The following is a 144,179-nucleotide window of genomic DNA, read 5'->3' as shown; positions in this document are numbered from 1 at the left end:
CATTTGGATAGGCCACAAAACAAATCCAAACAAATTAGGCAGATGCTCTACCACTTGAGCCATGTCTACAGCTCTAGTTTGGTTATTTTTAAAATAGGACCTTGCCTAGGCCAGACTGGACTGTGATCTTTTTTATGCTTCCCCCATAGCTTGAATGATAGGAGTGATACCTAGCTTCTATTGGTTGAGATAAATGTTTGATAACTATGCTTGGTCTGGCCTCAGACTACCATCCTGCCCCTTTCAGACTCCTAAGTAGCTAGTATTACACCCAGTCAACCATGCCAATTATTATTTTCTTTTTGTCACAGCAAGGCAAAATTTCCCTATGCACAGAAAGATGTACCATCAGCCAAAAGTCCTGGCAAGCAAGCACACAGAGCAGGCAGTGTGCTCAAGTATTTATTCCTAATGCAGCAGGCCCTGCCTCTCTGTTCACATTGGCTGAGCTCAGGTTCACAATCTGCTCCATATTGCAACCCTGCCATTTTTTTTTCCAGTCGTGGGGCTTGAACTCAGGGGCTTGAACTTGAGCTCTTTCATGTGCTCTTCCATTTTGAACCACAGCACCACTTCCGGTTTTCTGGTTACTGGAGATACAGTCTCAAGACTTTCCTGCCCAGGCTGGCTTTGAATCACAATCCTCAGATCTCAGCCTCCTGAGTAGCTAGGATTACAGGTGTGAGCCACTGGCTCCTGGCAACCCTGTAATTTTTTTTCCCAGTTAAGGGGCTTGAACTTAGGGCCTGGGCACTGTCTCTGAGCTTTTTTTGCTCAAGGCTAGCACTCAACCACTTGAGCCACAGCACCATTTCTGGCTTTTTATGTTTATGTGGTACTGAGGAATCGAACCCAGGGCTTTATGCATGCTAGACAAGCACTCTGCCACTAAGCAACATTACCAGCCCAACCTTGTCATTTAAAAAATTTCAGTACTATTTCTTTTTTTCTGAATAATTACTTATTGTCATCGTGATGTACAGAGGGGTTATAGTTTTTACGTAAGGCAGTGGGTACATTTCTTGTACAATTTGTTATCTCCTCCCTCACTCCCCTTCCCTCTTCCCCTCTGCCTCCATGAGTTGTTCAGTTGGTTTACCACCAAATGGTTTTGTAAGTATTGCTTTTGGAGTTGTTTGTCTTTTTATCCTTAGTCTTTCGATTTTGATTAAGAAAAAATTTCTTAAGAATTCTGCTTGCTTGCTTGCCTGTTGCTTTTTTTTTCTGTGCCAGTGTTGTGGCTTGAACTCAGGGCCTGGGTACTGGTTGTTGCCCTACTACTTTAGCTATAGCTCCACTTTCAGTTTTTTTGGTGATATTTTTTCTGGAGAATGGGAGATAGGAGCCTCACAGACTTTCCTGCCCAGGTTGGTTTTGAACCATAATCTTCAGATCCTCAGCCTCCTGAGTAGTTAGGATTAACGGTGTGAGGCACTGGTGCCCGTGAGCACTTTAATTGTGAATGGAGCCAGGTGCTAATGACTCATGCCTTAATCCTAGTTACTCAGGGAGGTTGAGATCTGAAGATTGAGGTTTGAAGAGAGCCTGAGCAGGAACGTCCAGGAGACTTTTATCTCCAATTAATTACCAGAAACAGTCAGAAGTGGAGCTGTAGCTTAAGTGGTAAAGTGCTAGTCTTGAGGGGAAAAAGCCACAGGACAGCATCTAGGCCCTGAGTTCAAGCCCCAGGACTGTCATGAAAAAAAATAAAAAGGGTATAAGTGCTCAAGAGTGTCTTACTTCACAAAATTTAAAATTGCTTTACAAGATGGGTGTTGGTGGCTCATGCCTATAATAGATTGAAAGGATTGTTGTTCAAGATTAGCCCAGGCAAAAAGTTAGCAATGATTACCACCACTACCACCACCACCACCACCACCACCACCACCACCACCACCACCATCATCTTCATTTTAGGCTTATAATCCATTTTAATCCACAAATGAGCAAGACTATACATATTAGGGCTTTTAAAGTTTGGCTTATCTCATTCAACATGATGATGTCCAGTTCTATCATTTTTCTTGAATGCAGTGGTATTTGTATTTATATTTATTTGCTCTCAGTAAAGCACCTCTTCTGGCCATGGTTATTAACCTAATTTCATGACTCCAAATTTCATAGCTCTGGGCAATCAGTTTTCTTGTTTGAATTGAATTGTCCTTTTCTACTGACTTTAATCATAGTTTATGGTGGTTCTCAAGAGAGGCCCTGAGGGACCTGTATTCTACACCATATCATTCCTTACCACTGTTGTGGTATGGCAGCCCAGTTTCCAATTCTTTGATTAATTATCCTGGTTTGTTGATTCAGAGCCACAAGGGTCCCAAAAATAGCCAGAAAGGCAATTTTAACTTTGAGCACAGTGAAATCATTGTTGTATCTCCTTGTTGTAAGCAAGGACTCCTTGGAGTCAGAGCCATCTAGGGCTAGCCGAGCATAAGCTTAGGAATCCAGGAAGCTATAGTTTGCTAGAGGATAAGTACCGGTAATAGTGAGGGTTGTATCCTCATTTCTATGTATTGGCTTCAGGACCCATGAATCGTGGTAAGGGAAAAAAACCCACCCAAATCAATTGTTTGCTGAGTTAGAGCAAATATATGTATCCCTAGAGAATCTTTCCTAAGAATTCGAAGGTATTACTAACTAGCCATTACTATAACAGTTTTAAATTTATGGTACTAGAGATTGAATTCAGGGCTTTGTAGTTGCTACACGGGCTCTGTACTACATGAGCCATGCTGCTAGTTCTTTTTGCTTTATCTCTCTCAATCTCTCTCTCTCTCTCTCTCTCTCTCTCTCTCTCTCTCTCTCTCTCTCTCTCTCCATCCATCCATCCACTGATCTTTTTACTCCCAATTTCTCCCTGTAAATCTGGCTAAAAGCAGCTAGCAAAATCTGTGCCATATCCCGAACACTGGGCTGCCATCAAATTTCCTTTTTCAGGTTAATCACCTTTTTCTTTTCTTTTCTTCTTCTTTTTTTTGCCAGTCCTGGGGCTTGAACTCAGGGCCTGAGCACTGTCCCTGGCTTCTTCTTCCTTCTTCTTCTTTTTTTTTTTTTTTTTGTTCAAGGCTTGCAGTCTACCACTTGAGCCACAGTGCCACTTCTGGCCTTTTCTATATATGTGGTGCTGAGGAATCAAACCCGGGCTTCATGTATATGAGGCAAGCACTTTACCACTAGGCCATATTCCTAGCCCAGGTCAATCACCTTTAAATTCAGCCTCTCACAATATCTTAGGGCACAGACAAAATGTAGACAAATTCTTCGCCACAACGTGATATGAATGGTCTCTATTTTAATTTCAAAGCATCTTCATTTCAATCTTAAATCACATGAACACAGTCTGAATTTCTATCAGAATTCTAGTCTCCTGAGATTTTTCCAGAACCTCCCATTATATTCATCAAGTTTCGCTTGCAAATTCCTTCCAGAAACCTGTTTTAAAGTCACAGGAATGGTTTCACTTCTTTGGTACCACTTTTCTGTTGTAGTAAATTTTTGCTGGTCTGATAAAATACATGAGAGAAACAACTTATGGAAGATAAATTTATTTTGGTTCACAGTTTCAGAGGCCCATCTTGTCAGAGAAGGCCTGGAAGAGCAAGAAAGCTCACCTTTGGTTAGTCTGTATTAGCTGCCTTTCTCTTTTTCTTGTGCTGGTCCTGGGATTTGAACTTAGGGCCTGGCACTCTCCCTGGGCTTTTTTTTTTTTTTTTTGCTAGCCCTCCAGCACTTGAGCCATAGCTCTACTCCCAGCATTTTAGTGGTTAACTGGAGATAAGAGTTTTATGGACTTCTGTGCCCAAGCTGGCTTAGAATCATGATCCTCAGATCTCAGCCTCCAAAATATCTAGGATTACAAATGTGAGCCACCGGCCCCAAGTTACCTTTCTCATTTTTCTTTTAATTTATCTGGGCTCCCTGCTATGGAATAGTTCTGCCTACATTCAGGAAGGCCTTTCTTCAGTCAGTCATCTCTGGAATGCTCTCAGAGATATACTCTCTCAAGAGTTTGGCTTTACTAATCTCTAGCTGCTTCTCAGTCCAATGTAGTTGACAGGGTATAGAAAATAGAAATGCAAGTTACATAATACACACACACACACACACACACACACACACACACACACACAAAGACAGCAAGTATTGTTTGAAAAGGGGAGAGAAAAGAAGGGTTATAGGAATATAATGGGAGGTGCAAACTTATTCAAAATATACTGTCCACATCTCAGGAAGTATCACAATGAACCTGCCTCATATTATTGTGTAAAAATTAATAAAAGACTATCACACCTATTAACAGCAAGAACACAAAAAAGAGATATAAATATATGTAAAAACAATTCAAAACAATAATTCCACCCCCAATAATAGGAAAAGGCAAAGTAATATAAAGTACAAAGTGAAAAATTAATAAATGTATAATTATTAATGATAATAATTTGAAAGCAGGGAGAGGAAAACACTGAAGAAAGATATGAAAAGGACTCATGAGAAAGAAGAAGAGAAGAGAGACAGAAAAATCCCAGTTAAGGGCTGGGGATGTGGCTTAGTGGTAGAGTGCTTGTCTACCATGCATGAAGCCCTGGGTTCGATTCCTTAGCACCACATAAACAGAAAAAGCCAAAAGTGGCATGCTGACTCAAGTGGAAGAGTGCTAACCTTGAGAAAAAAGAAGCCAGGGACAGTGCTCAGGCCCTGAGTTCAAGCCCAGGACTGGCAAAAAACAAACAAATCCTAGTTAAAAAATAAAAATGGAAATAAGATCAGATAATATTAAGAAAAACTAAGCAGAAGAAAAAATTATCGGATAAATATTCCACCAACTTAATACACTTGGAGAAGTTTCTTTCCAGGTGTTCCGATAACGAACTCTGCCATCTATGACAAGATAGTGTGTCTCAGCTGAGGCCTGTTGTAATTCCTGTCCATTCCCACCAGCTGTATGTATGCTGAGCTCTGCCCCACATCTTGCACTGGGCCAATTATCTGAAACAGGGTTTTATTTACTCTGTAAGGTTTTTTATATGAGGGCCTGGAACTGCTGCTAGCCCTGATGAGCTTTGGTGGTATGTTTGTGAGTGAGGCACTCACTTTAGAAACCTTCAGATTGTTTACCCCAGGGTGTGGCACATATCCAAACCTTGGTGTATCTCACAATTCTTCAGAGAGTTTGTGGAAGTAAACAGAAGTCTGAAGTCTATGCTAGGCAAGAGTTGCTGCAGGAGCTAAGCAATCCACTGTGCTGATTCTTCATACTCTCAGGCTCCCCTCTCCTTATCCACTTCTGGTGGCTGATCTTGCTTCTGTGGCAGAAGGAGGAGCCACTGTCCATAGTGATCTCTATTAACCCATACATCTTGGTGCTTAAATGTCTCAGTGAATTTTTCAGGCTAGCTTTGAACTTGCTATGTAGCTCAGGCTGACCTTGATCTCCTGATATTCCTGTTTCAGCTTCCTGAGTGATGGGACTATAATGTCTTTGTAATGGATTTAAACCCTCCTCTTTGGCTAGAACAAACTTAGCTTGTGTGTGCAGAACCATGGTTTCATCCAGCTGGGGAGTATGTGTTATGTATTGGTGTTGCCGATTTCTTTGTAGGTCGTGGGTCATGAACTCAGAGCCTGGGCACTGTTCCTGAGCTCTTTTGCTCAAGGCTAGCACTCTACCACGTTGAGCCACAGTACCACTGCCAGTTTTTTGGTGGTTAATTGGAGATAAGAGTCTCTTGGACTTTCCTCCTGAGTAGATAGGAGTGAGCCACCAGTTCCTGGCTTCTTTGTATTTTTTGAGTTGCCTTTCTTTTTGATAGTTTTAGCTCGCCTCTTCTTTTGATTTCCAGAAATTTTCTCTTCTTGTAATTATTTTCTCCTTTATTGGCCCTACTGTGTATTTTTGAAGTCTGTTTTTTACTCACCATTTTTCTCTTCTGTTTGATCTATTCTATTTTTGCCTTTTAGCATGGCATAATCAATACATTCATTTCATTTAATGTATTTTTCAGCTTTAGGACTTATGCTTGATTTAAAAAATGGCTTCTATCTTCATATTAAATGTTTCTGTTAGTGCATTTAGTCTTTTCTCTGTGTTTTCTTGAAGCTTATTGAATTTCTTTCAAATTGCTCTTTTAAATTTTCCATCACAGAATTCTTTCATACTGTTACTAGCTGATCAGTGTTGGCTGCCATTGGCCATTAGGTAAAGTCATAGTTTCCTGAACTCTTGTTGCTGGGTGTTGAAGAATCAGGTATTCTTTTAGTCTTTGTAATCTCTCTCTGTGTGTGTGTGGTGGTGGTGGTGGTGGTGGTGGTGGTGTGACAGTTGTTCCAGAAATCTGAAGCAGATGTGTATTTTCTCTGATCCTACCATTTCTTCCACTATTTCAACACTAGATGGAGACCTAATTTCAGGTTTGGTGTGTTTGGTTTTGTTTGTTATTCCTTGTTTTTAGCTCTTGAGGGCAGTCTAAGCCCAGCTTTGCTTCAGATCTTCAGTGGGTGGGTTGTATAGCATGAACTGGAAGAATTCTTAAAAAGGGTCACACAACTCTGCCAACCTCTCCTGGGGCTGGTGTAGGCCCAGACACTTAATCCGTCCTATAGTCAGACAATGTAGGATTAATATGGACAGAATTACCATAGTGTGATCAAATTCTTATGCACGCCCATGTCCACACACACAGTTAAGCTGTATGGCACAGCATATAGACCCATCAAGACCGTCACAGCTTTCAGTAAGATGGAAACCTATAGTGCTATGGGCTACCTGATGCTCAGATGGATTTATGGCCTATGACTCCCACAATGAGCCGCAAGTGAGGGTGTCAGGAATAAAAGTCTGATAGACTTGGGACCATGTGTCTCCCATTGGTATTATGGCTTTTTTTCCTTTGGTAGTGCAGGATCTTGAACCCTTGCACTTGCTTGTCTTACTTGGCTTGTGTTCTACCATGTGAGCCAGGCCTACATTTGCCTCTTTAAGAAGCTCTATTTTTATGTATGGTTGGGCTTGGGGGATACTAGGATTGAACAACATTAGGTTTCACCAGCCCAGTACTAAGCTCTAGGGCAAAGTCTTGAGTTAATGACTCTGTTCTACCTCCAATAAATTGAGTGTTGTTCCATGCTAATGCTGCCTGAGGTTGGGGTAGGTGAAGATAGTCTCATGGTCACCAAGGTAGGTGCTAGCCTGGCTCACACCCAAGTCTCACAGCTGTTAGAACTTCTGCAATATTGGAGAGGTACTCCAGGCTTACTCTAAGCATGGCAATGGTGTATACTAAGATTCGATTCTGCCCCTCTGGCATGTAATCTCTGATGCCTGGTTAGGTCTGCTATGTCTGGCTTTTGGTTTCTGTTTGTCACTGGACCTTACCATAGTAGGCCTGGGTCTGAGCTCCAAGACAAAGTCTTGACTTTGACAAAGTCAAGACTTTGGGTGAAGTTTTGCTCCACCTTATTCTACATACAATGAGAGGAGGGTAGAGGAAGCAGTCAGCAGCCTGGTTGGTTAACAGAGTTCCTACAGCTCATTCCCTGGGTACTGGCCTATGGGTGGAGGTAGAATTTCTCTGGTACAGGAAATTACCATAGTGGACCTGATTCCCAGTCTAAAGTCTAGGACCTGAACTAAACTTCTCCTTTCCTCAAGTGGGAGGTATTTGTCTCTAGGCTGTGTTACCTGGAGTTGAGGGTGGACAACACCAGTAATTCTCTACTTCCTGCCCTTTGCAGTGCATTTTTTTCCTTTTACTAAAACTAGGCATTATGATTTCTCATCTGGCTTTCTTATCTCTTGTGAAAGCAAATTTGTGCACAAGGGCTGGAAATGTGGCTTAGTGGCAGAGTGCTTGCCTAGCATGCATGAAGCCCTGGGTTTGATTCCTCAGCACCACATATATAGAAAAAGCCAGAAGTGATGCTGTGGCTCAAGTGGTAGAGTGCTAGACTTGAGCAATAAGAAGCCAGGGAAAGTGCTCAGGCCCTGAGTTCAAGCTCCAGGACTGGCAAAAAAATTGTGCACAAATAACTGTTCAAACTATTGTTTCTGAGGAGAGGTTTGCTGGAGGATCTCATTTGTCATCCATCTTGCTCTTCTTTCAAAGTTTCTTTTCTTTTCTTCTGGTCAGTTTAAAAATTATTGTTATTAATGCAATTTTACAAATAAAAAAACAATTTTAGTTGACATATATATATATATGTATATATATTGCCAGTCCTGGGGCTTATACTCAGGGTCTGAGCACTGTCCCTGGCTTCTTTTTGCTCAAGGCTAGCACTCTACCACTTGAGCCACAGCGCCACTTCTTACCATTTTCTATATATGTGGTGCTGGGGAATCGAACCCAGGGCTTTATGTATATGAGGCAAGCACTCTTGGCCATATTCCCAGCCCCAACATATATTTTTGTATATTTATGGTATACAATGTGATGTTTTGAAATCACAGTTTACCCTTGTTACCTTTAGGTGGCTAACAATTCTAATCTTGGGAATTGGTCTAAACTTAGATGCAAATGATTAATTACATAGAAAGGACCCTATTACCTGGTGCTGGTAGCTCATGACTGTAATCCTAGCTACTTAGGAGGCTGAGTTCTGAGGATCACAGTTTGAAGCATGGGCAGGAAAAGAAGTCCATAAGACTCTTTATCTCTAATTAACTACCAAGAAAGCCAGAAGTGGAGCTGTGGCTCAAGTAGCAGAGCATCAACCAGCTTTGAGTAAAAATGCTATGTATAGCACCTAAGATTGGCACAAGTAAAAGGAACCTAGAAGTATATTGTTCCTATTTCTTTTTTATTTTTTGTGAGTTTTAAAATTAATTTATTGTTCCTGTTTCTTACAGTGATAGCCAGTTTGTATCTTTGGTATATGTGACAAGTCAACTATTATGTGTAAAATAGTTTGGCCCCAGAGATAATATTGCCCCATGTTATCCACAAAATAGACTAGGCTGGAGACTTCTAGTTCATTCATCAGGTGTGAGCCTGGGGCCTTCCAAACATAAAAGTACTTATTATGGCTAAAAAGTGTTTGGAATATTATAGTAATGAAAAAAGAGTTTCTAAATTGCTTACATATTAACAAAGGAGAAGAGTGTTGAGAAGGGGAAAACAGTAGTCACATTAGGTGAGTCTTCAATGGATCAGGGACATAGGAGAGCCATATCCCGTTCCCCCCACCCCCACCCCCGGTTACTACAACATCCTAATTTATAACATGGCTCCCCTGCTGCCATGGCCTGTTTTCCTACCTTGAGAGCCAAGAGTAAGCTAACATCCTTCTGATAAGTAAGTTACCAGTAAAGCTATTTTTGGCCACAGGCAGCTTGGAAGAGAGGTTAGTGACACTTGGATCTAGCAGAGCTGACATGGTAGATGGCACATACTTTAAGTGTGCCTTCTTGAAAGACACAGATATATAATTAGCTTAACTGAGGCCTTCACAGAACACAGGGAACCAGCAAGGAGGAAAGTGACACGAAGAAAGGATTTGTCAGGTGGGAAGAGTTAAGAATAGAGAAATTGTGTCTGGGAATATGGCCTAGTGGTAAAGTGCTTGCCTCATATACATGAAGCCCTGGGTTTGATTCCTCAGCACCAAATATATAGAAAAAAGCCGGAAGTGGTGCTGTGGCTCAAGAGAGTGCTAGCCTTGAGCAAAAAGAAGCCAGGGACAGTGCTCAGGCCCCAGTGAGTCCAGGCCCCAGGACTGGCAACAAAAACAAAACAAATAAACAAAGAATAAAGAAATCATAGGTTGGATCCTAGAATTATGCTACTGCCACCAAATCTATAGATTAGGTCACTTTTCCAAATAGAGATGATGAAAGGTGTCTGGTAAAAATATTGTTTTGTTTAATAATACTCATAGTTCACCAGACTTTTTCCAAAGACAATAAGATACAAGATAGTATAGCAAATCCATCTAGAAGCAAGAGCATTATTTTTTCCTGTAGTAGAAATTCTTTTTTGTCTTTTTTTGTCAGTACTGGGGCTTGAACTCTGAGCCTGGGCCTTGTCCATGAACTCCTCAGCTCAAGGATAGCACTCTACCACTTAAGCCACAGAGCCACTTCCAGTTTTCTGGTAGTTAATTGGAGATAAAAGTCTCATGGACTTTCCTGCCTGGGCTGGCTTAGAACCTGGATCCTCAGATTTCAGCCTCCTGAGTAGCTAGGATTACAGGTGTGTGCCACCAGTGCCTGGCTCATATTTCTTATTAACATCACTTAGTTGTATATGGGAGTTTCATTTTGATGTGTCCATATACATACAATGTACCTTGATTAGGCTCACCTCTTCCATCTTTCTCCCTCACTCCCTCTTTCCTGTTCCCAAACAATCATAACAAGATTCATTGTTCCATTTTCACACATGCATATGAAATATTTTCACCATATTTACCATCCTTCATCCTTTTAGTTCACCCTTCCCCTTCCCCTAGTACTCCAGTCTCAGGGAGGACCTGTTTTATATTCCTGTCTTTCATTTTTTAAGTGCACCCTAAATGTCCAAAGAGATGTCACCATGGTATTTTACATATTAGTACTTTAATCAGATTGAACCCTTCATTTACTCTCATTTTCATCATCCCTGATTTGTCACTATATTTCAAGGAATTTCATTTTGTTACTTTCATTCACAGGTACAGTGTACTTTAGGTGGTTCACCCTCTAACATTTTGTTTTCTTCCTTGCCTCTAATCTCCTTAAAACAATCTCACAATTGAGACCAAAGGAGGATACCCAGGAGAGAACACAAAGTCACAATGCCTATGTGCATCTGATCATACAGAGTAATATTTATCTAACTGAACTCCAGGAAATGGGAACAATAGGATTTTTTCTTTGTTGCTGTTTTAATTTTCCTTTCTTTTTTATTGTTTGTTCTTTTATCTGTCTTTGGGAGTATAAGTATGGGGTACAGAAATGGAGGGACAAAGCATGAACAAATGCATCACTGGTACTCACTAGACACTGTGTTGAAAATGAACTATACAACTTGTGGGTGGGGATGGGAGGGAAAAACTGGGAGAAAGCTGGGGAAGGGGTGACATTGTCTAAAAAGAAATGTGCGGTTTACTTGATTTACATAATTGTAATCCTTTGTATATCACCTTTATAATAACAATAAAAAATTAAAAAGTTCTCAAAATTACAAACATGTTATCTATCTGTCTGTCTATCTCTCTGTATATGTGTATATATCCTTGTGTATTTACATATATTCTTAAGTTCTAGGTCAAGCATCTACATAAGAGAGAAACATGCAATCTTTATTTTTATGAACTTGACTTACTTCATTTAACACAATGACGTCCAATTCCATTTTTTCTTGCAAGCAGCATCATTTCATTCATGGCAAAAGAATACTCTATTGCGAGTGAAATGATCTTACCAAGAAATTTACTAAGCACTTTCCAAAACTGTAAAAATATTTTGACTTTAAATTTTCAGAATTAAGACTCAATCCAAGGCAATAATTTCACATGCATAAAGCAATATGTATCACCATGTTCATTATAGTACTATTTGACATAGCACATGATAGGACACACTCTAAGTGCCTAATAGATCAATTTGATAAACTATGACATATTCATGAGAAGTGATGTTATAGAAGTATTTGTAAATATATAGCATGACATTCAAATGGTTTAATATAAGAACTAGGCTATAAATTCCATGTAAAATGTGATTCCCCTTTGAAAAGCCTATGTGTACCCATATGAAATTAGAAAAGCAGCTAGAAACTAGATTATAAAATGTCACTATAAATATTGACTATTTCTAGATAATGGGCTTAAGGATACATTTCATTTCATCTGGATTTAATTTTTTATTTCCTTAACAATGAAAATGTATTATCAAAAGAGGTGTTTTGAGAGAGAGAGAGAGAGAGAAAGAGAGAGATAGAGAGAGAGAGTATGTGTGTGTGTGTGTATAATTACTGGAGCTCAGGGTCTGGGCACTGTCCCTCAGCTTTTTCATTCAAGGCTAGTGTTCTAACACTTGAGCCAAAGCTCTTAGGACTTTAAAAATAATATTTAGTAGCTGTGTGAAGAAGTTACACGTCAACAAATCAGTTTAAAAGTACAATGCCTCTTGATCCATGTCGCCCTTTTCATTCTCTATTCTTCCCCACCCAAACCATCTTCTCAATTTTCTTAATTTTATAGGATGTGCACTAACTATTATTACTGCATTCTTCATACTTCTCTTCATTCATCTCTCCTTGCCCCTAACCTCTCCCCCACATCTTTCAAGTGCCATTTTCCTGGTTTTCATTTTGTGGGACTATGCGTAGTTTTTCTAAGAAATTACACCATATGAATTCTCCTTACACATAACACACTTGAATGAATATATTTGTGTGCACTTACATGCAACCACATATGTGTTTACTATTACATTTATAAGTTAATTCTAGCTTGCACACATGTGAGAGAACATGTATCCTTTATTCTTCTCAGCCTGACTTAACTTCACTTAATATAATTTTCCCAGGTCCATATTTCTTCACAAATGATGTAAGGTTATTTTTTTCTATGGATGAGTAAAATTTTATTGTGTATAGATATCACATTTTCTTGATCCATTCATCCACTGAGGAGCATTTGGACTGTTTCCATACCTTACCTATGGTGAATAGTGCAGCAATGAACATAGTAGTACAATGGCTTTACTCTACCCTGATTTGAAATCCTTTGTAAATGTATTTTTTTTTTTTGGCCAGTCCTGGACTGGCCAAGGCCAGTCCAAGGCCAGGGCCTTGGACTCAGGGCCTGAGCACTGTCCCTGGCTTCTTCCCGCTCAAGGCTAGCACTCTGCCACTTGAGCCACAGCGCCGCTTCTGGCCGTTTTCTGTATATGTGGTGCTGGGGAATCGAACCTAGGGCCTCGTGTATCCGAGGCAGGCACTCTTGCCACTAGGCTATATCCCCAGCCCTTGTAAATGTATTTTGATCAGGGCTGAGTTAGAGCTGAGGGAGAGTGTCTAGAAGTAAGGCTTCAGGCTCATGTTGAATAAACTCAGAAAGAATTAAACCAGAAAGTTAGTTGAATGGTTTATGGCAAAAATTGGAATATCCAGGCAGGTAAATACCCCTAATTGGTTAGCTATATCTCGTCTTTCTAGCAAGGAAATCAAATAGGTATCTTAAGATTGACTGATAACTAGTGGAGTTTATCAGCTAGAGGATGACACAAACACTAGTATTTCCCATCATTGATCTGGGCATTCCATTTAGTGTCCCTGCATAATATGCTTCCCATGTCAATTTGTGCTTCTTTCAAACATTCCAGGGTGCTCCATGCAATTTTCTAATGATGTGTACACACATATAAGGACTCCCAATTCTTTCAATCTTGAAAAAAGAGCCATTTTTTTTCTATTACCACAATAGCTTCTAATTCTCTTGAAGCAGGGCGTTTTAAGTTTCTTGAAATATTCTGAAAATATTGAAACATGATTTTTCCCTTCTAAAATAGGACACATATATGCTGAGAAATGACATGGTAGGAAAGGCACAGAGTGAGAAATCAAGTCCTGCAGGACTATAGGATTTTCTCTGGAATGCTCTTATAATTAGATTTAAAACATTAGTTTGATAGTTTGATTTAAGTTAAAAATTGATGAGTATGAATTCAAGAATTGTTGGCAGAATTTTAGCGATGATGATAATTCCTTCTGTATGGAATAAAGAGATAAATGTTATGCTGAGCTATTAAAACCTTTGTCCTGTAAAAAAACCTTTGTGGAAGATGAAAGGGGACACACTTTCCCATTTTTCTTTCCTTCCTTCCTTCCTTCCTTCCTTCCTCCCTCCCTCCCTCTTTCTTTCTTTCTTTCTTTCTTTCTTTCTTTCTTTCTTTCTTTCTTTCTTTCTTTCTTTCTTTCTTTCTTTCTTTCTTTCTTTCTTTCTTTCTTTCTTTCTTTCTTTCTTTCTTCTTTCTTTCTTTCTTTCTTTCTTTCTTCCTCTCTCTCTTTCTTCCTCTCTCTCTTTCCCTCCCTCCCTCCCTCCCTCCCTTCCTTCCTTCCTTCCTTTCTTCCTTCCTTCCTTCCTTCTTCCTTCCTTCCTTCCTTCCTTCCTTCCTTCCTTCCTTCCTTCCTTCCTTCCTTCCTTCCTTTCCTTTTTTCTTTTTTTTTCCTCTTTCTTTCTTTTTTATTGTAAAGGTGATGTATAGAGGGGTTACAGATACATAAGTCAGGTACTGAGTACATTTATTTTTGAACACTGTTACCCCCTCCTTCATTTTCTACCAATTTTTTCCCTCCTTACCCCCTTCTCTCCCCACGTTGTATAGTTCATTTCCAACATAGTGTCTAGTGAGTATCATTGCTGAATTAGTTCACCCATTGTCCCACCATTAAGTTGCTCTTAAAAGGGAGACTAGAATTTGATATTAATTTGCATTACTCTTTCCAAAGTTGTAGAATGAAGGAAACTTTCTATCTTTTTTAAAGAATCTCTTTTTTTATACATACAGAACATCTTTTTTTATTGTCAAAGTACTGTGCAGAGGGGTTACAGTTACATTCGTAAGGCAGTGAGTACATTTCTTATCAAACTTTTTACCTCCTCTTTTGTTTTTCTCCCTTTTCCCCACCCCAGTTCCCTTGCCAACCTCCCCTGATTTGTACAGTTGGTTTACAGCATGTTGTCTTGTAAGTACTTTTGTTTCATTAGTTCACCTTTTACTCTGTCTCTCCATTTTAGCGTCCCCCTTCCCTAGTTACAATAAACATACATACAATACCCAGTGTGAATCTCTTTTTTATGATATAAAAGATAGTAATTTCTAATATTTATTTTCTTTGTCTGCTGTATCTTCAAAAAACCATTAATCTTTACATTTAAGAGGATAAAAATAATAAAAACACATTAAACTCAAGCAGTCGTGGATATCCAAGAAGAAATATAGAAATTTTTGTTTCCCTATAGAGCAATGAAATGGAAAAACAAACATTTACTTATATTTTCATTTGAGTAGCCAATTATATACCACGTTCTGTACCAAACAGATAGTTTTCCATTAGGATGATTTAGTTGTGTTAAATTTCTAAGGTAGCATTAGTGACATGCAAAACATTTCCTAGATCAAGTGTCTAGCTCTCAAGAGAAACTGTTAAGGTCAGGTCCTCAGAGTCACAAATTTAAATGTTACTTGAGCAAATGTCAGACCTAATTCTCTTTGATAAAAATTAAGTTATGCTTTTGTGATTTAGAATAATAACATATTCTTTTGATTCAGTATTTTAAAAGTGATTTTTTTGAAGGGACTGTATTTAGTGCAAATGAATGAAGAGTTAAAATTTTCTTTTGATTTATCTAGGGTAACGGAGCTCTGAGATGGAGCAAAGAAAATTGTTTGGATCTGTCTTCTAAGAAATGTTTACTTTGTAACTTATTTATTAATTAAACAAATTTTTTTGACAAGGTGTTGTGCAAAAAGGGTACAGTTACATAGTAGGGCAGTGTGTACATTTCTTGTGATATCTTACTCCCTGTTTTTCTTTCCCTTCCCTAGGTCAGGTAGACATATATACAATACACAATGTACCAAGAACATATAAAATAGCCACGTGGCCCACGCCAAAGAAAATTCGCCTAGGGCTTTAAATGTAATGTCGACATTAGACAATATATCGACAATAGTCTTCTATGAACGTACATACATAGCTTTTGAGCTATTGTATTCCACTGAGAGGTCAATTTTTGACCTTTATATGTTGAGTAGTTGTTTGGTTTTAGTTACATAATGTAGGGTCACTGACCCAATCCTGTGGGAAATACCATTTGACAAGAAGTTTTTGGTTTCACAGACCTGGTCGCTACTGTCTCCCCTTCACCCTATCTTAACAGTCATATATCAGGGAGATCATGCCCCTTTGTTTTCTGTGTTCTAGGATTGTCTCGCTCAACATTATTTGTTCAAGTTCTGACCATTTCCCTGCAAATAACAATATTTCACCTTTTCTAATCGCTATGTAGTATTCCATTGTGTATAGGTACCATATTTTTTGGATCCATTCATCTGTGGAGGGGCATCTGGGTTGATTCCATATTTTGGCTATTGTGAATTGTGCAGCAATAAACATGGAAGTGCAAATGTCTTTTTGATATCTTGGGACCTGCTGTTCAGGATAGATGCCTAGGAGTGGTATGGCTGGGTCATAGGGTAGGTCTATATTGAGCTTTTTGAGAAACCTCCATACTGTTCTCCAAAGTGGTTGTACTAATTTGCACTCCCATCAACAATGGAGAAGGGTTCCTCTTTCCTCGCATCCCCTCCAGCATTTGTTGTTGCCTGAGTTCAGAGTATAGGCCATTCTAACTGGAGTGAGGTGGTATCTCAGGGTTGTTTTTATTTGCATTTCCTTTACTACCAGGGATGTTGAACATTTCCTCATATGTTTCTTTGCCAATTTTATATCTTCTCTTCTGAAGTCTCTCTTTAGCTCCTTTGCCCATTTCCTAATTGGTTTACTGGGCTTGGAGGGGCTTAGTTTTTTGAGTTCTCTGTAGATGACAGATATTAGGCCTTTGTCTGTTGCTGTGCTGGTAACGATCCTTTCCCATATGGTTGGCTGTCTTTCTATTTTGGTGGCTATGTCCTTAGCTGTGTAGAAACTTTTTAATTTGTAGTAGTCCCATTTGTCGAGTCTCTCCCCTATTTGTTGTGCCCCTGGGACACAACAGGAATAAGTTCGAGCATCTTTCCTATTCTGTCCTTCAGTAGTTTCAAGGATTCAGGTCTGATGTTGAGGTCCTTGATCCATTTTGAGTTGATCTTGGTGCATGGTGATAGGCTTGGGTCTACTTTGAGTTTTCTGCATATGGCTGCCCAGTTCTCCCAGCACCAGTAGTTGAAGAGGCTCTGTTTATTCCATTGTATGTCTTTAGCTCCTTTGTCGAATATCAGCTGAATATAAGAGTGCAGTTTTATTTCTGGGTCTTCAATTCTATTCCACTGGTCTTCCAGTCTGTTTTTATACCAATACCAGGCTGTTTTTGTTATGATGGCTCTATATTAGAGCTTGAAGTCTGGTATTGTGATACCTCCTGCACTGCTTTTTTTGCCTAGAATTGCTTTGGCTATTCTAGGTCTTTTGCTGTTCCATATGAATTTATGGATCACTTTCTCTATTTCAGTGAAGAATGTAACTGGGATTTTTTTTTTTTTTTTTTTTTTTTTGGCCAGTCCTGGGCCTTGGACTCAGGGCCTGAGCACTGTCCCTGGCTTCTTCCCGGCTCAAGGCTAGCACTCTGCCACTTGAGCCACAGCGCCGCTTCTGGCCGTTTTCTGCATATGTGGTGCTGGGGAATCGAACCTAGGGCCTTGTGTATCCGAGGCAGGCACTCTTGCCACTAGGCTATATCCCCAGCCCCGTAACTGGGATTTTGATAGGGATTGCATTGATTTGTATAACAATTTGGGCAATATGGCCATTTTCACTATATTGATTCTGCCTACCCATGAGCATGGGAGGTCTTTCTATCTCCTTGTGTCTTCCTTGATTTCCCTTATTAGATTTTTATAGTTCTCATTAAATAGGTCCGTTACGCCCTTGGGTAGGTTGATCCCTAGGTACTTTATTTATTTTTTTTGGCTACTGTAAATGGAATTGTTTCCATAATTTCCTTTTCTGCTTGTACATTGCTGGTGTACAGAAAAGCTGCTGACTTTTGTGGATTGATTTTGTATCCTGCTACTTTGCCAAAATGGTTTATTAGGTGTAGGAGTTTGGGGACTGAGTTTTTTGGGTCCTTCAGATATAAGATCATGTTGTCTGTGAATAGGGATAGCTTGATTTCTTCCTTGCCGACATGGATCCCTTTGATGTCCTCCTCTTGCCTTATTGCTATAGCTAGGGATTCCAGCACTATGTTGAAGAGAAGTGGGAAGAGTGGGCATCCTTGTCTTGTTCCTGAGTTTAGGGGGAATGATTTTAGTTTCTCTCCATTTAATACGATGTTAACAGTTGGTCTGTTATATATGGCTTTTATTGTTTTGAGGAATGTTCCATCTATTCCTGTTTTCTCCAGAGCTTTTAATAAGTATGGATGTTGTATTTTGTCAAAGGCTTTTTGGGCATTGACTGAGATAACAATGTGATTCTTGATTTTAGTTCTGTTTATGTGGTGACTTACATTGATTGATTTACGGATGTTGAACCATCCTTGTGACTGTGGGCTGAAGCCTACTTGGTCATGATGTATAATTTTCTTGATCAGTTTCTGGATCCTGTTAGCTAATATTTTATTGAGGAGCTTTGCATCTGTGTTCATTAGTGATACTGGTCTGTAGTTCTCTTTTTTTGTTGGGTCTTTGCCTGGCTTGGGAATGAGTATGATATTAGCTTCATAGAATGAGTTTGGGATTTCTCCCTCTGTTTCTATTTCACGGAAGAGTTTGAGGAGTATTGGTATTAGCTCCTCACTAAAGGTTTTATAGAATTCGTTGGTGAATCCATCTGGTCCTGGGCTTTTCTTTGTTGGGAGGTTCTTGATTCCCCCCTGTATCTCGCTGTAAGTTATTGGTTTGTTTAGCTGATTTATTTCTTCTTGGTTCAGTTTGGGGAGTTTATACTTCTCTAAGAATTGATCCATTTCTGTAAAATTATTGTATTTTAGTGAGTAGAGGTTCTGGAAATAGTTCCTTATGATTGTTTGAATATCGTGTGTACTTGTAATTTTTCCGGTGGAGTCCCTGATTTTACGTATATGAGTCTCTTCTCTTCTTTTTTTTTTTGTAAGTCTTGCGAGGGGTCTGACAATTTTATTTATTTTCTCATAGAACCAGCTTTTAGTCTTATTTATTTGTTGAATGGTCTTTCTATTTTCAATCTTATTTATCTCTTCTTTAATCTTTGTGATCTCTCTCCTCCTAGTCATTTTAGATTCGATCATTTCTTGTTTCTCCAGTTGTTTTAGTTTCATTGTGAGGTTATTCACCTGCTCTGTTTCCATTCTTTTAATGTGAGTGCTGAGGGCGATGATCTTGCCCCTCAGCACTGCTTTAGCTGTGTCCCATAGGTTTCTTTGTGATGTATTTTCATTGTCATTGTGGCTTATGAATTCGTTAATTTCATCTTTAATTTGGTCTGTGGCCCAAGTGTTGGATAACAGTGTGGGGTTTAGCCTCCAAGAATGTGTATAGCCTCTGTGGTAACTGTTGTTATTGAGGGTTAACTTTATTCCACTGTGGTCAGATATAATACATGGGATGTCGTCAATACTTTTGTATTTGTTGAGGTTCTTTGTGTGGGCTATGACATGGTCTATTTTGGAGTATGATCCATGGGGTGCTGAGAAGAAGGTATATTGGGTCTCTGTAGGGTGGAAGATTCTGTATAGATCTGTCAGATCCATTTGGGATAAGGTGTTACTTAGGTCCTCAGCTCTCTTGCTAATCCTCTGGGTGTTGGATCTGTCTCTTGGAGAGAGTCGGGTATTAAAGTCACCCACTATGATTGTGTTTGGGTCTGTCTTGTTTTGTAGTTCTGTGAGACTTTGCTTGACATATGTAGGGCCTCTTTTGTTCGGTGAGTATACATTAATCACCGTGATGTCTTGATTCTGGATTTTTCCTTGTATTAAAATGTAGTGACCTTCTTTCTCTTTTTGAGTTGATTTTAATGAGAAGTCCAGTTTGTTTGAGATCAGGATGGCTACTCCTGCCGTTTTGGTAGGTGTGTTTGCTTGGAAGTTCTTGCTCCATCCTTTCATTCGGAGCCTGTTTTTATCCCTTGCTGTAAGGTGGGTCTCTTGTAGACAACAGATGGCAACTTTTTGTTTGTGGATCCATTCTGCCAGTCTGCTCCTCTTTATCGGAGAATACCGTTTATATTCAAAGAGATCAAGGATAAGATTGTATTTTCTCCTTCCATTTTCTTGTTAGGCTGTTTTTCCTCTTTTTATTCTTGTCTTTAGTGAGCTGCTCTTTCTGTTGGGCTATGGCTATTGTAGTTTCTTTCTGTTTCTGTCTGTGTGTCCTGTACGATTTCTGTTGGGTGGGGTTCCCCTCTTAGAATTCGCTGTAGGGCTGGTTTTTTTTATTCACATACTCCTTTAGAGCCTCTTTGCTATGGAAAGATCTGGTTTTCCCCTCGAATATGAACTCCAGCTTCGCTGGATATTTTATTCTAGGTTGGCAGTTGTTGGCCTATAGGACTTGGATGGTGTTCTTCCATTCTCTTCGCACGTGGTAGGTTTGTGTAGAGAGGTCTGCTGTTATTCGGATCCTCTTCCCATTGTAATAAATTTCTTTCTTCGCTTTGGCTGAATTCAAAATTTGCTCTTTATTCTTGAGATCTGAAGTCTTGATTATTATGTGTCTGGGCGTGGCTTTTCTAGGGTCTGGTCTGCCAGGCGTCCTGTAGGCTTTGGTTACCTGGATGAGGTCCCTTGTGAGATTGGGGAAGTTTTCTGCAATCACTTTATTGAAAATATGTTGAAGCCCTCTGCTCTGGTATTCGGCTCCTTCTTCTATTCCAATTATGCACAGATTATATCTCTTGTCTTTGTCCACTAGCTCCTGGATTAGTCTGCCCTGGAGCTTTACCGTTTCTTGGAGTGTGGTAATTTTCTGGACCTTATCGGCTGCATCACTGTCCAAGAGAGAGATTTTGGCCTCAATATGGTCAATTCTTTGTGCTGTGGATTCAAGTGCGGAGTTTATGGATGTCAGAGAGCTATTTATGGTTGCCAGATCAGCTCTGATCGTGGAAATTTCTTCCTTTAAAGAGTTGTATTTTAAATCTATTTTTTCATGCATTTCACTTCTCAGGATGTTAAGGTCTTCTTTAACGGAGGTTTGCACTGTATCCATTGTTGCTTCCATTTCTTTCTTGGCCTACTGGATGTCCTTCGAGACTTCCACCCTAAACTCCTGGAATTGCTTTCTGATTTTGTTTCTGAGGCTTTCCATCCTTTCTGTTATCAAAACCTCAGTTTTATTCTCCATCTCCTCTTCAGTCGTACTGCTTTTTGGAGCTCGCAAGCTGGCTTGCCCTTTGACGAAATTTGTTATATTTCGTTGTGATTTGCACATCGGGAGATCTGTGCGTGGCTTCCCTGGTTTGGCTTTGTGCTGGTTCCCGCTGGTCCATCAGTGGGTGACTTGTTTGTGTCCTGGCTCTGTGTTTGAGTTTGGCTGTTGAACCTTCCTGCCCAATGGGCGAGCGTGACCATCTTGGTTGTTGTTGAGGTGGTCACCCTCACTGCACTTGGGGGTGGGTAGGTTCTGTGTCTTTCTCTGTGGGATAGTGTCCTCCTGTTGTGTTGTGCTGACCCTACCGTGCCCCTGGTGGGGGTTTGGTTTGCTGGTTGCTGATTCAGTGTGGCGTGGAGGCTTTTCTCTTCTTTGGTTCTTTTTTCCACTTGGAATCTGGTCAGAGGAGCTCACCTCTCAGGCGGTTCGCCCACCTGTGTGGATTGCTCCGGGCTGGTGTTGTTGAGGGGTGGCCCACCCATTTGTGCGAAATGCACCAATCTGAGTGGGTGCTGCCGCTGGGGGGCCCTGCCCACCTGTGCGGGGTACGCCTACCAGAGCGGGCCTGGGTTGTTGGGGTGTGCTTGTGCCCTCCCCTGAGTTTGCTGTGGGGGGCATTATGTATAGGCCCCAGTAGGATCAAGTGTTCTGGCGCAGGTTGGTGCCCACAGACTCTGCGCCTCCGATGCGAGGGGGGCATGTGATCGGGCCCAGTTGTCCCTGCTGGGCTGGTATTTCCCACCAGTGAGCCTGTGACTTTTGTTCAAAAAGTCCGCTAGGACCAGGCGCCTCAGGTGGGACTTCCAGTGCCTGCTGATCCCCGGGCCCCTGTTGGGGAGGGGGCGGGGCTGGTGTGGCCGGTTCAGGCTCCTCTGCTGCCTTGGTGCTGCTCCGCCCCTGCTAGCTTCTGTGTCCTCCCACAGTCTGAAGGGACCTTTTGCCGCCTGATTTGGGGGTTCTTTGTTCCCTTGGGGTGGGGAGGGGGAGGGAGGGAGCTCTAGCTTCTTTGTAGGGTTTGGGTCTCTGATAGCTGGTCTCCCATTGGGTTAGGGGGTAATGGGGAACTTACTGGTCCTGGATTGTGTGTGTGTCCCGCGCTGCTGTTGGCCCTTTGGGGGTGGGGTGCTGTGGTGTGGCAATTGGTCGTTTGGTGGTGGCGGCCCTGGCTCTCCCCTTCTGCACCACCCGGTTCTCTCGCCGCTCACGTCTGATCCCGGCCGTGTGGTCCCATACCTCCTGTCCGCTGCCGTCTGTCTCAATCGGTCCGTGCACCCCCTGGGGTCCGTGGAGTCCTGCTGTCTGGACTCTGTGCTCCTGGTGTGACTTTTCGGCAGTTGGTTTGTTGGTGCCAGGTTCCCTTTCCCAGCCTGGCCCTGTTCAGGCCAGGGTTGGCTGGTGGGGGGTGGGTATCCCGGAGATTTTCTGGCTCCTTGCAGGTTATAGGCTCTTCTTTTTTTATTTTTTTTCATTTCCTGCATTTCTCTGTTGCTTCTGGCTGCTAGCTTTGCTGGGTTCTTGATGGGGTGTTGGGTGCTGGAGTTCCCAGCTCGCTATTCAGTTGGAGCTAGTTGGGGTGCCTCCCTACTGTGGTGGCGCCATCTTCCTTCCCCTCTAAGAAATGTTTTGCTGTTTTCATATCAGGCTAAACCAATCCAATCCAGATGGTTTACATGAAGTGGAACAGAACGTAAATGTGCCTCTTTTCCTACCCCTAGTGCTCTGGAGCTTACTATAAGGGTCTACAAATTTACACTGATCTGACGTGTAGTCTCACCACTCAAGTTTCATTAATTAAGAGTCACTAAAGTATTAGTAAGAGGTAGGTATTGACAAACATATTTAATTATCTTTAAAAGACAGTTAAAAATTAAAAAGACAAAAAAATCATGTGACTGGAGCTAAAAATCCAGAAGATTTTTATCATTAAAGTTTACAGTCTGAGATGAACACATAAAACCATTTATCTTTATTCTGAAAACTAAAATACAGAATTTTCCCTTAAGATCAAATATGATTTTTTTAAAATACAGAAGTAATCTTGGTTAACCCCCCCCCATTAGGTATATAATGAAAGGTAAGGTAGGATAACTGATGAGGTTTGAAAGGAAAGTGTGTGAAGACTGTGGTGTGTTAGTGCCACCAGGGTATTATATTTCCACTAAGAATGATAAACATGAAGATCCTTCATATGCTAATATTGTCCCATACATACAATATTCTTAGGACTGTTTTCTGACTAAAATAATATGCTTTAGGTCATGCTTAATGTGTGCAGATAGCTAAACCTTTTAAACGTTAAAAGCTAGCTTTATGAATGAACAATAACTAAAAATAGGTTTCTTCCTCTTTTTTTTTTTTTTTTTGGCCAGTCCTGGGCCTTGGACTCAGGGCCTGAGCACTGTCCCTGGCTTCTTCCTGCTCAAGGCTGTAGCACTCTGCCACTTGAGCCACAGCGCCGCTTCTGGCCGTTTTCTGTATATGTGGTGCTGGGGAATCGAACCTAGGGCCTCGTGTATCTGAGGCAGGCACTCTTCCCACTAGGCTATATCCCCACCCTCTTCCTCTTTTTGTCTGTGCCTCTGGCTGTAGGTCTGTCTCTCTTTCTCTCTCTCTCTCTCTCTCTCCATATATAAACATTTAATCTGTCCTCTTTAAAAATGTACAATTTAGTATTGTTAACTATAGGTATTAATATTGCATAGCATATCTCTAGAACTTTAATTATAAATGATACTTTGCTGCAGAGGAGCACAGTAAATAAGGAACATGGTCTGTTTGTCAGACTGTCTATATTTGAACCTTGGTTCTGATACTTGCTAGCTGTGTGATGATGAGCAAGTTAATAAACTTCTTTGTGCCTCAGTTTTGTTTTTTTTTGTCATTCATGGAGCTTGAACTCAGGGACTGGCCACTGTCCCTGAGCTCTTTTGCTCAAAGCTAGCACTCTACCACTTTGAGCCACAGTGCTACTTCTGGTTTTGGAATGGTAAATTGGAGATAAGATTATCATAACTTTCCTACTCTAGCTGGCTTTGAACTGTCATCCTCAGATCTTAGCCTCCTGAATAGCTAGGATTATATGCATGAGCCACGAGGGCTTGCCTGGCTTTGTGCTTCAGTTTTTAATTCAGCAAGCTAGGCATATTAATGATATCTATCTTACAGGGTACCTGTAAGAATTAAAATATACAAGTACAAATAAAACACTTTAAGCAAAGGAAAACACACACAGCTCATTAAATGTTGTATAATACCATTTAAAGATAGCCGGTTGCTTCAGTGAGCTGGTAATTTCTACAAGGATCACTGTACTTCAGGAGAGAAATTAGGCAAGTACTAAGCAGTATGGTATAATTTATAAATGCATAATTAATGAAAGAATATGAAATTCGTGGTGCGTTTGCTGTTGAGTGAGGTTTTATAGTATATTTCATATGACACAAGTGGATCTGTGAGTGGAAATGACAAAAATCTGAAAGTAAGAATAAACAAGCAACACAGTTCTTTTTTTGTGGCAGAGAATTTAACTAGTCATTCTAACTGTTCTAACTCTTTCAAAATTGAGAATTGGTATAGTAAATCTGAATGAGTATATTTAAGTAGCAAAACTATCCCTAAATGCATTTAAATAATAAAATGATTTCTAAACACTTTAGAGTTACATCTTGCTATATATTTTAAGGTAAAACTTGAACATGCCTGTTCTCTTTGAGTTTCATAAGCATTTTGAGTTTCTTAAATAAGGAAGGTAATAAATACCATTTTCATTTTACAAATGAGGAAGCTGAGGATCAGAGTTTATGTCACGTGCTTAAAATTACTCAAGCAATGAGCAATAGAGACCATGTCTTTTGGCTTCCAGAGCAGTACTCTTCTACCATATGCTGAATAGCATAAAGCTTAGTAAGTGAGAAGTGAGGACTGACTTCTATGACAAATACCGTGTTTTATCTTTGCCTCAAGCAAGGGGAAGCAGGACAGAGTAAAAGTATCAGTACTGTCAGGTTCCAGGTACGTTAGACAAAAACTGCATAGGTACCTGTTATTACTTTGTTCAGAGGCTCTTTCCCTTCATGTTTTTCTCCCCATTGCTGGAAGGAATCTGGGAATAATGTACTGATTCAGATAGAACTTCTTTCATAGTTTTGCTTTTTTCTTCACTATTAGCATTTATTTCTTCTGTGATAATGTACAAATATTTGGAAGCCCAAATTTAAGGAACAGACTTGACTTCAGCAAAAGCTTGCCTTAATATATTTTAGTCATTACCAAGTTTTTCCACTATTTTAACAACAAAGTTTTTATCGTAATCTAAAATGACTATAAACACATCTTTGCTAATCTTGTCAACAGACTAATAAAAAAGTACAAAGCATGAAACAATAATACAGATTATAATAAACGTTCATCCTTAAATGCATATCACAGAGCAACAATTTATAGTTACACACCTGTATATAAATACATGAGTTTCTTAAACAATTTGTAATATGGATATTCAATATGTTTTTCAGAGATCTTTTGCAGTAAATTTTGATCCTAGTAATGGGAATGTAGAAAAGTAGACTCTCTTCTCATCAGATAAATTTCTATTTCTGGGGCTGGGTATATGGCTTAGTAGAGTGCTTGCCTAGCATACATGAACCCCTGGGTTGGATTCCTTAGCACCACATAAACAGAAAAAGCAGGAAGTTGCACTGTTGCTCAAGTGGTAGAGTGCTAGCCTTGAGCAAAAGGAAGCCAAGGCCCTGAGTTCAAGCCCCAAGACTGGCAAAAAAATTACTTTTGTTCATATGTAGGATCCATTGGTCTGGCTTCTTAAGGAAGGATTTTATATCAAGTAGGAAGACAATTTCTTATAGGAACTGCAATGAGCAACAAAACACTATTCTTTTCTGAGTTTCAGAGGCAGGGGCAGAAGAAAATTGGATGATACACTGGCCTTCCCCAGTTTCCAGATTGTACATTGCATGGAGATTTTATGGCCATTTGGCTGAATGAGCCCTTGTACATTTTCTCCTGAAAGGAATGGCCTCTCTTCCCCTTAGCTAGTTAGTACTACAAAGAAAGAGGCTGACAGTACATTTTATGTAGCACTGGGTCATCTCTGCTTCTCATCTGATGGCATGCATGCAAAGGAATATGCTAAGATGATTGAGAACTACTTGCTAATTTTAAAGCTAGATTTAAAAGTCTTGTTCTTAGCCTTTGTACAGCTTTTATTGGAGAAGGAAAACCTTGACCTCACATTTGGTTTCACAGAGCAAAACCACAAATATTTTCCACCTTCTGGAGAATGGTCAAACAACCATTTATAATTTAGCTCATAATTGTGAAATGAACTTTTAAAATATATTTCATAGTGGGATATAAGGTGGCTCATATCTCATAATGGGATGATTCATAAATGATATAGATTTATAAGTATATGAAGTTACATCATTGTACACTGTTAGTAGAAAATTTTATTTTTCTTATACAAGATGTGGGGAAATATTTTTTTGGGAAAGTCTTTTCATTGGTTTACAGTGAAAATGAGTTTAAACTATTCTTTGTATATTTCCTCTTCTTTTTCTGGCAGGGAGGCCTTCTTTTTGGGCATATATGTCATACTGGACAAAGAATGCTTTCTAAATGTAGACAGCCTTCTCCTAAAGTTTCCCCCGGAAAAGAAATACAGGAGCGGGTCAAAGCAACAATTTGATGCAGCTAGAGACAAGGTAATAACGACTGATTTCTGCATTTTAAGGACCAATTCACAGGGTTTCGTTTCATTGTGTAAAAAATGCAGATGGATAGTGCGTTGAATATGATAAGGCATGAAGCTAATCAAAAAAGCAGCTGTTACAACTATGATCATTCCTATAGCCTTTTTACGACTTGGAAGATTTTTCTTCATTGAATTTTTTAGTAAGGTTAAAATGATCATTGTGTAACATACAATTATAATGATAAAAGGGATGATGAAGCCAATGAGTAATGACACATAATGTAAGATCAGAACATGTTTTTTAGCTTGATTGTCCTGAGGAGGCTCAAAGCATTTGGTATTGTTTTTCTCATCTTTGTAAGTTTTAGACATTAAAAATGGAGAACTGGTCACAATCACAAAAATCCAAATGCCAACACACACAAATTTGGCTTTTTTCTGGGTTACCAATTTAATATTCTGGACTGGGAAAACAATTGCAACACATCGGAAAAAGCTCATGGCTGTCATAAAGAAAATGCTACAGTAGAGATTAACATACAAGGCATAGGTGCTGAGACGGCACAAAATGTCACCGAAGAGCCAAATGCCTTTGTGGACATAGTAGACCACACGGAGAGGCAGTGTGCACACACACAGTAGATCTGCTACAGCTAAATTAATCATGTATACTTGGAAGGCTGATTTCTCATGATATGTTTTTATGAGGACATATAGCACAAAGCTATTGCCAAAGAACCCCACAACAGAGATCATAGAGTACATGGTGGAGTACACGTGGTTGCGGAATTCATCAATAGTATTCCCGCATATGTTCTCACCGGCAGAAGATCCTGTCACATTTCCGACAACACTCATGATTTTCTAGTTCTTCTTCTCAATGCCTTGAATATAAAGAAAAAAACATGTCCAATTTTATTATAACTTAAATTATAGAAATATTAATATTTAATTCCATATTGTTAGTCTGTATACTTTTTCACCACTGCATGAAGCCATAGTACCTTGCCTCTGGGAGGAACATTCACGTCCTATAGGTATTCACGAAACTTTTTCCTTCCCTTCCCTCCCCTCTCTTCCTTTTCCCTCCTCTCCCCTCCTTTTGCTTTTGAATCTTTTGAATGAGTGTACAGTTTTAGTGTGAGGGGGTTTCATCATGGTATTGTCATACATACACAGTGAAAAATTTTACTCCCTCTACCATATTCCGAGTACTTTCCTCCTTCTTACCCTATTTTTTTGGTGTGTGTCCTGTCTTGGGGCTTGAACTTAGGGCCTGGGTGCTATTCCTGAGCTTTTGTGCTCAAGTCTAATACTCTACTACTTGAGCCACATATCCACTTCTGGCTTTTTAGTGCTTAATTGGAGATGAGTTTCATGGACTTTCCTGCCCAGGCTGGCCTTGAATCATAATCCTCAGATCTCAGCCTTTTGAGTATCTAGTAATCCTAGCTACCAGTGCCCAAGTTTACCCTATTTTTAATTACAAAATACTTTAAGATACTAGTATCACATATATGAATGTATTACCTATTTTAATTTTTCCATTTTCTTTATTAAGATGGCACAAGAGGGTTTTTTAAGGCCTACCCCTGGGAGGACTCCATGCAGAAGCTTCCTGTTTAAGTATCTACCTAGGTAACTGGCAGAACTTATAGCCTTAATTAGGGACTTAACTCTAGCCAAGCATCAGAGCATTAATATTTATACAGACTCAAAATATGCCTATCATATTCTCTATTCACATGCAGCCATCTGGAAAGTCATTATCTAAGCAGTAGGCATATGTCAGCATGTGCCTGGGCAGCAATCCACACTCTTTCCTTTTCCTCAGAGGTAAGGGTGGAGGATATTATATATATATGTCATGCCAACTAAGATCATAGGCCTGAGCATAGTACTTAAACTGTTTGATATAACTATTGGGGTCTTGGGAATATTATCCCAGCCACTTCTCAATCTGAGCCATATCACACAGGTTTCGTTGTGATACTTCTACAGATGTGTATAGTGTACTTTGAACAAGTTCACCTTCTATTATATTCCAGCAGCCACTTTCTTTACGTTGTCATTTTAGACAGAGTCTTGCTACATAGCCCAGGCTAGCTACTCACTATGAAGCCTAGGCTGGCTGGCCTCATCTGGTGATAGGCACTTCAAATTCTGTTACAGAGTAAAATCTGGATGAAGATGCTAGGTTCCCTCAAAATGAGGAAACATAGGAATGTATATGGAAATTGGTTGCCTAGCATCCTGGGGATCATGTGCTGGGTGCTGCTCATAGTTAGGGAAAACAATCTAACTTGTTAGTGAAACTCACACTGATGGGGAGATTCTTGATCTAGGACATGGTTGCTTCTTTTTAGAACCACAGAACACCATGGCTGAAGTGATTTAGTAATATTAATGATGAGAAAATATCCAGAAAGTAATATATTATTAAAAAGTCTATACCACAAAATTAAATTTAAAGAAGCTAAAAAATGTCCATACCACAATTTAAAGCTTTGAATAAGATGTGGTATAACTAGGTGGAATATACTTGTTGAATGAGGAAGTTTCTTGTAGCTGTTCATCTTTGTTTTCATCATAGACTTGTTCTCAAGGATTTCATATTTACCCATATACTTTTTTTCATTAAAATATTTTGAGGCAGGCACTGGTGGCTCACACCTGTAATCCTAGCTACTCAGGAGGCTGAGATCTGTAGATCATGGTTTGGAGCCAGCCCAGGCAGGATAACCTGTGAGACTCTTATCTCAAACTAACTACCATCCCCCAACGCCCCCAAACCAGAAGTGGAACTGAGATTCAAGTGATACAGTGCTAGCCTTGAGCACAAAAGCTCAGGAACAGCACCTAGGCCCTGACCAGTACAAAAAAAGTGTCATTATTTAGCACCAAGAACATTTGGTATAAGCTTTTTAAAAATCAAAGATTGTTTCTGAGGTCATAATGAAAAATGAGACCACCATGCCAATTCTCTGCATTGCAATTATGATATTTGCCTTCGGTTCTGTTGTGCGAGGAAAGGAAACCACCCCAAATTAATCTAGTCTTTGTCATTAATCCTGTTTGGGGTGTTTCCTCAAACTGGACTGTATTATTTTGTGAGGCACTAGATGGTGCTCTTGAGATTTTTTTGTAGAATTCTTTCTAAAATATTAGGTAATTTTGTATTAGCATACATTTGTTGTATGAAGACTGTTCACTGTGATAGTTTCACATGTGCACCCAGTACATTTTGGACAAATTTATCTCTGCCATCATATTCCCAAGATTTTTGATATAACTTCTCCCCTTTGCTTTATTGTGTTAATTGGCAAATAAATGTTGTATATATTTGGTATACATGCACAATGTGGTAACATGATGATCTGACATACCATACCATGAAATGATTATCAGAACCATTTCATGCTGTGATAATTTGATACATACATATATATGTGTGTGTGTGTTGTGTGTGTGTGTATGTTGTGAACTCACTACCATCATCAAATTAATTAACATAATCTTCAGAAGCTCAGCATGATGTTGCACTCCTGTCGTTCCAGTACTCTGGAAGCTTAGATAAAAGAATCTTGAATTTGAGGCCAGGTTAGACTATATAGTTAGACACTGTCTCAAAAAAATCAAATCAAATCAAATCAAAGCAAAGCAAAGCCAAGCCAGGCAAGACAAGGCAAGATAAAGCAAAACAAAACACCTAGATTAAGAAAATGTGTGTGTGTTTGTGTGTGTGTGTGTGTGTGTGTGTGTCTATGGTAAGATGTGTAAGGTCTATTCTCTTAGCCAAGAGCTTGTGGTTCATGCTTATAATCCTAGCAACTCAGAAGAGGGTGAGATGGTTTGATGCAGCCTGGGCAGAAAAGTCTGTGAGACTTTCATCTCCTATTAACTACCAAAAAGTCAGAAGTAGAGGTATGTTTTAAGTGGTTAAATGCTAGCCTTGAGCAAAAAAATGCTAAGGGACAGTGCTAAGGTCCAGAGTTGAAGTTCCAGTAGTAGTGTGCTATTAGCTGAAGGCCAAGTGGAATTAAAAAGCACAAATAAAAAGAAAAAAACCTGCTATTAGAATTCAGCCTACTAAAAAGCATCCTGTGTCTTTTGATGGAAGTTCCTTAAATTGGGGGGGATTTGAAGTATCTTAAGTTTCTTGAGTAGTCTTCAGTGAAGTAGAAGAAAATACTGATAAAGGCCCCATTCAAATAGTGAAACTAAAAGAGGATCCCATTCCAAATCAAGAAACCACTAGTAAGACTGACTAATGGAAGTCATGTATGTTTTTGTAAAGAAATGAAATCTACGGTCATTGTTCAAAAACTTGAAGTCTATTCAAATAAGTCAGATATGTTATGAAAGAAATCAGGGTAGGTGAAGCTCAGGACAGAGGGCAGATAACTGATGTGCTGTACATATAAATATGTCATTGGTATAGTTTATTTTATTTATTTTTGTCAATTGTGGGGCTTGAATCTGTCAGGGCCTGGGTGCTGTCCCTGAGCTCTTTTGCTCAAGGCCAGCACTCTACCACTTTGAGCCACAGCACTACTTCTGTTTTTTTTTTTTTTTTGGCCAGTCCTAGGCCGTGAACTCAGGGCCTGAGCACTGTCCCTGGCTTCTTTTTGCTCAAGGCTAGCACTCTGCCACTTGAGCCACAGCGCCACTTCTGGCCATTTTCTGTATATGTGGTGCTGAGGAATCGAACCCAGGGCCTCATATATACAAGGCAAGCACTCTTGCCACTAGGCCATATTCCCAGACCCCTACTTCTGGTTTTGAGTGGTTAATTGGAGATAAGAGTCTCACAGGGACTTTTCTGCCCAGGCTGTCTTCAAACTGTCATCCTCAGATCTCAGCCCCCTGAGTAGCTATGATTACAGGTGTGAGCCACCGGTGCCCTGCTTATTTAATTTATTTTTAAAGTTAATTTAATTTATTATTATAAAGGTGATGTATAGAGGGATTGCAATTACATGAGTCAGGTAATGAGTACATTTCTTTTTTTTTTTTGCCAGTCCTGGGGATTTGGACTCGGGCCTGAGCACTGTCCCTGGCTTCTTCTTGCTCAAGGCTAGCACTCTGCCACTTGAGCCACAGCGCCACTTCTGGCCATTTTCTGGATATGTGGTGCTGGGGAATTGAACCCAGGGCTTCATGTATATGAGGCAAGCACTCTTTGCCACTAGGCCATATCCCCAGCCCCTAATGAGTACATTTCTTTTTGTATAGTTTTATTTTAAACGGGATATCATTAAATACACTGTAATTGTGAAACATTATTGTTATTTAATCATTAATTAACCTGGCCATAAACAAAAGGAAAAAACTCCATGACATTTGTCATGTAGACCTTTTAAAAATCACTATTAAAAACCTAGAGAAATAGAATTAATACTTCAGTTAAAGATTTGAGGCAAACTTCAAATTTCTGTCACTCAGTTGAACTTTTCAAGATCTAGAGAGAATTCTTTGTGTGATCAGTGTGTTTTTTATGCCACTGTGAAGATATAGCAGTATTTTTCATTTGTAGATAACTTTTTGTATATATTTACTATTGTAAGACACATTCTTCTACTGGTCTAAACTATTAAATACTACATCCATATTTAGAATTTTTTAAACAAAATGATCAAGTTTAAAAAAGTTCTTTTATTTTAAATTAATAACTTTTTTTTTATTTTTATTTATTTTTTTTTTTTTGGCCAGTCCTGGGCCTTGGACTCCGGGCCTGAGCACTGTCCCTGGCTTCTTCCCGCTCAAGGCTAGCACTCCGCCACTTGAGCCACAGCGCCGCTTCTGGCCGTTTTCTGTATATGTGGTGCTGGGGAATCGAACCTAGGGCCTCGTGTATCCGAGGCAAGCACTCTTGCCACTAGGCTATATCCCCAGCCCAAATTAATAACTTTTTGAACTAAAACTAGAAATTCTGTCATAGTTTATCCATTTTTTATTAGCATCCGTTAGTAGTACAAGCTGAGTTCATTGTGGTCATTCCACAGATGGTTACAGTGTATTTTGACATGAAAAGTGAATACAAAATGATTTTTTTTGCAAAATGATTTTAAGGTTATGTTCTCAAAGATGACACATTGTGTCAGTACTTTGCTCTGATTTGTGAATTTCTCAACTGGGTTTTTTGCTTGGTATGTGAAATTAAAGCAGATTCTTTAGTACACTTTCCTATAGCTACAGATTTTTCTTTTTTCCATTTCTTCTGATTGGATATGGTTACTATGAGTTCATAAAATACAATGAAAATATAAATAAAGAATTTACTACATTAAAATAATACTGAATGAATGAGTAAATAAATAATAGATAAATTTATTATTTAAGGCAGTATTTATCACTTGAAATCACTTAGAGTTATTTTCTTATTCCAATTAAAAAATCTTTCCAGTACTCACTAGACACTGTTGAAAAATGAACTATGTAATTTGTTGGTGGGGATGGGAGGGAAAAACTGGAGGAGAGTGAGAGAAGGGGTGACATTGTCCAAAAAGAAATGTAGTCATAGCCATGTGCCTCTGGTTCACAACTGTAATCCTAGCTACTCAAGAGGCTGAGATCTGAGGATTGCAGTTTGAAGCCAGCCTGGGCAGCAAAGACTGTGAAAATCTTATTTTTAATTGACCACTAGAAAACCGAAGTGGAGTTGTGGCACTATCCTTGAGTGAAAAAGCTCAGGGACTATGTCTAGGCCCTGAGTTCAAGCCTCATGACTGACAAGAAAGAAAGGAAGAAAGAAATAGATGTATTCATTACCTGACTTATGTAACCGTAATCTCTCTGTATATCAACTTTATAATAACAATAAAAAATAAGAATTAAAAAAATATTTCCAGCATTAGAGCCTAAAATAACTGTTTAAATTAAGTTGCTTCCTAAAGTATTAAGCAAGTTACTAAATCATAGGCTAAGGGTTAAAAATACCCATATTACTGACATAGACTAGTTGTTTATTACATGTTACAAATAATGTGAAATCCTCAGATATTTGAATGAAAGATGCCAAATAAAACTGACAACAATGGAAAAGAAACAGAGAAACAGGTGGTCTTTAGTTCCATTTAATAAACTTTGAAGCCCTCAGAGAACCTGTACATTTTAGTATTTAGGTTCAATTGTTTATATATAAATCAAATCAATGATTTGTATTAGGCCAGAAAAGAAGACTGTAACAGTTTAAAACAAGTAGTTAACTCTAGAAAGGTTGAGATCATTTAATGCAAGCCAGTCTGATGGCTTTCCAGGGGTAATCAGCATTTAATTCATTTTCCCACCTATTTACTGTGGTCCCCCAATCATGTGACTCTACTAAATGGGCACAGAGAGTTCCTTTGGAAACCTAAGAAGTCTAATGACCCATACCTGCTTCCAAATAGCTCATAGGTGATGAGGAGTAATAGTTCAAAGATGTGGAGTGGTTACAGTGCAGTATAGTAAGAGTTGTCTTAGCATAAAATGAGTCAATAATTGGTTAATGAAAGCAAGCAATAAGCATACCTCGACCTGATTTTATTTTAGTACAGTTACTTTGTTAAAATAATTACAAGTTTAAAAAGCAAAGTTCATTTTGAAAATGGAGCCATACCTCTTTCTGGCACAGCAATACCCTTCACAAATGTTCCTCCTTAGGGTAGTTAGTGCTTCTTATGTTATGTCAGAGGATGCCCAAACTGAAATCAGATTGAAAAGAAAGTTAATGATCTTAGAGTCAGTTCAAAAGGGTCATGGGAATTTAGTAGCCCTAAGTATAGATTCAAAATGTGTGATGGGATATCAAAACTTTACTGAAAGATTTAGGGCTTGTCACTGAATTCCATTACTCCATTTTTTACATCCCAGGGGGAGGACTTGAAACCCAGACCCTGACTAGTCACAGATGTTTGCTGCCATGTGAGTACAACATTTATATCTAGAGATGAATACAGTGTTATAGTCCTCTCTATGAAATAATATTTTCTCTTATTAATTATAAAATGGAACTTTTATAATTACAAATGAATTATAATGAAGTTCAAAGGGGACAATCATTTGGAAATTTCTATACAAAAAACCTACTTCTGTATAAAAATAGGATTTAGAACATTAAAGATATCACGTATATCTTTCTCGGTTTGCTTAGGGACAGTATTGGGAAGAAAAACATAAATCTCTTTGTAGTTTTGGGATATCTCAAAAAACTTTTCCTTACAAACTTATGATGGTATTTGGCTTATATATGTTCACAGGTCGACTGTTATGTAACCTTCACAGGAGTTTTAAGAAGTATATGTCTCTTCTCTTCAATTAAATTACATCAGATAATCTATAAGAGTACAGTAAATCTCTAAGAATTGAACAGGGAAGGGCTTTCTTCAACAGGACAACTCAAGTACTATTCTTCTGAACTTTTGCTCTCTATGGCAGCCTTCATTCCTGTCAGCAAGGTCCCAAGAGAGACTGGTCACTTTTCTTTATGTGTGGTCCCAGTGCCAACAAAATAATCACTTTCCTGCAATTTATTCATAGCAAGTAGTAACAGGGGAGAACTATAGGGTCTCTACTGAGTAACAAGGAAATAAAAAAGAAAACAAGAGGTTGGGAACGTGGCTTAGCTGTAGAGTGCTTGCCTAGCATGCACGAAGCCCTGGGTTTGCTTCCTCAGCATCACATAAAGAGAAAAAGCTGGAAGGGATGCTGTGGCTCAAGTGGTAGAGTTCCAGCCTTGAGAAAACAGCTCAGGGACAGTGCTCAGGCTCTGAGTTCAAGCCACAGGACTGACAAAGCCTTTCTGATCCTAAAGTATAATTTCACTCTATGTAACCATGAATAAATGTCACATTTCTGAACCACATGTAGTGGGTTTTTAGTCCCCACATTTAAGATTTCAAGACAATCTCCCATCCAAGTACTAACCAGGCCTGATCCTGCTTAGCTTCCGAGATCAGATAAGATGGGGTGCATTCAGGGTGGTATGGCCGTAGACAAGACAATGTCAATCTATAGTTGTTTTAGAATTTTTAGCTTTGCATATACCAAGCATTCAATAATTTTGTTCATTTTCCTGTTTTCCCTTTCAGTTTTCTTGGGGGAATCTTGTCTCTAATAGAAGATTCTGCTGATATTACATGCTACCGTTCATATTTAGATGACTAGGTAGATGAGGTGAGGTGACAAAGTAACAGTATAAATATGTGATTTTGTTTGCCAGTCCTGGGGCTTGGACTCAGGGCCTGAGCACTGTCCCTGGCTTCTTTTGGCTCAAGATTAGCACTCTGCCACTTGAGCCACAGCATCCCTTCTGGCCTTTTCTATATATGTGGTGCTGAGGAATGAAACTAGGGCTTCATGTTTATGAGGCAAGTGCTCTACCATTAGGCCATATTCCCAGCCCCTACAAAACTATTCTTATAAGGAAGAGGATACTCGCTCTCCATCAGCCCCTAACCTCTATTGAACCTGCTAAATGATCAAAATCTAGTAAGCAAGGTAAATAACAGTGCTCAGAGATATTATAATACAAGTTCCCAGTTCATATTCATGCAACTCTATTTAATTTCTGCAATAGAATTACATACAAACATGAATCAATTCTACACTTTTGTGCTATGCATGGCTCAGATAGAACTAATGGTCCACAAATGTCTCTACATAGCCTCTAGGCTAGTATATTCTACTAAATAAAATGGTAATAGTAACTTTTTTGGCACCAGTCCTGGGGCTTGAACTCGGCCTGAGTGCTTTCCCTTAGCTTTTTGGTTCAAGGCTGGCAGTCTACCATTTGAGTCATAGCTCTAATTCTGGCGTTTGGGTAGTTAATTAGAGCTAAGTCTCACAGACCTTTCCTGCTTGGGCTAGTTTTGTACTATAATCTTAAGATCTCAACTTCCCTTGATAGCTAGGATGATAGGCATGAACCACTAGCATTTAGTTCCTTGTTTTGTTTTTACTCAAATAATAAAGTCATTCTTGATTCTCTCAGCCTAAACTCCTATTTCTCTCATTTGAAGTGCTTCAGTATTTTGGTTTTTGCTTTTCTTTTTTATTAGTGCTTATGAATTATACCAAGGGGTTTCATTGTGCTATTTCCATACATGCATATAATACACTTGGATCAAATTCATCCCCTCTATTACTTTTTCATCTTACTCCCTCCTTTTAAACATATTAATGGATTTCATCATTCTATTTTCGCACATATGCATGAAGTACGTTGGTTATATTTACACCTTCTCACTTCACCTACTCCTGTTGCTCTCTCCCCTTTATTTCTTGCTAGTTTTCATTTCCTATTTGTTATAGTCATGTCTGTGATTCTTCAGTTTCAGTAAAATGGAAGGACAACTTTGCATTTCCTCTGTACATAGTATAAAGCCTTTTAACTATTGTCTAGGAATGGGACCAAGGGGTAAAGGATAGAGCAATGATTATGGGGAGGGGGAGGGAGAATGCAGTCCAGAATTCAATGTATGTACCATAAAATTACTGGTGGCTCATGCCTCTAATTCTAGCTACTCAAGAGGCTGAGGTCTGAGGATCTTGGTTCGAAGCCAGCCCAGGCAGGAAAGTCCATATGATGCTTATCTCCAATTAACCACCAGAAAACCAGAAGTGGTGCTATGTCTCAAAGTGGTAGAGTGCTAGCCTTGAGTGAAAGAGCTCTGAAACAGTGCCTAGGCCTTGAGTTCAAGCCCCACGATGGAAAAGAAAAGTAAGGGAAGGGGTGGTTGGAGGGAGTGAGACAGTTTAAAGGGATGACACTGATCAAGATGCATTGTATTCATAAACTGTTTCGTTAAAAAACACCTCCTTCATGCAACTTCTTAAAGATAATACAAATTTTAAAAAAGAACTGAAAAAATATTGGCTGACTTGAAGTAATCCGTTTTTTTCTCTTTCATTTTGTTAATGTCAAAACAAGAGGGAAACCTTGCATGGAGAAAGACAATGGGCTTAGGGGAATGTCTGCAGAACTGACAGGCAGAAGATGTAGGTCATATCTCAGGCTGTGGTAGATGACTGAAGGATCTTGGAGGGAATTGTTTCCTCTATAAGATCCCTTCACTTACTTGCAATAGACTAAGGTTATACCATATGGTTTCCAGAGTCCCTTCTGGCCATTCTGTAAATATACAAAGGTCAAGGTACAAGAACAAGTAATATAACTGATGTACAACTTCAGCAAAGAACACAGACCTAAGCTTCCTGCAACCTTGAATTAAAACTACTGATTGCTCCCTTAGCTTCCTCAGGTAAACATCTAAAGGAAAAGCTGGATTCCTTTGTGAATATATAAGTTGTACTCAGGATACAGGCCTGGTCAAACCTTCTAAATGTAGCACAATAGTTCTAGATTTGACAATGGTTTCGAAGCCAAGGGCTAATCACAATGACTTAAATTTGTTCTAATTTCCAGGAATTAAGTTCTTCTCCCTGCCCTTACCCCTTTTGTAATTATGGCATCTCTCTCTCTCTCTCTCTCTCTCTCTCTCTCTCTCTCTCTCTCTCTCTCTCTCTCTCTCTCTCTCTGTGCGTGTACGCGCGCGCGCGCGCACATGCACACTGATCCTAGGGCTTAAATTCAAGGCCTGGGAGCTGTCTCTGATGTTTATTTCTCAAGGCTAGCACTCTACCATGTGAACCATAGTTCCACTTCTGGCTTTTTGGTGTTTAATTGAAGATAAAAGTCTCAGTGATTTTTCTTGTCTGGGTTTGCTTTGAATCGTGATTCTCATATCTCAGCCTCCTGAGTAGCTATGAGGCCTTACTGTTAGTTTTATTTTCTCTGTTTATGTGGTGCTAAGGAACCAAACCCGGGGCTTCATGCGTGCTAGGCAAACGCTCTACCACTAAGCCACATTTCCAGCCCTAGTTTTATTTTTTAGTATCTCTTAGGTAGTGGCTGTCTTGATTGATCATATGGGCTCAATCATCTTTCCATAAAGATCTTAGCAGATGTCTCAAACCTCCTCTTTAGGCTTTCAATGGCTTTGATTCCTGGGAAAATATTTTTCCACTATAATTTGGGAACTTTTTGAGACCTGAATAACCTAAACAAATGATCTGTTTTTCTCCCAACTACAAAGTCATGTAATTTGTTTTCCTTTAAATTAATTTATTGTTTTTGTAAATGTGGTGTAAACAGGAGTTACAGTTATGTAAGCCAGATAGAGTGAATTTCTTCCTTCCCTTCCCTTTCTTTTTCTTTCTTTCTTTCTTTCTTTCTTTCTTTCTTTCTTTCTTTCTTTCTTTCTTTCTTTCTTTCTTTCTTTCTTTCTTTCTTTCTTTCTTTCTCTCTCTCTCTCCTTCCTTCCTTCCTTCTTCCCTCCCTCCCTCCCTCCCTTCCTTCCTTCCTTCCTTTCTCTCTCTCTCTTTCTTTCTTGTGGTCCAGTCCTCCCTCCCTCCCCCCTCTCTCCCCCCTCTCCCCCCTCCCTCCCTCCCTCCCTCCCTCCCTCCCTCCCTCCCTCCCTCCCTCCCTCCCTCCCTCCCTCCCTCCCTCCCTTCTTTCCTTCCTTCCTTCCTTCCTTCCTTCCTTCCTTCCTTCCTTCCTTCCTTCCTCCTTCCTTCCTTCCTTCCTTCCTTCCCTTCATTTCTTTTTTTCTTGTCCTTGGGCTTGAGCTCGAGGCTTGGGTACTGTCCTTGAGCCTCTTTGTGCTCAAGGCTAGCACTCTACTACTTGAGACACAGCACATCTGGCTTTTACTAAGTAGTAAAGTACTAAGTAGTAGTCTCACAGACTTTTCTGCCTGGGCTGGCTTTGAACCATGATCCCTGGATCTCAGCCTCCTGAGTAGCTAGGATTGCAACTGTGAGCCATGGGTGCCTGGAAAGAGTGCATTTCTTTTTAAACAGTATTAGCCTTTCTCTCATTCTCCTAGTAGTATCACTGCTGCATTTGTTTACCATTTGTCCTACCATTTGTCTGCCCCCACTTACCCTCCCAAAGAAAGATAAATGAACAAACAAGACCAAAAGAAAAGAAAACAAAAACAGCAACAAAAAATGAAACCTCTTGTTTTCATTTCCTGGAGTTCATTTTGATAAATCTTATTTTATATAGTCAGATGCACATAGCTATTGCACCTGTGTGATCCTCACCTAAGAATATTCTCCTTTGGTCTCACTCTGTGTGAATGCATAGAGACCCATGTAATTTATCATGCCCAAGTGTATTATTTTCCTTTATCATACATTTTGTTTACTAGTAGATTTATAGGCACATTCTAGTTACCAAAAATGACACAACCTATGTTTCTTTGGGTCTGGCTTACTTTGCTTAATAAATTTTTTCCAAGTCTTTCCATTTCCTTATGAATGGTACAATGTCATTCTTCCTGATGGATGAATTCCATTGTGTACATATACCACATTTTATTGATACAATCATCCACTGAGGGGCATCTGGATTGATTCCATATCTTGGCTTTGGTAAACAATGCTGCAATGAACATGATTGTGCTGGTAGCTTTGCAGTGGTGTTGTTTGTGTTTCGTGGTATACATGCCCAGGAATGTAACCACTGGGTAATAGGTAATCTGTATGTTTAGTCTTTTGAGGAGCCTCCATACTGCTTTTCAGAGTGGTTGAACAAGTTTTGTAATTTGTTTTATTCTAACAAAATACAACCAGTAGCTGTCACTGGTGGCTCATATCTGTAATCCTAGTTAATCAGGATATTGAGGTCTGAGGACTGTGGTTTGAAGCCAGCCTGGGGAGGGAAAGTTGAGACAATTATCTCCACTAAACTACTCCCCCCAAACCTGGAAGTGGAACTGTGGCCCATGTGGTTAGCCTTGAGCAAGAAAGCTCATGGACAGCACCCAGTTCCTTAGTTCAGTCTCCATGACTTGAACACATACAAAAAAAGAAGTTATGAATTGAATAAAATAAGATTGAACTGATTTTGCTTATACAATTAAAAACTTGAGGTGTCATTATAAGTAGAATAAAATAAAATGGCTGGCGAAGCTCATCTAAATTACCTCCATCTTGCTAATTTAATTAATTCAATAAAACCTACTGGGATTTGGCTAAAAATTTAAAACATCAAGCTGGAAACTGAGTTTTAACTGTTTATCTTAGACATTGCATCTTTTGCTATGACGAAGCTTTTAAACTTGATGTAATCCCATTTATTAATTCTCTGTCCTGTTTGCTGAGGCCCAGGAATTCTATTCAGGAAATTCCTGCCTATGCCAATAAGTTCTAATGTTTCTCCTAGTCCTTCCTGTTTAAATTTCAAGATGTCCGGTCTTACTTACATTGACGTCTTTGATCCACTTTGAATTGATATTAGTACATGGTGAGAGATAGGGATCTAGTCTTAGTCTTCTACATGTGATGTCCATTGTTTTCCCAACACCAATTGCTGAAGAGGCCATCTTTTTCCCAACATGTATTGTTGGTTCCTTTGTCAAAAATTAGATGGCTGTAGGTATATGGGTTCATTTCTGGGTCTCCTAGTCTATTCCATTAGTCCTCAGATCTACTTTGTGTGAATACCAAGTTGTTTTTTGTTACTATAGTGCTGTAATAAAGTTTGAAGTCTGGAATTGTGATACTTCTAGCATTGTTTTTTCTTTCTTCTCAGAATTGCTTTGGTGATTCTGGGCTTTTTGTGATTCCTTATACATTTTGGCTAGAAAGGTAGTTACAAATTGCTTTCAAGATCAGTTTATATTATATAATAAGTCTTAAGGAATTAAGTTGGATTTGTAAAGAGAAGAGCTCATTAGTTTGGTTAAAAGTTTAACTTTCAGGGGCTGGGAATATGGCCTAGTGGCAAAAGTGCTTGCCTCTTATACATGAAGCCCTTGGTTCAATTCCCCAGCATCACATATATAGAAAACAGCCAGAAGTGGCGCTGTGGCTCAAGCGGCAGAGTGCTAACCTTGAGGAAAAAGAAGCCAGGCCCTGACTCCAAGCCCAGGACAGGCCAAAAAAAAAAAAGTTTAACTTTCATAATGAAATAAAAAAAATGGCATAGATATATAGCTTACCGCTTCAGATCAACTATATATAACCTTATTCAAAAATACTTTCCAAGTGTCTACTATGTTTATGAACTTTGCTTATTCATAACTACTGCTTCTTAGGATAAGGAACATGCCTCACTGTCTTTATGTTCCCAGGGCTTGGGTCAATGTGAGATCTCAATAGATGTTTCTGACTGGCCTTGAGTAGGTGGCAAAAATCATGCTTGAAGATGATACCCGATTCTTGTTGATTTGGGGGTGGTATAGCCACAGGGTCTTGGCCTTCGCCGACAACAATGTGATCAATATCCTGGTAAAAAACAAAAAAGGGGGGGATTGTATAGAGGTCAGGTCAGTGTGGGTTAGAACTTTGAATAACTTTGTAATTTTAAATGTGGGATAGGGGATGTAACAAAGGTGAATACCCGGCAAGTTGATTCAGTTTGTTAAAGAACAGCCAAAAATGTACTGTTTAGTTGTAGTGGAGATTAAAAAAATAAAGCTGGCTTCAGTATAAGAAACAAGTTTCAACTTGCTTTTGAATCTGGAATGGGGTTAGTTACGATACACACCTTATTCACTGCACCTTCACTCTCTTTAGAAGCTCCTGATTGCTATAGAGAAGAAAGTAAGTCTCAGTCCACTATACTTTTCTTATTTCTCAGGCTCTCTTCTTTCAGTGTAAATCTATTTGTGTTATATCAAATTTCCTTCTTCAAGGTGTAGTTTGGTAGGAAAATTCTACCAGTGCCACCTAGGTACCTTTTAGAACGAGAAATGACAAGACAAAGAAGAACTTTAACTAGTGTCGTGATGTTCTGGCTTTCATGAGGCTCTGAGACCAAACAGTTGTAGAATGAATCATATGAAAAGGGATGAACATTTTAGTCCCATGATTTTTTTTCCTGCTCATACAGAAGAGATATCTTATTTATTTTTTCCCTTTATTGTCAAAGTGAAGTACAGAGGGGTTATAGTTTCATATGTAAGGCAGTGAGTACATTTCTTGTTCAACTTGCTACCTCTTCCCCCATAATTTTTTTTGTCAGTCCTGGGGCTTGGACTCAGGGCCTGAGCACTGTCCCTGGCTTCTTTTTGCTCAAGGCTATAACTCTACCTCTTTAGCCACAGCACCACTTCTGGCCTTTTCTGTTTATGTGGTGCAGAGGAATCGAACTCAGGGCTTCATGCATGCTAGGAAAGCACTCCACCACTAAGCCACATTCCCAGCCCTTCCCATAAATTTTAAGGTGAGCCAAGTCACCAAACAAAACAATGAAAAGAAAGTGTATCAAGATATTGAAAACAATTTTCAACAGAGCCACTTAATATAAGGCAGTTACTAGAAGTAGCTATAAAAATCTTCTAATGTTCTTTATAAATATTAGTGTTGGAAGAGGATTTGAGAAAACATCTAGCCACACCCCCTTCATTAACCAGAAAGATAAAATGATTGCTTGAAACAACACACTGAATTAGTGACAAGAGCCAGGACATTTAACTCAGTCCATTGTTATTTCTACTACACCACATCGTTAAGTTTTAGATTTCACATGGTCTTTTCACTAAACATTGACTCATAAGAAAAATTCAGATACCAGTGCAAATCATGGCAGTTGAACATATTGTGTACTTGACTAGTATGTACAAGACCCTGGGTTTCATTCCCAGCACCATCAAACTTAATAGGTATGAATTCTGTACTAGACTCTTGGAAAATAGGACAGGCCTGCTTATGTCCTTCTTACTAGAAGGAAATACACGTGTATTAACAAGTGAAGGCCTTGCCCTATTACAGCTGTTGCAATAGGAATATATAAACACACAGAGAAAGCCTTGAAAGGTGGTACACACCCATAATTCCAGCACTCTAATAGCTGAGGCAGGATTCTAAGTTTGAGGACAGTCATATACCTTGTCACAAAACAACAGCAACAATATCAGCAGAAAGACACAGATAACAAATACTCAATTGTGTGTATATGCTAGAAAAAAGGCTTTATAAAAGAGAGCAGGTGGACAGATAAAAAAGTGAATTCTAGAGGGAGAAGAAAGGATGAATATGGCATGGGGTGTTAAATAGCATGCTATGTTTAGGGAACATCTAATATTTTTATGTAGCTGAAATATAAGATGATGAATGTATATATATGTGTGTGTATGTGTGTGTGTGTGTGTGTGTGTGTGTGTTTGTGTTTCTTTTCTGAATGATCTGGGTATGAGGTTTAAAAGTAAGAAAATTAGTTTGGAAATGTATGAACTAAGTCACAAAAAATCATAAAAGGTCTTACATACCATTCTAGAGAATTTGAGCCTATCCTCTAGGTAATGGGGAAATTCTCTAGGTAGTGGGGCTAAAAAGAAGACTGTCACATAAAAGAAAAAGAAAGTGCTGAAATATGACAGCTGAATTATGATCTACTGTAGCTTGGTTGAAAGTGAGGCCAATAGGTTTGACTACATTGCATGTTCCTTGAAAGCAGGGATTGCAAGTTTCACTTTCAACTATTTTAGCTCCCCTCCTTCCTCAGTATCCCTTTACAAACTTGAGATATAGTAGTTTGCATTTGTAGTAGGAAAAAATGAATGGCTGTAAAGAAATTTCTATGTAAAGAAATTTAAATTATATTGTCGACTTATTTCAGTAGACTGTGCCTGCTTTTTGTTGGTCGTGGGGCTTGAACTCAGAGCTTGGGCACTGTCCCTGAGCTCTTTCACTCAGAGCTAGTGCTCTACCACTTTGAGCCATAGTACCACTTTCAGTTTTTTTTTTTTTTTTTTTTTTTTTTTTTGCCAGTCCTGGGCCTTGGACTCAGGGCCTGAGCACTGTCCCTGGCTTCTTTTTGCTCAAGGCTAGCACTCTGCCACTTGAGCCACAGCGCCACTTCTGGCCGTTTTCTGTATATGTGGTGCTGGGGAATCGAACCCAGGGCCTCATGTATACGAGGCAAGCTCTCTTGCCACTAGGCCATATCCCCAGCCCCGCCACTTTCAGTTTTTGAGTGGTTAATTGGAGATAAGAGTCTTGCCGGGACTTTTTTTCCCCCTCTGGCTTTGAACTGAGATTCTCAGATCTCAGCCTCCTGAGTAGCTAGGATTACAGGTGTGAGCTAGAATGTGCCCTTTTAAATTGTAAGAATAGTTGCCATTTATCTTATAAAATAAGATAAAATGTAAGTTCCACTTCATTTTGCACAACTGAAAATGGTTTCTTTGGTTGATAAACATATCAGAGCAATAGATATTGAAGGAAGGAGAACATACATCGGGGTTTTTAGATTTTTAAAAAAATTTTGTATAGTGTTTTGTGTAGTTTTTATTTTTCACTTTTTGTCACTGCTTTTGATTTGTGTACTTTTTGTCTTGTATGTAAGTTTATCTGTTTTGGGGAGGGCAGTGGGGAGTACAGAATGGTAAGTGAACTAACGCAGTAGTGATATTCACTAGACAGCACGTTGAATATAAAGTATATATTTTGTGGGGGAGGGGGTTTGGAAGGGGAAAACTGGGAGAAAACAAGGGAAGAGGTGAAACTGGACAAAAAGAAATGTACTTATTATCTGATCTATGTAACTGTAACCCCTCTGTACATACCTTTACAATAAGAAGAAAAGAAAACAAAAGAATAGTTGCCAGATTGAGCCAGAGGGGATTCTTTTTTTCTTTTAATGATACTGAGGCTTGAACTCAGGGCTTGGGCACTTTCCCTTAGCTGCTTCCATTCAATACTGGTGCTCTACCACTTGAGCCACACCTTTAATTATAGTATTTTGTTGGTTAATTGGAGATAAGAGTCTTACAGATTTGTCTGTCTGACCTGGCTTCATACTGTGATTCTTAGATCTCAGCCTTCTAAGTAGCTAGGATTTACAGGTATGAACTAGGAGTTCCCAGCTTCAGAAGGGAATTTTAAAATCCTGATGCAATAGACATTCATATGAGAAAAAAAGCTCAGAAATCTGAGGATGGAAGGAAAGTGGCAATGACTTGCTCAAAACACCAAAGTAGTGAGAAACTTGGAACCAGAATACAGTAATTGTGACCTGCTGCTCTCCGTCTCACTCTTACTGTTAATCTCCATTATCAATGACCTTGTTCAGATAGTTGAGATCATCCATCATTGTAGCCAATCCTTAGCCCTTTGTTTCTCTCTCTCTCTCTGCTATAAAGTTAATTTACTTCTGTATTAACTAATAAAATGACAAGGTAACAAACAGTACAAGAAATGTATCCAATGCCTAACATATGAAACTGTAACCTCTATGTACATCAGTTTTATAATAAAAACTTAAAAAAAAAAGAAAATGAAAAATCGCCTTGATGTGAAAATTAAAAAAAAATGATACAACCAGTTAGAAAGAGAATCCAAGAGAAGACATACTTAAATATTAAAATGAATTTTTAAATTTTCATACACAAAACTAGAGGGAATAAGACACGGGAAAAATTGTCCCTTTTTATTTCTTAGCATACGTGTCAACTTTAAAGTGCATGACTCAACCCTCTCTCAGCTATACACTTGTCATCTGAAATTTAGTCTCTCATTTTCAGTTGTCTACTAGGTTATTACATTCATATCACTTGACTTTTTCCCTTAATTTCAACATCCTGTCCTTCCACGTGAACTTACTCAACTAACCTTTCTGGTTTTCTTTTCATTGTTACTAATAAATAGTCTTTTAGATATGGAAGCATAGAATTTAGTAGTAGTCATATTTGATTCTACCCGACCTTTATCTTATCCCTCATCAAGTTCCGTTGCTTCTTGTTTTGTAATACCTGACCTTCTTTTCTTTTATTTTTTTAAAAATCAACTTAGTTGATTTCATCATGTCTTGGCTACTTGAAGATACTTGAACCCTGAATCCTTTTTTTACTTACACATTCAAAGAGGTGAACCTGGGAACCTGAGAATGTTTACTTATACTTCAACATGCAGATTGAAGTTGTTTTTTTTTTAGCAAATATTTTTGGATATGTGGTTATATTATCTTATTTATTCCAGTACTGCAATTATTCATTTTTGTAAGTATTCGTGTATGGCTATCATTTAGGCAGACAGAGAGCACAGTAATGGGAGCAAATGTGTTCTTTTTCATTTTTTCCCCCTGTGATTTTGTCTCCTAATTTGGGCAACGAAGAGGAGTAGCTGTGTAGTTCTAAGTGCTCTTGAGTAATAGAGTACTTAACTCCTCAGAGAGTGTGTTCAGAGGGTGGAACAAGGAGTTTTCTTTTGTCATCATGAAGGGTGTCATCATGAAGGAATAGAAATGATTATATAGAGGGGAACTGAAATGTAGACACCCCTAGTAAGGTACAATCTGGTAGAAAGATACCTGAAAAGTCAGTAAGAGAGCAGAGCCATTCGTAAGGAAATAAAAAGACTTGGAAAAAATCATATTAAGTTAAGTAAGCCAGACCCAAAGAAACATAGATTCCATGGTTTCCTTCATTTGTAATAATTAGTATATGCCTAGGATAGTCCTACCAGAGGATCATAATAGCTCAGTAGCTATGTACATATGATCACATAAGATGATGCTAAAGAAATGAATTCCAAGATATGGAAACAAGAGGTTTTCCATTGTTGCTTTTATTATACTATGTGAAGTTATTTTTTTTCTTTCCTAAGTTTTATCCTCTGTTGTCACTGTATTTGATTTTCGTACCCTGGGTATTGTATATACATTTATCTGAATTAGGGAACAGAAGGGGAACAACAAAATGGTGAGACAAAAGACAAAGAGTGAACCACTACAACAGCAATACTCAAAAGACAATATGTTGGAAATTAACTGTACAACTTGGAAGGAGGTGGGGGAAGGGAAGTGGGAGAAAAGTGAGGGAAGGGAGTGGCAATTTTGACAAGAAATGGATTCACTACTTTAAAAGAGAATAAAGAGAAAATGATGGGAAAAAAAGAGAGAAGGCAGAACACTCCATTCTCTGATTTTTAAATCAATGAGAAGACAGAAAAGGGGACAGGTCAGGCATAATTCACCTGTTGAGGAAGGCAAAGAGCTTAAACCAAAGAAAGTATAAGTGGCTTGGTGGGATGGAGGAGATGGCTTAGGTAAGAGACTGATTCAGAATCCTAAGGAGAATCCTAAGACTCAAGTATTTTTAAAAATGAGACAGGATTATCCTAGATGTGTACTAATTATTCCCAGTGAGGGAGACCATAGTGTCTATGTTTCTTTGGGTCTGGATCACTTAGTATCACAATAGCTCAATAGCTATGCCCATATGAACACATAAGATGATACTAAGTGAAATGAACACCAAGTTATGGAAAAAGTGGTTTATCATTGTTGCTGTTATTTTCAACATACCATGTGAAATTATGCCCTTTTTCTTTTGTCTTTCTTTCCCATGGTTTTACTCCTGATGTCACTGTAACTGATTTTGGTACTCTGGATATTATATTTACGTGTATTGGAACTAGGGAAGGGAAAGGGAATATCAAAATTGAGAGACAGGGGCTGGGGATATAGCCTAGTGGCAAGAGTGCCTGCCTCGGATACGTGAGGCCCTAGGTTCGATTCCCCAGCACCACATATACAGAAAACGGCCAGAAGCGGCGCTGTGGCTCAAGTGGCAGAGTGCTAGTCTTGAGTGGGAAGAAGCCAGGGACAGTGCTCAGGCCCTGAGTCCAAGGCCCAGGACTGGCCAAAAAAAAAAAAATTGAGAGACAAAGGATAAAAAGACAAACCAATGCAACAGCAATACTTACAAAACTATATGGTATAAACCAACTGTACAACTCATGGTGGGGGGGGAGGAAAATGAGGAGGGGGAGGGGGGAAATGAGTCAGGAGGTAACAAGTTGGATAAGAAGTGTATGCACTGTCTTACATATGAAACTGTTACCCTCTGTACAACACTTGTACAATAAAGAAATGAAAAAAAAAGTGGACTAGATTTTGTTTCCTGCCCAGTAGGATATCACAATCTACCTAGGAAGACAAGATTCCTACATGTTAAAAACACAACACAAGGTAGCAGAATACTGTCTTATTGACATAGGTTTTTAAAACATAATACAAGTTACTTAAAGATGATCCTAGTATAAGGTGGAAAGAAAATGTTAAAATAGTATGTCTTAAAAAAAGAAAGCCTAAAAACCCTGTTGGGCTGATGGTGGGTGTTTTTGAATTGAAAGCAGAAGAGATCAAAAGATTAAATCTGTATCTGGATGTAGTTTTATGATTCTATTGACTTGAATGCTTCACCGGGACTTCCTTTACCTTTCTAGTAAATGCTTGCATGTACCGGATGGGTTGTGTATTGGAGGGTTGCCAACAGAGGTGGGGTAACAAGACAAGGGCCAAAGCAGAAGAGGAAGTGGGGGAGGTTGGGACTCAGAGCTGAGCCTCCTAAGGCACATACATACTTCCTCCACTTCTGCTGAACAATGACAAGATGTAGGAACCTTAGACTTTTTGACAATGCAGCCCAGTTGAACCCTATTTTATTTGGTAAAGTCCCTAAGACTTATTTTTTCTTTATTTAGTCTATGATTCATTTTTGGTAGTACAGGGGTTGTAGCTTATTGTTATCAAGTGAAAAAAGTCTATTGTGCTGTTCAACATATATCTCTGAGATCAGAGATGTTAGGAACTATGTTAAATTAATCTTTTGATAGAGTAGACATTTAGGTTTGTTGGACAGATATACAACTAAACAGGACAATCAACAATTTTGATTGCTTTTTAAAGTAGAGCATGGCATCATATTTTAAAATTTTCTTTCAACCTCATACTAGGATCAGCTTGTTTTGCCTTTTTATACTTTATTTTTATTGTAAAGGTGATGTGCAGAGGGGTTACAGTTACATAAGTTAGGTAATGAGTACATTTCTTTACCAACAGTGTTATCCTCTCCCTCCTTTTCTCCCACTTTCCCTCCTCCTTCTGACTCCCCTCCCTCCAAAGTTGCAAACATTTTAAAGCTGGATGTTCTATCATTTTGCTTTTTTTCTAAAGCTAACTTGAAGATTTTTAAGTTTTGAACACAGGGTTTAGGCTGTCCCTTAGTTTTTTCTCTCAAGTTTCTAATTCTACCTTTGAGAAGTACCTCTACTTCTTGTTTTGGATGGTTAATTGGAGAAAAGAATCCCACAGACTTTTGTGATGAGGCTGTCTTTGAACCTCAGTCCTCAAATCTCAGTCTCCTGAATAGCTAGGATTGCATGTATAAACCACCAGTACTAGCTAGTGCTTGCTTTATGACCTTACTTACTGGCACTCTCTTTGACACCCTCATCCCGTATTCATCTCTCTCTTTGAACTTGTATTATGTTTAAAAAAAAACCTGTGTCCATAAGAGTATTTTGCTACCTTGTGTTGTATTTTTAAAATATTTTTTATTATCAATCTGAATTACAGAGAGGTTACAGTTTCATACATTAGGCATTGGATACATTTCTTGTACTGTTACCTCGTCCCTTATTCCCCCTTCCCCCTCCCTCTTTCCCTTCCCCCTCCCCCCCACTAGTTGTTCAGTTGTTCAGTTCATTTTAATCAAACAGTTTGTAAGTATTGCTTTTGTAGTTGTTTGTCTTTTTTTACCCTGTGTCTCTCGATTTTGGTATTCCCTTCCAATTTCCTGGTTCTAATACCAGTATACACAGTTTTCAATATACTCAGATAAGATACAGAGATAGTGTAGGTACAACCACAGGAAGGTGATACAGGAATATCATCAATAATAGAGGCTACAGTTACATATGGCACGTTGAGAGTATTACCCTGCACCAAAATCAATTCCAAATGGATCAAAGATCTTGAAATCAAAACAGACACCCTGAAAACACTAAAGGAAGGAGTAGGAGAAACACTTGGGCCCCTTGGCACTGGATGGAACTTCCTCAACAAAGACCCAGAAAGGCTATAAATCAAAGAAAGGTTGGACAAATGGGACTACATCAAACTACAGAGCTTCTGCAGGGCAAAGGACATAGCTCGCAAGATAAACAGAAAGCCCACAGATTGGGAGAAGATCTTTACCAACCATTCAACAGACAAAGGCCTCATCTCTAAAATATATGCAGAACTAAAAAAATTACCTTCATCCAAAACAAAACAGCAAAGAACCAATAGCCCCCTCATCAAGTGGACTAAAGACTTACAAAGAGACTTCTCTGATGAGGAAATGAGAATGGCCAAGTGACATATGAAAAACTGCTCTATCACTGGCCATAAAAGAAATGCAAATCAAAACAACATTGAGATTCCATCTCACCCCAGTAAGAATGTCCTATATCAAGAAAACTAACAATAACAACTGTTGGAGGGGATGTGGCCAAAAGGGAACCCTACTTCATTGTTGGTGGGAATGTAAACTGGTTCATCCACTATGGCAAGCGGTATGGAGATTCCTCAGAAGGCTAAACATAGAACTCCCCTATGACCCAGCAGCCCCACTTTTGGGTATCTATCCAAAAGACCACAAACATAATCACACTAAAGCCACCAGCACAACAATGTTCATCGCAGCACAATTTGTCATAGCTAGAATCTCAGTAGATGAGTGGATCAGGAAAATGTGTTACATATACACAATGGAATTTTATGCCTCTATCAGAAAGAATGACATTGCCCCATTTGTAAGGAAATGGAAGGACTTGGAAAAAGTTATACTAAGTGAAGTGAGCCAGACCCAAAGAAACATGGACTATATGGTCTCCTGTATAGGGAATAATTAGCACAGGTTTAGGTAAGTCACAGCAGAGGATCACAGAAGCCCAATAGCTATTCCCTTATGAACACATAAGATAATGCTAAGTGAAATGAACTCCATGTTATGGAAACGATTGTTATATCACAGTTGTGTTGTATTTTTAACATGTAGGATTCTTGTCTTCCTGAATAGATTGTGGAATCCTACTGGGCAGGAAACAAAATCCAGTCCCATTAAAAAAACCCTCAAGGGGCTGGGAATATGGCCTAGTGGCAAGAGTGCTTGCCTCCTACACATGAAGCTCTCGGTTCGATTCCCCAGCACCACATATATGGAAAATGGCCAGAAGGGGCGCTGTGGCTTAGGTGGCAGAGTGCTAGCCTTGAGCGGGAAGAAGCCAGGGACAGTGCTCAGGCCCTGAGTCCAAGGCCCAGGACTGGCCAAAAACAAAACAAAAAATCACCTCAAGACTTCAAAACCTAACCTATCACAGAGATTTCCACATAGGAAAATATATGATAAATGTTTATCCAATGATACATATTTGATTGGAGCAAAAGTATCCATCTTTCTTGGAGATTTAATTTGTATACAATATGCTTATCCTAAGAATCTCACTGGCTTTTCACTAAGATAATAAAAAAGATCTTGGGGCGGGCACAGGAAGATTCTCCTGTCATCATTATGCATCTATCAACCCAGTAAGTACTTTTCTTACTTAGTATTTCCAGAGATATGTTAGCAGCTTTCTTACTGGTATTAAAATCTACAGGGGTGCTGATAATGTATTGTCTTATTAAAAATTTATTGTTATTGTAGAGTTGATATATAGAGAGATTAGTTACATGAATCAGGTAATGAGTAATGAATACAATTCTTTTGAACCATGTCTCCCCTTCCCTCGCTCTCTCTCCCAGTTTTTTCCTCCCATTCCTTCCTATAAGATGTACAGTTCATTTTCCACATAGTGCCTAGTGAGTATCACTCTTGTATTTTTCACCCTGTTCCACCTTTTCTGTGCCCCTTTACCCTCCCCAATACAAACAAGACAAAAGGACAAGAAAGCAAAAACAGCAACAATAGGCACTAAAATGGCTCTTAATTATTTTTATTCAAGTTCATTTCATAAAACATTTTATATGATTATTGAGCATTTGTCAACCACTCCTTTGGCCTCAGTGTGTGAATGTCTAAGAGTCTTATATAATTTATCATGTTCCTGTGTGTGTGTGTGTGTGTGTGTGTGTGTGTGTGTGTGTCTGTGTGTCTGTGTGTTTGTGTGTGTGTTCATTGCAGCATTTTTACCAGAGCCAAGATAAGGAATCAGTGGACAAATGGATCAAGAAAATGTGGTATATATACACAATGGAATTCTACTCATCTATCAGAAAGAATGATATTGTACAATTCATAAAGAAATGGAAAGACTTGGGAAAAATATATTAAGCAAAGTATGCCAGAGCCAAAGAAACAAAGGCTGCATGGATTCCTTCAATTGTGGTGGTAACTAGAAAGTGCCCATAAATCTACAAGTGAACACAATGGATGATACTGTATAGTCAACAGTGGTCAGATGACTTGTCTGCAGTAGCTCAGTTTCTTCCTGGTGAGAACATTATACTCATCACATCAGGCAATCCTGTTGTCTAACACCTGGAATTTAGACATGGGGTACTACCAAGACTAAGAGTACCTTTGACTGGCATTCAGAGATAATGACACAGTAAAACTGTTGGGGATTATTATGGCCTGGGGAAGGCTGCCCTTCCACCAGCCTTGGGACAATGGAAGTCCCTTCCACCTTCTGGCCTCCACCCCTTGGGAGGTGAACACGTGCGTGCCACCATGATGGGGTTGTCCCGCCCACAAAGGGAAGTTTCGTGATGTCACTTGATGAACGTGGTCCCTAGCCTATGACTGACCCTTTGGCCAGCCCCCTTTCTTTCCCGCCATTACTTCTATATAAGTGCCCTTCCATATTAAAGTCTTTGAGACGCTTCCCACCACTGCAGCGTGTCCCTGATGCCTTCCTTTTTGCCTCCGCCCTTGGTAACATGTGAGGGGACTGGGGGGAGGGGAGGCTTCAGCAACCCTTCCTCAACTTAGCGCAGGTCCATGTGAGCACGCCTTTGGCCTTCCGCTGGCGGAGGGCCAGGCTGAGTGCTCTTTCATAGAGTTTGTGGTTACCATTCTCCCCGTGGGGGTTGTCCAAACCCCAACATAAAACTGTGCCTCAAGCAGAGAAATCAGATTAAAGTGGTGTATGAGATCAGACTTGAAGGAAATGCAGGTTATAAAAAAGCAATGGAGATCTTGATGAGAATATGAGTGTGGGTATGTGGCGGGGGAGGGTGGTATTTCCACTCCTGGTTTGGCGAATTATTTTCCAGAAAACCTATATATTTTTGAACAGTTTGTGAGGACTAACCAGGGGATGCCTGTGGAATCTGTACCTAATTACTTGTGACTTGGAATCCTTTGAACCCCGGAGACACTGTGTACTACTGAATCTGAGGCCTGCCCCTAATCTCTTCATATTTAGATGTCTTAATCTTGGAAGCAAGACAGTTGTTCTCAAGGAGATAATTTTTTGTTGAAGATCTTATGTCTTAAATAACAATTCAAATTCATATTAAGCATAAAGTTAACCAACTTAAGCCTGGTACCAGTGGCTTACACCTTTAATCCTAGCTACTTAGGAGGCTGAGATGTGAGGATAGAGATTTGAAGCCAGCTTGGGAAGGAAAGTCCTTGAGATTCTTATTTTCAATGAACTACCACAAAGCTACAAATGGAGCTGTGGCTCGAGTAGTAGAGTAATAGCCTTGAGATAAAAGGCCCAGGGACAATGTGCAGGCACACCATAGGCACACACAAAAAGTTAACCATCTTTAAATGAAAAGAAACTTTTAATATCTTAGGAGGCCTAGAGGCTGCCTATGATGCACTTTGGAGTAAGTGCACAGGGCATGTCAGAGATGTTTGAGTGTTGTTATGGTTAGCAATTCCACTTAGCTGCTGAATTCATGACAGCTCAAAGATAATCCCATGTAAAAACAAAGGCTAATCAAAGCTTGTACTTGAGGCACCTCAAAATGTGATCCCTAACTGGATTTTTTTGGGGGTGGGGGGATCAGAGACAGGAAAGAAGATTGATTAAAAACTCAAAATATGAATGTGCCAGGAAGTCTTAGTCTAGACCTCAATTCTTTTCCTTTTCCATCAGTTATATTAAAGTAGGAGATCAAATGTCTGGGTTATATTCATCCCACAAAAACTGAAACAAGATAATCATATATTATTCACCAAAAACCAAAACTAATTACATGTTTAAATGTCCAAGGGCCTGTTTTGTATCTTTCTTGATTTTGCTATGAGGCCATCTCCCTGACTGACATCTTTCAAAACGTTAAAGATTTTTCTTTCTCTTCTCTGTCACATGTATCTATATCCCTTCACAATCCAGAAGAAGGATGGGTAGGGCAGAGAAAAGGGAGAAATAGTGATACGATAGAATGATTAAATGAGATGCAAGAGTTTTATGTGGTACAACTTGTATTTATATATGCCCCTGTTTACTTAACTATGAAGAATGCTTTTAAAGATTTTTTTAAATTAGTATACATTAATTGTACAAAGGGTGGGTTTCATTGTAACATTTCTATACACTCATACATGAATAACACAAACTTACCCATCACTCTCCCTTACCTCCTTGCTCTTTTTAAGAACAATGTTAACAGGTTTTACTGTTCTAGTTTCATACATGCAAACAAATGACTTTGACTGTATTCATCTTCATTCACTCTCTGTTCACCTGTCCCCCTTCTGCTGATACCTACATACCCTGTTTTACTTCTCTGTCATTCCTTTGTGTGTGTGTGTGTGTGTGTGTGTGTGTGTGTGCCAGTCCTGGGGCTTGAACTCAGAGCCTAGGTGCTGTATCTGAGCTTCTTTTGCTCAGTGCTTGTGCTGTACCACTTGAGCCACAGCTCCACTTCCAGCTTTTTGGTGATTAATCAGAGATAAGAGGCTCACAGATTTTCCTGTGCCTGCTGGCTTTGAAGTGTGAGCCTCAGATCTCAGCTTCGTGAGGAGTAGCTTGGATTATAGATGTGAGCCACCAGAGCTTGGCATGTCATTCAATTTTTAAATGTGTATTAATTGTATCAACGAATTTCTCCATGGTGTTTCAGATATGAATATATTATATTTTAATCAAATGACCTCTATTGCGTTCCTTATGCCATTTTCTTTAAAAAAATTGATTTATTTATTGTCAAAGTGATGTACAGTTTCATATGTGAGGCCGTGAGTACATTTCTTATCAAACTTGTTACCTCCTCCCTCATTTTTCTCCCACATTCTCCCCTCCCAAATTCCTCCCCCAGTTGTACAGTTGGTTTCCAGCAGATTGTCTTATAAATATTGCCATTGCATTGGTTTGCATTTTACCCTTTTTCTCTCCATTTTGATGTTCCCCTTCCCTTCCCTACTTATGATAAACGTATATAGTTGCAATGCAATGTGAATTCATAATTAAAGGCAAACTAGTTGTCATGTGAGGTGTCTAAGCACTAGGATTGTTACTTGAAATAATGGACCTACGACATCTATATTTATCTAACAAGATTAAGTGTCTTTGTCTTTTTGGAGGAAGGAGGATCCAACCACTACTTGAAATGAATCGAAATAATTTTGTAGCAGTTGTTATTTTCTCACTGCAACTAAAATTGGTATTATAAATCCATTCTTTTTGTCGGTTGATTAATATGAATCTACCTTTTAAGAGTTTGGTTATAACTGGGAAAGCTTTCTCTCACTAGCCCTCACTAACCGCATAGATGTTTATATTGTGAGAAACCCAGCTAACACAGGTGAGGGGTTAAAAATGGCTTTTGGTCTTTGTATTCTAGGGAGAGGTGCATGTTGTATATAAACTTATGCATTATAGAAATGTGATTGCAAGCAAACCTATGGGTTTAAGAGAAATAAAACCATACTCTTGGTGACAGAATAGCAGAATATTGTGCTATAATATTCTGCAATTGCTGTAAAAATTTATTTCGGTCTTTAGTTTTTAATCTTAACAATCAATGGTCTTAATGGCAATAATACCTACTGAAAACAAAGTGAATAGTTTGGTCCCAGAAATACTTCTCAAGTAGTACTTTAAAACATTTCATGTCCTTTGAAATTCCCAAGGCAGGGACAGTGCCCAGGCCCAGAGTTCAAGCCCTACCACTGACAAAAAAAGAAGAAAAAAGACCTGAAATTCCCAAGGAAGCATACGGAGGTGCTATTGGCAACCAGAGAATTGTCTCCTACTAATAGTCCTTAGGATGAAGATGAGATTGGTGAGCTGTAGAGTGAGTCCTCTGGCCTGAAAGTGGTATAGGGAGCAGCAAGTAGCTGCAGTCAGTTTTATTATGAATTTTATCATCCTGGAATGAAGGGGTTTTAAAGAAAATTGTTTGGATGGTGATTTGAATTTTCAGGTGGCTTTCACATTGTCGTTTTAATAGATTTTGGACAATACTCCCATTATCATATCATTGCATTTGATACATTAGAAATACTGGGGCTCAGGAACTTGTTGTTCGAGTACACAGCTGATTAAAGTATCAAAGCAAGGATGAGCTCCTAGTTCTAGTTGACATCTCTGTTGCAAGATATTTTAGAGCAGCTACTGTAAGGCTCTGAAGAATTTATGACAGAGTTCAAGGTAGAAAACAGCTCAAAGCAAAACTTCCCAATGCTTACTTATGTTGCAATAACTTAACATTTATTTAGTGCTCATTGTGCGTATGAAGCAGCATGCTAACATTTGTAGTATGTGAGTAGTATAAAAAAAAATAATCTTCCAGGTGCCAGTGGGTTATGCCTATAATCCTAGCTGTTGAGAAGAATCTGAGGAACGTGGTTCAAAGTTAGCCTAGACAGGAACGTCCATAGATTTTTATCTCCAATTAACCAACAAAAGCCTGAAGTAGTGGGTTGGGAATATGGCCTAGTGGTAAAGTGCTCGTCTTGTATACATGAAGCCCTGGGTTCAATTCCTCAGCACCACATATATAGAAAAAGCCAGAAGTGGCGCTGTGGCTCAAGTGGCAGAGTACTAGCCTTGAGCAAAAACAAAAAAAAAAAAAAAAAAAGAAGCCAGGGACAGTGCTCAGGCCCTGAATTCAAGCCCCAGTACTGGCAAAAAAAAAAAAAAGACTGCACAAAAGCCTGAAGTGGAGGTATGGTTCAAGTGGTTGGGCATTAGCATTGAGCAGAAAAACAATGGGACCACACCCAGGACCTGAGTTGTTTTAGAGGAGAGTAATTATTTTTATGTTTGTGGGTTTTTTGTGTTGTTTTGTCTTGTGTTGGTTTTGGGGCTTGAACTTAAGGCTGGGGTGCTGTACCTGAGCTTTTTGGCTCAAGGCTAGTGCTCTACTACTTGAGCCATAGGTACACTTCCAGCTTTACGGTGGTTAATTGGAGATAAGAGTCGCATGGAATTTCCTGGCTGACTTCAAGCTGCAAGCCTGAGGTCTTAGCCTCTTGACTAGCTAGGATTATAGGTATGAGCCAGCAGCTCCCAGCTGTTTGTAGTTCTTATTTCTATAGACTTTTCTACTTTCTTTTCCTGAAGATGTAGACACTGATTCAGACTTTGATCATCTCTTTGATATGTTTGCGCTAAACAATTTTTCATTTTTATGGCCCTGCCCAAAACATACTTCAGATTTAACTGTGATCTCCATCTCTTGCCTCCCCCCCATTCACATTCACTGCCATTATTTTCTAATCAACTGTTAGACATTTCTCCTTGTATTATTGTATCATCTCAAACTCAATAAGTGAAAATCAGAACCCAGAAGTTCTTACAACCAATTTCCACCTCCAAGTTACCATCCTTTAAATCAATAGTAATTACACCACTGCCCAGATACTATAGGTTTAAAATTTTAGGGACATTTCTAACTTCTTCCTGTCTGGGGATGCCTGCATCTAATCACTCACCAACTTCTATTTATTCTTACTTTTAAATGTTTCATGAGTTCCTTTGCATTCCATTCCTACTGTCACCAACTTAAACTAGAGTCTCATCATCATCTGCCTTTTAAGTTGTCTCTTTGGCTTCAGTTTTCACCAAATGTAGTAAAGCTGATGAAATTCTATCAGGCTCATTTGCTCAAAATGTTTTTCTGTTCGGCCCTTACATATTCAATGTTTGCTGACAGCTTTCCTCTAGAAATTACCTGGAATTCAGTGTCTAACAATCTGGCCTCTACAAATTTTCTGGTTTCTTCAACCTAACTCATTTGCTTCAGGCAGATAAGGCTCCTTGACATAACTAGCAGGTGTTCAGCACACTCCTGATACAATTTCTGACATCGTTTCTGTGGCTAGCATTGAATTAGAATAATGGAGTCGGCCATTTACTATATGCATGGCAGTTGGCTCAGCACAATCCTAAGTCCTAAAAATTCTTTTAGGCCTGTCTGTCTTTACCGAATTAATTTGCCATTTATAAAAATGGATACTGGTTTACTGTCTTGTGTTTTTTACAGTCTGTAAGTTTTCTAGCTCCACCAATACTGTAAGTTACTCAATAGCAGGGACTGCACCTCACCTTATTTTGTGTCACAGATAGGGCAGAGCATATGTAATACTTGTTTAACTGTATTACAGCAAATTGAGATAGTTTAATAGGAAAAAGAGAAATAACAAAATGGGTCAAAGTAAAAGTCCATACAGAGTTATGTACATTGGAAGATTATGATGGATACCTTTCATGGTGCCAAGTCCACAAAGTTGATTGTACCTTAGGAATCAGTGCTTGCCCAGTAGGATCCCTCATTGTCAGCTAATGATACTGCAAATGCAAATTTTATCATTTTCTGTACCATGGAAGAAGCTTGCTTTTATCTCAGATAAATAGTTCATAAATCCATCAACATTTTTATTAAAGCAAGAGGGAAAAGATAATGGAAAGTGCCAGTTGCTGATTCTGGATTGGGAAGATACTGTTCCATGTTATATTCATCCTCTCCTCAACACGCAAACTTTACTTAATGCATCATTCTGTTCTGGCATACTACCTGGCTCCTTTTTTGTTGGTTGTGGAACTTGAACGCAGGGCCTTGGTGCTGTCCTGAGCTTTTTCACTCAAGGCTAGTGCACTACCACTTTGAGCAGCAGCTTAACTTCCAGTTTTCTGGTGGTTAATTGGAGATAAGGGTCCCAAAGACTGTTTCCTATCAGAGCTGTCTTCAAACCATGATCCTCAGGTCACAGCCTCCTGAGTAACTAGGATTAGAGGTTACTGTCTGGCTCTTAAGCTGACTTATTTGTTGCTGGTTCTGGGATTTGAACTCAGGGTCCGGACACTGTTCCTGAGCTTATTTCCTCAAGGCTACTTCTACCAATCAAGCCACAGCTCTACTTCTGGCTTTTTGTTGGTTAATTGGAAATAAGAGTCTCATGAACTTTCTTTCACAGGCTGGCTTTGAACTGTGATGCTCAGATCTCAGCCTCCTGAGTAGCTAGGATTACAGATAGGAGCTACTGGCACTTGGCCAATGAAAATATTTTTAAATTATTAAAACTTGTCACAATAGATATGATAAATTTAAGTGTATGCAAACTATAAAGAATAAAAACAAAAAAGAAAGGGTATAAATTTCATCAATATAAAATATAATGCAGTTAATTGTATTTTATAATAATTTGTAGAAATATAAGTATTCTTATATTTAAAGCAGTATACAAATAAGTCTGTTATTTTTTTTTCTTATTTTTTTTTGCCAGTCCTGGGCCTTGGACTCAGGGCCTGAGCACTGTCCCCGGCTTCTCTTTGCTCAAGGCTAGCACTCTGCCACTTGAGCCACAGCGCCACTTCTGGCCATTTTCTATATATGTGGTGCTGGGGAATCGAACCCAGGGCTTCATGTATACAAGTCAGGCATTCTTGCCACTAGGCCATATTCCCAGCCCCAAGTCTGTTATATTTTTGACAAATCTTACAAATGCATGGTATTATGACCTTCTTTGACTTTTAGGTTTCAAAACAACTTGTGAATATTGGAAGGCAGAGTCACTGAATCTATAGACCATCAGGCCCATTTGTTTACCCTTGAAAACAACTTATTCATCTCAAGTCAGAAAAAAATGTTCCTGGCCAAAGATACTGATTTAAATGTCAGAATTTGGGGCTCTTTGTCAACCTGGTCTACTTTACATATATGTAAACTACAAAATCAGTCATAGAATTTTCTCATTCTTACAGTTAAATTTTTAGTTATTTCTTATATTCCTTTACAGTTGGGAGGGCATTCTTTTGATAATCTCAAGTTAGAATTCACTCATTTCTAGCTGTGGCAGCATATTTCAAGAAAATTTCTTAACCTCTGTGAGTCCCTTTCCTCCTGGTCAACCACAGACAGTAATAGTCTGTTTAAATTGTATGATATTGAGAGATTCAGGTGGGATGAGTGTGAACTACCTTGTGAAAGTGCCAGGTCTCTCTTTACTGCTTTACCTTCCACAGTCATTGTTCACTTTCTTTTCATGCTGAAGGAATCTGCTACTACCTTTGAGAAACTCCATTGTGCCCTCAAGATGGGATTCTCAAACAGACTGTACATGTCTGGCTTCATTGTAAAAGTGCCAGAGGCTTGGGGAGTGTCCCCTCCATATTTTGCCACATTGAATGCCTAGCTGAAGCAGTGAGCAATACTTGTTGACAGGCTGGTTAGATTAGCAAGTCTCTGGGTGAGAAATAAAACAGAAAAGTTTGAAAGCTGGCATTACAGCTTAGTGATCCTTTAAATTCTGGGGAATTGGGTAAAAATCTGTCTATCAGCTGAATTTTACCACATATTATTTGGGGTATTAGTATACCCAAATCTCCTTACCTGCTGTCTTCCAGGTTCACAGTACAGCCTTTTTGCAATTGCTCTCTGAAGCAAGCTCCAAGTCTTTGGAAGATCCAATGTAACAGTCTGTTGAAGAACTAACCCACGATGGTGAGCTGCAGAGTAAATCTGGATACCAGGAAAGGGTCTAAAAAGACATTCCATTCATAGAGTGCCTGCTCTTTAGGCAAACTATTTTGCCAAGTTGGGTTGCGGCTATTTTCAAGAGGGGAGAGGACAGGGCAGGGTACATTTGCTAGCCAATTTACACTGATTCTTCTTCCTCTTTCTGATTAGTTCTTAAACTGTTTATAAGGCCAGAGTTCAGCTTTGGTAGTGCAAAGCCGGGGAGGGGAAGGAACAGAGAAGGAGGAAGAATAGAAACTGGAGACTTGGCAGACTGTGTGTATAAATGAGCTTTTGTCCCTGGCTTCAGCAATAGAATCTTCAGGAAATCACACAGCTGCTATAAAATGGAAAGTAGGGAGGGGTGTATGCTGTTTGGCTTAGTTCTCTCTGATTTTTATGACTGGAGGGTGGTTAGACTATTTGTAGGCGGGGAAAGATAATCCTACCGGTATATGCTATTATAAGTGTTATTATGTGAAACTTGATCTAAGGCAAGATAAATTTCATCTCTCTCTCCACTTCGTTCTGCCCTTCTCCCCCTTGCTCCCTCCCTCCCTCTTTCTGCCACTTGTGGCTCTGTTCACATTCAAAAAAGCAGATACACCCTTTCTGATGTCTTATGTCCCAAGAAATAAGTGCCATATAGTTTGAGTTTGTTTCTCCAAATTTTCACAAAAGTATGTTTCCTTATTGAATTAACAGTGCTGTGATTTTGACACTACTGAGAAGTTCTGGAATGATTAGCCTTGCAGTTAGTAGTACTGTGTTAGAGATCTGGGGACCAAATAAATGTCCTTGGCCTTTGGATGCCACAGAGGAATCAGGGCTGTGGGATGCTTAGCCTACTTGAATTGTATTATGAAAGTTTTCTATGGGGGATAGGTATACATATGTTCATTTTAGCACTTTCCCCTCATCACTAATAACTAGTTTGATAGACTTGTCAAATTCAAGCCCAGGAATAATTTTTCTGGCATGCAGAAAAAAACAGTAGGAAAAATAGAAGTGAAAAATCATTTAATCAAGTTTTGCCCCTTTAGGTACCAAAATTAACAGACCTGGGGCTAGAGTTTTAAGGTCCCTGGAATTTTTTTGACCTCCTCCTTGGCTGTAGTGGTGGATGGTTTGGGGGGAAAATTCCATCTAACCACGTTAAAATACACAGCTAACATTTGGATTCAAGATCAGATTTTAATCCTACCCTGAAGAATATTACCAACTAAACCGATATATTTTTTTGCAAAACATTACACAATTTTTTATTATTAAATGAGAAAAATATCATCTAAACTGATATTTTAATCATTATTTCTTCAATTGAGTTTAGATCCCTAGAGATATACAGGGAAGTTTTTTCTTTATTGTCAAAGTGAAGTACAGAGGGGTTACAGTTTCGTATGGCAGTGAGTGCATTTCTTATTCAACTTGTTACCTCCTCCATTTCCCCCACACCTCCCCCTTCCCCTTTCATTTTCTCCCTGCCCCCCATGAGTTGTACAGTTGTTTATACCAAATGGTTTTGTAAGTATTGCTTTTGGAATGGTTTGACTTTTTATCCTTTCTCTCTCAATTTTGATATTCCCTTTCCCTACCCTAGTTCTAATATATGTATATACAGTATCCACAGTACTAAGATCAGATACAGTGATAGTGAGGGTAAAACCACAAAAGGGAATACGAGAGAAAAAAAGGGTACTGTTTCACATGGCATGTTGAAAATAATTGCAACAATGATATACCGCTTGTTTCCATAATGTGTTCGTTTCACTTAGCATCGTCTTATGTGTTCATTCGGGCATAGCTATTGGGCTATTGTGATCTTCTGCTATGACTAACCCAAACATGTACTAATTATTTCCTATGAGGGAAACCATAGCATCCATGTTTCTTTGGGTCTGGCTCACTTCACTTAGTATGATTTTTTTCCAAGTCCTATTTCCTTACGAATGGGGCAATGTCATTCTTTCTGATAGAGCCATAGAATTCCATTGTGTATATGTACCACATTTTCCTGATCCACTTGTCTACTGAGGGGCATCTGGGTTGATTCCATATTTTAGCAATGACAAATTGTGCTGTGACAAACATAGTTGTGCTGGTGGCTTTAGTGTGGTCTTGCTTGTAATCTTTTGGGTAGATGCCCAAAAGTGGGGCTGCTGGATCATAGGGGAGCTGTATGTACAGGCAAGTTTATAAGTAAGTCAGAGGGAAAACTGTCACTTGCCACCAAGTCTAAAATGCTAAAAGCAGTTCGAGTTGTGGTGAACTGGGAATTTATACTTAGGTATTAAAGTGTAAGGGCTAAGATCCTTGAGATTCAAGATGCACCACTGTAGACAGGCAGAGAGGAGGAGCACTTTGGTGCATCTGTGTGCTCCCATACTTGCTTCCTTCCTTAGCTACTTCTCTGTTTCTTAGTGATGGGAAGGTTGCTGTTTCCACCTATCCCCAAATATGGCTTTGCCTTGCAGAGCTGCATCATTTTGGGGGGCCAAACTTGCTATAATTGTAGTCTATTTCTTGTATCTTGTCCTCCTGTCTCTATCCTTTCTTTCCCCTTCCACCCATTTCATTCCATCCTTATTCTCAGATTTCCTATTGTTTTAGAAATGAATGAAGTGCCCACACTGACACTTCTCTGATGCCTCCTTACTCTTACTCTTTCTCATATTCCCAGACTCTTTCTTCTTGGAATGGAGAAGACCAAATATGTGATGAGGAAGAAGGGGGATAACATGCAGTTAAATGGGGAATCTGTCTTAATGAAATAGGATTTAGACAGAAGGTTAAGGAATTTTTAGTCATCTTATTCACACAATGTGAGCTGCAGAACCTTCTATGGCATATATATGAACTCAAATCTGAAAGGGGACTTGAAAAATATCTTGTTTAGAGCTCATATTAAATTTTATTCCTGAGGGAATAATATGTCTGGTTTATCATTGTACCACCAAGTGTTAGCTCATTGCTTTATTTGATTTGTTTAATAAATAATCCCAATTCAACTTTCACATTTTTTTTCCAGAGCTGAGGACCGAACTCAGGGCCTTGTGCTTGCCAGGCAGGTGCTCTTCCGCTGAGCTAAATCCCCAGCCCCTCAACTTTAACATATTACAGATGAGAAAGAAAAACAGATCTGAAAGAAAGAGGAATAATATTTTTCTCTAGCGCTGACATTGTTTCATAAGTCAATACTAATGGTACTTTAAGAAGATGGATAGTGTTACTATATTCATAGTATAATTTTATACACACACACACACACGCACACACACACGCACTCAGACTTCAAGAGTCATGGTTCTGTGTTCCAGAAAAAATGACAAAAGGTCAATCTGGCTAGAAATATGGCTCTCATCAATTTCCCTGTTACTATCCCAAGACTTCCATTGTGGATATAAGAGCAACCTTAGATTATTGTTTCTGGAACTGAGTTATAGTGGGTAAGTTTGAATGAAAAATTGTAAAATGGAACATTACAGAGCACCAGGAGAGATGGTACAGATCACCTTGGCCAGTACTCCATATATTTTTTGTACTGTCCAGTGTGGTATGTATGGCTATTTATACTTAATTGTAAGTTGGTAAAGTAAAACATTCTGTCATCTAATCAGTGTAGCTACACTTCAGGTGCCTAGGAACAATGGCTCAAGGATGCTGCTAGCACAATGTCATATAATGAGGTGCCAAAGTTTAAGAAAGAAACCAGGTTTCTAGAGTCTCAATAAAGAGCAAACAGATTGATTTCCATTCCTTATGGATTTATTTCTATCTCAGAGCAGATCTGTGAGTATGGTCCATTCTCATAAGTGCATGTAACTTGGTGTGTGAGTTTTGATTTTCGTGGGGGTGGAGACAAGGAAGACATTTGGTTAGCATGGAATGACAAAACCTCTTTGCTTGTATTTGTATGGTTCTTGCTTTTCTTCCCTGACAGGATCAAAGGAGAAAATATGCATAATGATACAAAAAAGTTATATGTAGTAGTGCATTAATCATGATAAACTCCAGCTTTGCTTCTTCCTACTCATTGTTTGCCTTGGTCTGGTTTCGTGGATCATTTGGTAGCTGGAGTGAAAGGGAGTCTCTTGGGTGAGGTCAGGAAATTTGTTAATTTCCAAACCCAGGAATTGGGGTTGCTTGGACTTGCTCTCACTTCACCTTCTGTTCCAAGAGAGTACCAGTAATGGACGAATTAGGAGAAGACTGACAGCCAAGAGGGATTTTTTTTTAAACTGGAGGGATTGTCCAGAAGTATGTCAAGTTCAGATTTTTTTCCCAGGGAAACTATGTAAGAAAAAATGAGTAATCACTGTACCACAAATTCCTGGTGAGAGTTCTGCTGCAACTAGTGACTAGTCTATTTAAAATGTTTTCTGTTGTAAAGGTGATGTACATAAGGGTTACTGTGACATAAGTCAGGTAATGAAGATCTCTCTCTCTCTCTCTCTCTCTCTCTCTCTCTCTCTATATATATATATATATATACACACACACATATAGTTTGAAGAGTGTGGCTAGTTTATTAAAGAGTTATTTTAGGAGCATCTAAGTCTGCAGTTTCTCAAATCTACTACTCAAAAACTTGCTAGCATTAGTTGGGAATGACTTTAAATGTGGTTCTTGCCAAGTATCCTCTCTTCAAATGCCTTTAAATTCAGATCCACTTAAGAGAAGCGGCCCAAGGACTGCATCTTATAGGGAGTAGCATCCAATATGTATCAATGTGGAAAGTGTACCCTGATTTATACAGTGAGGGGTATGAGGAAACGGTGATGCTAAACTCTTGGCTGGAGGGTTCATGAAGGACATAAAGGGGGGTGGCTGTTGGGATTGCTGATTCCACTTCACAGTCCTGCGCACCAGGTAGGCTTAGTAGACATAGAGCCTGGACTCAGTTTCAGCTTCCTTGCAACTCCGGATGAATTCTAGAGTCCTGGGATGCTGGAGCTGAAGAGTGCCACGAGGAGCATCCACTTGCTTCTCTCTTTGTACATTTCAGGAAAATTAGGCTGCAAATGAGCATTACCCAATCATCTCACACTACAGATGAAGAAATAGAGTCCAGTGAGGCCTCTCAAGATGATTTCTTTTGTCTTCCTTGGATAAGTTAGTCCATCATTCTGAGATGTGGTGCTCTTAGTAAAGAAAGGGATGATAGTAATATCAATGCTGCCGATTGCACAGAATTTAGAAAACAAACAAGTCGAGAGAGTTTTATGTAGGGGAGGAACACAAAGTTGCAATGCCTATGTACCTCTAATCATATAAAATAATATCAAAATTAACTCCAGGAAATGGAAACAAGAGGTTTTTTTTCTTTGTTCTTGTTTTTCTTTTCTTTTTGTCTTGTTTGTTCTTTCTTCTGTCTTTGGGAGGGCAAGGAGGGCACAGAAATGGAGGGACAAAGGGTGAACACATACAGCAGTGGTACTCACTAGACATTATGTTAAAAATGTACTATACAACTTGTGGGTGGGGATGGGGGAAAAACTGAGACAGAGTGAGGGAAGGGGTACTCTTTACCTCACTTATATAACTGTAACCACTCTGTACATCACCTTTATAATAATAATAATGATAATTGTGGGAGAATTAATTTCTCTGACCAAAAGGAAGACTTAGCCTCGGCACAGTCACTTCAATGCCGCGTTAGCATACTGACAGGCTCCTGGGAACATATTCCCAGCTAGAAGTTTCTTTGTGTCTATGGGCCAAAGGATGCCGCCTTTTGTCAGGAGAATCTCCCCTTCCCCCATACAAAGTCTCCCTGAGGAGACTGGTTTGCACAGATGCCTTTAGTGATAGTTACTCATTATAGATAGGATAGCTTCTTCTTAGCAAATCGCAAATTCCCTTCTCAATAATCAGGATAGTTTCTTCCCATAGTAAACAGAGAAGTCTCCTCTAGGTGCATAGAGCCCTGGTCAAGGTCTGGAGCAAATAGTAGCTAGGTAGTAAATAGTTTGTCCCCAAATAAGTAAACTGTCTTCGAAGCAGTACAATTTTGTAGTAGATAAACTTCTATGTTAGTGTCCTTCCTCCCAGGAATGGCGTTCCTCGAATTCTTGTAATTATAATGGATAATATGCTGTGTTAACTGTTACCCTGAAAATTGTGAGTTGATTTCTAATGATATATAAACCCTGGCCCTCCTGAAATAAAGTATGCATTGGTTCACTTGCCTTGCATCCCCCGTGTCCTGACTACGGTTGCAGTTCCCGGGTCCAACAGATAATAATAAAGTTTTATAAATATTTTACTCATAAAAGTTACTTTATTTTCTAGTTTTCATCGTCTTGCCCAGTGCCCTTCTTTCACCCAAAATATTACGTAGCTTGTTTTAAAATATTTTTTTGCCAGTCCTGGAGCTTGAACTCAGGGCCTGATTACTTTCCCTGGCTTCTTTTTGCTCAAGGCTAGCACCCTACTACTTGAGCCACAGCACCACTTCTGGCCTTTTCTATGTATGTGGTGCTGAGGAATCGAACCCAGGGCTTCATGTATATGAGGCAAGCACTCTACCATCAGGCCATATTCCCAGCCCCTTAAAATAAAATGTTTTGAAGAGAGAAATGTAAGTAGCTTTGAGATAACTGGGGATCATGTAGAGTGCTGTACTCGCAGGGTGGGGTACTTTGTCATTGAGGAACTAGTTGTAAAAGTCTACTTTTATATCAGGAACTAAGTTGACCACAACAACAGAATCTGTTTAGGTGTATTTGCAGTATATTTGCTTTGTGATGTGCGTGCCCATGCATGTGTGTGTATGCATGTGCATGTGTGTAACAGAGAGTGGGGAGTGGTTTATAAATGAGGCTTAGGGACTGCTGCAGTACTATTTGTAAAACTATTTCAGCTTCGGAGACGCTTTGAAGAAGACATGAAAACATTTATTTGGCTTAAAATTGGAGTCTCAAGGCCTAAGTTCAATCACTTTTGGAATGACCCCAGAGAGAGAAAGTCACTTGTATTTTCCCATTTGCAATGAATAAGATTAAAGGGATAATCATATCCACTATGTCACTTCAATGGGAATGAAAGTGAGCTAATGCATGTGAAAGTGCCTGTGAATTGTAAATAGCTGTAAAAAAAAAACTACCTCATTATGATTTCCTATGAACAGGGGAAATCTCCTAGGGGCTTGCTCAGAAGTCATATTTGGCCTATTTATCTCATCAGGGACCAGCAAATCCTCTAGTCAAGAAGGGAAATTGATTTAAGTATCTGATTTTGGGGCCCAGTATTTAACCTACCTTCACCTCTTTGGCTTTCAAAAAATGCAAACAGATGTAACCTTAGACAAGCGCATGTTTTCAATAACTCCTCATTGCTTCCCCTTCTTAGCACTTGCTACCATAGAGGGGTTAGAGAGAAGTGAGAACAAGTACATTCTGAGAGATTGTATGTCTGTAGTGGATTGCTAATAGCTTCAACTTTGGAATTAGGTCTGGGATGAATCTTTGTTTCACCATTTACTAGTGGGCATTTTAGACAACTTATCAAACACCTTGGCTGCTCAGATTTCTGTTTTGTCAAATTGGTCTAGTAATTGCATTATCTTACATGGTTGTTCTAGGGTTTAAATTTAATAGTTCTTGGCACAAAATATGTTTACAGTAAATGTACTTTATTTTCGTTTGCATTATAGTTCATGATCTCTCAATGTTGTCTATATTTTGAAGTTACTAGCCTAAAGAACAATTTGGGGTTTGGAGTATTAAGAACTTTTCCATGTCTTAGCTTTGCTGGCTTGGTGGTTGGTGCTTTGTATAGGTGAGCTTCCAGAAAATACTGCACACTAATTTCAATGTAAAACAGGTTTGAATGATATTTCCACAGCGTTTTTGGGTAATTTTTCTTTTTCTTACAGATGATCAAACGTGTTTTTTTTTTTTTTTTTTTTTTGGTGCCAATCCTATGGATTGAACTCTGGGTCTAGATGCGTTCCTTGAGCTTCTTTTGCTCAAGCCTAGAGCTCTACCACTTAGGCCACAGCTCCACTAATGGCTTTTTGGTGGTTAATTGGAGCTAAAAGTCTCATGGACTTTACTGCCCGGGGTTGGCTTTGAACCATGATCCTCAAATATCAGCCTCCTGAGTAGCTAGTATTATAGGCATGATCAACGGGTGCCCAGTAGAAATCCTTTTCTTGATTATTATCCCCTAATAAATACTTGAATTCCTAATCTGTTCAGAGGTCTCTCACCAAAGTTGGGTTAGGGCCTAGATTGCTCAGTTGAAGCTTTCACTTTGACTAAGAAAAACTAGCACAACTATTTTTTTTTCTTGGACTTCAGAGATCACAAAAAGATAATACACTTTAGTTAGATCCCTAGAAATATAATAGATATGCTTGTGGAACTAAGGGCTCATCTTAGTTTAATTGTTTCTGATTTGGAGCATACCCTTGTAGAATATCAGATTTACTTTGGTAATTTACAGACTTTGGTTTCCAGGACTTGTCCCTGTCAGTTTATTTCTCACCCATACCAAAAATATGGGTGAAATTGTGTGTATGTATGTGTGTGTGTTTGAAATAGTTATAGATAGGTTTCCTCATAGAAACCAGTAGCACCAAGAATAAAGGAAAATACAGAACGCTTGATAAGATGAAGAGTGAAAGTTTACCTGGAATGCAAGCACTCAAACTGAACACTTGTCACATCTCTAAACATAGAACTCAACCACTTTTTCCTGTTTCTCACTGTTAACCAAATGAATTTGTGACAGTACTTTTGTAAGAGATACTTAAAAGCTGCATTTGCTGGGCCTATGAGTTAATTAGACCAGAGCTTGGTCTAAGTTGTATGTGTCTCTACTTTAAGCACTTCTCTCTGCAGTGACTTGGAAATCACCTTGGAATTTTGGAAGGACAGGTTTTATCACTGATTGACAATCCCTTGATGATGACCAAAACTACCCACAAAGAACAATAAAGCTTCGTCAGAACAGAACACTCACCACCCAGTGATGACTTCTTTATCCTGACCAGTGGAATACAGAGACAGCTTCTCTACAACCACTTCCAAAATAAGGACTAAAATAATAATGGGAAACCTATAGTTTGACCAAGATTGCCTAATATTTATGCATACCTCTCTCTCCATACCTTTAGTCCTTTTGTCTATAAAACTTATAGCTCATGTGTGTAGTCAAAGAGTGGATGAAGATATACTGAAATGTCTTCCTATGATATGCCTGTGTGATGTTAGAAAAAATCTCCTCTCTCTTTTGTCATGTCTCTTTATTGGGAGTGTAGACAGAATGTGTGGTACTCTTGGACTTGGGGCCTGAGGTCTAAAACTCTGGTTTTACTTTGAAAATGGGACTATATTTTATACTTTTGAAATTATTATTTGCTATCAGCTTACTGTTAGTTATGGAATGCTTGCATCAGGGAAGGTTGAGCTGTATCTATTTTTTTTTTGTCTTTTCATTTTTGGTACTGTGGATTGAACCCAGGATGTTGTACTTGTTAGGCAAGTGCTTTGCATTGGAGCTACATCCCAGCCCATGAGCTATATCTCTTGCACCAAGATATGTGGGCATTTCCTACCTCTGATATGGCTCTAAAGCCTTCTTTGATTTCTACATGAAAGGCATTCTTGAGTCTGATAACTATGTAATGACTAAGCTGTCTTGATACAATGTAATCTAAAAAAACAAATGTATTATAGTAAACAGTAGTCAAAATGGTAGCTATAAGTAAGAGTCTTTTTTTCCTGAACTGAAAGGACAGCCTCACTGTACTCACTTTGGGTTTATAACTGTCAGTCCTTCTCTTCCTGTTTCAAGCAGGAAGTGCTGATAACATTCTACATAAATAAGCACTTCATATTGCCTAACTATTAAAGACTACCTCAGATAGTCTTTCTGCACCTTCTCACTTTGTGAGGACTTATCACAAAGAAGAAACAGGGCTAAACACATTTTTCACCCCATGGATGTGTTCCAGGATTAGTGGTTTGTCTGCCAAGTATATAACATTAACTCCTAACTTGTTAGTCTCACATAGCTGGACTTGAGGAAAAGTTAGAGAATAAATGAAATGAGCTTTTCATTTAAGTAGAGATTTTTTCTTACTTTTACATTTTCTCCTAGCCAGACATTCAAACCCCTTTTTTGGCTCTCTTTCATCAAGAAATACTTCTTAGAACATTACTTTTTTTGCTAGTCCTGGGGCTTGAACTCAGGGCCTGGGCACTGTCTCTGAGCTTCTTTTGCTCAAGTCTACCACTCTACCACTTGAGCCACAGAGCCACTACCAGCCTTTTCTGTTTATCTGGTATTGAGGAATCAAACCCAGGGCTTCATGCATGCTAGGCAAGCACTTTACCACTAAGCCAATTTCCAGCCCCGGAACATTACTTTTTTTTATGAATTAAACTCACGTATTTAATGAATAAAAAACATATACAGAAAAGCACAGAAATATAATTTAAACAGAAGAGCATATTGGGAACCCCTGCACTTTTTAACAATCTAAGAAAATATCCCCTGGCTAAGACATGGAGTACCTTCTGTATTTTCAAATTCCCTACACTGCAACATTACTTTTGACGCTGTCTTTATACATGTGATGATGAAAATGTTTTCTCAATAATTTTAATCAATATTTTTTATTTTTTATTGCTATAAGGTGATATACAGAAGAGTTACAGTTGCTTAAGTCAGGTGAAGAGTACATTTCTTTTTTTTCCCTTGCTATCTCCCAGTTTTCCTCTCTCTCTCTCTCTTTTTTTTTTTTGCCAGCCCTGGGCCTTGGACTCAGGGCCTGAGCACTGTCCCTGGCTTCTTTTTGCTCAAGGCTAGCACTCTGCCACTTGAGTCACAGCGCCACTTCTGGCCATTTTCTGTATATGTGGTGCTGGGCAATCGAACCCAGGGCTTCAAGTATACGAGGCAAGCGCTCTTGCCACTAGGCCATATCCCCAGCCCAAGTTTTCCTCTCTTAATCATTAATTTTGATTAGTTATATGGTTCAAGTGTACTTTTCACAGTTTTATTAGAAAACACCAACAATAAATGCAGTCATTAACTTCACTTAGTGCAATTTATTTTCATTAAGACAGTTAATACTACACCTTATCTGTGTTATACCATTTATTTAAATATTCATTTGCACTTAATGCTTCTAAGATGTATATATTATCCTCCTCCATTTATAATATAACCTGCAATTGCGTGTGAAATGTTGAAAGATCGTCTGTAATTACTGATCAACTCATGGCTTTACGTCTCCACAAGCACATAAAAGAGAAAAAGAGGAAATAAGGTGAAAATTACTTTATTTAAATACAAACTGTTATTTGTTATATTTATTAAATTATAATTTAAAGTGTACTCTACACAGATAAAAGATGTTTTGATTTATTAACTTTAAATATTGACATTTAAAATTTTTTTGAATAAAAATTATTTTTCTATTTCTCCTCCCAAATGTCACTAAAGCAATAAGAACTTATAATTTTTTTAAACCATAAGCCAGGCACCAGCGGTTCATGCCTATAACCCTAGCTATTAAGAGGCTGACATCTGAGGATTGTAGTTCAAAGGCAACCTAGACAGGAAAGTCTATGAGACTCTTACCTCCAATTAACTATTGAGAAGCTAGGATCGAAATATGGCTCAAGTGGTAGAGTGCTACCACTAAATGAATGCATGAAAGAATGCATAAAATACTAACAGAGTCAAATGGATCACTAGCAAATTACGTACTACTGAGAAAAATCAGGGAAATTATTACAAAGACCCAAGTAATGTGATTGTAACTGAAGAATGATAAATTGAGAGCAAAGAAAAATAAAGTGTGCCAAATTCACCTTGTTAGTTTAATTTTGTAGTCTAACCCCATTGGAAGCTTCCTTTGTTACTAATATTCTCCACTGTGCTGATCCAACCTAGAGACTGACTAATCACATGTAGTATTACATTTTAGTGAGTAACCTTTTTGCTAATGGGTTCATTTTTTTCAGAAATATTTAGACACTGAATCCATCTTTTTGTTGAGATAAGGTCTCAGGATGTAGCTCAGGTTGGCTTTGAACTGGCTACATAGCCCAAGTTGGGATTGAACTTAAGATCTTCCTGGCCCAGACTCATGAGTGCCAAGATGACAAGCATATACAACAACTATTTTCAATTACTTCATCCCTCATTACTCACATGATTGTAATTATCCTTATTGTATGTATAGGTTGGCAAGTTGAATTTTGTGTAATTAATGAGGCCTGGCCTTAAACTAAAACTTTACTTATTGTCAAGGAGGAGACATGAACAAGATGAACCAAGAAGGTTGAATCCATGGCAGAGTTAAAGCAACAATTTTAGCTTCCTAGAGGGGATATGAAATTAACAGGGTAAAAATGAAAGAAAATTGAAATATGCACAGAAAAAAATTTCTAACAAGAATGTCTACCAGCTGGGAATATGGCCTAATGGCAAGAGTGCTTACCTCGTTCGTATACATTAAGCCCTGGGTTAAATTCCCCAGCACCACATATATAGAAAACGGCCAGAAGTGGCACTGTGGCTCAAGTGGCAGAGTGCTAGCCTTGAGCAAAAAGAAGCCAGGGACAGTGCTCAGGCCCTGGGTTCAAGGCCCAGGACTGGCAAAAATAAAATAAAGGATGTCTACCAACATGTGGCAGTTTTGAGGATTATTGAATTAGCTCCTCGTCCTCCTCTTCTTCCTCCTCCTCTTCCTCCTCCCCCTCCTCTTTCTTCTCCCCCTCCTCCTCCTTCTCATCTTCTTCCCCCTTCTCTCCTCCCCTCCCCATTCTGGAGCTTGAATTCAGGGTCGGGGTACTGTCCTTTAGCTTTTGTGTTCAAGGCTAGTGCTCTAGCACTTGAGTCATAGCTCTACCTCCAGATTTTTGGTGGCTAATTGCAGATAAGTCTCATGAACTTTTCTGCCTGGGCTGGCTTTGAACTGCAATTCTTAGATCTCAGCCTCCCGAGTATCTAGGATTACATATATGAGCCACCCATACCTGGTGAATTGAGCTTTTTATGGCAGATTTGAAAGCTACATATGGCAGGCATGTATAGAAATATTTCTCACATTTATGGCATATATAAAATTTTATCATTGGTAGTATTATATAATTCATACTTAAATATTCTAAATATTATGAAAATACTCAGCGTAGCACATAATAGATATGAAACAAAAGGTTGCAAGTATTACAAAAGTTAGACTTTCAAGATAACATGTTCCTGATTTTTAAGAGACTGTAGGATCAGGAAAAAATCTGGTTACCAGTGTTCTCACAGTAGTATTTATCTACTGAACTAACTAGTAGTCCCATAAAAGGAATAGATAACTCTCCTACTTTCCTGGAACAATGAGAAGATAGGAAATTTAGCACACCATTTATTAGTATTGCTGACTATTGAGGTAAGTGCAGAGGAATCTATTTATTTTAGGGAATCTGAAATAAATTCTGATTTATTTCACAGATGAAGTTCTCCTACATCTCTGTCTCCTCTCATCTCTCTTGATTCTCTACCAATCTCCTCATTGTTTAATCTCACCCTTTTACTGTTCTGCTGATTGAATCACTGTTTTTCTGGACAGAAGCTGATTTTTATTTAACTTTTGGTGGTCTGATTCCTAGGGTAATATCTTCTCAATAGGCTCATTTTCCCTTGCTTCTTTTGGCCCATGGATTTGTTTCTGTGGTAGAGGAGGGTTCTGGTTCACATTCAATCATTCAATAGTCTAGGAGGAGTTCCTCTCCTCCATCTTAATTCTTCTCCACTTTTGGTTGGGTCTTTCTCTATTCTTAATCAATTTTGTCTCCATTCTTCTAACCAAAAAGGGTAAAAAAGGCAGAGGGGAATATTTATGCCACACAAAGGAAATCTTTGCATTATTCACTGTATAACTTACTGTTTCAATTCCTAGTATTATTGTCTTTCTTCCCTCTTAGACTGCAAACCTGAGGATAGGAGGCAGCGTTTTACTGACTCCCTATCAGTGTGACACATAAGTTCTCAGTTGGTTGAACTTAAACAAACAAAGCTATAAAATGTTAAATATCAGGTGAATGTTTAAAACTCAACAATATAGTTGTATACTTTACCAAAAACCCATTTGTACTTGATATGTTGGAACAACAGAACAATGCATTTCTCAAAGAAGGATAAAACATAGCTTAGCCAGGCAAGGACTCATCACCGAAGGAGAACTATAGACCAATTTCCCTGATGAACATAGATGCAAAAATCCTCAACAAAATTCTGGCCAATCGACTTCAACAGGTCATCAAAATAAATCATACACCATGATCAAACTGGATTCATCCCAGAGATGCAAAGTTGGTTCAATATATGCAAGTCAATTAATGTAATCCACCACATTAACCGGAGCAAGGTAAAGAACCACATGGTTATATCTCTGGATGCGGAAAAGGCATTCAATAAAATCCAGCACCCATTTATGCTAAAAGTCCTGGAAAAACTGGGATTCCAGGGAACACTACTGAATATAATAAAGGCAGTCTATGACAAACCAACAACAAGCATGATTCTAAATGGTGAAAAACTAAAGCCATTCCCTTTAAAATCAGGAACAAGACAGGGATGTCCACTCTCTCCCCTTTTCTTCAACATAGTATTAGAATTCCTAGCCAGAGCAATTAGGCAAGAAGAAAATATAAAGGGGATCCAAATAGGAAAAGATGAAGTTAAACTTTCTCTCTTCGCAGATGACATGATCCTATACCTAAAGAACCCCATTGACTCTACTCCCAAGCTACTAGAGCTAAAAATCAATGGAATTTCTATATGCTAATGACCCGAATGCCGAGGCTGAAATCAGGAAAGCAACTCCTTGTGCAATAGCCTCAAAAAACATAAAATACCTAGGAATAACGTTAACGAAAGAAGTGAAAGACCTCTATGATGAGAACTTTAAAAACATGAAAAATGAAATTAAGGCAGAACTAAGGAAATGGAAAAAGCTCCCATGCTCCTGGATTGGGAGGATTAATATAACCAAAATGGCAATATTGCCAAAGGCTATCTACAAATACAATGCAATACCCATTAATATCCCAACACAATTTTTTTTTGCCAGTTCTGGGCCTTGGACTCAGGGCCTGAGCACTGTCCCTGACTTCTTTTTGCTCAAGGCTAGCACTCTACCACTTGAGCCACAGCACCACTTTGGCTGTTTTCTATATATGTGGTACTGGGGAATCGAACCCAGGGCTTCATGTATACGAGGCAAGCACTCTTGCCACTAGGCCATATTCCCAGCCCCCAACACAATTTTTTAATGAAATAGATGAAGCAATCCAGAAATTCATATGGAACAATGAAAGACCCAGAATAACAAAAACAATCCTAAGCAGAAAGAACAGTGCTGGAGGAATTACAATACCTAACTTCAAGCTGTATTATAAAGCTATAGTAATAAAAACAGCTTGGTATTGGCACTGAAACATGTCTGTAGACCAATGGAACAGAATTGAAGACCCAAAAATAAACCCACAGAACTATGCCTACTTAATCTTTGATAAAGGAGCTAAAACAATAGTCTGGAAGAAAGATAGCCTCTTTAACAAATGGTGCTGGCAAAACTGTTTCAACACATGCAAAAACTAAAACTAGATCCTTATATATCACCCTGCACCAAAATCAATTCCAAATAGATCAAAGACCTCGAAATTAAAACAGATATCCTGAAAACTCTAAAGGAAGGAGCAGGAGAAACACTTGGGCTCCTTGGCACAGGACGGAACTTCCTTAACAAAGATCCAGAAATGCAACAAATCAAAGAAAGGATGGACAAATGGAACAGCATCAAACTGCAGAGCTTCTGTAGGGCAAAGGACATAGCTTGCAAGATAAACAGAAAGCACACAGACTGGGAAAAGATCTTTACCGGCCATACAACGGACAAAGGCCTCATATCTAAAATATATGCAGAACTAAAAAAATTACATTCCTCTAAAACAAATCCTCAAAGAACCAATAGCCCCATCAAAAAGTGGGCTAAAGTCTTAAAAAGAGTCTTCTCTGATGAGGAATTGAGAATGGCCAAGAGACATATGAAAAAGTGCTCTACATCACTGGCCATAAAAGAAATGCAAATCAAAACAATATTGAGATTCCATCTCACCCCAGTAAGAAAGTCCTATATCAAGAAAACTAACAATGACAAATGTTGGAAGGGATGTGGCCAAAAGGGAACCCTACTTCATTGTTGGTGGGAATGTAAACTGGTTCAGCCACTCTGGCAAGCAGTATGGAGATTCCTCAGAAGGCTAAATATAAAACTCCCCTATGACCCAGCAACCCCACTTTTGGGTATCTATCCAAAAGACCACAAACTAAATCAAACTAAAGCCACCAGCACACCAATGTTCATCGCAGCATAATTTTCATAGCTAGAATTTGGAACCAACCCAGATTCCCCTCCATAGACGAATGAATCAGGAAAATGTGGTACATATACACAATGGAATTTTATGCCTCTATCAGAAAGAATGACATAGCCCCATTTGTAAGGAAATGGAAGGACTTGGAAAAAATTATACTAAGTGAAGTGAGCTAGACCCAAAGAAACATGGACTCTGTGGTCTCCCACATAGGGAATAATTAGCACAGGTTTAGGTTAGTCACATCAGAGGATCACAAGAGCCCAATAGCTATACCCTTATGAACACAAAAGATAATGCTAAGTGAAATGAACTCCATGTTATGGAAACGCCTGTTATGTCACTGTTGTAATTACTTTCAACGTGCTATGTGTAACTGTAGCTTCTATTATTGATGATTTTCTTGTATCCCCTTCTTGTGGTCGTACCTTCACTATCTGTGTATCTTATCTGAGTACATTGGAAACCGTGTATACAGGTATTAGAACTAGGAAACAGCAAGGGAACACCAAAATCGAGAGACACAGGGTAAAAAAGACAAACAATTACAAAAGCAATACTTGCAAAACTGTTTAGTGTAAGTGTACTGAACAACTCATGGGGGGAAAGGGAAAGGTGGAGGGGGGAGAGGGGAATGAGGGAGGAGGTAACAAACAGTACAAGAAATGTATCCAGGGTTGGGGATATGGCCTAGTGGCAAGAGTGCTTGCCTCCCATACATGAAACCCTGGGTTCGATTCCCCAGCACCACATATACAGAAAACGGCCAGAAGTGGCGCTGTGGGTCAAGTGGCAGAGTGCTAGCCTTGAGCACAAAGAAGCCAGGGATAGTGCTCAGGCCCTGAGTCCAAGCCCCACGACTGGCAAAAAAAAAAAAAAAAAAAAAAAAAAAAAAGAAATGTATCCAATGCTTAAAGTATGAAACTGTAACCGCTCTGTATATCAGTTTGACAATAAAAAAATAAATAAATAAAAGAAAAATTGAGGGCAAAGTACAGAGTTTTCCTATAAGGATATGGGAATCGTTCCCCCTGTCAACCCCTTCCCTTTGAGTAGCATATTTTTTACAGTTGATGAACTGATGTCAACAAATGTAAAGCCCAAAGTTTTCTTGTACTTTGCTCTTGGTGTTGTGTGTTCTATGGGTAGGAGAGATGCATGACATACATTTGTCTTAGTATCATACAGAGTAATTTCATTGTGCTGAAAGTCACCTGAGTTCCATCTACTAGTCCTTTCCCCACCACCTCTGGAAACCACTCATCTTTTGCTAGCTTTGCAGTATTGTCTTTTCACAAATCCCTATAGCTGAAATCCAATGCATATGTAGCTTTTCTATCGTGTCTTCCTTCACTTAACAGTGTGCATTAAGTTTTTTTGTACCTTCTCATGTCTTTGTAATCCTTAGATTGTGTGTGTGTGTGTGTGTGTGTGTGTGTGTGTGTGTGTGTCCCTGAACTCAGGACCTGGATGCTGACCCTGAGCTTTTTTGCTCAAGGCTGATGATCCACCACTTGAGTCACAGCTCCAGTTCTGGCTTTTTGCTAGTTGGTTGGAGATAGAGTCCAATGGATTTTCCTGTCTGGGCTGGCTTTGAACCATGATCCTCAGATCTTAGCCTTTCGAGTACTTAGGATTGCAGGAGTGAGTCACCAGTGCCTGGCTTAAGCTTCTTTTTCAAATAAGATTTCCTTCCTTCCTTCCTTCCTTCCTTCCTTCCTTCCTTCCTTCCTTCCTTCCTTCCTTCCTTCCTTCCCTCCTTCCCTCCTTCCCTCCTTCCTTCCTTTCTTCTTTCCTTCCTCCCTTCCTCTTTTTTGTTGGTTGTGGGGCTTGAACTCAGGGCCTGGGCACTGTCCCTGAGCTCTTTTAGCTTAAGGCTCGTACTCTACATTTTGAGCCACAGAGCCACTTCCAGTTTTCTGGTAGTTAATTGGAGTTAACTGTCTCAGGGACTTTTCAGCCTAGGCTGGCTTAGAACTGTGATCCTCAGATCTCAGCCTCCTGAGTAGCTAGGATTATAGGCATGACCCACCAGTGCCTGGCTAACATTTTCTTTTGAAGTTGCAAAGTAATTACTGCTAATTACTCATGAAATCTAACCTAGAAAAGCATAAAAACCATGTGATATCATTAATCAAATATGTCCACTGTAAATTTTTGTCTTTCTGAACATAAACTCACACAGATACTTTCTTTTTACAAAAGTAGTGGACTGTACAGTTATTTTCAGTCTTTTTTTTTCTTGCCAGTCCTGGGCCTTGGACTCAGGGCCTGAGCACTGTCCTTGGCTTCTTTTTGCTCAAGGCTAACACTCTGCCACTTGAGCCACAGCACAACTTCTGGCCATTTTCTATATATGTGGTGCTGGGGAATCAAACCCAGGGCATCATGTATATGAGGCAAGTACTCTTGCCACTAGGCCATATTCCCAGCCCTGTACAGTTATTTTCCTAGATGCATGTTCACTTACAATATGATTTCACCGGTATGTTTGTTTGTTTGTTTGTTTATTTAGTCATTCACTTACTCACTCACTGACTCATTTATTTATTTAGTCAGTTGTGGGGCTTGCTCTGGGCCTGGGTGCTGTCCCTGATCTCTTCAGCTCAAGGCTAGCAGTCTCCCACTTGAGCCACAGTGCCAGTGGAGCCAGCTTATTTTTTTTATTATTATCTTTAAATAGTTGTACAAGCAGTTGCCATTTAATAAAGCAGTTTATGAATTCAATATATATTGATCACTGTTACCCCTTTTAACATTCTCACTCATCCTTCCCTAACTTACCTTCTCCCCTCATTCTTCTTAATTCTGTAGAATATATATTGGAATTTTTTGTTTTTATTGTCTTTAAATAGTTGTACAAAGGAGTTGGCATTTAATCAAGTAGTTTATGAATACATGTTCTTGACTGCATTCTCCCCCTCTTCATTTGTCTACTCCTTTCCCTTTGACCCCATCCCACCCCTTTTGAGTAGCTGCTTCCTGGTTTTATTTTACTGAACTTTGATTTTGCCATTCTAAGCAATTACACTATTTGAGTTCTCCCTTGAATCTACTGCACTTCAGTTAACTCACTTGTATATACTTGCATACCACCCAACATATTTACTTATGAATTTATAAGCTAAATCTAGCTTCCTCATATAAGGGGAAACATGCATGCTTTGTCTCTCTGGGCCTGACTTACTTCATTTAACATAATTTTTTCCAAGTCTTCCCATTTTTTTATGAATGGTACAGTATCATCCTAATGGATGAGTAAAATTGCATTGTGCATTTATATCCCATTTTCTTGATCCATTGTCCATTGACGGGCATCTGGGCTGTCATCATATCTTGGCTATGGTGAATAGTGCTGCAATAAACATTGTTGTTTACCAGTTCATATGAAATTTTTTTTCTCTTTTAATTTTATTTCTTTTATTTTTTGTTTATGTGATACTGAGGAATTGAACCAAGGGCTTCATGCATGCTAAGCAAGTACTCTACCAGTAAGCCACATTCCCAGTCATCCTTGAGCTCCTTTTGCTCAAGGCTAGCACTTTGAGCCACTTCCGGTTTTCTAGTGTTAATTGGAGACAAGCGTTTCATGGACTTTCCTGCCTAGGCTGTCTTTGCACAGTGATCTTCAGCTCTCAGCCTCTTTAGTATCTGTGATTATATGCATGAGCTACTGGTGCCTGGCTTAAACTAGATCTTTTGTGCATAGTCTCATTGCTTTTTGAAAAAAGATATTAACTGTGGCTCAAGTGGTAGAGTGCTAGCCTTGAGCAGTAAGAAGCCAGCGACAGTGCTCAGGCCCTGAGTTCAAGCCCCAGGACTGGCAAAAAAAAAGATATTACAAAATATTTTATTTTTGTCTCATAGCTTTATAGAAAGTATATACAAAATTATATTTTGATTTTATACCTCTTCCCATTTTTGAAAGCAAAATATAGCATTCTAAGTGTTGTGTTTTGTTTTTTTTTGATTATTTCATAATGTTTCTGATGAATCTTTATATAGCAACACCAAGAAGGCTTTCTCATGCAGGAGTGGGCAACCTTTCTTCTCCCAAGGGCTCTTTGGATATTTATAACATCATTCACGGCCATATAAAATTATCAGCACAGGTAGATGTCTGGCCTTAGGCAGCTGATAAAAAGTACATATATCTGTATGGTCACATATTGTATCAAATGATTTTGTGGGCCTTATATGTCTTCTCAGCTTTATTTCTGCTACTGAATGGATGCTTTGTAATTTGTCTAGTGTTTCAGCTATTCTGGAGGGGGAGATCAAGAAGATTGTAGTTCAAGGCTAGTCTAGGCCATAGGTCAGTGAGACCCTATGTCTGGGCATAGGGGTACATTTCTGTAATTCTTTCTCTGTGAGAGGCATAGATAGGAGAAGTGTCAAACGCTCTAAGATTTCAATATCCTGAGTAGCTAGGATTACAGGAATGAGTTGGAGGTACTCAGCTTGATCAACTCTTAAAAACAAAGCGGTGCCAACAGGATGCCAATGGATCATGCTCATAATCCTAGCTATCCAGGAGGCTGAGATCTGAGGATCACAGTTCAAAGCCAGCCCAAGCAGGAAAGTGTGTGAGATGCTTATCTCCAATTAACTACCAAAAAAGCCACCAAAAGTGGAGCTGTGGCTCAAGTGGTAGAGTACTATCCTTGAGCAAAAAGCTCAGAGACAGTTCTTGGGCCCTGAGTTCAGGTCCCAGGACCAGCTCATGCACATGTGTATACACACACACACACACACACACACACGCCGAAGAATATATCCCTTAATATACAAAGATTATATTCCATTTGGAATTATTTCTTCAGGTACTTACGAAGCTACTTTGGTTACTCTCTTCATTACTTAATGGCAAATGATTTGCATTAGATCATTTTTGTGTGATTTAGGACTTCTTGGAAAGTGGTTGACGAGTTAAAGTGCTGATGGATGGAGAAGTAACCATCCAATTGCATGAAATCCTGCTATCTTCAGCTCTACATGATGACAACTAGAATTACTTAGGTCCAAAGACAGTGGGAGCATGTCAGTAACATGCCAGGATTTGCTCAGAAGGCCAAGGGAAGGAGTGTATGTTTGGCCACATTCTCAGAAAAGTAATAGGCTCAGATGCCTTGATGGGAGCATGATCACATAGAACTAGTTTGAAAACATCCTACCTGCTAAAACAGGTTACTTCTTACACTTGTATAGTAAACACTCAATTTTTACTGGTAATATCTTTTTTTTTTGCCAGTCTTGGGCCTTGACTCAGGGCCTGAGCACTGCCCCTGGCTTCTTTTTGCTCAAGGCTAGCACTCTGCCACTTGAGCCACAGGGCCACTTCTGGCCGTTTTCTATATATGTGGTGCTGGGGAATCGAACCCAGGGCTTCATGTATATGAATCAAGCACTCTTGCCACTAGACCATATTCCCAGCCTTGCTGCTGGTAATATCTTATGTATTCATACTACAGGAATCTCCCGGCATATTTGTACAACTTAGATTGTATTTTGCACTGGAAGCATATGACCACATTTCATTTGGAAAATATTTTGTAAATACTCCACTGTCTGAGGATTGAGAAATATGCAGACCCAGATAAGGTTACTTAACAACTGTTTTACTCTCTGTCATGGGTTTAGATCCCATGTCAAATAAATACATTTTGGGTATACTACAGGGGAGGATGTTAAGAAACTTGAACAGAACTTCTCTTTGTAGTTAATGATTCCCCCAGTTGCTTGTTTGAATGTGTTCTAAGATCTCTACCTAGTTTAGAAGTTCTTCCGCTACCTGACAAATGAAATTTCCCTTTTTGCTCACCCTACCCAGTGATCATGCAGATATCACAAGGATTATAACCAAGTCTGTTAATTGCTTGCTATTATTCTTTAACAATTCAAGACAAGAAACAATTGAAGTGTTTCTGGCAAGTTGATTTTTCCTGTAAATGGCATTGAGAAGGAGCTGGAATGCTGCCATTGGTCCTTTTACTTTGATTAAGATTATATAATATGTAAATACAGGAAGACTTGCAAAGTATCATTACAGCTTTCTTGGCTTTCTGGGCCACTTTATTTATCCATTTCTTTTGTCTGTGGATTCTCTTTTTCTCCACTGCTGGGCACTGTGGGCATTCTTCTAAAATTCAATATCCTGCTTTCTCTTCTTCCATAAGGACCTATTAGCATTCATTATCTCAGCTGATCCTTTATGTGGTTAAATCACTGCTTTCAACCCTATCCTATGAAGTCTCAATTACTGTACATCCAGTCTCTTTATTTTCCCTTGTGATACAAGTCAAGCATTTTCCTTATGTTTGAGTATTCGATTAGACAGTTTGGCATAGATCCCAATTCACCTAATGTCTTTAATTTAATTAATTTAACACTTATCTCTCCAGTAAGCACTTGGGATTTAGAAAAGGAGTTAATGTACATATGCTAAAATGGAATCAGGTAACTTGAGGGGATGGGTAGGGTTGGGAGAGGTGGAGAAGAATGGAAGTGGTGACATTGATCAAGATGCATTGTATTCAGAAGTGGAGCAGTGACTCATGGGGTAGAGCAACAGCCTTAAGTAAAAAAAGCTAAGGGGACAGTGTCGGAACCACAGAATAAACACAAATAATGGAGATGCACTGTATTTGTAAACTACCACGTTGAATTGAAACCCCTTTGTAAACTACTTAAAGATAATAAAAGATATGAAGAAAAATTCCCACAGATAGTGTTTTGATAATATGCTGCCCTGCCTCTCTCCCTTCCTGACACTGTTATTATTCTATGCTTAACTTCTGGCTTAATTCTGAGATCCCAAATGACCAAGGTATAAAACTTCAGAGAAAAAGTGGATAGACAAATTCAGTAGATTGCACCTTAATCATTAAAAATGTCCTCTATCTGGGCTGTGGTGTAATCCTAGCTACTCAAGATGCTGAGATCTGAGGATTACAGTTCAAAGCCAGCTGTGGCAGGAAAGTCTGTGAGACGCTTATCTCCAATTAACCACTCCAAAAGCCAGAACTGGAGTTGTGGCCTAAGTAATACAGTACCAGCTTTGAGTAAAAAGCTCAGGGACAATGCCCAGGTTCTGGGTTCAAACCTCAGGACCAGTACAAAAATAAAAGAAAAAACCTTCTCTGTTAAGTGCAGAGCATTTCATTAAGTCCCTGCTGTCTAGTGTTCACAGTTCAGAGTGTATCTGTATGTGTATGGACAGTTATCTGAGTAGAGAATTACAGTAATGTACTGAGTATTACATTACAGTGGCACAGAGATGGCACCTAACCGAGTTCAGAGTGATTAGGGACAATATCCTGAAGGTGTTGATGGTTGACCAGATAATTCTCCTTTCTTTTCTTCTTCTTCTTCTTCCTCCTCCTCCTCCTCCCCCCTCCTCCTCATCCCCCTCCTCCTTCCCCTCCTCCTCCTTTCTCTTCATCCTCCTCCTCCTCTTCCTTTCTTTTCCTTCTCACAAAATACTTTAGATATAATTCATCTTTCTGTTAGCTTATCTTGTACAAATTATAAAATATGGCCGAACTTAAGTGTCACTTACTGAAAAGTGACATCCCCTGCCCCCCCCCCCATACCAGTCCTGGGGCTTGAACTCAGGGCCTGGGTACTATTCCCAAGCCTCTTTGTATTCAAGGCTAGCACTCTACCACTTGAACCACAGCTCCATTTCTGGTTTTCTGGTGGCTAATTGGAGATAAGAGTCTCACAGACTTTCTTTCCCAAACTACAGTCCTCAGATCTCAGCTTCCTGAGTAGCTAGGATTACAAGCATGGGCCACTGGTGCATGGCAAAAAGTGACATTTCTAAAGAATACAAAGGTAGATGGAATGCTTATTTCTTTATGGAGAAAACTGTCAAAACTACAAAGGCATAAAATATATTTAGACTTGTTGAAGTGTTCTCCTGGAAATAAGCAGGAATTAATACTGTTTCTGTCATCAAATGCAGAACAGACAGCTTAGGAGAAGTGAAAAAGCAGTCATGAGGAATGAGTTGCTCAGATTAGGAAGCAGAAACATCTACCTCATTGTATTCTTAGATCTGAGAACACAGATTCTCTAGGCAGCCTTCAAATTATAGTTGGAATTGGAGAAAAAAATTGTTAAACACAGAAAGATGTATTGTAACCTTGGGGCAGTTATTGTCATTACAATTTACACAAGGCCAAGCCCCTGGGTGGAACCATTTACTGTTCTTAAAATAATAATCTTTATAGATTCATTCAGCTATTACCTAGAGTAACTCAGATGATGTAATAGTCATTTACAACCTTGAATTTGTGACCCCCAGTTTAAGAAATCCCTAAGAATAACAGCTTCAAGATGGGAGACTAGGAAACTCCAGGTCCCAATTCTGCCACAGAAACTCTAAACAACTAAAAAATAAGCAAAAGAGTTCTGGAAATCACCCAAAGATAGATGGAAATGGAAGAAATTCTTATTAAACAGCAACACAATTATTCAAAACAGTAGGAAATTCTGTGGAATTTTAGCTCACTTCCCCCCACCCCATGGTCTCTATCTTGGTACAGAAAAAGTAGCAACCCAATCCTTGATTCTCTCACCTGTTTGGGAGAGCAGAGTAGACCAAACTGACAACTTTGTAATCTGCCTGTGTGCTGACAAAGAAAATGGTCTTTGTGGAGGTTAACTCAGAAAATATCTTAGGACCAATGAAAATGAAACCACAATTTATCGAAACTGAGAGATGATGAAAACAGTACTAAAAGGGAAATTTATAGCTGTAAATATGTACTTTGAGAACAATCACACATCAAGAATGCAGTTTTATGCATTATCAAGTAAGAATAAGAACAAAGCAAACCCAAAGCTAGCTGAGGGAAGGAAATGCTAAAGATTAGAATGATAAGCAAAATAGAATCAAGAAAATAGAGGAAATACATTAAGTTCAATAAAATTAACAGATTTTTCGGTAGTCTGATGAAGAAAACACAAGAGAAACTGAAATAACTAAAAATCACAAATTAAAGAAGAGATACTATTGACTTTATAAAAATAAAAAGAATTGTGGATGGGTGCTGATGACTTCTGCCTGTAATCCTAGCTACTCAAGAGGCTGAGATCTGAGGATCTTGGTGTGAAGCCAGCCTCGACAGAAAAGTCCTAGAGAATTTTCCCCAATTAGCTGGCATAAAGGTGAAACTGGAGATGTAGATCAATTGGTAGCTCACCATCCATTGAGCAAGAGTGCCAAGTACTGTGTTCAAGCCCTAGTATAAAAATAAATAAATAAACAAAGAGGATTATATGAGAATAATAGGAATAACTATGCACACAAATTGAATAACCTAGAAGAAATCTTAGGCAATATTCAAGAAATGTTCAGCCTCCCTGAATTGGATCATGAAGAAACAAAAAGTGTAAATAGGACTGTAGTATCAAAAAGATAAAACCAGTAATCAGAAACTTCCCAACAAAGAAAACCATAGGATCCCATGGGTTCATGAGTTAATTCTGTTAAACATTTAAAGAATAATTAATGCCAATTTTCAATTTCTTCCAAAAAATTAGAAGAAGTAGAAAGACTTCTAAATATGTGTTATGAGTCCAGCATTACCCTGGTACAAACAGGAGACAAGACACTACAAGAAAAGAAAACAAGAGATATATATTTCTCTATGTAGTGATGCAGAAATCCTCATCAAAATACTGCTAAATAGAATTCAACAGAATACTAAAAGGATTATACTCCATGAACAAGAATAATTTATTCCTTGGATTTAAGGATAGTTCAGCATATGAAAGTCAATAGGTGTGATGCACTCAATAGGTGTGATGCACTCAGTAGGTGTGATGCACTCTACTAACACAATGAAGCAAAATATCCATACAGTCATCTCTATAGATGCAGAGAAGTATTTAAAAAGTATAGCATACTTTTATGATAAAAATGATCAATAAAATAGGGTTAGAAAGAAATTATTTTAACATAATCCAGTGTTCTCACTGTGTAGGCCAGGCTGGCCTCAAACTTGTAATTTTCCTGCCTCTGTCTTCTGTGAGTTGCTGTGTACCAACATGATCACCACCATATCTAGGTGATTCTGAAGGACACAAGATAACTCACATGGAATTTTTGTTTACAATGCATAATTTAACTCTAAATATGAGAAAGCAATTAGATAACTATAAAGTAAGAAATGTTACACAAAAAATGATGTAGAATCTTAAGCAGAAGCCGTCCACTACAGTAAACAGGGCTACAAAATGATTCAAAGATAATGGAGACTAAAGGAATGTGATAGCTAAATGTAATGTAAAATCTTTGCTCCTGTAATTAAAAAGGCAACACCAAAACAAAACAACTAATAAAGATAATTGGCTCAGGTGCTGGTGGCTCACGTCTGTAATCTTCTCTATTCAGTTCGCTTCAGAAATCTTTCAGATCAAAGCCAAGCCTGATAGCAAAGTCTGTGGGACTTCATCTAAAATACCCCAACACAGCAAAATGCTGGACCGGAGGTATGGCTCAAGTGGTACAGCACCAGCCACATAAGTGCAAGGACCTGAGTTCAAAATTAATAATGTAGACAATTAATGAAAATTGATGTAGCATCTCTTTTGCTCTCTGACTAATAATTGTATTGTTATTATGTAGGAAAATTTACTTGAAAGAAATAGAGGCTGAAGTATTTGGAAGTGAACTGTAATATCTTGAAATGTGCTCTCAAAAGTTCCAGAAAAAAGTGTGTGTACTTGTATTAAGTTATTATTCTCAGTAGTTATTTGTTATATTTTATAAAGTTGTGGTGCATATTAGACCAGCAAATACTAAACTTCTGGTTCCTATGTAAAACACATACACATTTCATATAAATCCCAATTGTAAATCCTAGGAACAGCTCACTTAGTAGCTTGTAATTTATTTCTACAATACAGGCAATGACGTTAGAATCTTAAATGATTTTCCACCCTACTAACAGGCACTGGAGTTGGGGCTCCAAGGTCCTCTACTGTTTCAGAGGTAGACAGTCTTCAAGCTCCACTCTACAGCCCCCTTGCTGCCTCCATCCTGTGGTCACCTCTGCACAAGAGTTGAAACCTCAGGTGAGTATGTGTATATCAGATGGCTCAAGCATTTTGTAGCTTTGTACATGTCCTCTAAGAGTCAGGAAAGGTCTGGAAAAAGTTTTATTAATCAAAATGAAATTTTAGGTTTGGGGTTTAGCTCAGTGGAAGAGCACTTGCTTAGCAAGTGCAAGGCCCTGAGTTTGGTCCTCAGCGATACAAAAACAAATGAGTGAATAAACACATAAATAAATTATAGTGAGTAGATAAGTTCACCAATACAGATTCTACTCCCCCTTGTCCTTCTTGCTTTCCATCTCCTCCTTCTCAACATACACGTGCGCGAGTGCACATACACATGTTTGTTGGCTATTTTTGCAATTTTTATTTTTGTACCTATACTGGGGCTTGAACTCAGGTTCTGAGTGCTATCCCTTAGCTTTTTATTCTGTTTTTTTTAAAAAAAAGTATTTTCTTTAGGTAGTTATGCAAAGGAATTGCCATTCAACAGAGCAGTTTATGAATGCACTGCCTCTTGATCAATGTCACCCTTGTTGACATTCTCATCCACCTCTCCAGCCCAATCCCTTAGCTTTTTTGGTTAAGGCTGGCATTCTACCATGCTAGTCAGGACTCTGCTTCTGGCTTTCTGCTGGTAAATTGGAGGTAAGAGTCTCACAGACTAGGCTGACTGGCTTCCTAGACTGGCTTTGAACCATAGTCCTCCAATCTCAGCCTCCTGAGTAGCTAGGATTACAGGCCACTACTGCCCAGTTCTATTCTTGAAACTTTGGTTGAATTTATTTTTCAAAATGAAAACTAGAGGAAAATATAAAGAATAAAAGATATCATGAAGAGGAAAAAAGAAAAAGAAAGTATTACTAGGGCCATCTCACTTTTATAGACCAGGTAGTACCTGCCAAATACTTTAGAGGCTCAGGGGAGCCTTCTATCACTACCCTATCTCTAACCTTCACCCTAATAATAACTCTTTTCTGTTAGGTCACCTTATAGAAATAATGGTCTTTTATCCCATAATGCAGATCCAATCCAACCTACAGAACTATTCCCAATGACTAACTCCTATTAGAATTTCCAGAGAGAATCTTTTAATAGAAAAAATGAGATGAGGTCTTATGAGCCTACTGTGCTTAAGGAGAAGAGATGGAAAACTCACCTCAGAGGATTTAATTATTCTTAGTTATTTAAATATCTAGCACAAATGCACATTCTTGTTGTTTCCACCCCCCTCTCTCTCTGCATCCTTATTCTAGAGTCTTCCAAATCTAGGCAAGAACATTTTAGAAAGGATAAAAACAAATGGGAGCCAGTACTAATGGTTCATGCTGGTATACTAATTAATCAGGAGACTGAGATTGGAGGATCTTGTTGAAGCCAGCCCAGGCAGGAAAATCCATGAGACTCTTATCTCCAATTAAACATCAAAAAGCTAGCTGTAAGTGGTGCTGTAGCTGAAGTTCTAGAGTACTAGTTTTGAGCACAAAAGCTCAAGGACAGTGCCCAGGCAATGAGTTCAAGTCCTTGGACAAACAAAAAAATGATAATCATTTCTTTCTTTTTTTTTTTTTTTGGCCAGTCCTGGGCCTTGGACTCAGGGCCTGAGCACTGTCCCTGGCTTCTTTTTGCTCAAGGCTAGCACTCTGCCGCTTGAGCCACAGCGCCACTTCTGGCCATTTTCTGTATATGTGGTGCTGGGGAATCGAACCCAGGGCCTCATGTGTACGATGCAAGCTCTCTTGCCACTAGGCCATATCCCCAGCCCCAATCATTTCTTTCTTGACAGTAACGTTTCAACAAAATTGCCTAATGTTCAATTGCTTTGCAAAAGTTAGTCTTGCCATTGCATCTTTAATTAAAAATCAAACCTTTATTAATGGCTTATTTGGCCTTGCTTACTAGGAAAAGAGTTGCACTTCAAAAATGTAAAATTCCCCACAGGGAGCATTAGTGATAAAAAAAACTCCTAGATTTAAGAAAAAATGAGTATCACACTAAACACTATATGAAGAAAATTAGATGATTGTCAACATTTTTTAAGTAGTGTTCATGGGCAATGATGGATAATTTACCTAATTTATATTCATTAAATTCACTACATTGCAGTGGTGTGGGACAAATGGGGTGTTCTCATTACAGGCCTGTGTATTCTTTGTGAGTAGGAATGAAGGCATAGTTGTTAAGGAGTGCAGCCAGCCATTGCATGTTCTGTTTTAGTTTTAAAGAACATTTATAAAAAGATAAAGGTTTAAGCTTGGTTCTGGTGGCTCACACTTATAATCTTAGCTACTCAGGAAGCTGAGATCTGAGCATAGAGGTTTGATGCCAGCCAGGGCGATAAAGTTCATGAGACTCTTAATCTCCAGTAAACTACTCAGAAAAAGCCAGAAGTGGTGCTGGTGGTGGCTCAAGTGGTAGAGCACTAGCCTTGAACATAAAGAGGCTCAGGGGGGCTGGGGATATAGCCTAGTGGCAAGAGTGCCTGCCTCGGATACACGAGGCCCTAGGTTCTATTCCCCAGCACCACATATACAGAAAACGGCCAGAAGCGGCGCTGTGGCTCAAGTGGCAGAGTGCTAGCCTTGAGCGGGAAGAAGCCAGGGACAGTGCTCAGGCCCTGAGTCCAAGGCTCAGGACTGGCCAAAAAAAAAAAAAAAAAAAAAAAAAAGATAAAGAGGCTCAGGGATGGTGCTCAGGCCCTGAGTTTAAGCCCCAGGACTGGCGAAAAATAAAGAAAGAGTAAAAAAGAAAAAAAGATATAGGTTTACTGTTTCCAGATAAAATACAAAATGCCCCAATAGATTCAGTCTCAGTTAGACAAGGAATATTATTTTAGTGTAAGATTGCTTTTTGCACTCGCTGGTATATACTTCTAAAGAGTTTATTTGACCTTACAATTTAACTGGGTATAATGTATTTTTGTTTTCAATACCTAATAATCTAATTTCTGGTTTCAGCAGGTCCTCATAGTTTTCATTTGCTTAGTAGAAGCAATTATATTTAACATTTACAGAGAAATGAAATATTTGAAAGAATAAATACACTCATGATGGATTGCAGGTATGGCTCAGTTGGTAGCACATGCTAGCCAATGAGAGAAAGGGGTACTGAGTTAAAGTTGTGATCTCAAACCTAAAAAAAAGCATACTCATCAACTCATTTTACCTTTGTGATAATTCTGGGACTTGGGCATATTATTTTCTTTTTCTTGGACCAAGACCAGGACTTGAACTCAGTAGTTGCAGCTGCTCTAGCTCATTGGCTAGCACTCTACCAAATGAGCTATGCCTCCAACCCTTATTATTTATTATTCATCTGAACAGAAATCCCTTCAAAAGTGAAATGACTTATCCAAGGTGGATGAGCTAGGAAGTAACAGTACAAGGATTGAAAATTAAGTTTTCTAACCTAATAAATTTCTGAAGTTTAAGGCACAAAGGAATAACCCAGGTTTCCTTTCAAAATTCAAATTATGATTCAGTAGGCCTGGGGTATAGCTCAAGATTCTTCTTTTTCTTCCTTCTGCTTTATTCAATCCAATTTATGGGGATTGGATCGTTGTTCTCTTAGACAATTGTCCACAGAGTGCTCTGTGGTTCAAGTGAAAATGCTAGCCTTGAGCCAAAAATCTCAGGGATAGTGCCCAGGCCCTGTACCCTTCCTCCCCTCTATAAATGGGCATTATCAAGAGTCTTCATTTCAAACAAGTTCTGAGGTAATACTGATGTTATTGGTCTTCAAAGAATAGTTTTGCATATGAAGGTCTAACATGTTCCCATAGAAATGTCCTTATTTTTCTATTACTCTGTATTGACTTGTAAGTAAATCACCCTTAGGTAAACTGTCACAGTCTAAATAACATGGAGTAGCATTAGCCTAGTGACATGGAGGAGGAGAGATCATTTCCCAAATAATTCATGCCTGAAATAGAATTCTCATGAATCACCCCACCTTCTCTCAAAGTTACTACCAAGAGAAGAAAAACCTGCACCATGGCATGTGCTTTTAGTCTTTGCCAGAAATCTCTGACCTAAAAATAATCTGAGTGAAAAGTTCAATAATGGAGCTTTCTATTACTCCTTCCTTCAACAAAGCAGTTGGAACTAGATGAGGTTCACTTAGATTAATCTTCCTAAAAATATTCTATGTGATTCAAAATTCTTCCAAGCCTTCCAGTTACCTACAGAATGAAATTCTGATTCCTTAGCCTTCTCTTGCTTCAGAGCTGCCATGCTCCAAATGATAGCCCTTTCCCTGTGTATTCATCACCTTCATCTCTAGTCCTATCTTTTATACAAATTGAGCCCGTTACTATTTAGTGGATTCTACCCCAGTCTTTCTAACTAGGTGTTGTTATTTACATTTTAAAATTTATTATGTCATTCCTTTCATCTCTACAAAGTGACAGGTCACCTATCTGTTACAATCTCTTATTGAGCTGGACACAGTTGTATACATGTGTGAGCCCTGATGCTCAGGAGGCTGAGGAGGGGAGATGGCTAAACCCAGGAATTTAGGAATTTATGGCTAACTTCCATGTTAATAAAAAGGCCTTCTCTAAAGCTTTTTCTCAGGGTGAATACTCAATGTTCATTGAACAATTAGGAAACTTGAGGAGATAGGTGGGGATTGGATAGACCGGTGAAGGGACATGTTAAATTGAAACCCCTTTGAACAATTGTTTAAAGAAAATGACGATGAGAGGGAGGGAGGGGGAGAGAGATAGAGGAATATTCTATTAAAAAATCCTACTTAAGGTAGTATGTTTTCTGACTCCTTAACCAGCCCAAACCATTTTCTCATCTAAATTCTCGCTCATCACTTTGTTTGCATCTATATCTTATGTGCTAAGATTTGAAGACTTCAAAAAAGATGTCACCTTAAGCTTGAATTTCTACCATTATCTACTGAACTGGTAGATCAGACACTACCCTTCCTTGAAATTCTCTTGTGATGTATAAACATACTTATAAAGGATATCTTTCAGTCTCTAGCTTGTTTCCTCTGAAAGAATTTAGGTTTCCTCTCCTTCAAGGAAGAATAAATGGGCTATCAGAAATGATTTTCTTAATTTAGATTGCAATTTAGGCCCTAAAATGGTAGAACAACAAACACATTTATTTATCCCACATTTATAGAGCACTCACCTACTTTGTGCCCCACACTGAAGGTCCCAGTTGCAATGAGAATGGGAAGTTCTTGAAATACCAAGAAAACCAACAGCTCTCTTCTTTCAAACTAAATGCTAAGATTTTGACATTCAGCAACTTTTCTACAAGAGGACATTAAGTAGTGTATGTTAAATTCAAATAAGATTTAGGATAGTCATTAATAGACATTCCATAATTCTTGTAGATGAAGAAAATGGAAGCATATCAAGGAATGGAGGTGTAGTTCTATGGTAGAGCACTTGCTTAGCATGTACAAAGTCCTGGGATCGACCCCTCCCGCACAAAGTATATCATTGAACAACCAGATGGTTTGAAAACAACATCTCCTGTTCCTCTTCAACTGATCGTGTTTATGGTAGTTTTTTTTTCACTAGGCCCCTCTTTGGTTTACTGTCCTGAGGAAGTGAAACATTTTCAAGCAGTGATGGAGGCTACCCCAGAGGAAAATCTTTCTGGTGGAAGGAAGTTAGAATAAGGAAGAATATCTTAAAGGTATGGAAAGACACATTTACATAGCTGAATTTAAGATTTTGTGACTTGTAAAGAAGACAGACTTATCATTGGAGTGGAGCTTGTGCCACCTAATCCTACTCTCTAGTAATGGTCTATAAATTCCCTGTGCAAAGCCCCACACAAGCGATTATCTAGATGCGAATTGATCTCTTCCCAAAGCAAAGGCTTTAGCATTTTGTGTAGAAATGTCCATCTATCATATCTATCGTGTGTGTGTGTGTGTGTGTGTGTGTGTGTGTGTGTGTGTGTGATATGACTCAGGGGCTTGGGTATTGTCCTTGAGCTTTATTTTTTAAATTTTGCTCAAGGCTAGGGATTTATCACTTGAGCCATAGCTCCACTTCCAGCCTTTTGGTGGTTAATTGGAGTTCAGACTCTCATGGACTGTGCTGCCTAAACAGGCTTCAAATCTTGATCCTCAAATTTCAGCCTCTTGACTATCTAGAACTACAGGTGTGAACTGCCAGCACTTGGCAAAGAGGTCTCTCTTATCTGGATTCAAAATCTGTTTCTTTGTAATTTTCACTGGAGGGTGTAAGATGACATAGAACAAACCTGTACCTTCTCCTCAGTGAATGTTCTTTAAGGTATACTTTTAAATACTTATGCTTTTAAATAATTAAAAGCATGTTTCCATTTTGAAATTCCTCCTCTCTGGACTGAGCATGGTCAATTTCATCAACTACTCGTGTTTTATTTCTGGTCCACTTACTGCTTTCTGACTATAGCTATATCCTAGTTTATCTAAGTCCCCACTAAAATGTGGGCACACACTTGTATGCTATATTCCACGTGTAGTCTTTTCACACTGAGTTGAATGCATACCTTCCTTGGTTCGGGCACAACTTTTCAGAGCTTTCTTTTTTCCATCTCTCTTTAAAGTTTTTTAGCAGTCATATAGCACTATAAATTCATATTCAATTATAGTGAGCTATATTCCCAAAACATTATCATTCAGAGTGGTGGTGGTGGTGGTGGCGGTGGTGTGTGTGTCCAGGGATTTGAATTCCAGTCCTGGGTGCTGTCCAAAAGTTTTTTTCCCCTTCAAGGCTAGTGTTCTATAAATTGAGCCACAGGTCTACTTTTGGCTTTTTTGGTACTTCATTGGAGATAAAAATCTCATGGACTTTCCTACCCAAGCTGGCTTTGAACTGTGATTCTCAGATACCTATCTTCTGAGTAGCTAGGATTATAAGCATAAGCCATCTCTGCCTAGCTTCAAAGTGCAATTAAGACATGTTGTTGCCCATATGCTATTAACAATTTATTTGTTGAGTAAATAGAAATTGACTGCCCTTATGTACCAATAAATATGGAAAATTTGGGAGTATATAAGTAAAGCTGGGACTTTTAAAAGTCAGAATTTTGTTTTGTTTTTTCAAGTTTTTGTCTTTTACATTATGTTTACTAACTTTATATCAGCTGAATACCTGAAAAAATTACCCTTTATGTCCTTATTAAAATCCATGAACACATTTTTGAATGATTTTAAGATATAATTCTATAGAAATTGATAGATTCTTATCCATTTCACTTACTTTTACTAAATTAATGGCTCTGATTTTATAGATATTTTGAAATCACTGTCTCACAAATCTTTCAGAATCTCTCTATATTAACTACTCCTTTTATTTTTCCGTTATATAATACAAAACTAGTTATGAAAATGATTGTGCTGTAGCTTTAGTGTGCGTTGTTTGTGGTAATTTGGAAAAATGCACAGGAGTGGGATTATTGGCTCATAGGGGAGCTCTATGATTAGCTTTTTGAGGAACCTCTATACTGCTGTCCAGAGTGGGTTGAGTATGTTTACATTCCCACCAACTGTGTAAAAGAGTTCCCTTTTGGGATCCAAATAGGAAAAGATGAAGTTAAACTTTCTCTCTTCGCAGATGACATGATCCTATACCTAAAGAATCCCATAGACTCTACCCCCATGCTACTAGAGCTGATACAAAACTTTGGCAAAGTTGCAGGATATAAAATAAACCTTCAAAAATCAACGGCCTTTCTCTATGCTAACAACCCGAAGACCGAGGCTGAAATCAGGAAAGCAACTCCTTTTGCAATAGCCCCCCAAAACATAAAATACCTAGGAATAACCTTAACCAAAGAAGTGAAAGACCTCTTTGAAGAGAACTTTAAAAGCTTGAAAAATGAAATTAAGTCAGAACTAAGAAAATGGAAAAACCTCCCATGCTCCTGGATTGGGAGGATTAATATAATCAAAATGGCAATATTGCCAAAGGCTATCTACAAATTCAATGCAATACCCATTAATATCCCAACACCATTCTTTAATGAAATAGAGGAAGCAATCCAGAAATTCATATGGAACAATAAAAGACCTAGAATAGCAAAAACACTCCTAAGCAGAAAGAACAGTGCTGGAGGAATTACAATACCCAACTTCAAGCTGTATTATAAAGCTATAGTAATAAAAACAGCTTGGTATTGGCACCGGAACAGGCCTGAAGACCAATGGAACAGAATTGAAGACCCAGAATTAAACCCACAGAACTATGCCTACTTAATCTTTGATAAAGGAGCTAAAACAATAGTATGGAAGAAAGATAGCCTCTTTAACAAGTGGTGCTGGCAAAACTGGCTCAACACATGCAACAAACTAAAACTAGATCCTTATATATCACCCTGCACCAAAATCAATTCCAAATGGATTAAAGACCTTGAAATCAAAACAGGCACCCTGAAGACACTAAAGGAAGGAGTAGGAGAAACACTTGGGCTCCTTGGCACAGGACAGAACTTCCTTAACAAAGACCCTGAAAGGCTACAAATCAAAGAAAGGTTGGACAAATGGGATTGCATCAAACTCCAGAGCTTCTGCACGGCAAAGGACATAGCTCTCAAGATAAACAGAAAGCCCACAGACTGGGAGAAAATCTTTACCGGACATTCAACAGACAAAGGCCTCATCTCTAAAATATATGCAGAACTAAAAAAATTACCTTCTTCCAAAACAAAACTGCAAAGAACAAATAGCCCCCTCATCAAGTGGGCTAAAGACTTACAAAGAAACTTCTCTGATGAGGAAATGAGAATGGCCAATAGACATATGAAAAAATGCTCTACATCACTGGCCATAAAGGAAATGCAAATCAAAACAACATTGAGATTCCATCTCACCCCAGCAAGAATGTCATATATCAAGAAAACTAATAATAACAATTGTTGGAGGGGATGTGGCCAAAAGGGAACCCTACTTCATTGTTGGTGGGAATGTAAACTGGTTCAGCCACTCTGGCAAGCAGTATGGAGATTTCTCAGAAGGCTCAATATAGAACTCCCCTATGACCCAGCAGCCCCACTGTTGGGTATCTATCCAAAAGACCACAAACAAAATCACAGTAATGCCACCAGCACAACAATGTTCATCGCAGCACAATTTGTCATAGTGAGAAGCTGGAACCAACCCAGATGCCCCTCCATAGATGAATGGATCAGGAAAATGTGGTACATTTACACAATGGAATTTTATGCCTCTATCAGAAAGAATGACATTGTTCCATTTGTAAGGAAATGGAAGGACTTGGAAAAAGTTATACTAAGTGAAGTGAGCCAGACCCAAAGAAACATGGACTCTATGGCCTCCCTTATTGGGAATAATTAGTACAGGTTTAGGCAAGCCATAGCAGAGCATCACAAGGCCCAATAGCTATACCCTTAGAAACACATAAGATGATGCTAAGTGAAATGAACTCCATGATATGGAAACAAGTGATATATCACAGTTATAACTACTTTCAACGTCCTATGTGTATGTGTAGTTTCTATTATTGATGATGTTTTGTATCACCTTCCTATGTTTGTACCTACACTATCTCTGTAATCTTATCTGAGTATATTGGAAACCGTGTTTACTGGTATTGGAAGTAGGAAATTCAAAGGGAATACCAAATTCGAGAGACACAGGGTAAAAAAAGAGAAATAACTACAAAAGCAATACTTGCAAAACTGTTTGGTGTAAGTGAACTGAACAACTGGGGGGGGAGGGAAAGGGGGGGAGGGAGGGGGGCATGAGGGACAAGGCAACAAACAGTACAAGAAATGTATCCAATGCCAAACGTATGATACTGTAACCTCTCTGTACGTCAGTTTGATAATAAAAATTTGAGAAAAAAAAAAAAAAAGAGTTCCCTTTTGGCCACATCCCTACCAGCATCTGTTATTGTTAGTTTTCTTGATAACGGCTATTGTAACTGGGATGAGGTGGAATCTCAGTGTAGTTTTGATTTGCATTTCTTTTAAGGCCAGGGATACAGAGCACTTCTTCATGTGTTTGTTGGCCATTCTTATTTCTTCATCAGAGAAATCTCTTTATGTCTTTAGCTCACTTGTTAATTGAGTTGTTTCTTTGATCTTTTATGTGTATTTTAGGTATGAGGCCCTTGCTGTTGTATAGCTAGCTAGTAAAGATCTTTTCCTAATCTATGAATTTCTATTTATCCTGCTAGCTATGCCCTTTGTCATGCAGAAACTGAAGTTTAATGCAATCCCATTTATCCAGCCTTTCTTTGATTTATTGTATTTCTGGATCTTTACTTAGGAAGTTTTTTGTTTTGTTTTGTTTTTGGCCAGTCCTGGAGCTTGGACTCAGGGCCTGAGCACTATCCCTGGCTTCTTTTTGCTCAGGGCTAGCACTCTGCCACTTGAGCCACAGCGCCACTTCCGGTTATTTTCTGTATATGTGGTGCTGGGGAATCGAACCCAGGGCTTCATCTATATGAGGCAAGCACTCTTGCCACTAGGCCATATCCTTTTGACTTATGCCAAGGAGCCCTAGTGTTTCCCCTATCACTTCCTGTAATATTTTCAGGGTATCTGATCTACCATTGAAGTCTGATCCATTTGGATGTGATTCTGGTTTTCTACATGTGTATAGCCAATTCTGACAGCACCCTTTGTTGGAGACACTGTCTTCCATCATGTGTTTTTGGCTCCCATATCAAAGATTAGGTGGCCATAGAGTCTGTGGGTTCATTTCAGGTATTCAATTCTATTCCATTGGTCCCCAGGTTCCATTGGTCCACAGGCCTGTTCATGTGCCAGTACCAAGCTGTTTTTTTTTTCCTGTTTATTTATTATGCATTTATTTATTTATTTTTGTGCCAGTCCTGGGCCTTGGACTCTGCCGGAGCACTGTCCCTGCCTTTTTTTTGCTCTAGGCTAGCACTCTGCCACTTGAGCCACAGCGCCACTTCTGGCTGTTTTCTATATATGTGGTGCTGAGGAATCGAACCCGGGGCTTCATGTATATGAGGCAAGCACTCTTGTCACTAGGCTATATTCCCAGCCCCCCAAGCTACTATTTTTTTTTAAATAACTATGGCTTTATAATAGAACTTGTAGTTTGGTATTGGTTTTCTTTCAGCACTGTTCTTTCTGCTAAGGATTGTTTGTGCTATTCCGGATCTTTTATTATTTCATATGAATTTTTGGATTGTTTCTTCTAGATCATTGAAGAATGTTGTTGGGATGTCCCTCAGTGGACAAATGCATCAAGAAAATGTGGTATAAATAATGGAATTCTATGCTTCCATCAGAAAGAATGATATTGTATCATTCATAAGGAAATGAAATGACATTGAAAAATATATTAAAGTGAAGTAAATCAAGCCCAAAGAAACATGAGTTTCATGGTTTCCCTCATTTGTTTTAAATACAATGTGCCTGTAAATCTACAGGTAAACACACTAGATGGAAAAAGAAAAAATATAATGCTTGGGCATGATAAATTATACAGGACTCCAGACATTCACATAGTGAGATAAAAGAGGATATTCTTAGGAAAGGATTACAGGTGCTCAATAGCTATGTGCATAAGATCATAGAAAATAATGTTTATCAAAATGAACTCTAAGAAATGGAGACAAGAGGATTTTTTTTTGCTATTTTGCTTTTTTTTTTTCTCCTTTGTCACTGTTTTTGTTTTCTTTGCCTTTTGTCTTGTATGTAAGTTATTCTGTTTTGGGGAAGGTAATGGGGAGCACAGAAATGGTGGGACAAAAGATGAACAGACACAGCAGTGACACCCACTAGACACTATGTTGAAAATGAACTATACAACATGTGCAGGAGGGTAGTTGGGAGGTAAAAACTGGGAGAAAATGAGGGAAGAGGTGACTATTTAAAGAAAGAAATGTACTCATCTAACTTACGTAACTGTAACCCCTCTGTATATCACCTTTAAAATATTAATTAAAAGTTAAAAAAACCTAGTAAAATCTTGCATCACAACCTATTTTCTCCCATATACATTTATCACCTCTGGATAAAGACATGTCCTACATTTTTGTTGCAATTTGTTGATATTTATTTTTTTTTTTTTATGCCAGTCCTGGGGCTTGGACTTAGAGACTTGGCACTATTTGAGGGTTTTTTTTTTTTTTTTTTGCTCAATACTAATGCTATACCACTTGAACCACAGCTCCACTTCTAGCTTTTTGGTGGTTATTTGTAAGTAAGAGTCTCACAGACTTTCCTGCCTGAACTGTTTTTTTTTTCTGTACTTGTTTTGAACTGAGAGCCACAAATCTCAGCATCCTGGGTAGCTACGATGACAGGTGTGAGCTACTGGTGCCTGGCTGAGATTTAAAATTTTTACTGTGGTGAAATATATGGAACAGATTATATAATTTAACCATTTTAAGTGGTGGAAGTTCAGTAGCATTAAGTGCATTCTCTCTGTTGTGCAGACATCATTGTCTCCATCTCTCTCTCTCTCTCTTTTTGTTGTTGGTCCTGGGATTTGAACTTGGGGCCTGAGTGCTGTTCCTTTACATTTTTGCTCAAGGCTGCCACTCTTCCACTTCTGGATTTTGGTTGGTTCATTGGAGATAAGAGTCAGATTTACCTGCTCTGGCTGGCTTCAAACCATGATTCTCAGGTATCAGCCTCCTGAGTAGTTTAGATTACAGGTATGAGATACTGGTGTGTGGTTGTACTTTGACTTTTGATGACTGTATTTCATTTGCCTATTTAAGCTTCTTTTGCTTCCAAAACATCTGTTAATGATAATAAATTATTTTTAAATGAAAATAATCTAACATGATGCTCAAGATATGCAAGAAAACTAAGAAAAGAGCATGAGTGAACATAAACTATGAAGAATACTTCATACTTTATTCCTTCCTACATTTAAACTTTCAGCTGAGCTCTGGTGGCTAATGCCTATAATCCTGGCTAGCTGGAAGGCTGAGACATGAGAATTCCCACCTTCTTCATATAGTTCCACTAAAAAGAGTAACTGTAGTCTCTCCTCAGATTTCCTTAGTTCTAGTAAATAACTGTTCAATTTGCTAGATCTACCCATGCTTCCATGGGATCACCCCTCTGTACCTAGGCTTTATAAATCCACTTATGTATGTTTCATCCTTTACTTTGAATTTAAATGTTTGAGTCAGTTTCTTCCTTATACTAACTGTTATCACTGCTTTGGGCAACTGTGTGGTTAAATATTTCCTATGCATTGGTTCAGCAAATGTTTTAGCAAAATGGCCATAGGGTCTGAGCAAGCACATTGACTGGTAGTTCCCATAGAACTGTGAAAGAGGTCATGTATGACACATTTACGCAGGTGGTGCTTTTGAGAACTAATTTTTGGCAATCATAGGGCTTGAATTCAGGGCCTGAACACTGTCTCTGAACTTTTTTGCTCAAGACTAGCTAGCACTCTATCACTTTGAGCCGAAGCTCCATTTCCAGTTTCTAGGTGGAGAATTAGAGATAAAAGTATCATGGCCATTCTGCGCTGGCTGGCTTTGAACCATGATCCTCAGATCTCAGCCTCCTTAGTAGCTTTGATTACAGGCGTGAGCCACCAGCATCGGCTGTTTTTGAGAACTTTAAATTCTATTTTACTCTCTTCATAGGCTTGTTGGGCTTTCATATCTGCCACAATTGCAATGTTGTTGGTTTTCAAAGTTTCTATACAGCTAGGAAGAAGGAAATGTGAACAGAATGTTTAAATGTCACAAACCTTGCTGTTCTTACCAAGATTCATCTATTGCTTCTTAGATTGCTTTCATGAACTTCCAGAATTCTAATAAAGTGAATGTTGAAACTATTACCAGTGTTATTGGTGCTTTCATGGAAGAGAGAATTTTTGTTGGAACTTATCTCATTATTACAAAATTCAGTTTCCCTTGGAACACTCACATGTTCCAACATCATCGTCCCAGTCCCACCCCATTTTAAAAGAAAGCTTCTACTGGGTGACAGCGGCTTACATCGGTTATCCTAGCTACTCAAGAGGTTGAGATCTGGGGACACATGTTTTGAAGTCAGCCTAGGCAGACAAATTCAAGAGATGCTTATCTTCAATTAACTGCCAACAATCTAGGCTGAATGCATAGTGCAAGTGGTAGAGCAAGAATAAGCAAGAATGCTGCAAGAGTTCTAGGCCCTCAGTTCAAACCCTCTACTTGATCCCCTTCTAAATGAATTCATTTGATTTAGTGCATTATATGTTTGGGGGTATATTATTATTCTTTCAACTGGACTGAGTAAATAATACCATTATTAATTATAATCAGTTTTATTTACAATAAGGGAATTAACCATAAACATCGTTACTAGAATTAATAGATTGAATGGTGCCAAGATGTGAAACCCAACAATACAAATGACAACTATCATGGTGTCCAGGAGAAAAACGATCAGATATATTTGTTTTTATGTCAGTGTTTGTGAAGCTAATGTGTAGATGTTAGGTTGCTCATCTTACAGCTTTCTCTTTGCCCTAGAATCCCTGTGTGCTCTTGGCAACAATCTTGGCCACTTCCCCAAAACCTTTCCCTCTTCAAAATGTTTGTATTGCTAAGCTAAATTGTAACTCTAAAGCATTTCAATGATCTTTCCTTTAATGGGATACATTGGGAAATAAGTAGAATTAAATGCTGCAATTTCAGGAAATATACTTTTTCCTGTCTTCTTGCTTGAGCTTGTATTTCTTATTCTCTGATGCATCCTGTGTGCAGCCTGAAGCCAAGAGCTGCCAGTTCTAAGGGCTCTCTCCACACTTACAGGCCCACCAGCATGCCTTTCTGTAAGGCAGGCACCACTTGTCAGCTTAGGTTTCTAGAAATGACTTGTTCAGAGAAGTTGGTCATATATCTTTCTTCTGTGAAGGAACTTTAGCCATTAATTGATGAAAACCTTTGGTTGGTGCAAAGGTTTGCTTCTTCTAATTTGGGAACAGGGATGTGTGGATAAATGAGTAGACTAGACGTATACTTCACTTCATATATGACAGAATCCATCCCTAAATTAACAAAGAGCCAGGCAGAAATAGAAAATGGATTCCACAAATGCTTGCTATGGTAGTGGAAAGATGACTTATTATTTTCTATAAAGAAGTGGCTTTTATTCTTAAAAAGTGTTGGCCTCTGTACATCTATTCATGCAATTATATGTGATAAAGGTATGTTAATTTTGACATAATATTTCTCTTTAAAATTTTATTGGCACAAATTAATTGTATGAAATGATTTCATTGTGACATTTACAACATACATCTAATGTACTTTGGACATGTTCTCTTTATCTGTATTCCTTTTTCTTAGCCATGTCCTTTTGTTGTGCCAGCCCTAAGCTTTTCACTCAAGGTTAGCAGCGCTCTACCACTTGAGCCACAGCTCTATTTCCAGCTTTTTGGTGCTTAATTGGAGATAACAGTCTCATGGACTTAGCTGCCTCAGCTGACTTTAAGCCATGATTTTTGGATCTCAGCCTACTGAGTAGCTAGGATTATAGGCATGAACCATGGGTGGCCTGCTAGCTAGCTTCTTTTTAGACTACTTATTTACAACAGTTCTTGGTGATCTTTTTTTTTTTCTCAAATTTTTATTATCAAACTGATGTACAGAGAGGTTACAGTATCATACGTTGGGCATTGGATACATTTCTTGTACTGTTTGTTGCCTTGTCCCTCGTGCCCCCCTCCCTCCCCCCCTTTCCCTCCCCCCCCAGGTGTTCAGTTCACTTACACCAAACAGTTTTGCAAGTATTGCTTTTGTAGTTATTTCTCTTTTTTTACCCTGTGACTCTCAAATTTGGTATTCCCTTTGAATTTCCTACTTCCAATACCAGTAAACACGGTTTCCAATATACTCAGATAAGATTACAGAGATAGTGTAGGTACAACCATAGGAAGGTGATACAAGAACATCATCAATAATAGAAAGTACACATACACATAGGACGTTGAAAGTAGTTACAACTGTGATATATCATTTGTTTCCATAACATGGAGTTCATTTCACTTAGCATCATCTTATGTGTTCCTAAGGGTATAGCTATTGGGCCTTGTGATGCTCTGCTATGGCTTGCCTAAACCTGTACTAATTATTCCCAATAAGGGAGGCCATAGAGTCCATGTTTCTTTGGGTCTGGCTCACTTCACTTAGTATAACTTTTTCCAAGTCCTTCCATTTCCTTACAAATGGAACAATGTCATTCTTTCTGATAGAGGCATAAAATTCCATTGTGTATATGTACCACATTTTCCTGATCCATTCATCTATGGAGGGGCATCTGGGTTGGTTCCAGATTCTTGCTATGACAAATGCGATGAACATTGTTGTGCTGGTGGCATTACTGTGATTTTGTTTGTGGTCTTTTGGATAGATACCCAACAGTGGGGCTGCTGGGTCATAGGGGAGTTCTATATTGAGCCTTCTGAGGAATCTCCATACTGCTTGCCAGAGTGGCTGAACCAGTTTACATTCCCACCAACAATGAAGTAGGGTTCCCTTTTGGCCACATCCCCTCCAACAATTGTTATTATTAGTTTTCTTGATATATGACATTCTTGCTGGGGTGAGATGGAATCTCAATGTTGTTTTGATTTGCATTTCCTTTATGGCCAGTGATGTAGAGCATTTTTTCATATGTCTATTGGCCATTCTCATTTCCTCATCAGAGAAGTTTCTTTGTAAGTCTTTAGCCCACTTGATGAGGGGGCTATTGGTTCTTTGCGGTTTTGTTTTGGAAGAAGGTAATTTTTTTAGTTCTGCATATATTTTAGAGATGAGGCCTTTGTCTGTTGAATGTCCGGTAAAGATCTTCTCCCAGTCTGTGGGCTTTCTGTTTATCTTGAGAGCTATGTCCTTTGCCGTGCAGAAGCTCTGGAGTTTGATGCAGTCCCATTTGTCCAACTTTTCTTTGATTTGTAGCCTTTCAGGGTCTTTGTTAAGGAAGTTCTGTCCTGTGCCAAGGAGCCCAAGTGTTTTCTTGGTGATCTTATTGTGCTACTTTCATACATAGATGGAACAAGATTTCTGTGTATGCATTCATCAGAGTTTGTTGCTATTATGAAATGGACTAAATTCTATTTTTCTAATTCAAATGAAACAAAATTGAGGTGAAGTTACAGTAATAATTTCTCAGTTCACATTAGAATTCTTTAGACAATTCCTTCTTCAAGGTCCTTGAAAGGATCTTTCTTAAGACTTTTCTTCTTCTCCCCCCACTCCCCTTCAACACATTCTGTGGATTAACTTTGATCTTGCCCCAGCCTGCCAATATACTGCTTCTCTCACTCATGCACACTATAAAAATAGAAGCGTCTTTGTGTACTGTGAAGCAGTAGAGTTCTGGGTGATAGGGGATAGGGGCAGTTTGGTGGGAGATGTTACCCAACAACTGAGCATTGGTCAGAAAGACATACTTGAAGTTTTTTGCAGTTTTGGCTCTTCATGAAAGAATGCCAAAGAGCAAAGAAGATATAGTTTTACTTTGTATTAAATACTTTCATCCATACCAATGAATATCCTCATTTCAGATTATTTTTTTCTGGGGGGAAAAAAGCTAAAAAGTATTGCAATACCAGTTGTTCATATGTCTTCAGTTAAATTGCATGGGCTAATTGGACACTTAAAACATTCAGGCCAAAAGAATGTGTGTCCTAGCAACCAAGTACAACAGTTTGTTGCTAAGCTGAAGGAAACATATCTGTTCTGGCCATTTGTCACCTAATGTCAAATGCTGAATGATTCCTTTGCCTCTTACACTTGCTCTTGGACATTTAAACCATGTTATAATAAACTGCCATGTATTTGGTTTGAGATTTCTTTATTTGTCCAACAATAACATCTGTGTATTTCCTGACATCTATCACACCATAGAGCAGAAATAGGGAATCTCATGCCTTGGGTTGAATAAAAATAGCAAGAGAAGGCTTTGAAAACTCTTCAATTACAGATGAACTGAATGATAATGTCTTTTACATGATGCTTTTGAAGTTTTAAAGACTACAATGAATGTGATCTTACATGGGTCTTCTAAATCCTGTAACAAGAAAATACCTATTAGCTCCAATTTACTTATAGGGAAAGAAAAGGTAAGATTGGGTCAGGATACCACTGTTTCAAAGGCCATACTTTCTGGATGAGGTATGGTTACAACTTAAGCTGTGTCCTAGAGAAGCACTCTTACCTTTATTTACTCATTGCTGTAGTATAATATGAGTGATTACAAGATTTTACAGTCTCTGTGTTGCTATATTTTTTGCTTTCTCAGATATTTTCTCTTGCTGAAAACACCTTTACTTGCCTCAGATGAAAACTTGCTTCAACAGACTCCACTTTTTCACAACTCATTTCCTTCAAAGGATACTTGAATCATTAGTCCCTGAAGCTCATTTCCTTGAGTTTACTTCTGTTTTTTAACTAGAGTTTATGTCTAAATATGGTTTGTATTTTTCATATTTACATTTCACTAAAAGTACATAAAATGAGTTGAGTAGATAACTCAGAGTACAATTCTTGAGACAGGGGATTTTTATGTGGGCTTTTGTAGGGGCCACCAAACTGTTTCTGAGGTTCAAGGTTATATCTCTACCAAAAATGCAAGAAGGTGCCAATTTCTGGGCAGCCTCATCAACATGTATTGTTGTTTAAACAAGTACTGTCATCTTAGTCCATTTCAGTTTCTGGGACAAAATTCCTTAGACTGGGTAATTTGTCGAGAGTAGAAGTTTATTTATCACAGCTTTGGAGGCTGTAAAGCCCAAGATGAAGGCCTCAGCAGCTTTAGTGTCTGATGAGGGTCTGTTCTTCATAGATGATGCATGACATGGCAAAAGGAGCAGCATTCTTTCTGTAACATTTTAAGAATGGCAACCACCCCATTCACGAGGGCTCTTCCCTCACAATCCAACCATCTCCCAAACTTCATATCCCTCAATGGTATTACATTAGTGATTAGGTTTCATTAGATGAATTTGGGGAAGACAAAAGTGTTTACGTCATGGCAACATTTTAGTGGATGTGGTCTAATATCCTATTGTGATTTTGTTTTTCATTTTCCTAACACTAGTGATAATGAGGATCTTTCTGAAAATTATGTTTTTATTATCTTTAAGTAGTTGTATAGAGTAGTTACCATTCAACAAATCAGTTTATAAATACAATGTATCTTGATTGATGTCACTCCTTTCATCATTCTCCTCTATCCCTCCCAGCACAACCCCTGCCCTCAATTTTGTAGGATGTACACTGAATATTATGATTGCATTCTCCTCTTTTCCTCTCTTCATTCCTTTATGAGAATAGTTTTTGTGTTCTTATTGGTCAATTGCATAACTTTTTTGGAGAAATTATTCTTTGGTATGTATTTTGGTAAAACTGTCAGTTAATTATTCAAGTGTTTTACACCATTGGAATCCACTGCTGTGTATCATTCTTTAGTCAGTTTGATTGTTTGCACATGCATATGGCCCTGTGTGTTTTCCATATATGCGTGTGATTTAGATCTAATTTCTATAATGACAGAAAACATGTGCCCTTTGTCTCTCTGTAGAAGTCACATTTCTAAGGGCATGCAAAAGAGATTTTCAAGGTGGAGATTTCTGGAACTCCTTAGAGGGGCTTAGTGTAAGATAAAAAATTCAAGGCCTCCTTAAGCATGAGATAACTAGAGTTGAGTCAGCTTGATTCACTTTTGGTAAGTAGGAGGTTGTTTTCTTATAATGAAACAACAGAGGAAGACACCAACCAGTCCACAATAATCATCATCATCTTTCTTTGCCAATGAATGCTACATTTTTCAAACTAATTTCAAATTTGTAATATTATTTGAGCTGTATAACACTGTTGTGAGGAAATTCCAGGAGAAATTATGGTCATCTTATATACAAATATGAACATGGAGGCTCAGGGTAAAAGCCTTTTCTTATTCCTTCTTGTTTCTCATTGGATTCTTTATTTCAAATCCCACAATGATTAAAAATGACTTCATTGGACAAAGCTTTGTGTGAAGATTTTTTTTAATACTTGTACCTGGGGCTTGAACTCAGGGCCTTGCACTCTCACTTGGATTTTTTTCACTCACATCTGGCTCTCAACCACGTGAACTATACCCAGTTCTGGGTTTTTGCTGGTTAATTGGACCTAGATGTACCTTGATTTGTCTACCCAGGCTAGATATGTTAGCTCTGTTTCCATCCTATCTCCTCAAATGGAGTGAAAGCAACTTGTTTGTGTCATCCACTGTGCCCAATATTGAGGCTAACATTTGAGATTCTTTAGTATCTGTTGCCTAAACAAGGAGCAAAGCTTGTTCCTAACTCTGTATTCATAAACTGCTTTGTTAAATGGCAATTCCTCTATGCAGCTACTTAATAAAGTGAAATAAAATGAAAAAAGTGAAGGAAGTTTGAAAGTAACAATTTCAGTGACCCTGTTACTTGTTTGTTTATTTATTTGTTTATTTATTTATTTATTTATTTATTTATTTATTTGTGCATCCTGGGGCTTGAATTCAGGGCCTGAGGAAAGTCCCTGGCTTCTTTTTTTTTTTTTTTTTTTTTGCCAGTACTGGGCCTTGGACTCAGGGCCTGAGCACTGTCCCTGGCTTCTTCGCTCAAGGCTAGCACTCTGCCGCTTGAGCCACAGCACCGCTTCTGGCGGTTTTCTATATATGTGGTGCTGGGGAATCGAACCTAGGGCCTCGTGTATCCGAGGCAGGCACTCTTGCCACTAGGCCACATCCCCAGCCCGCCCTGGCTTCTTTTTGCTCAAAGCTAGCACTTGAGCCACAGTGCCACATCCAGCCAGAAAAGGTTTATGTGGTGCTGAGGAATCAAACCTAGAGCTTCATTCAGGTTAGGCAAGCACTCTACTATTAAGCCACATTCCCAGCCCTCTGCTACTTATTTTAAATGCCTATTTTCCCATTCTTCTTCCACCCCAGCAACATTCCTTCAAGCTGAGCCCAGTCTCACAAACTGTCCACTGACCTCAGTATGTTTCTGCAAATGAAAGAAATTTCCTGTCTGGACCTTTAATTTTTCCTTTTATATATTCTTCCTAGAATGGTACATTATCTTTCCATAAAAGTAGTCAAAAATTACTTATAAGTAGAACTAAGTCCTTCTGAGAAAGATTTGGGAGATAGTCATAGACTACTAAATATTTACTTTGCAATTAAAATTGATTGTGAAAAGTCTTTGAAAACCTCAAACTGGAAAAATAGAATAGTACATTATTATTATTTTTTTCAGACACTTATTCAGTTAAAAAGATACTAAGAACTTAACCTGTGCTGCTTATCTGAGTGAATTCTTACAGTAGAAGAGAGGATCTGAGAGTAAAAGGTGGAAAGTATCCCAACCACAATCCACTGGCTCACCAGTTCTGAGCATTTATAAGCATTGGTATACTTCCTGTTATTTCCTTTTCTGGCCTTTGACACTCAGAATTCACAGATGCAAATGGCTCAGTGCTGCTTTCTCCTCTGTTTCATCAACAGGAAGGTTTGTGACTATACCAGTGTCTTCAGATTATTCTTAATCTGATACTGAGAATGCTGAAGAGGGTGTTTGTAAATGGGTATTTTATTTGTTGCTGTGTTTTTTTTCTCTTTGTAGTGTTTTACTTTTATCTATTGCCAAAGTTATTTGATGCTTTGAAAGTATTATTTAATTCTGTCTTGGCCAGTGATATTTCTAGATTTTCTAAGGCCACAGTATATTGACACTGGACCCAGCAGAGGTTATAAGTTCACTTATATCTTCCCATAAATACATATGGAAGTTCTAGTGGTTCCTCAGAATGTGACCTTGCTTAGGAATGGGCTCATTATGGATGTAATTAGTTAAGTTGACTCATACAAGAATAGCATAAGCCCTAAATCTAATATGACTAGCATGCATACAAAAATAGGAACATTTAGACAAAGAGGGAAGATGGTTGTACAAAGATAGAGAATGGATGGGACCACTAGAAGCTGGAAGAGGCAATGAAGTATCTTCCTCTAGAGCCCATATAGGGACTTAATGTTATTTTAAGCCCTTGATTTCAGACCTCTACTCTCCACAACTATAAGGAAGTACATTTCTGTCTTTACAAATTGAATTAATGTATTTTATTTTTTATTGACTTAATATTTCTGAAGTACAGTGTGAGGTTTTACTACACATACATCCTATAATGTTCAATTTAGGATCTTCACTATACTCATCACCTTAAACTATTATCGTTTTTTTTTCTTTCTTTCTTTCTTTTTTTGTTAGTCCTGGGACTTAAACTCAGCACCTGGGCACTGTTCCTGAGCCTCTTTGTGCTGGAAGTAAGCCTACCACATGAGCCACAGCGCCACTTCTGGCTTTTTCTGAGTAGTTTATTGGGCTTTTCTGCATGGACTGGCTTCAAACTACAACCCTGAGATCTCAGCCTTCTAAGTTGCTAGGATTACAGGTGTGAGCCACCAGCACACAGCTTGTTATCATTTCTTCATGGTATGTTGAGAATCTGTTCTCTTAAGTATTTTGAGATATACAAGGCACCATTGTGACCTAAGATGGGGAGAAGAATGGAAAGGACATGGAAAGAAGTCAGATAATAGGTATATTTCTGTTATTTTAAGTGATCTAGCTTGCCTTACTTTGTTATGAAAGCATTGGAAGTGAATACAGAAGTAAAGAGAATTTTCTTAAATTATATTACTTCTTTGCTTCAATTCTTTTACTTTGCAACATTTTTCAGATCTGTTGATAGCAAATGATTCACTTCAACAAAACACGGTGTATAAACTGTCAATCTCATGACCTTGCCAGCCCATTCCTTCCATGCTTCTCACTTTTTTCCTGCAAATATCTTATGAGCCAGGCATATCTTTGGATCTATTTCCAAAGCTTGGAGCATTTTTCCTTTCTTTCATCCAAACTCTATTCATTCTTGAAGGATTAACAAAGTCACTCTGATTACTTCAGTAAGGCCAGCATGGATTCCTACAGTTGAAATGACTACTTTTTCTACTCCACAACAGCAATTATCTTGCACCACTATTATGTTCTTTCTTTCTCTTTGCCTTGTTTTGTCACTAATAGTTTCTCTGCTTGTCTCCCCACCCTCAATCCCCACATTGAACACCTCTCTACTTGACTGGAACCTTTTTGAGAGCAGGGAGTAGTTCTAACTTTTCTCTTTCTTTATAACATCAAATTGTTTAGATGGGGTTATTCACCAAAGTGGAGTTTACTAAGTTATTTGTCTGCCTCTCTTTCTCTGTCTCTCTCTTCCTCTCTCTCTCCCTCCCTCTCTCTCGCTCTCTCTCCATTGTTTATGGATTTCAGCTTAAAACCTCTTAAAACTTCACAAAGCCAACATCACATTGAATGGTACAAAGCTGAGACTATTTCCTCTAAAATTAGGAAGAAGACAATGGTGCACATTGTCACAACTCATTCAATGTAGTGATAAAGTTTTAGCTTGAGAAATCAGACAAGACAAAGAAATAAAAGGCATACAAATAGCAATGGAGGAAGTGAAATCATATGTTTGTAGTTGATGTATCACTATATATTGAAAAATCTCAAAACTTCACCAAAGGACAATTAGAACTAATAAATGAATTCAGTAAAGTCATGATAGACAAAAAATAAATAAAAATCAGCAGCATTTTAACATACCAATAAATTGACAAGCCGTGTGATTCCATAGCTTTATTTTTTGCCAGTCCTGAGGCTTGAACTCAGGGCCTGAGCACTATCCCTGGCTTCTTTTTGCTCAAGGCAAACACTCTATCACTTGAGCCATAGTGCCACTTCTGGCTTTTTCTATATATGTGGTGCTGAGGAATCAAGCCCAGGGCTTCATGTATGTGAGGCAAGCACTCTACCACTAGGCCATATTCCCAGCCCAGTTTTGTTTTTTATTATAAGTACTTAAGCATAGTTGTACAAAGAGGTTTCAACTCAGTATATTGACTCATGTGTACAATGCATCTTGATCAAAGTCACCCCCCCATACATCTCACCTTTAAGTAAACCATGCATGTCACTGAACAAAGGTACTAAATGAGGACCCTTTGTGGATTCTTTTACATACATCTGACATAAAGACATAGGAACCTTAAATAAAAATGCTCAACATACTATGGTGTAATAAAAAAGGGAATAAAGGAGTAATATACTCAACAACACAGATGAATCTCAATTATGCCACATGAAAGAATCCATGCAGAAATGAATACATTCTGGATGATTCAATTTGTCGAAAAGTCTAGAAAATATAAACAGATCCTGTAGTGACCAAAAACAAATCAGAGTTTACCTGGAGATTTGGGAGAGAAAGGGGAATTTATTATAAAGAGACATGAGGGCTAGGTATGGATGACTCACACTTGTAATCCTAGCTACTAGAGAGCTTGGGATCAGGAAGACCACAATTCGAGGCCAGCCCAAGCAAACAGTTCACTAGACCTCAGCCCCCAAATCAAAGCATAAAAGTGACTGGACCTGCATCCTCTGGACCACTTGCTCAGTAGTGTGTCCTCACCACCTGGTGAGAAGTCAAAATGACTCTGTGATATCTTATCTCTACTCTAGAGATAAGGAAACTGAGGCACAAAGAATTTCAATAATTTGTCTAAGGTCCTTCAGTAAGTGCCCAATTTGAGTTTCTAGCTTAGGCCTGCCTGACTTATCACAACAGAGCTTTCCCCCTCCTCTTCTTGTTATCAGTTTTCCCAGATCACTTGCTTTGCAATTCCTCCTGTTTGGATTCTTCTGGTTAGGGCTGTGTGTGCATATAACCCTTTCCTCACTCTAATACACAACCCTAGCCAGTTTCCATCTCTGCTTGCTTCAGTCGAATCCACCACTGTCCTGGGGAGCACTGTGCATTCTCAGCCTTCTTTCTACCTAGAATTCATTCTATCCTGCGACTTCAGCTCCTATACTAACATCACATATCTATCTCCAAGTCTGTATGGTCCTGAGTGTGTTAGTTCACAGCAAACTACTAGGCAAAAGAGAAGACTACGGGACTTCGGAAAGAGGGTGGATAGAGCAGCCAACTGAAGTAATCCTGATGCACTGAGCCTTTGACGTAAGAACTTATCAAGTGGGATTGTGTTCACATCCCACAATGCTTGCATGAAGATCTTATTATCATTATCTATACTAAGCGGGCAATTTCTGAGATGTTAAGTAATTTTGGGAATCAACTTGCCCAAAGTCACATGGGCAAAGGCACTGAAACCTGGATTCAAACTGCTGTCTTGTTTCAAATCCTGAATTTTTTTTATTCTGGAGTTAACAAGATCTTTTCTATATGTATACTCAAACTGATTGAGATGCTTTTGTACATTTTTGTAAAGGAAGTTTTTATAGAAGGGGGGCAGCAAGCAGAAAACTCATTTAAAACCTTTGTTCCTGCCTTAAGACCAGGATCATTCTTGGGGGTTAGGATTCTGAGTGATGGAGTCAGGAGGAGGAGGCAAAACGAGGTCAGCTAGTATTTGCATCAGTACAGAGTTAACAATGTACCCTATAAAGACTATGATTCATTTTCTTTACTCAACTAATGGTATGAATTTGCTGTACGAACCAAATAATAGCTACCATTCATGGTGCATTTATTACATCCCAGGCACTGTGGTAAACAAAACACCTCATTTTTTTGCACTATTATAATCTCAATTTTTATGTAAATAAGAGGAAGTTGAAGTTCAGAGAAGTTCAGTAACTTGACTAAAGTTTACATAACATAGCTTGGGGAGAAACTACTATGTCTGATTCCAGAGTCTGTGCACTTACATGCATAATGTAATGCCATGGTTCTTTTATAAAGGAAAACATGGAGTGACTTCAACTTGGGACTACGGTTAATGAGACAGGACAAGCTCAAAAAGCGAACAATGTGTGCTTTCTCACATATGTGGAATTTAGATGTGAAATAATGATAAAATGGGACATAAGCTTAAATAAGGGAAAGTTTGGCTGGGGGAACCAGTGGAAGGAAAGAGAAAAGAGGCTGTTGAGGCGTGAACATGACTGAAGTTATGTTATAGATATGAAGACAGCATTAAGAAATGAAATAAAATACTGTTTGAAAAAGAAAGGAGTTAAGAGAGCATAATAGAGGAGCAAATTTGATCAGGGTAAATTGTATGCATCTACAGAAGTATCATTATTATTAAACTCCTTGTACAATTAATTACACTAATAAAAACAGAAGTGATCACTCAATAGTCTGTTTACTTATGACTACCAATATATATATACATCTTCCCCTCACATATGCCCCTTGCTTCCAGATTTTCTGAAATGGGGTTTTGCTAAATAGCCTAGGCCAGCCTTGATCCACTCACTTTACTTTCTGGAATTGTGAGAGAGAGAGTGTGTGTGTGTGTATGTGTGTGTGTGTGTGTGCGCGCGCACGCATGTGCGCGCATGCACATGCACGTGCGAACTGGTGCTTGGGCCACACATTAATTTCCTGCTTTTTTGCTGGTTTATTGGAGATAAAAGTCTCACGGACTTTCCTACCTAAGCTATCTTCGACTTTTGATCCTCAGATCTCAGCTTCCTAAGTAGTTAGGATTACAGATGTGTATGTGCCCTATGAAGTGGTGGGATTAAGGTGAGTGCTACTGTGTACAAGTATGAATAAGTCTTGAAAACTGCTAAATTTTTAGATGAACTGGGACATAAGTCATGGTGTTTCTTGTTTTTTGCATCTCAGTGGATAGGCTTATATAAACCTACTACACACACACACGCACGCGCACACACACACACATACACACACAACTTTCACCCACATTCTCCTAGTAGAGAAAAGATGAAAACTAAAAAAAAAAAAAAAAGAAAAGATGAAAACTATACTCTGATTTAAGTTTCTTTTTCATATCTCACAATAAAAACATATAATATGCTTTACACATTTTGCATGCTTGGCTCAAAGAAATTCAAATTGGTTTTAAACAGAAACCATCCTAAAATTCTGAAGAATTTGTTATCAAGCTAAAAACAAAAATTCAGTTATGCATAAAATAAACATTTATAAAAGCTGTCATGAAAATGACAATGTAGGTTCTTACATATTACTGAAGGCATAGAGTAAACAAATGCAAATGACAATTAGAGTGTTGATTATGTAATTCTCCTGATTCATTCAGGACACACTGAATGAAATCACAAGAAATTCACAGTTTATTGAGCAAGTTTTCTTTGAAAGCAGTACATATGATTCATTTTACGACAGTCTAAATCCCATTGTTTCCAGGGCCTTCTGTAATTCTTTTGTCCTTCCCTCCCTCTCTCTCTCAATCTTTTTCTCTCTTTCTCTTTCACACACATACAGACAAACACCCCCACCCCCAACACACACACTCAATTACCATGGAGCTAAATTACAATAAACTCTTGAGAAATTATCATAATGAAAATATCATAATGTGGCTGACTGGGTGATTTTGCTTACTCTGCTGCCTAGCATTGTAAATGAATTTAAGACTGCATATCACTTTTCTACAAATGGAATCATCCAGAATGTATTTAGTATTCTTTGTAGTTCCATGCAAATTTTAGGGTTGTCTTTCCTACTTCTGTGAAGAATGCCATAGAGGCATTTCGATGCGGATTACATTAAATTCGTATATTGCACTGGACAGTATGGACATTCCAACAATATGTATTCTTTCTATCTTTGAATATGGGATATCTTTTCATTTATATTTCCTTCTTTAGTTTCATATGTATTTTCTTTATGTGTGTGTTACTACTGGGGTTTGAACTCAGAGTCTCTTTGCCCTTGCTGGCTTTTTAATTCAAAGTTAGCACTCTATAAGTTGAGCCACACCTCCACTGGGATTTTTGCTACCTAATTGGATGTAAGTGTCTCTGGAGTTTCTCTACTGGGGCTGGCTTCTAAGTTTATTCTCAGCAGCCTCCTGAGTAGCTAGAATTACATTTTGGGGCTCTGCTTCATTTTCACTTAAGACTTTAGCTTGAATGTGGTTCAGTTTCAGTAGAAGATTTTTAATCTTAATATTTTGATGGTTCCATAGTGTGCTATTGCTTGAACTAGTATTTATCTTAAGGATTTAAAAATTGTTATAAGCCTGAAAGGAAGCATATCCCTGTAATCACAGCACTTGAGAGTCTGAGACAAGACAATTGTGAGCTTGAATCCAGCCTGGGCTACATAGAAAGACTACTATCCAAATATCCCAAATCTCAGTTCTGCCCCCAAATGATGCAAATGTTTTGCTATGAGGTAAATTACATCTTCACATGCCCATTATATGCTTTATGCATAGATAATGGTTCCAATAGCTAATCCTTTGTTTTAAAGAAAGATACAAGTGTGGAATTATTCCTTGCTTACAATTTTGCAGCTCTGTCCTATCTGAATCATGGTGTCTCTGCTAAATAGTAATGCTTATTCTTATCCAAACTTTCACAGTACTGGGCTTTGAACTCAGGGCATGAAGCTTGGTAGCCAGACACAGTATGACTAAGACACACGTCCAGCTATTCTTATCCAAACTTAGGATCTGACAGCATATTTGACAGCAGTTATGTGAAAAATAAACTATTGGGCTTTGTGCTGCATGAGACAAATGCCAAACAAAGCATATCACTGATCTCAACTATTTGCCTCTATTTAAGTCTATGAAAAAAAGGGCTAGAGCCCAAGAAAGTACACCATAACAAACTGTAAGACGACTCAGAAAAGATGACACAAGAGCCCCATATTATCTCATTTTTGTGCAGTCTCCTTAGAGGTTGAGAATCATGGTAGAGTGAACACTGCTAGTCAGCAGTCAGGAAGAGTTTCTAGTTTCAACTTATGTGTAAGGTAAGTAACATCTACAACAAATGATTTCCTCTTTCCAGAACTCAGTATCGTCATCTGATAATGAAGGGAGTGGTAGTAATACATTTGTGATGCATTTCCTGGCCTTAAAACATTAGACTATCTGAAGGACCCAATATGTATTTTTCATAAGGAAAAAATTAGGTCCTATCTGTGACCTTATGAAGAGGGTAGGCTGAAGGATCAGGATTTGAGCCATGTGCTGGTAGCTCATGCCTGTAATCCTAGCTACTAAAGACCACATTTCAAAGGTAGCCTGAGAAGAAAAGTGCATGAGACTCTTATTTCCAGTTAACCATCCAAAAGCCAGGTGTGGACTTGGGACTTAAATGGTAGAAAGCCAGCCTTGAGCAAGAAAGCCAAAGGAGAGCTCTAGACCCTGAGTTCAAGCCCCAGTATCAGCTCTCCAGCTCTCTCTCTCCCCCCCTCTCTCTCACTCACACACACACACACACACACACACACACACACACACACACACACACACAGGATTTGATTAAGGCAGGTTTAATTTTTTGTGTTTATGTATATAGATGATACATAGCCAGTATTTAATAGCTCCTGTTTTTATGTCATAACACTTCAGGTCTATCCTCTACAGAGATTTCAAGTATGCCATACATTATAATTAACTATGGTTCCCATGCTATATCTTATAATATTAATATTACATAAACTTTGTACCCTTTGATGCAGATCTCTATATTCCCTCATCTTCTCACCTCTAGTATACACCATTCTATGCTCTGTGAAGAAAACCACAATTTTAAAAGTTGCACAAGGTTAGGGAGGTGAATCAGTTTTCCTGTGAAAAGTGGACACTGGGGAATTTTATCAAGTTTGTAAGCCCTACCTCTGGTTCTCTTCTGTTACCAATCTCCACAACCAGTCATTTGCCATCAGGATTTCTGGCAAAATTCTGAGGGAAAGGTTGATTTATACATAGGAGTATGGATGTAGGGCAGACTTTGCCTAGTTTGTTACATTTGATTGAAGAAATAAAGAATACAGATGAGGATGTTTCATGATTTATTAGAGTTGATTCTAATGGATTTGTGTCCATGGAGACAGATTTCTAATGTGGAAGGTGAGAGAGAGCTGTTCTGGGCCTTGTCCTAATTTAACATTTTCATTGGTGATTTAAATGGAAACAATAATGTGATTAAGCATATATATGGTGTAAAACTAGGAAGGACATAAGATAGGTTTAATATCAGTAAGATCCAAAAGACAATCTTGTGTTTGCTTTAAACTTTTATTACACTTGTATTATGTCCATTGTAGGAGAAGGAGGTGCCTGAGGGTAGAGATCAGGGTTGGTTATCCATTATTACTATTATTTCTTAGTAGCATACATTCAGGATGGTTAAATCAGATATTTTCTTGGTAACAAATCCATCCCATCTCTCTGAAGAGGAAAATTATCTGATTTAATTATTTGAAGGTATGCTTCTAGTGAATAATAGTGATAATGGATAAAGAATGCCCTCGGGAGTGGGGGAGAGACAGATTCGATTCTTTCATCTGGTAGGATTGATCTAAGTTAGAGAATTGTGCAGTTAGGGGTTAGAATATTTTTTTCCTTTGGATTGCTTAATGAGTTGCAGGAAGTATTGTAGGGCCAGATAATAGAATTGTCTTTTTACATCAACTGATCATTCTGGCCAACACCATTTCTATTTCATTAATTTGCTAAGATAAGAGTTTAGCTGACTTGTCTAAAGTACTAAATTGAGAGCCATCTACACAAAAGCAAAGGTTCTTTCCTCTAGGACTCTCAAGCATGTGTGTGAGAGATGCAACATTTACACAAATGACTTCCATGAAGCATGTTGATGCTTGTTGAGGGCCAAAGATCCTTTGAAAGGAGAGCCGGCCTAAGAGGGAGAGGGAAAGGGAGAGGGAGAGGGAGGGGGAGAGAGAGAGAGGAGAGAGAGAGAAAGGATGGTCTTTAAGAAGGAGGTGGAGGTGGGGATTGGACTTAATTCTAGTCAAACTGAGGGCCTCTGCTATACCTGTCCACCTTGGAGGAACTTAAAAAAAACAGCCTGCAATTCTTTAACTGTATTTTTTTTGTCTTTTTCTTTTTTGGTACTGGGGATCAGACCAAGGACATTGCACTTGCTAGGCAAGTGCTTTGCCACTGAGCTACATCCCAGCCCAAGCCTGCAATTCTTTTACATTATCTCACAGAGAAATAGAGAACAGAAAAGTCATAGCCAGGAGATATTTGCAGGCCTCTCAGACCTAATGCAAAGGTTAAGTTTATAAGATTTCTTTTTTTTTTCCCTCCCAGTTAGTACCTTTTCCATAGAAACGAGAGGCCCCTGCTGTTCTCTGCTAGCAGTTTCTCTGTCCTGCTAATCAGGGAATGAAGTTGAGAATACTTGGCTCTGGGGGAGGGAGGAAAGAGCAGGTGTCAGAACTCAAGTATTGAAATAGACCAAGGATCTGTTCACCAATCAATCATTCACTAATGGCAGATCTTCAAGGACAAACAAATCAGCTGCGAACCAACAGCTGCCAACAGTCCTTTCCTTGCAGTTTGAGGCTACTCTTGGTTAAGTACGAGGCTTGCTGTGCTGCAGGTATTAGACTGTCAGGGCATGTCCCAAATGCCTACCAAACAGTAACCTCAGCCAAAAATGATACTGTCTGAAAAATGCTCATGATCCATGACATAAGTAGTAGTGCTTTTATGTGTCTGTGAAGGAGGTGGTCTTGGGGCTTGAACTCAGGGCATGGGACCTGTATTCTTTCACTCAAAGCTAGTGTTGTACCATTTGAGCCACAGCTCCACTTCTGGCTTTTTGAAGGTTCATTGGAAATAAGAGTCTCACAGACTTTTCTGCCCAGGCTCTGAACTGTGATCCTCAGATCTCAGCTTCCTGGGTAGTTAGGATTACAGGCCTAAGCCAGTAGCATGAGCACCAGTTCCTTCTTTTCAATGCCTTGCAGTCTCATACTTAACCCAGTCTCCACCCTACTGGAAGTAATCTGCAGTTGAGAGTCCATAATCACGAATTACTTGTTCTTCTTGCTCATTGCTCCTTGGTTTCATCTGAAAAATGAATCAGTGCAGAATTGTGGTGGTTTTTGAGAAAACTGTCTATGAAGGTTAATTGGTCTGTACAAAAACTGAAGATGTGACTACTCCAACCCTATTGTGGAGCCTGGGAATATTTGAAGCTGGGGTTTTCGTTCATTCTTTTTTTTTTTTTTTTTTTTGGAAGCTGTTTTAACTTGAATTTTCAATCTGCAAATAATTGCCTCTGGAATACAGTCCCTGAGTCTTAGGGATTGCTCTCGCTAGTTGTCGCTCTTTCCATTTTCTATTTTTTTTGTTATTTCACCTCTAATTTCTTTTTTTTTTCTTCAAATTTTTATTATCAAACTGATGTACAGAAAGGTTACAGTTTCATACGTTAGGCACTGGATACATTTCTTGTACAGTTTGTTACCTTGTTCCTCATACCCCCCTCCCTCCTCCCCCTTTCCCTCCCCCCCCCACGGAGGAGTTCAGTTCACTTACATCAAACAGTTTTGCAAGTATTGCTTTTGTAGTTGTTTGTCTTTTTTTACCTTGTGTCTCTCAAATTTGGTATTCCCTTTCATTTTCCTACTTACAATACCAGTATACACGATTTCCAATATACTCAGATAAGATTACAGAGATAGTGTAGGTACAACCACAGGAAGGTGATACAAGAACATCATCAATAATAGAAGCTACAGATACACATAGGACGTTGAAAGTAATTACAACTGTTTCCATAACATGGAGTTCATTTCACTTAGCATCATCTTATGTGTTCATAAGGGTATAGCTATTGGGCCTTGTGATGCTCTGCTATGACTTGCCTAAACCTGTACTAATTATTCCCAATAAGGGAGACCATAGAGTCCATGTTTCTTTGGGTCTGGCTCACTTCACTTACTATAATTTTTTCCAAGTCCTTCCCTTTCCTTACAAATGGGACAATGTCATTCTTTCTGATAGAGGCATAAAATTCCATTGTGTATATGTACCACATTTTCCTGATCCATTCGTCTACTGAGGGGCATCTGGGCTGGTTCCAGATTCTCGCTATGACAAACAGTGCTGCAATGAACATTGTTGTGCTGGTGGCATTACTGTGATTTTGTTTGTGGTCTTTTGGATAGATACCCAAAAGTGGGGCTGCTGGGTCATAGGGGAGTTCTATATTTAGCCTTCTGAGGAATCTCCATACTGCTTGCTAGAGTGGCTGAACCAGTTTACATTCCCACCAACAATGAAGTAGGGTTCCCTTTTGGCTACATCCCCTCCAACAATTGTTATTGTTAGTTTTCTTGATATATGACATTCTTACTGGGGTGAGATGGAATCTCAATGTTGTTTTGATTTGCATTTCTTTTATGGCCAGTGATGTAGAGCAATTTTTCATATGTCTCTTGGCCATTCTCATTTCCTCAACAGAGAAGTCTCTTTGTAAGTCTTTATCCCACTTGATGAGGGGGCTATTGATTCTTTGCAGTTTTGTTTTGGAAAAAGGCATTTTTTTTAGTTCTGCATATATTTTAGAGATGAGGCCTTTGTCTGTTGAATGTCCGGTAAAGATCTTTTCCCAGTCTGTGGGCTTTCTGTTTATCTTGCGAGCTATGTCCTTTGCCGTGCAGAAGCTCTGCAGTTTGATGCAATCCCATTTGTCCAAACTTTCTTTGATTTGTAGCCTTTCTGGGTCTTTGTTAAGGAAGTTCCGTCTTGCGACAAGGAGCCCAAGTGTTTCTCCTACTCCTTCCTTTAGTGTTTTGAGGGTGTCTGTTTTGATTTCGAGGTCTTTAATCCATTTGGAATTGATTTTGGAGCAGGGTGATATATAAGGATCTAGTTTTAGTTTGTTGCATGTGTTGAGCCATTTTGCCAGCACCACTTGTTAAAGAGGCTATCTTTCTTCCAGACTAGAGTTTTAGCTCCTTTATCAAAGATTAAGTAGGAGTAGTTCTGTGTGTTCATTTCTGGGTTTTCAATTCTGTTCCATTGGTCTTCAGGCCTGTTCCGGTGCCAATACCAAGCTGTTTTTATTACTATAGCTTTATCATACAGCTTGAAGTTGGGTATTGTAATTCCTCCAGCACTGTTCTTTCTGCTTAGGATTGTTTTTGCTATTCTAGGTCTTTTATTGTTCCATATGAATTTCTGGATTGCTTCCTCTATTTCATTAAAGAATGGTGTTGGGATATTAATGGGTATTGCATTGAATTTGTAGATAGCCTTTGGCAATATTTCCATTTTGATAATATTAATCCTCCCAATCCAGGAACATGGGAGGTTTTTCCATTTCCGTAGTTCTGACTTAACTTCGTTTTTCAAGCTTTTAAAGTTCTCATCAAAGAGGTCTTTCACTTCTTTGGTTAAGGTTATTCCTAGGTATTTTATGTTTTGGGGGGCTATTGCAAAAGGAGTTGCTTTCCTGATTTCAGCCTCGGTCTTCGGGTCGTTAGCATAGAGAAAGGCCGTTGATTTTTGAAGGTTTATTTTATATCCTGCAACTTTGCCAAAGTTTTGGATCAGCTCTAGTAGCTTGGGGGTAGAGTCTATGGGATTCTTTAGATATAGGATCATGTCATCTGCGAAGAGAGAAAGTTTAACTTCATCTTTTCCTATTTGGATCCCCTTTATATTTTCTTCTTGCCCAATTGCTCGGGCTAGGAATTCTAGTACTATGTTGAAGAGCAGGGGAGAGAGTGGACATCCCTGCCTTGTTCCTGATTTGAAAGGGAATGGCTTTAGTTTTTCACCATTTAGAGTTATGCTTGCTGTTGGTTTGTCATAAACTGCTTTGATTATATTCAGGAATGTTCCCTGGAATCCCAGTTTTTCCAGGGCTTTTAGCATAAATGGGTGCTGGATTTTATCGAACGCTTTTTCCACATCCAGAGATAAAACCATGTGGTTCTTTAGCTTGCTCCGGTTGATGTGGTGGATTACATTAATTGACTTGCGTATATTAAACCAACTTTGCATCCCTGGGATGAATCCAGTTGATCGTGGTGTATGATTTTTTGGATGACCTGTTGAAGTCGATTGGCCAGAATTTTGTTGAGAATTTTTGCGTCTATGTTCATCAGGGAGATCGGTCTGTAGTCCTCTTTCCGTGATGAGTCTCTGCCTGGTTTTGGGATGAGGGTTATACTGGCTTCATAGAATGAGTCTGGAAGTGAACGTTCTCTTTCGATTTCGTTTAAGAGTTTGAGAAATATTGGTGTGAGTTCTGTTTTGAAGGCCTTATAGAATTCTGCAGTGAATCCGTCTGGACCTGGGCTTTTCTTGGATGGGAGATCATTTATTGCCGTTTCTATTTCAATACTGGATATGGGTCTGTTTAGAAGGTTTAAATCTTCATGGTTGAGTTTGGGGATATCAATTTTTTCTATGAAATCATCCATTACTTCCAAGTTCTCGAATTTGTTGGCATAAAGTTTTGTAACATAGTCCCTTATTGTTTTCTGAATTTCGGTTATTTCTGTGGTGATGTTACCTGTTTCATCTCTTATCTTGTTTATTTGAGTGTGCTGCCTTCGTTTTTTTGGTCAGGTTTGCCAGGGGTCTGTCTATCGATTTTTTCAAAGAACCAACTCTTTGTTTTGTTGATTCTTTCAATGGTTTTTTTCATCTCTAATTGATTTAATTCTGATTTGATTTTAATTATTTGCTTCCGTCTATTGACTTGGGGTTTGGCTTGCTGTTCTCTCTCCAGAAAATTAAGGTGCTTCCTTAAATTACTGAGTTGCTGTTTCTCCAGTTTGTTGATGTATGCACTCAGAGATATAAATTTTCCTGTGAGTACTGCCTTTGCTGTGTCCCAAAGGAGCTGGTACTTTGTGTCCTCAACTTGGTTGAAGTCCATAAACATTTGAATTTCCGTTTTAATTTCTTCAATGACCCACTGATGGATTCTTTGTTCAGTTTTTGGCGTGTTGATCTGTCCAGAGGTGATAGTGGAGTGTTAAAGTCCCCAACTATCAATGTGTTTGGGTCTATGAGTGTTTTTAGAGTCAGTAGTGTTTGTTTGATGAAGTTGGGTGCTCCTGCATTTGGTGTGTAGATATTTAGAATGGTTATATCTTCCTGTAGGAGAGATCCCTTTACTTGTATGTAGTAAACTTCTTTGTCTCTTCTTACCTTTTTTAATTTGAAGTCAATTTTGTCTGATACTAGGATTGCAACTCCAGCCTGCTTATGGGGGCCATTTGCTTGATAGATTTGTTTCCAGCCTTTCACTTTTAGAAGATGTTTGCTTTTGCTGGATAGATGTGTCTCTTGGAGGCAGCAGGAAGATGGATCTTGATTTTTGATCCAACTTATGAGCCTATGTCGTTTGATTGGAGAATTAAATCCATTAATGTTGACAGTTAGGATTGAGAGGTGATCGTTTGTTCCTTTCATTATCACTGTCTTGTTTAAAGCTGTGTCTTCCCATTTCTTGATCTGATGTTTACTATTTAGGGTTCATTTCTCTGTCTGTATTGGGATCTTGATTATTTTCCCTGTGTAGTATATATTTGAGGATTTTCTGTAAAGCTGGTTTTGTGGAAATATATTGTTTCAGTTTTTCCTTACTGTGAAAGACTTTTGTTTGACCTTCGGCTATGAATGAGAGTTTGGCTGGGTACAGAATTCTTGGTTGTTGTAAAGCTGGTTTGGTGGAGATATATTGTTTCAGTTTTTCCTTACTGTGGAAGACTTTTATTTGACCTTCGGCTATGAAGGAGAGTTTGGCTGGGTACAGAATTCTTGGTTGGTAGTTATTTTTATTTAGTGTTTGGTATACTTCATTCCAGGCTCTCCTTGCTTTCATGGTCTCTGCTGAGAAGTCTGGGTTAATTCTGATTGCTTTTCCTTTATATGTGATTGTTTTCTTCTCCCTAACAGCTTTAAGGATTCTTTCCTTGTACTCTACTGATCCTGTTTTGATCACAATGTGTCGGTGGGATGTCCTATTCTGGTCTGGTCGGTTTGGGGTTCTAACTGCTTCTTGTATCTGTATAGGCCTTTCCTTCTGGATATTTGGGAAGTTCTCAGTTAATATTCTGTTAAATAGATTGCCTATCCCATTAACCTCTTTCTCCAAGTTTTCCTCAATACCTATTATCCTTAAATTGGGCTTCCTGATCGTGTCTTGAATCTCCTGTAGCGATCTGTTTTGTTGCTTGGACTGGATTTGTATTGATTTTTGATCTTTCTCCATAGAATCTAAGGAATCTTCAGCTCCTGAGATTCGATCCTCTGCTTCCGTTCGTCGGGACTGTAGGCTAGCTACTTGATTTCGAATCTCTTTTCCTTCTGACTGGTCTTTCCTGATGATTTCCATGTCATTTCTTAGGTCTTGTATGGACTTCTTTACTTCATTAAGTTCATTACTTTGGTTTTGATTGTTGTCTCTCAGATCTTTAAGCTGGTTAGCTATCTTTTCATTTGACTCTTGAAGCTCATTTATCTTTCTATTTGTGGATGCCATGAAATTCTCCATTAATTTTTGCTTTGCCTCCTCACGCTCTAGAATAATTGACTGAAGAGATTCAAACTTTTCATTTATCATGTTTATCAGTACACTTTGTAGAGCCTTTTGGGGGTTTTCTTCTATGTCTTGGATTGACTGCTCTCCTTCCTGCTTGTTTTGAGATGGGGATAGGACTTCACTGTTTGCCATCTTTCTTGTGTTTCTTCTGCCCATTTGAATTGGGAATGCCAGTCTACCAGCACCTGTGAGCACTGTTTAAGACCCAAAGCAGCCCTTACCAAGCACTGTTGTGTAAATCTTACAAGTTCACAATTATATACAGATAAATTGTATACCTGTCTATAAAGTTAGATTTGGTGTTCCTAAAGAATACAATTTCAATATAACAACCGATCCTGGGCCCTGTATTCATTAGATACTTATTTACTGTTACAACCCTTTACGCAATTCTTGTTTTTATATTAAGTTCTTTTAGGACTGGCTTTCTCTATGAACCCCTTTGATTCACTCAGATTAAGCTGGGATACCCTCTATCCAATAACCAGGAGTCAATGGAACCTGTAGGTCCAGGCAGTAAGTCAGGAGGGTAAGTTGGAGATAGTAAAGAGAATAGAGTAAAATGTATTGGGGTGGTGGTGGTGATTTTGGTTTAGTTTCAGTGACGTGGAAATGTGGAGAAGAGTAGAATCATTAGAAAGAAAAAGGTTAAAATGACAGACAATGGAGAGTTAGCAGAAAAGAGTGGAGGTGTTATTCATAGGAAAGTAATTTTTAAAGAAAGAGAATGCAAAGAGAGAAATAAAGTAAAAATACTGGAAGACAGATACACAAAACAGATAAAATTATTTAAAAAAGAAGAAAAAATAAATAAAAAGAAAAAAAACAGAGAAGGAACAACACATAAAACAAACAAACAAACAAAAAACTTGATAAAACAAACCGGTAAAAATGGAAAACAAACAAACAAATAAAAAACAAACAAACAAACAAAAAAACAACCAACGATGTTTCAGATGTGAAAAAATTAAAAAGAAATTAAAAAAAAAAGTTTAAAAAAATGTTTGAAAAGAAAAAAAAATGGAGTCCTCCTTGTTTGGGTGGTCTTTCCCCAGTCTCTGGTTTCCTTGCAATGGTCTGCAGTGTATTTTCCTGTTTGGCTGGTTTAACTTGATTTCAGTATGCAAGGGGTGGATCTGATCTGACCCTTCTCCCCTGTTGGTGCAATCCTGGGTCTCTGAGGTTCCCACAGCTTGCAGGTGGGCCTTGGCGTCCTCTGTAGATGGGGACTTGAGCAGTCTCGGGAACTGTGGCTCCTCTGTCTGCTGTGGGGCTGCTGCCTTTGATGCCTGGATTTGAATAGGCTGTGGACTCAGCAGGGCAGGGCGCCTCTGGCCTGATTTGCTCGGCTGAGAGTTGCTTGCTTGGGGGAGGCGGCCTCCTTGGCAGAGGTGGCTATGGAATGCAGCTCCGTTTTGGGCTGCGAATTGGGCTTCCTCTGTGATGGGACCGTTTAGCTGTCCCAGGAACTGTTTGTTCCTCCGTCTGGTGTTTCCGTGCTGCTGGTAGCTGCTCGCAGCTTTTGCTTTAAATTTAGAAAATCCAGCCGGCAGGACAGGGAACCTCTGGCTAAGCCGCTGCCCAGGACTCGCCTCCTGCCAGGGCAGGGGGCGTTCTCCTGGGCGGAGTTGGCTCTCACTGTTCGGTCCCTCCTGCCCTTTTCAAAGATGGCTACTTTGACCTTGCTTTCCCCAGGCCCGCTTCAGTTCCAATCTGGTCTGACCCTATGCCAGTGGCAAAGATGGCGCTTTGCTCTGGCGGTGGGGGAAGGACTGCCTTCCAGAAGCTGCTCTGTGGGCGCGAGTGAGAATATCTTTCGTGTGGTACTCACGCTTTCTCTGCGATTTCAGGTCTTCTGTGCTTAGCCACCGTCTTGAGTATTTCTTGCTGGTATATGCTGTGTGCTTTAGCCGCGCGGAGTGCAGTTGCTGTGCCGGGCGCTGTGCCGGCGCCGGCACTGGCGCGGCAGGATTTTTCCTTCCTGGCCAGAATCCCTGTAGTTAGAACTTACTTTGGCTGTCTTTCTAGGAGTAAAAGTTTCTATGGGGTGAGAAAACTGCAATGTCGGAGGGAGCTCAGCTAGGGCTCTGCTGCTCCTCAGCCATCTTCCCGGAAGTCCTCCATTTTCTATTCATTCTTTTCTTTTTAGCCAGTGAAAGCCTATGCATTTTTATTTATTTATTTTTAATTTTAATGTATATATTTTTATTGTCTGTAAGTAGTTGTACAAAGGGGTTTCAGCTCAACATGTCAGTTTGTGAGCACGTTGATCAATGTCACCCTTTTCACCATTCTCCCTCAACTCTATCCCAACATTATCCTTTAGTTAACCTCTCCTTTTCCTCTTCTTTTCCACTACCCCTTTCCCTCCTCTCCTCCTACCCTACCTCTGCTCCTTCTCTCCTTTTTTTCCCCCTCTTTTTGCTTCTCTCCTACACATCACAGTCACAGACACAGACACACAGACACACACACAAACACACTAAACAGAAAGGGCAATTTATAAAGCTGCACCTCGTGGCATAAAGCCTTGAAAACACAGAGAACTTTTGAATTTTATAACTTCTACAAGACTCTGATTCTACCTTGACGTTCAATTCTAATTTATTATCTAGATTGGGGAATACTTCTTACTGCCAAGGGTCATTGAGAGCCTTATTAATTATCAATGCAGGCACGAGAAGCACAAGAGGAACATACATGCTTGTCTCTTTAAATGATTTCAAGGGTCTTATATGATATGACGTTTTCCTCCCCTGAATGTATATGCTTATTTACTTGTAGCCTGCCTTCTTTCACAAAGATTTGAGGCAGCCAAGTTTTAACTTGTTCAAAACTTTTAGGTGGCATTCAAGCCAATGAAGACTGCGTTCCTCAAATCTTCAAAAGGAAAATAAGTTGCTGAGTTATTCGGCCCCCAAAATAAGAAATATCTTTTTCACATTACATAAAAAGTTAATAGCAGTGGTGATTCAGATATTTCTTGTGAAATCTACTGTGAACATAGACTGCTTAGCTTCCCTGCGGCTCACAGCAAACTGTTTCAGGGGGAAGAACACATATAAAGAGTATAAAGAGAAGTGCACCCTGTTGGGAATCAGCCTCACGAACTGTTGAGGAAGTGACTCTAGTTGGAGTCTCCCTTATCATGTAAGTATAACATTTATTTTGTCTAATTAGAAGCATTAAGCATGTCTGTAACTAATAGTTATAAGAATGCATAAAAGGCTAGTTGGGAAGGAAAAATGTAACTGAATTGCCAATAGATGAGGACATGACTTTTTGCTTTAAGTTGTTGTACCCAATGTGCTTGTTAAATACCTCTTAGTACCTACTATTACTTATGAGCAGATTTTCATGTGTATACACGTATGAATGTTTCTGATTTTGTTCTTTTGGTCTGGACTCAGAGTGAATTGGGAGTAGGATATTGTGTCTTTTTCCTGCCTTTAATGCAACAATTTGTGTTGATTAGAGGCTGTATTTTCCTATTAGAAAACAAAACTGTACAACCAATCCTGCCATCTCTGGTAATACTTTCTAGTTCATTTTGGATAGCCTGACTTCATGAGAAGTATTAGCTTGTCCTTCCCATAAAAAATAAGTGGGTTTTCTCATGTGTGTTTAATAACATCCACAATTCAACTTGACTGCTGTCAATAGTATAGCTACATTGTCATTAATTCACCCGACTGGATTGTAGGGTACTATTCCTTTTTGTAAAATTTATTTATATCTGTCTTTATAACAGTTATTAAGGTATAATTGTTATACAAAAATATTCACATACTTAATGCATACAATGTATGTGTTTGAACATATATACATAAAGCTACAACCCATGTAACAAAACTATGCAGGTTGTTTTAATAGAAACTAAAGGGCAGAGTTTTGCTTTTGTGTGGTTAGAAGTTGCTGGATTCCACATCCTACTGAGGTGATGCGTGACTCAACATTGGCACCACTTACTCATGCAAGGGTCTTTGAAGTGGTATTCTTGCCCAGATAAGAAGACATGGTGGTAACAGAATTCTGAACAGCAGCTGTCTTATGTTTCCTGCTCTGGCCCAGTTTCCTCTAAAGTATTATTCATGAAGGAATCCTCCTTCTGACACACCAAGACAAAATGTCATGAATTGTGCATAATTATCATATTGACTTTTTGTGCTGGAGAGAAAGTTCTAGTTATTTTTCTTCTGGATTGCCAAAAAGCAGTCTGGATTTGCCTTAAAAGTAAGATGCCGGGTGCCTGTGGCTCATACCTATAATCCTAGTTAGTCAGGAGGTGGTGATCTGAGGACTGTGATTTGAAGCCAGCCAGGACAGGAAAGTCTGAGACTCTTATCTCTAATTAATGGAGAAAACAGCCAGAATTAGAGCTGTGGCTCAAGGAGTAGAGTGCCAGCCTTGAGCCCAATGACTCAGGGACAGGGCCCATCTCTGGCAGAAAAAAAGTGACTACGGGGTGTGGAATGGGGAAAAGGGAATGTAGACATTTCTTTATTTCTTTTTTCATTTGTTAGACAGTAAATCAGATATGACTTGACTATGACCGGCTGGCCTTTTTTTAAAATTTAGTTTTTTTCTCTTTTGTTGTGAGTCCTGGGGCTTGAACTCTGGGCCTGGGCACTCTCCCTGAGCTTCTTTTGCTCAAGGCTAACTTTCTACCACTTGAGCCACAGCTCCACTTCCAGCTTTTCCAGAGTAATTTATTAAAGAGCCTCATGGACTTTCCTGCCTGGGCTAGCTGCAAATTGTGATTCTCAGATCTCAGCCTCCTGATAGCTAAGATTACAAATGTGAGCCAATGGCACCTGGCTTGTGGCTGGGTCTTTTGATCCTAGTCCTTTTGAACAAAGTGAGAAGTAAAGTATTTTTTCTTGGCCATTTATTTGCCTTTATTTTTATTTGTTAGGCTTCCTGTCTTTCAGTACTTCATATTGTACACAGTACCTTCATCCTTTATCTACTTATAAACACCTTGATGTCTTTTCATCTGTCAGTGCCTAGCACCTAATATTCTATATTGCATGAAATAGGCACTTCATACATGTTTATTGATTTTTATACTCATTTGAAAATTTTTTCCCTTTTTTAGGACTCTTGGATATATTTTGAATTGTTTGTATTCTTTCACAGTGGAAGTCATTGACTGCCCCTAAAGCCTGCAGGGAAACAAAAGAGAGAATTATGGGAGATCTGCAGCACAGAGGAGTCACGGGGGAGTGTTTCCATATTTGTGTAGTATAATGTGAAAGGTGGTCCCAAAGACTTCTATGAAGATAGCTTTTCTCAGGCTAGTCAGAGTTCCTAAAACTCAGCAGGAGCAGTCTTATAGGCTAGGTATTGGGCATTCTTTAGAAGGCTGAGACTAAAATGAATGGTGTATTAAGGAAGAGAATTCATGAACATATTACCATAAATTAGGTAATTATATAGCCATGCGACTGCCTAGAACTTGCTATAGGTGTTTGGGCATCATGAATGAAATTTAGTAGACCTAATTCACTTGTGAGAATGTACATAAGGACATTCATTGTTTCACGAGGGCAATAGATGAGAGTTCCAATGATTTTTAGACAACAATAACGAAGATGGAAATCAGGCTAGTATGCAAAACATACCCAACTATAATATAATTTTGACTTCTCAATAGACTGTTCCCTTATTTGTCTGTAAGGTTGGTGAATGCAGGCCCTAAACTCTACAACCTTACTTCACATGATTACAGCCTTCTAAAATTAGCCAACCAACTTGGAGAGTAAGATGGGTTTTAAAAGATGAGTAGAAATTATTCAGGAGAAGTTTAGGGAAAGAAAAGAATTTCAAGAGGGGAACAGAACGTATAAAATAGAATTAGACAGATAAATGAAGCATAAAAATTGTATGGGAGTCTACAATTTCTTATGTATTGGAGTGTGAAGTTTGAAGTAGATGGAGTTAAGAGATGGGTGATGAGAAGTTGGCAAAGGACAACTTCATAACACACCACATCTAGGAGCCTAGATTGCATCTTTTAGGTCATAGGAACCAATGAGGAATTTTTAGCAGCCATATTAGCTGATCATGTTTTAGTGATAAGGACAACTCACACTGTCTCATGTAACTTATGTAGATCTTACTGTGCCAGCCATAGCCCCAAGGGCTTTCTTTGTGTATTAACACAATCCTCTTGTAACCCTATGATAAATTAGGTACTTTTCTTATTTCCTCCACATTCGTGGAGACTCTGAGGCATGGAAAAGTTAAGTAACTTTTTCAACATCCCACAGCTAATGAGTGATAGATTTGAACCAAGACAGTTTGGCTCAGTAGTTCACTTAGTTAACCACTGGTTTCTCAAAGGAAGATCAAGAGTTGTCACAATTATCCAGGTGAAAAAATGATGAGGTTTTAATTTAAGGCAGCAGAAGTAAAGAAGAGTTAAGGGGAAGATTTTTTAAGGGACAAAGTAAAATTGACTGTACAAGAAAGTAGAAGTAAATTTCTCATTTATTTAGAGTGAACTAACTTTAAGCCTTTTTTCTCATCCTTTATTTTTTTTTCTTTTTCTTTTTTTATTATCAAACTGATGTACAGAGAGGTTACAGTTTCATACGTTAGGCATTGGATACATTTCTTGTACTGTTTATTACCTCGTCCCTCATTCCCCCCTACCCCCTTCCCCTTTCCCATTCCTCCCATGAATTGTTCAGTTCATTTACACCAAAAAGTTTTGCAAGTATTGCTTTTGTAGTTGTTTGCCTTTTCTTACCCCGTGTCTCTCGATTTTGGTATTCCCTTTCAATTTCCTAGTTCTAATACCAGTATACACAGTTTCCAATATACTCAGATAAAATACAGAGATAGTGTAGGTACAACCACAGGAAGGGGATACAAGAAGATCATCAATAATAGAAGCTACAGTTACACATAGCACGTTGAAAGTAGTTACAACAATGATATAACAGTCATTTCCATAACATGGAGTTCATTTCACTTAGTATCATCTTATGTGTTCATAAGGGTATAGCTATTGGGCTCTTGTGATCCTCTGCTGTGACTTGCCTAAACATGCCCTATAAGGGAGACCATAGAGTCCATGCTTCTTTGGGTCTGGCTCACTTCATTTAGTATAATTTTTTCCAAGTCCTTCCATTTCCTTACAAATAGGGCACTGTCATTCTTTCTGATAGAGGAATAACATTCCATTGTGTATATGTACCACATTTTCCTGATCCATTCGTCTACTGAGGGGCATCTGGGTTGGTTCCAGATTCTAGCTATGACAAATTGTGCTGGTGGCTTTACTGTGATTTTGTTTTGTTTTTTCTTATTTATTGTCAAAGTGATGTACAGAGAGGTTACAATTTCATACATTGGGCCTTGGGTACATTTCTTGTACTGTTTGTTACCTCCTCCCTCATTCCCCCTCCCCCTTCCCCTTCCCTCTCCCCCCATGAGTTATTCAGTTGGTTTACACCAAATGGTTTTGCAAGTATTGCGTTTGTAGTCGTTTGTCTTTTTATCCTTTGTCTTTCTATTTTGGTATTCCCTTTGACTTTCCTAGTTCTAATGCCAGTATATACAGTTTAAATCTTCTAAGTAGAGAATGCTAACAGATAAGTCTTCAGTTTTGAAGTTTAAAAAGGGAGATAATGGCTGAAAACAGTGTGTAAAATGTGTATGGGTAGAAAATGGAAGTGAATTAGTGATGTAATGCTAGAGAAGATAACCACAAATCAACCAAGGAAGCAAATAATGTGGCACTGTGGGGATATAAAGTACATATATATATATATATATATATATATATAATATCTATCCCTATATGTAGTACCTGTAATATATTATATATATGGAGATATAATATATAAGTGAATATATGTGTCAACAAGTAAAGCATAATCCCAAGTATCAAATGCAGCTAAGTCCACTAACAGAAGGGTGGAGAAGATACATTATGTTTACTGGAAGGAGTATTATTGATTATTTTGGAAAGAAGTCAGACTGCATAGGGTGAGGAGAGAATGGAAGATAAGAAAGTAATGATAGTGAAGTTAGACATGTTGTTCAATCTCTATTGTTTCAAAAAGGAGAGAAGATGGAAGGTAGCAGAAAGGGACAGTGGAAACAAAGTTTCTTCTCCTGTTTGTAGAGCTAAGCATTCATATAGGTTGAAGGGATGTCTGATAGAGTAAGGGCCTAGAAAAGTGGGTGGTGACAAGATTAATTACAGAGGATATGAGGGGAAGAACAACTTATTTGACACCATGGGGCAAAGAGTAAAGATAAATACAGAAGATGTTAACTTGGTAGGTGGAAGTGGATAGGCAAGAATTTGAAGGAAATAAGAGGGAGTCAGCTCTTCAGATTAATTTGGCTAGTTTCCTTAAATTCTATATTAGATCTCTACCTCTTCAGTTCAGTGGATAATGCAGTGTGGGAGATGAAAGATACAGTTATAGAAAGCATTAGACAAAAAATAAGGAATATATAATCTTTGCCTTCAAATATCCTAAGCAGAGTATCAAAACTAGTAGGTGTCAATAAAGGCTCAGGAAAGCAAGGGTGGAAGAGAGGTTTGATTCATTTACATGTAGGTACCATCTGTAATGGATACTGAAAGATGGGATGGGTAGTGTTGCCAGATGGAATAGGCAGAAGGATTAGTGTGAGTAAAGGTTTCGAGTAAGGAAAATGTGGTAGAGGGTGCAAGGTAGGGTAAAGGTTTAGGTGTTGGGTCTAAGAAAAGAACAGATTGAAAAAACCAGGATGATGATATGAGGATAGACAACTTTGTTTCAGAATTTCCTTGAAAGCTTCAGTGTGACATCCAGGTGACCTGGAAGAGTCTTTCATGTACTACTTCTTTTTCTTCTGTAACTTCTCCTGAGAAGATTTTCCCCCCAGATCTTTGTGCAATGTATGACACCTATAGAATGACTCACCATCATGATATTCCATCACTGAGGAAAGCTCCCAAGAATGGTCTGTGTGCGGAAATAATTCCTTAGAGAAACACTGCATAACAACAAAAAGTATGAAGGCTTGTTTGGAGAACAAAGTTGTGTTCTCTTAACTGGAAGTTATCATTTCACCATGACTGACACCGGACATTAAGATTAAACTATAACACTGGTGTTTCTTTATGCTCCTTCCCCCTCCCCCCAAAAAACTCCAAAATAAATAATTGAATGCTATGAAGATTAAAAAAAACCACAACAATTTCACAACTATAGTCCTAAGCGAGACTATTTCCTCTTGTTTCTAGTCTTTAGAATCTAATAAAATTGAGATTAGAAACAGAATTTGAGTGAGTTTTCCATTGTGTCAGGTATTTGAGACCACTCTTGGCAAGAGAATACATATTAACTATCTTCATATCCCCTGTGGAGTTTTCTTTCATGATAGAGAAGTATTAGTTGATGATTAATAAATGTTTCCATTAAGAACATGCTAGTTTCCATTAGATTGTTATTTTCTACTGTATATGAGTCATTTTTCTTTCCTCTCAACCTGATTAGATATTGTATTGAATTATACAGATTCTGGCCATATAGGTCCTACTAAATAGCTCCTGTGTCTGTAGTTTCTGGTGATAGCCACTATTTTATTCCTTTAGAAAACAAGGCTAGCATTAACTAGTGGGTCCAGTTGAGATTTGACTTACAATACTGCAAAGCTAATGAATTGCAGCAATATCCTTGAGAACTACCATTACATATATGTCATGGGGCTTGAACTCAGGTCCTGGGTGCTATCCCTGAGCATTTTTACTCAAGGCTAGTATTCTACTACTTTGAACCACAGTGTTATTTCTGATTTTCTGGTGGTTAATTGGAGATAAGAGTCTCATGGACTTTCCTGTCCAGGCTGGCTTTCAACCGCAGTCCTCAGATCTCAGAGTAGCTAGGATTACAAATGTGAGCCACTGGTACTTGGCCCACTGGATATTTTATTCAATAGGCTATCTAAAGGCACCATCAACAGAACAATAAAAACAATTAGCAGATGTCTTTCTTTATATTTATTTATAAATATATTTATATATTATTTATTTACTGGTTGAGTTTTATTTTGCTTTGATAGCCCATACCATAGTGAATAAGCCCATAAAACTTTTTAAGTACCAATATTTCAGCCTGAGAAAATTTTGACATCATATTTCTTCAAGGAGCAACTGATGTTAATTTCAAACTAATTATCCTTAACATTGATTGACCAGAGGAAAGTAGGGGAACTTTTTTCCCCTCTGATCTTAGTTTTGTTTTGATTGGCACATAATTATATATATTGGAGTTTTTTGGCCAATAATTATTCCATGTATATGAAAAGAGTGGTATAGGATGGAGGAGGGGAGATGTAGGAAGGTTTTCCTGCCAACCCAGTTTCTTAATAATACTGCTGAACAACTTAGCTCTGATATAAGCTTGGTTGGCTAATCTGTGCAGAGAGGAAGAATGGCAAATATGCAAGGTTTTTCCCATAATAAGAGAAATAAAACGTTTTAGGACTTTTTTGCCTTAAGGAGAAGTGATAAAATTTAAATATTTCACATGGGATTTGGAAACAGAGTCAATAAAGTCCTACATGTTATGGGAATTACCAGAGTTACCTTATTAATGAGAATTGGTTTTAAAGGCTAACTTTGATTTTATTTAACTCTTTGAGCATTGACAGTGACTCCAAATTATCAAGAAGAATTGAAAAGTAAGCTCCTCTTGACTCTTGGGAAACTATGTTAGGACACAAAACAAATATTTAGTAGTTAGGTAAGTGTGGATTCAGTTGCCTCACCTCTTAGTTGTGACTTTAGTCAAGTTACTTAATCCATCTAGATTGCAGTTTTTTTCTTTTTTGCCAGTCCTAGGGCTTGGACTCAGGGCCTGAGGAATGTCCCTGGCTTCCTTTTGCTCAAGGCTAGCACTTTACCTTTTGAGCCACAGTGCCACTTCCGGCTTTTTCTGCATATGTGGTGCTGAGGAATCAAACCCAGGGCTTCATGCATGCTAGGCAAGCACTCTACTGCTAAGCCACATTCCCAGCCCCTAGGTTTCAGTTTTGTGATATCTAAAATGGTAGTATTACCACACAGGACAATGTAAATGATTAAAATAATCCTAAGTGCTATGAAAACAAAAAGGCCAAAACTTTTGAATTGATTGTCTACGTTAAATATTTGAATAATGTCACCTAAAAGTCTCACTTTGGGCTCTTAGAAACTAAAGGTATGACAATAGCACTTGTTGGTAATGTTCTGCTGGAGCTGATTATTTTCTGTTCCTTTCAGTTAGGGACTCATTTAACTTGCTTTTCTGAACCCTGAAGGCATTTGAAATCATGACTCCTGTGAGCATTCCTGTTTAGTCATAATTCTTATGTGAACAACAATGATTTTAACCAGTTTGTCTATCAGAAACAAACTTCATGCCTGGAATTTTGAGATACTTATCACAAGCATAAGATGTTTATGCAGTCTTCTTTGATGTAAAATCTTCCTCGCAAACCTCCCTTTAGGCTTTGTATCAACTTAACTTTTAATTTAAGTTCTGTTTAAGATAACAAATCACTGAATCAAGCTTAGCATTCATTATTGAATGTGTTATCAATATTCCCAATTTGAGGGAGAGGAAGGAGAGAGACACAGAGAGGTAGGGAGAATTTGATTTCTCCTGTTAATGTTTTATGCTTTCCTCTTGAAGAGGCCCCAGTATGTCAATGTTATTTTAAATACCCATCTCAAACAAGGCCTTACCCTATACCTCTGTGCCATGGTGTTAGAGAACTGGACATACAAGAGGATTCATGTAAAGAGAGAGAATATTCCAGGCATGCTATTTTCAAATGTGAAGAATATTAATATGAATTATTTGGGGCTGTAGAAGAACTGGTTATTAGTTTGGACCACTGACTCTACTTAGAATTAGAGAGAACATTTGAGTTTCAGGTTTTATTTCATTCTGTGTATTTCACACAAAGAAACTTAATTGTAATATTTCCATCTCATTTCTAGTGCACTAACCAAGAAAAATCATGTCAGATGCTGGTGGCTCACACCTGTAATCCTAGCTAATTTAGAGACTGAGATCTGAGGATTTCAGTTCAATGTCAGCCCAGGCAGAAAAGTCTGTGAGTCATTATCTTCAGTTAACCATCAAAATGCCAGAAGTAGAGGTGTGACTCAGGTGGTAGTGTGACAGCCTTGAGTGAAAAAGCCAGGCAAGACCACGAGGCCCTGAACTTAAATCCCAGTACTAGCAATACATAAATAAACAAATAATCCTATCCTTCCTGGATTAGATATCTGTCTCGAGTTCTTCTGATACTGATACATATATATATATATATATATATCCAAGTAGGAAAAGTTCTTCAAATCCATTGCTTAATCCAGATGTGAGAATAGTAAGATCAAATATGAGTACAAGCAGCGTCAGAGCCACAGACCCGCCGGTGACCTTTGCTAGATAACCATCCCTGGTGTCTGGGGCAAGCAGGATTGGAGACAGAAGTGTCCACAAACAATGGGTGATATAAAAGCATCACTTGATATTAAAGAGTTCCCTGATTCTGAGGTATGTCAGACCCGAGTGTTAACCCTGGAAGAATGGCGAAACAAGTGGGTGACCGGTGACACTGCATTTCACCAAGAAAAAGGAAATCAGCTATTCAAGAAGCATCTAGAGACTTTTCTTAACGACCAGAGTGGACTGAGGGTATTTTTCCCTCTTTGTGGAAAAGCAGTGGAGACGAAATGAGTTCTTCAGGGAACATTTCATTGTACTGTTGCAGCATTTTTTACCTTCCCAGGGCAAATATTAGCCAATTTGACAGGATTTGGGATACAGAAGCCTTAGTCGCCATCAATCCTGATGATCGCAAACGTTATACAGCTGTAATACTGTCTCTCTTGAGAAAAGAATTCCGCTACTTCCTGGCAGTTTTGTCTTATGATTCAACGAAACATGCAGGTCCACCATTTTATGTTACAGATGCTGAAATTAGAAGGTTGTTTGGGACAAGATGCAATATTATTTGTCTTGAGAAAGTTGATGCTTTCGAAGAACGACATAAATGTTGGGGAATTGACTACATTTTTGAGAAGTTATATCTACTGACAGAAAAGTAAAGATCATATAGATGGTTCCAATGCCTAATGTATGAAACTGTAACCTCTCTGTACATCAGTTTGGTAATGAAAATTTGAAAAAAAATAGATCATATAGATGGAATCAGGTTAACATCAATATGATTTTTATTTTCTTTGGGCATTTAAAAATGATGCTATAATGAATATAATGAATCTTCAATATTTTTCTCATAAATCATTACTCAAAAAACACACAAAACTTTGTATAGCTCCTTTAGAGAAGAACATATAATAGGAAGGAGCTGTTATACATGTATGTCTTATAGATTATAAGACGTTTTCATAGAAGACATTTCTTCTACAATTAAAAAAAGAAAAGAAAAATGTAATGAATGTAACATAAAATATACCATAGACATTGAAAAACTGACATTTAGAATCCCTGAAATAACACTTTAATAGGATTTGAAATAGTCCACAAAATTATGTAAAGTATTAGCTATTACTATAAACCCTAATCTTACACTCAGATCCTAGCACCTCTTTTCAAGATGTTTTTACCATGTATACTTTTACATGTAACTGAATCATGAAACAGATTAAAATTTTTAATTAAATAAACTAATCTATATGGAAAGTATTTTTGCACATTGTAGGAATAAAATGTTTAAATTTCTGAAAAAAAATGAGTACAAACATCAATTTATGTAGAAAATATTGAATCAGATAAAAGGTTTTTTTGTCTTTGCCATCAATTGTCAACATAATATATAATTTTATATGGCTATTTGATCTTCCGTGAAATCAGGTCTAACCATGGGAAAGATATTAATGGTATTATTTTAGCCTGATAGAATATTAAATTTAATGGACCAAACCATAGTTTTAAGTGAATTTAAGATGCTGTTTTGAATATACATACTTATATCACTTTTCTATTTTACTACAGGAATCCTGCTCAATTTAGGATTTTTATGAATTGAGACCACATGAGAGATCTCCGAAGGTACCTGGCCTTCAAATACATCCAATATCTCATCTTACCATCTCCAAATATCATCATCATGCTACTGGGATTTTTAGGCAGTCTGTATGTCATGGTGATTCTGATTGCCTCTGTATCCAGAAAGTCGACTTCAGTGTTTATTAGCAACATAGTTCAGGCGGACATCTTAGTTGGCTGCACCTTTTTTTTTGCCATGACTCAAGGTATGATAAATGATGAAATATCTTTTTTCCACTCAACCTTGAGGGAGAATTACCTGACTGCAAATGTCCACATCAGTTTTCTTTTGCTCAGCTGTGTGAGCTTTGAGGCCTTTCTGATTACTTTTCTTCCAGTAGAGACACGCCACTTTAGAACTGTTAAGCATGCTAGGGTGGCTTCTAAGAGCATCTAGACTGCTATAATTATAGAATATTTTTTTTATCAGCTGGAGTGCTTCAAAGATGTTGGCATTTCTTATCTTGACATTAACAGACAAGTTTTGCTGTCGCTGAATTTTTGTTTTGGAGTCACAAAAGTGCTAAAATCACTTATTTACCCGACTGGGTTACTTTTAAGAATCTTTAATGTTTATCTGTTTTATAAAATTTTTTTCAGAGCTGGTAATCGTTAATTGTATATAGTAACTTGGCTAGTCATAGTGCCCAGATTTTTGCAAATTCTAATACAGATGTTCCTCTGAGTACATTTGTTGATAGGATTGTTTATATTCAGTTGAATTTAAGGAGATTCCTTTAGTAAGTAATCAATAAGCACTAAGAAAAAAAATCAAGTTTTCCTATAGGATGAGAGAATTTAGTTTCAAGGCTATAGTACAGAAATCCTGTTACTTATTCAAGCTAATAGGCCTGATCTACAGACTTAAAACACATTACAAAAAGATTATAGCATCAGTTTTGCCTGAGATTCCAGACTGATGGCCTGGCCTCTTGGTTTTGAACTTTTCAGCCTTGAAAATCATGTGAGATAATTCCTTAAAATTAAAATATGAAAAATACACACCGTATTTCTTGTGTTATTTAGGAGAAACTCTGATAATGACTTACGGTACTGAGAATTGTCCTAAAAGAGAAGAATAGTAAGATGAATTTTCAGAATTCATATTTTGTTTTCTGGAAAATGAGTCTCTTATGTTGATTCTATTTAAGGACATTGATTTTCTCCATTTCCAGTGTAATGTGACAATGGAGATATGCAAAATATCACTGTCAAATAATTACAAGGCAAGAGTTTTGGTGAATACATATCTTGATACCCTATAGCATACTTGTAAAACAGTGAGCTTATTAAGTTGACCAGTTCCTCCTAAAGGAGAAAAAGAAAAGGAGGAGCCCAAGGCTTAAAGTTTCCTGTTTCACTGCTGCAGACATGACCTGAAAAGATCTATGCTTACTCTGAAAGAAGCTCCTACCTGTAGTGGCAGAGCTGGAATGAGGAAAACCAAACCCAGAACATCATCCTTTGAGTGACTAAGACATTACCCCAACAAAATATCTATCCTTGCAGATAATGCAGATGAATCTGGGAACAAGGAACTCTTACATTTAGCTGATATTTTGACAGAAGAAGCTGTATTTCAATCTCATATGAACAGACTAATTCTACTTTGCTTGAAAAATCTGTAATCATTCTGGGCACTGGAGGCTCATGTCTATAATTTTAGGAGGCTAAGATCTGAGGACCACAGTTCAAATCCAGCCTGGGCAGGAAAGTCTGTGAGGCTCTTATCTCCAATTAAACACCAGAAAACCACAAGTGGTAGGGCGCTAGCCTGGGGCTGGAGAGCTCAGGAACAGTGCCCAGGCCCAGAGGTCAAGGCCCACGACCGACCAAAAAAAAAAATCTGTAATCACCTTCCTTATGGTAGATGCCTTATGTCAGTTTGTTGCTAGAACCTCCGCAGCAACTTCTTTTTGTTTCTGGAGCTATCTACACATGAGTACAAGAAAACCCAAAGGGTGAGGTAAAGAATGTTACATGAGGATGTCTGTCAAAGTAAAAAATAACTATATTTTTTCCAATTTTAACAGATGGAAATTGAAGTAAAATAAGTATTAATAGATATTATGGGTATGGGATATTGGGAGAAAGAGTATGGAGTTAACTTAGGCCAAATCAATCTTAGAGAGATTAGAATTTTAGGGTAAATTTTTCATGTTAAGACCTAATCAGCCTCAAAGAGAGGACAAAGGACACTTGTTTCACCAGGACTATGAGAAAGAAAATATTTAAGGGAATCGCCATAATTCTTAAAATTTAGTTTATTTATTGTCAAAAAGTTATGTACAGAGGGGTTACAGTTTCATATGTAAGGCAGTGACTACATTTCTTATCAAGCTTGTTGCCTCCCCCCCTCATTTTTCTCCCACCTTCCCTCATCCCCAATTCCCTCCTCCCCAGTTGTACAGTTGGTTTACAGCATATTTTCTTGTAAGTATTGCTGTTTCATTTGATTGCCTTTTACCTTTCTGCTCTCCATTTTTATTTCCCTTCCCTAGTTCCAATAAACATATGTACAATAGCCAGAATAGCAACATCAATTACAGTGACATAGGAGGTGAAACCATGGGGAATAAAGACAAAAGGAAACACATGATATGTTGAAAATGACAACAATGATAAACCACTTATTTCCATAAGTTGGAGTTCATTTTGCTTAGTATCATCTTATGTGTTCATATGTACTAGCTATTGAGTTATTGTGATCTTCTGCTAGGACAATCCTAGACATGTACTAATTATTACCAATAAGGGAAACTATAGAGTCCATGTTTCATTGGTTCTGGCTCACTTCACTTAGTATTATTTTTTTCCAAGTCTTCCCTTTTCCTTATGAATGGGGCAATGTCATTCTTTCTGACAGAAGCATAAAATTATATTGTGTGTATTTCTTTTATATCCCATTGTATATATTCCATTGTGTATTTCCTTGATCCATTCATCTACTTAGGGGCATCTGGGTTGGCTTCATATTTTGGTGATGGTTAATTGTCACCACCCTTCTTAAAGAGCTTTGTGGCCTCTTTTTGTAGGCCAGGAATTACAGTGGGAACTATTTCCAATAAATAGGAATCCTTAAATGAAATAAAATACTGGAACCTGGGAAGCACATCCCCTGATTCTTGAATGCAATTACTGATCTCTAAATGTATTTTTCTACATATCTACTAGTAAAGACAACTCTGAATTTTGTGGTCTAAATTGCTAAGTCCAGCAACATTCCTTCACTGTTCTACCTTAGGGGCATGTTAGTGCTCCAGTTCTATGATATAATTTGGTCTACAAGATATCAATTACCTTTCCATTTCATAAGACATCACACTGGTCCATTATTTTGATAGTTTGTTGCTCATTTGATCCAGTGAATCAGAAGTGGCAACTACAATGATCTTGTTGGTAAGGTATTTGTGTGTTTCAAATCATGGGTAAAAAACTCCTATTAAGATGCAGGTACCATATATATTGGAACTTTGCACAGCCATTAGAAAGAGTAAAATAATATAATCTGAAGGGAAGTGAATGGAACTAGAACAAAGCATGTTAAGTGAGGTAAGCCAAGCTCAGAGAGGCAAATGACACATGTTCCCACTGTTATGCAGAAGTTAGATTTAAAATGCAACAGAATATGACAAATTACACAGGATACTAGACACATACAAGGAGACCAAAAGAGGATAGTCTTAGGAGAGAATCACCAAGCTGTAATACCCACGTACCCCTTCATATATATTATGCATACTGAAATGAACTCCAAAGATAAGGAAACAAATGACCTTTTCTTAATTTGTCTCTTGGTTTTCTGATGACTGTGTATTCTTTACCTCATGTACTGTGTATACATGTGCACATCTGAAGGAAGGTGGGGGGAGGG

General features: G+C 38.6%; 1 protein-coding gene and 2 pseudogenes across 1 annotated transcript; 2 read left to right on the top strand and 1 right to left on the bottom strand.

Annotated features, from left to right (window-relative positions):
* Positions 1 to 25,763: 25,763 nt before the first annotated feature.
* Cysltr1 (cysteinyl leukotriene receptor 1) lies at positions 25,764 to 61,687 on the bottom strand. The gene is made up of 3 exons (XM_048336706.1): positions 61,273 to 61,687; positions 34,318 to 34,402; positions 25,764 to 27,601 (listed from the first exon to the last, which is right to left on the bottom strand). Exon 3 carries the CDS (start codon positions 27,573 to 27,575, stop codon positions 26,553 to 26,555), a length of 1,023 nt encoding a protein of 340 aa, XP_048192663.1. The 5' UTR covers positions 27,576 to 27,601; positions 34,318 to 34,402; positions 61,273 to 61,687; the 3' UTR covers positions 25,764 to 26,552.
* A 77,015-nt stretch (positions 61,688 to 138,702) lies between these two features.
* On the top strand, positions 138,703 to 139,341 carry LOC125343535 (annotated as a pseudogene).
* Positions 139,342 to 140,291: 950 nt separating this feature from the next.
* Positions 140,292 to 140,921, top strand: LOC125343053 (annotated as a pseudogene).
* Positions 140,922 to 144,179: the final 3,258 nt, after the last annotated feature.

This window comes from Perognathus longimembris, chromosome 28 (genome assembly GCF_023159225.1).
Source record: "Perognathus longimembris pacificus isolate PPM17 chromosome 28, ASM2315922v1, whole genome shotgun sequence".
Taxonomy (NCBI): Eukaryota; Metazoa; Chordata; class Mammalia; order Rodentia; family Heteromyidae; genus Perognathus; species Perognathus longimembris.
Note: the sequence above shows the minus strand (reverse complement) of the source record. Positions and strands in the feature narration are given on the sequence as shown.

Coding starts and splice junctions, on each gene's coding strand:
- Cysltr1 (XM_048336706.1), bottom strand. CDS start 27,575: ATGAGTGTTGTCGGAAATGTGACAGGATCTTCTGCCGGTGAGAACATA.